Source organism: Ostrea edulis, chromosome 4, assembly GCF_947568905.1.
Source record: "Ostrea edulis chromosome 4, xbOstEdul1.1, whole genome shotgun sequence".
Taxonomy (NCBI): domain Eukaryota; kingdom Metazoa; phylum Mollusca; class Bivalvia; order Ostreida; family Ostreidae; genus Ostrea; species Ostrea edulis.
This window is the reverse complement of record NC_079167.1, coordinates 15,681,485-15,798,984: the sequence shown is the minus strand read 5'-3', so window position 1 is coordinate 15,798,984 and position 117,500 is coordinate 15,681,485. Positions and strand designations below refer to the sequence as shown.

At 35.6% G+C, this 117,500-nt stretch overlaps 5 protein-coding genes across 10 annotated transcripts; 4 read left to right on the top strand and 1 right to left on the bottom strand.

Moving 5' to 3' along the window:
- Positions 1 to 3,960: 3,960 nt before the first annotated feature.
- Positions 3,961 to 14,026, top strand: LOC125672083 (protein rolling stone-like). Its single transcript, XM_048908183.2, has 4 exons — positions 3,961 to 4,120; positions 9,837 to 10,074; positions 10,189 to 10,299; positions 11,427 to 14,026. Exons 1-4 carry the CDS (start codon positions 4,028 to 4,030, stop codon positions 11,780 to 11,782), a joined length of 798 nt encoding a protein of 265 aa, XP_048764140.1. The 5' UTR covers positions 3,961 to 4,027; the 3' UTR covers positions 11,783 to 14,026.
- A 4,777-nt stretch (positions 14,027 to 18,803) lies between these two features.
- LOC125670644 (uncharacterized) lies at positions 18,804 to 23,990 on the top strand. The gene is made up of 4 exons (XM_048905939.2): positions 18,804 to 21,835; positions 22,444 to 22,610; positions 23,074 to 23,133; positions 23,799 to 23,990. The coding sequence occupies exons 1-4, from the start codon at positions 19,983 to 19,985 to the stop codon at positions 23,846 to 23,848; spliced, it is 2,130 nt and encodes a 709-aa protein (XP_048761896.1). The 5' UTR covers positions 18,804 to 19,982; the 3' UTR covers positions 23,849 to 23,990.
- LOC125670645 (uncharacterized) lies at positions 23,987 to 29,008 on the bottom strand. Of its 2 annotated transcripts, XM_048905940.1 has the most exons (4): positions 28,893 to 29,007; positions 25,938 to 26,095; positions 25,537 to 25,638; positions 23,987 to 24,071 (listed from the first exon to the last, which is right to left on the bottom strand). In XM_048905940.1, the coding sequence occupies exons 1-3, from the start codon at positions 28,956 to 28,958 to the stop codon at positions 25,542 to 25,544; spliced, it is 321 nt and encodes a 106-aa protein (XP_048761897.1). In that variant the 5' UTR covers positions 28,959 to 29,007; the 3' UTR covers positions 23,987 to 24,071; positions 25,537 to 25,541. The 2 variants fall into 2 exon arrangements, with proteins under 2 accessions (XP_048761897.1, XP_056018042.1); XM_056162067.1 differs by having other exon boundaries at positions 23,987 to 25,638; positions 28,893 to 29,008.
- An 18,960-nt stretch (positions 29,009 to 47,968) lies between these two features.
- LOC125669481 (nucleolar protein 4-like) lies at positions 47,969 to 98,058 on the top strand. Of its 4 annotated transcripts, none has more exons than XM_048904011.2 (10): positions 47,969 to 48,593; positions 56,880 to 57,023; positions 65,174 to 65,428; positions 83,711 to 83,810; positions 91,890 to 92,011; positions 92,694 to 92,831; positions 93,311 to 93,514; positions 93,649 to 93,771; positions 95,516 to 95,873; positions 96,895 to 98,058. In XM_048904011.2, the coding sequence occupies exons 1-10, from the start codon at positions 48,300 to 48,302 to the stop codon at positions 97,053 to 97,055; spliced, it is 1,899 nt and encodes a 632-aa protein (XP_048759968.1). In that variant the 5' UTR covers positions 47,969 to 48,299; the 3' UTR covers positions 97,056 to 98,058. The 4 variants fall into 4 exon arrangements, with proteins under 4 accessions (XP_048759968.1, XP_056018035.1, XP_048759966.1 ...); XM_056162060.1 differs by having other exon boundaries at positions 47,970 to 48,593; positions 93,655 to 93,771; XM_048904009.2 differs by having other exon boundaries at positions 47,972 to 48,593; positions 95,516 to 95,882.
- Positions 98,059 to 102,013: 3,955 nt separating this feature from the next.
- Positions 102,014 to 113,389, top strand: LOC125671341 (GRB2-associated and regulator of MAPK protein 1-like). Of its 2 annotated transcripts, XM_048906981.2 has the most exons (3): positions 102,024 to 102,464; positions 111,137 to 111,757; positions 112,826 to 113,389. In XM_048906981.2, the coding sequence occupies exons 1-3, from the start codon at positions 102,170 to 102,172 to the stop codon at positions 113,056 to 113,058; spliced, it is 1,149 nt and encodes a 382-aa protein (XP_048762938.2). In that variant the 5' UTR covers positions 102,024 to 102,169; the 3' UTR covers positions 113,059 to 113,389. The 2 variants fall into 2 exon arrangements, with proteins under 2 accessions (XP_048762937.2, XP_048762938.2); XM_048906980.2 differs by having other exon boundaries at positions 102,014 to 102,464; positions 111,137 to 113,389.
- The last annotated feature ends 4,111 nt before the right edge of the window (positions 113,390 to 117,500 follow it).

Here is a 117,500-nt window from a genome sequence, read left to right as displayed (position 1 = left end):
TCGGAAATTATTGAAACATTTCTTTAACTTTTCAATAAAGAGACCAATTCATGAAAATTCACTGAAATTTAATCAAGAAAATATCGAACAAATTTGCAAAATTTCTAGTTAACTACATCATTGCATACGAAAACTTGTATATGTCAATTGACCCGGAGTATGCAACAGACATTTTTCGACGTCATTGTTCATAACGCAAAAGCGGGATTTGTTTTTCGTTCACAATGGAAACTTTTTTAACGGACGCATTGGTAGTGCTACCAACCTTTCATATGCACTCAGACTGGGCTAGATATCGTAAAACTAGAAACAAAGTTAACAGCATGAAAAAAAAAAACCATGCTTTATCAAATTCTTACGACAATATAGACACACAAATTAACGATGCAAATAATAATAAACTATACTGGAAACTTTTGAAAGAAGCATTTCAAATAGAAACATCAACTGAAATTCCACCCATTCAATGTATATCCGAGGACAATGAGAATAAGTTTATTCTTAGCGATTTAAAAAAAAATTAAAATACTTTTAAAACGAGTATTTTTCTTCTATTTCAAATATCGATGATACAGGTGTAAATTACCTGACAAGTCCTTGTGTAACGATGCTCTTGGTGATATTTTTATCAATGAACAAGATATTTTAGACGTTCTCTGTAATATTCCAGTAAATAAAGCAATGGGTCTTGATTGTGTTAGCCATAAAATACTGAAACATGCAGCAAAATCTGTATCTAAACCACTATGTGTATTATTCAACAGATCTCCTTCTGAAAGATGTTTTCCAAACCCTTGGAAACTGGTTCATGTATTACCATTGTTTTAAAAAAAAAAAGATGACCCATCTATAGTGTCCAATGATAGACCAGTATCACTTTTAAGCTGTGTCAGCAAAACTACAGAAAGAATTGTCTTTAAGCATGTAATTATTTTCCTAAGAATAATTTGTTCTACAAGTACCAAGCAGGTATTTTACTTGGTCATTCCACTGTGTAACAATCAATAGAAACTGATCATAGTGTTGTTATAAGTATTGCTGAGGAGAAATTATGTCGTATGAGTTTTTGTGACCTCTTTAATGCCCTTGACAGAGTCTGGCATAAAGGCCCTCTTTTCAAACTACAAACATACTTGAATGGTTTACAAGTTGTAGAGAACAAATTGTGATGAAATCGTTTTTCCTCAACCAGAAGCACACATGCTGGTGTTCCCCAAGGCTCAGTCCTGGGACCTCTGATTTTTAAACAAAAAATTACGTTAACGGTGTATCAGACAGTGTGTTGTCAATGTGTAAATTATTTGCAGATGACAATTCTTTTCAATGTTCGTCGTATAATGTTGCTGGAATTGAACGACACGTTAATCATGGTCTAAAAAGCCTTAGACAAATGGTCCAAACAATTGCTTCAATTTAACCCTAATAAAGCAAAAGCAATGTTTTTTTTAACCATGAAAAAATCCGTAAACCCCCCGAAACTAGTGTTTCAACAATGTTAGCTTAAATATGTTACTGTTCACAAGCACCTTGGTCGTACCTTTTCCAATGATTTAGGCTGATCAGTGTATATCAAAAACATTGTAAATAATGCGTATAAAAACTTGGTTTGTTAAAAAAGTTAAAAATTTACTGTAGGAAGAAATACCTTATCAAAAATGTGTGCAGCATTTATCAGACCTGTATTAGAATATGCCTTTGTAGCCAGGAATGGATGTGCGGATTTTGATTCTCACCAGTTTGAAAAAGTTCAATTATTGGCTGCCAGTATAGTATCTGGTCTTCCAGTTTTTGTTTCATTGGAGTCACTTTATGTTGGAACTGGATGGGAACCCGTTTCTGATAGAAGACAAACAGCTAAAATATGTTTAAAATTTATAATAATTTAGTTTCCCAGTATTTGAAAGAAATTTGCCCTAATATTCGCAGAAACTTATCATCATATATTACCCGTAATTCTAGCGATTACACAATTCCTAGATGCAGACAGGTTATTTATCCTCGACACAGTTAGAGAAAATGGAATTTTCTGAGCTCAGAAATAAGAGGGATAACTCCAAAAACGCATTAAAGAAAACCCTCGAAACCATCTTTATATTATTCATATGGCCAGCGATATTTTAACATCATTCATACCAGATTAAGACATTCTTGCATTTTGAATAATGATCTTTATCGTAAAAACAGTATTGCCTCTCCAAATTGTATATATGGTCATATTGAAGATGCCCATCATTTCTTCTTTGTATGCAAAAGATACATCCAAGCAAGAAATTGTTGTTTTTCTCCAATGAACTGCTGCTACTAAATGATATTGCTGTTGTTGATACCCACCTTTTATTATGGGAAAATTTTATATTTTTCAATGATGTAAATTTTTATATTTTCAAAGAAGGTCAGAAGTTTATTAAGAACTTTTAACAGGTTTTAATCAAACCTACATATCATATTTCAAAAATGTTTTTCGTCATTTTATGCCTGATTATGTATTTACACATACCGGTATCATATATATGGGTATATATAAACCTATACATATATTGTATATCATTATAAAAGTATATTATAACGATTGCTATATTTTTTGTAATACGACAATCTTTATTTGTACATGTATAACATAATATATTTTGTGTATGGGAGAGGTTTTCTAAGTTGCTAGGACTTGAAACTAATCCCTTTGTATATTTATACAATGAAATATGTTCAAATCAAATCATATACATTTTTGTACCAGTTGCTATCCAGGGATCCAACAGCATTTAACATGGCTTGTTTTAATTCTCTGAAGTCACTTGTATGCAAGTTATAAACATATTACTCGGTTACTAGTAAGTTTATTCATAGAGTTCCTTAAATTTAAAATTCAAATTAAGAATTAACAGTTATCTATTTTATGTTATGCACCGTAGAAATGTTGCTACACGTATTAAGGTGTATATGCATGCCACACAGTTGTTTACCCCCCCCCAACCCCTCAGGGGCTTCGTTCCCCCCTCCCACCCTAGGTAAACAGTTTAGAAAATGATTTGAATCGCTGAAAATCGCTGTAATATATCTTAGGCGTAGTCCGTCAAAACAACCTCACTCTAAACACTAAACACAAATAAACATTGGGACAATTTATTTCTATCCTGGAGTATCACTGTTCTTCTGCAATTGATTTAAACATATTTCATTATGTATAACATAATGTGATTAGGCAGCAGGCAGAGTCTATATAAAACGTCTCCCGTTCTTCTGCAAATATCACAGTTTTCAAAATCCTCAACTGCTGAGTTAATGGTGTATAACGTCTTTCAGCAATCAGAAAAGCTACATTGTATATGTATTCCTCGTGTAATCTCCCGGCGTTTATTGAGACTACCACAAATCTATTTCTTGTGTAATTTTCGGGCGGCTATTAAGGCGGAGGAACCTCTTGCTTACGTTATTACCGTTTTCCTAGGTATTCATAGCTGAACTGTCTTACAATCTTCTGAGTTTATACCCCCTCTCCGGTCTCTGGTACGTGAGAATGAATAATTGTAAATTAAGGTCTATATATGTATAAATGTTTTCAGAATCCAACACTTGTCATTTTATCCCTTAGGGTCTGTTTCATATTATCTTAAAACCCCGCTACCCCATTTCGAACGTCATATATTTTCTAGAGTGCTATTATATTTCCGCCCATAGCACTGATTTTAAGACAAGTCAAAATTTGATTGAATGGAAATTTCCATGCAAGTTTCGCGTAGATTATGGAAGATCAATAAGTCACATTAAACTTTGCCAAAAAGAAAGATGAACAACAAAGTCCTCTACAAAGTCTTCGCTTTATTAATGTGTGGGTCCAGCCCGGTGATCAGGACCCAACAAAAGAATTACAATTTTAAAGGCATATTGGAAATAAATTTAATACTCGTATCCAGTCGAGTGACTTTTCAGAGGTTATTTTGTTACACATGATTTCCCGATTGTCGTCAGACAGTTATGCATGTCTTACCGGATACAAATTAAAGCCAGGACGTTCACACTTTAACCTGACATGGATACTTCACGACCGTGTACAAAAGATGAGTACAAAGTGAAAAATTTTCTTCTGGACTACCACAGTCCTCGTGATTTTGTAATCTTTCAGGTAGGAAAGCACAACATTCTCTGTTTACTTACGTATCTTTCGTGACTATTTATGTAGGACATTACAACTTGGAAACTAATTATGCATTATTCAAGGTGTGCTGTCAGTGAACCATGGATACGATAATACAAGCTCCTTCTACGAATAGATAATGTATATTATACACATGTACATGATCCTCCCTAAGAATGGCATGTTGTAAACAATGCTGTTTACAAACCACAAATTCAAACTACAGGTGACTCTCGATGGCTCGAACTTCGATCTCTCGAAGTTCACAGTCTCTCGAAGTGAAATCATGGTCCCGATTTTTTCTCTCTATATAACAAAGCAAATTTACTATCGATCTCTCGAACGTTCGATCTCTCGAAGTTCTCGATCTCTCGAAGTGAAGTTGGGTCCCGTAAAATACATTTCTTTGTTTTTCACTCTCGATCTCTCGAAGTGGTGGTAGCGTATACCCACCGTTACCCAAGCGTGTAATAATTTCCACTAATTGGGCCTTACCTGGATTGTGTTGAATGCTGGAGGGGTAATTAGGTGTTTACATAGTGGAAACATCGCCGGTGCTTCTTTGTGGATGTGACACACTTGGGTATATAATTGGCTAATTGGTCAATGTACACCCTGCACTGGGGTTTTGTGTCGCGATGATTAAAATTATATATATTCTAACTATGAATAAAATCTATAATTTGCTTGGAAGTGACAACGAGAGAGTAAGTTTGATACATAATTTAGAGATCTACAGACTGTTAAATTTCTCGAGTTTGTTCTTTGTGTAAAGTTACTCTAAAACATCGTTTCCCTCATTCGTTAGAATTTTTGCTTTGAATAAAGTGACATAACATTGTGCTATGTTTAGTTTGCGATAGTAAAGCGTCATCGGAACTTGGTATTATATGCCTATTTAAGCATGATTAAAGAACAAATAAGTACATAAACTTTGAAATGTTTTTATTAATGCAAATAAGGTTTTTTATTTTGATATCAAAGTACCTGACGAATATGAAGGAAAACATGCCAAAATGATATCATATGATCTTTTTGGTATACATTTCCGTTTACTGTAAAAACTGAACCATACTGGCGGACCTTCAATTTTCGATCTCTCGATTTCTCGAAGTTTGATCGAGAGTCACCTGTATAATTATACATGCGCATCATTAGATATTGGAATCAGAGAATGAGAACTATTTAACCAAGATAATTGAAACATATCCCAGTACAAAATATAATTGGCTAATCAAGGTAGAAAATTTGTCTTACTGCTTTCATTAGAGTTTGGAGAAGTTTGGTGCCGTTAAAATATTACATACAAAAATTATAGCTTTAAACAGTTTTAATCAAAGATTGTTTTCAACAAGAATTTTTATCGTCGTCAAAGTGCAATGTGTTTCGTGTATAGATACATGAAAGGTGAACATATTGAAAAGTGATCAATCTCATAACTCCTATAAACAATACAAAATAGAGAGTTGGGCAAACACGGACCCCTGAATATACCAGAGGTGGAATCAGGTGCCTAGGAGGAGTAAGCATCCCCTGTCGACCGGAAACACCCGCCGTAAACCCCATATCTTGATCAGGTAAACGGAGTTATCCGCAGTCAAAATCAGTGTGCCAAGAACGGCCTAGCAATCGGCATGAAACACGTCTGACAGCATTTGACCCTACGATATGTTGTATTGGCAAACTAGATCGTTATAACGACCATAGAATTTGCGAAATGCTGATTTTAAACGAGACTGTTGAAAACCCTGCAACATCAATTTGTTTGTCAGTAGCTTGCCTCGAATTTTAAAAAAAAATACCATTCGCAGAAAAAGCCCTCGTGTATCGAATCAGTTGAGAGATAAAAGCACCATATGCAGGTGATATTGGAATATTGCTACATAAATATGGGAAGTTGACAATGGAGAGGCTGATATCATCCCAATCTGATTAAAACCAGATTGATATCATCCTATTACAAGTCATAAAGCTGCGTTGTTTAGTTTTACCGTTAATATTTACTTTCAATAAAATATCTAAGTTTGAAACAGAAGTGGACGACTCTGTGGTGTCTTTTATTTCGAATTCACAGGGATATATCGAATCGACATATGAATGAATATGATTATTGTTAATACACATGTAGATAATACGGCGTCGATATATCTAAATGTCCAGTTGAAGGCCACAGGAAGAGATCGTTTCTTCTCATGTAGAAAATTTTGAATAAATTATGCTTCATAAGAATATGAAAACAGGTCAGCTAACAAATGAGCACAATTCGTGCCCATGGGGATTCCAACAGACTGTTGGAAGACCTGATCACCAAAGACGAAGATATTGTCAATGAGGAACTCCGGCATATTTCTTATTTCAACTTCAGAGTAGTTGTGTGTGGAATCAGAGTGGTGTTTAACAAAGCAAGTTTTTGGATGACTGATCACTAGATATGAATATTTCCGTTTTCTATTTTTGTTGAAGAAGCAACTGACTATGATGTCAAAAAGTATACGGTAGTCTTTAATTTATTGTGAGGAATGGCTGTGTAAAGTGTTTAAAAGTCATACGTTTTGATGTTGATTTGAGAAAAGTTTTTGCGATTTCAAATTTACTAAAAGTTCTTTAGAATTTTTAGAATCTACATTTGATTTACATCATTTCTGGTATATGCATTCGCACAGTACGTTCGACTTTTCTCCTTCACAGTTGTTGATGTTTTCGTGAGGAGCAAAGATAGGGGTTTGGTAGAACATTTACTGGATCCAGCAATGAATCTTTGTTTGTAAGGGCTTTTATAAAGTTTAGGAATCCAGTACAGGTACGGTAACTCATATTCATCAGACTCATTGACTGGACTATTAAATGTGTCTAAAACTAAAGCATGGTTTTGAAGAATTTCATCTTTTGAAAAAGCAGTTGGAGTATAAATACGATTACTAAAAGTGGAATTAAAACCAAGTTCGTTTAAAATACAGTTTGAATAGTGAACCTTACAAACAAAGACAATATTGTTACAAGCTTTGTCAAAAAACATATCCTCATGTAACATATCTAATTCTTTTTTTTTTTTTTATCACTTCTGGTTTACTAAACACAGAATGATAAATGGTACGTACCTTTGTTTTGATATGTCTAATACGGGATTTTAATATTCCTCTGACACTTTTAATTCATTCTGACAATGTATCAAGTTCTTCTTTTTCTTATCTATCCCATCGTCTAGCATAACCTTCGACAGAATTCATAATAGAGATGAAGTTCTGTCGCCAATTGAAAGACCGATGTTTTCTGTATTTAGAACCTTTTAAAATAAGTGATTTTAGGTCCTCGTTTTCAATTACATATATCAACATCACCAGTAATGAAATGTCCAGCTTGATTATAGTTGAAAGAAGACGAAGAACAAGAACACGTAGGTGGATTAAGTGTAAGATGGTCTATATCTAGGCACTGCAAAGTTTGTTTATAATTACAAAGTTTGGATGCAATAGTAGAAGTATATTTGTAGGAAATACTGGGTGTAGACTTAAACTTGAAATATGTTGGAATGCAAGACTGAACGTTTTTATGACGAAGAATGTTGCTTCTGTTGGCAGCATCTATCCTTTGTTTGTAAATTTAAGGAATTGGGGGCATGGTTTGGAAGGAAGGTATGATTACTATTTTAATTTTGTGACCAGTAGAGGGCGTTAAACCAAGACAATGATAATGGCTACTCCTGAAAGCGAGACAATAACCAATCGTATTAATTTGGGAATTCCCAATTTATTTTTGGTCCGAAGTTTGAAAATTCAATTGTTATATTCACCTCGAAGGCACATCGAAATGAATGAAACGTTTTACTTTTCCTAGTTTGTTATTAAGACATATTGTAAAACATGAGAACAGTGAACTGAGCGTATATAAGCCTTCAGGTAATATTCCATTATATCAATTGTTTGTTTGTACATGGTTTTACGTCCTTATAGAGATCTGCTTCACTCGGATAAAGACATGCAACAAATACTTTCATTTATATAATTTTATTATTTAACCTGCAACCCATAGCGGATACAGAAGGACCCCTCCCCTCGGTTTCTTTGGGTGGAGCCACGTGCACTTTTAGGCGACATATGTCCACTCATTCTACAATTCACATCTGCTATAGGACTACAGTATGTAATTTTGAACTGAAGGAATAATGGATTACCATTACAAGTACTTTGTTAAACACCACTCTTATGTTACGCACAAGTACTCTAAAAGTTGTTAACAAAATGATGCTAAAGTTCCTCATTCACAGTATCTGCATAGTCTTTGGAGATCAGGCCAGAAAATGTGATCCTTTTTTAGCTGACTTGTTTTTAAATTCTTATGAGGCAGAATTTATTCAAAAGGTTCTACATGAAAAAAAAAAAAAAAGGCTTACTGTGGCCTTCAACTCGACATTCAGATACATCGACGTTTTATCAAGTTAGACGGCTTACAGCGGGTGTGACCGGTCCACAGGGGATGCTTACTCCTCCTTGGCACCTGATACCAACTCTCGTGTATTCACGGGTCCGTGTTTGCCCAACTATCTATTTCGTATTGCTTATGGAATTGATGAGATTGTGCTTATGGGTCCTTCTCTGTCGCAAGACATTCCTTTTTATGGGACCAAGTTCCGTAGTCAAACAATTTTACAAGTGTACCCCTTTTCAAAGAAAAACTAACATAATATCACTGCATGAAAAAGTGACCATTACATTCAGTGATCAATATCATAATTCTATAAAGAATACAAATTTAGAGAAGGGCAAACACAGACCACTAAAACACCAGAGATGGTATCAGGTGCCTAGGAGAAGTAAGCACCCTCTGTTGACCGGTCACACTCGTCTTGAGTCTTTATCTTCACCAGATAAACCGAATAATCCGCAGTCAAAACCAGTAGGTAAAAACGGCATAACAGTTGGTATGAAACTGACAGCATTTGAGCTAACGAAATTTTGTAGGTTGTACTTACAAATAAGATTTTTATAACGACCACGGAATTTGCGAAATGTTGACTTTAAACGATACTGTTGAAATCCTAGTAAATGTCATCTGTTTGTCTCGGTTTGGAAATTGATCACACGTAGAAAATGCTCTCGTGTATCGAATCAGTTAAGAGACATAACACCACATGCAGGTGATAATGGAATATTGCTGCATACATGTAAATACAGTATGGAACGTTGACAATGGAGAAGCTTGTCATGAAGCTGGGTTCTTGGTTTGCCGTTAATGTCTATGTTCAGTAAAATATCCAATGTATGAAGCAGATGTGGAAGAATCTATGGTGTATTTTATTTCGAGTTCACTGGAATATTTCGAATCAACATATGACTTGCATTGTTATAGACGAAAGGTGAAGATAACGAACAGTGAGCCTTATATCTTGATCAGGTATCGGTAAACGGATTTAACTGTCAAAATCAGTGAGCCAAGAACGGTCTAACCATCGGTATGAAACACGTCAGACAGCATTTGACCCAATAATAGGTTGTATCAGATAGATACATTATGGTTCACAATTTGAAATAGAATTGGAAATATTACTGACCAGCTTTAGTTACAAATTTTATTCGTAAGACCTTCTGTAACACGGTATTCAGACCTGTAAAGATTGCATTAATTTCACCAGAACTTTTTGAAAACTGGCATAACTGTTGGCTGGGGAAAGACAGAGTTTACAATCATTTTCTGTTCTACGATTTAGCACTGTGGGACAACACTGCCTTACTTAGTATGGCGCGTGTTTTGGGCACTCTACCACTTGATCTGGATTATTTTGACCGGTGTGTACAGTTGGCAGTGGGCAGGCGATGACCCGGAACAACAGGTCAAATGGTTCATCTTTCTCACAGAATGGTGTTTTTTTGTCCTAACAGTCTCGACCCTTGTCGACGCAGCGTGTGTCATCTTCATCAACTTCTGTCGGGTGGACATTAAAAATGGTAAAAAAAATTTTTTCATAAACTTGTTTTTATATGAAATTAAACTATGCCTATGAATAATGTTTCTTCAACACCGTGATTTACTGTAATTAGATGCTATTCTTTTGTTTCCAGATATTACTAATGAAATGACGTGGTATCTCAAGGCTAATTGGGTTATCTTTAACGCGGCGAACTCCGCTGCTCTAGTGGTAACTCTGGCGTACTGGGGACTGGTCTATACTGGTGAGACTGCAGGGAGATTTAAAAAATATTCCTTAATTCATATGTTTTAGACATATCTATTGCGTAATTAATTATTTACAGTACATACATTGTACCAGCATTATGTTTCAACACAGATGGGCTTACTCTATTTCTCATTTTGGTAAATGTGATATGTCGGTGTTCAAGAAACGTAGTTCAATTTAGAAAAGTACATGTATAATAATAGACAGAGCTTCTGTATACTATGGATCTAATAATTAGTGAAAAGACTAACAGCGTCAAAATTAATTCAAAACAGAAAGATCAGCTGAAGGTGTATTTTCAATTTCCCCCTTATTTATGAAGTCCTATTTATTGTAAATTGCTTTCCGTGCATTATTGATATACAACAAGAGAGTCGCTAATGTATTCAGTGGAAACTCTTCTCTCACCAGAGGGCGTGCTATGCAAGTTTCACTTGCTTGGAAAATAATTCCTGCATCACGTGTCAATTGAATCACATGGTATAATCAGTAGAAATGATGGATAAAAAAAACAAACCAGTACAACCCAGCAATGTGGCAAGCATGCAAATGAAAACAAATAATTTTTTGTGTGCAAAAGTATATAGGGCCTAACGGTTGTAAAGACACTAATGCCAGTCAAATTCTAAGAACGATATGATAAATTCAACTAATATGCTTGCGTAATATGGTCTGTCTTAATTACGATTAGTGGATACATGACGTATATCACTATGATGACGGGAGTTGTGCTTTAGTTTGTCCAACTCTTCCGGCATTCTAAAGGCAAATTTTCCTTCCCGTGTAAAATACAACTATGAATTTCTGAACATGTGGGTTTGTCTATTTTCAAATGGAATATGATGAATATTCATTCATGAATTACGATATAGTCCGAAGTTTATGGAAACAATAAGAGGAATGCACGTGATCTAATCTAAACAACAATGAATTGTTTCTATCATATTTATGTCGAAAAACAAAACTGGAATTTGTTGAAGAAATTGTTAACGTTGACAGAGGTGTAAGAGAAGTTGGTGTAACACGCCCTATGGTGAAATAATTTATAAGTGAGTACCTTGATGTAAAGTTGTTTCCAAGAGTCTTTCAATGAAACAATAACAATACATTTGCTTGTTGCAGGAGGATCTGTGACCGTAGTAGACGTTATAACACATGGTATCAACGCTGTATATGTCATCGTCAATGTCATCGTCTCATCCGTTCCTATCCGGATCTATCATTTTTTCCACGGAGTTATTTTCGGAGTAGTGTATGCGGTTTTCACTGTCATATACTATGCGGCTGGAGGAACTAATCACCAAGATAAAGCCTACATTTACCCGGTGCTAGACTGGAATAGCCCGGGTTTGACTCTAGCGTATTGTGTGGCCGTCATTTTCGTTGCCATGCCTCTCTGCCATTTTCTAATTTACGGGATCTATGCATTGCGACGGTGTACTTGTAGGAAACACACCTCACAGTCATATGCAGTGTAATGGTATTAAGAAGTATTCGGCCAGCAGGTTACTTTAGTGACAATTAGAGGATATAATACGTTGCTCAATAGCCATTGACTTAATTAATATGATTACGGTGTGACCGTTGGGGCGAGCGCAGCATATCTGAATACATTTAAAAAAAATTATATTGAAAACAAGGAAAACTGATCTGGTTCACTGTCAATACGTAGGATTACTGTCTTGCTCTTCTCGCCAATGTAGGAACCAGTTTAGCGGGAAATGCAACGAGCGTGTTGTGACGTAGCCTGGTAGTTGTGACGTGACTGTTTACATTTCTTAAGACAATATTTCAAAAAGAAAAAGAAAGGGGGAAGAATATGATTTTCATCCTTTCCTTTCAAATAAGAAAGGTTTGTAATACTTCAAAGATTTTATTTATTATTATTTTACGAATCGAACCATCCGCCATTTTGTACGAGGGACTTCTGGGATTGGCGTAAAAAAAAAAAATTCTTGTTAGAGGTTGAGATTTAGCTCGGATTATTTCCCGCGCTCTAGTCATTAGAGCTCGCAGTACGAGCCAGCGCTCCGCACTGGCTCGCTGCGCTCGCTATTATTCTCCTACCTGAGGAGTCTGTAGGTCCTCTTCGTCTGTATGTCCGTCTGTCAGATTTCAGCACTTTAAGAATGGAGTGGATGGACATTTCTACCAAGCGGTGAAATCTTTGTATCGAAATACTGAGTCCTGTGTTCGCTTAGGTAACTATACCGACTGGTTTGGCTGTACATCGGGAGTTAGACAGGGAGATAATCTCTCTCCAACATTGTTCGCCTTGTTTATCAACGATCTTGCTGTACAATTAAAAGACCTAAACAATGGAATCCAAATCAATGACTTCAAACTAAATGTCCACCTTTACGCAGACGACATAGCATTAATTGCACAGAATGAGGCCGACATGGATGCAATCCTCGATGTTGTTTCTAGCTGGTGTAAGAAATGGAGGCTGTATATCAACTCTACTAAATGTAAAGTACTACATTTTCGAAAGAAAAAACCAGCGAAAACGAAGTGACCATATATTCAACATAGGAGAAGATCTTCTTGATTATGCATCATCTTATAAGTATCTCGGTGTATTGTTTGATGAATTTTCCACATTCAAGAACAACAGCGAAAATCTTGCGAAATCGGGGGGACGAGCCCTAGGAGCTGTTATATCCAAATTACATACGAATAAATCAGTAGGATTCAGAACATACGAGAAAATGTACCTTAGCGGAGTCGCACCTATTTTGGATTACTGCAGTGGTGTATGGGAGTATTGCAAATATCATAGTATTGAATCTGTACAGCATCATGCATTGCAGTACTTTCTTGGTGTACATCGTTTTACTCCAATTTTAGCTATTCAAGGAGAATGTGGTTGACTTCCTTCATTTTATCGACATCAAATGAATATTTTACGCCTATGGAATCGACTCGTTACAATGCCGGACGACAGGCTTACGGAAAAAAAATGGCATGTGGAATATGGAACAATCACACAACATAAATTGGTCAAATTCCTTTTTGAATCTCTTGATATGACAGTATATTTCCTAAATCGTATGGTCTGTAACTTAAACACTGTGGAAGAAAAACTTCGTCGGGATTTTATGAATGGCTGGAATGAAGAGGTCCAAAACGTTCCAAAACTTAGAACCTACCGAACCGTAAAAAATATTAGTGATTTTCAAACAGAAAAATATGTAATCATGGATATTCCAAAAAGTCATCGTTCCATACTTGCCCAGTTCAGATGTGGTGTCTTACCTATAAGAATTGAAACAGGACGGTATAAGGGGGAGGCGTTATCGGATAGGCTGTGTACTTTATGTTCTTCAGATAGTGTAGAAGATGAATGTCACTTTTTACTTCATTGTTCCTCTTATTCAAATCTTAGAGTAATCTTTCTTACCAGTATCGGATTTAACCCCACTATGATCAATATGTCAGATTTAGACAAAACAAAATTTCTATTATTAAATTTTCCAAGACAAACTGCAAAATTTCTGTTCTCCACATACACTTATAGACAGTCTATCATATATCATAATAGTAAAAGTAATGCGTAATACATGTACCACTGTATTTATTATTTAATTTTTTTTTCTGTTAAAAGTGACATATAGGCCCGATGGGCCGGGTGTTTAAATTCCTATTATTCTGTTTAATGTATTTTTCAATTATGTAATGTATAAAACACATGTCACTATAATAAATCATTTACTTACTTACTTAATATGAAACTTACTATCTAGTTTCCTACTGAAACACTACTGATAAACTCAAGCTGAACTTTTCTCATTGTGTCAAATATTGTGTTGAATTTTGTTTTTAACACATATCTGTATACTAAAATATTATCCCCATAACTTAGAGTAGTAATGGTCCTTAAAATATGACATTCGATTTCTCGTATTTTGATTGATTGATTGATTGTAAATTGTTTAAAGATGCATATGCTCCAATTTTCATACTAATTCTTTATAAAAATATTATTACTATGGTATTCTATGAATAAAAAAAACCCAAAAAAAACTCTATTAAACATGTATTTAAAAAACTATGGTTTTAAAGATATAAATGAAAATATTTTCAAAAGACAGTCTGTCTTTTTTAAACTCTGTCTTTCTGAAAGAAGCCGAGTGCTGACCACGTGACCGTCTTATTAGCATACCGCGCGATCAAACTTCCACCAGAGTTCGTTTGCTCACAAACCTAATGGGATAACGATTTCTTAGGCCTATACTGTGTGACGTCACTGTAGAATGACGAAAAAACATAGCGTCAAACGTCAAACTTCCGCCAGAGTTCGTTTGCTCACAAACCAAACTCTTCCAGTTAGGCTAACGGGATTTAAGAAATGAAACTTATAATTCTTTGTTTAGTTTTCCGTCCAATGTTTCGTTTGATACATGCATCAAACAAAGAATTATAAATTTATTTCTTATCATTTAATTATGTTTTTAAGATAGAAAAACAAATAGTTTCGCCCATCAAAAAGCTTGAATTAACGTTTCTGAAATGGCACGTAGGAATACATATAGGCAAGAATGAAAACAACAACAAAACGGCATAGCTGTGCGTTCAGGTCAGGAACAGTTATTTCCTTAAACTCAAACTTGCTAACAAATGAATAGATGCCATCAACCAACATCCTTCGTTATAAAAAGGTCAGTCTTGTATTCCAACATATTTCAAGTTCAAGTCTACACCCTGTATTTCCTACAAATTTACTTCTACTATTGCATCCAAATTTTTTAATTACAAACAAACTTTGCAGTGCCCAGATATAGACCTTCTTATATTTAATCCACGTGTTTTTGTTCTTCGTCTTCTTTCAACTATAGTACAGCGGGCATGTTATTATTTGTGCTGTTGATATACGGTGTAGTTGAAAATGAGGACATGAAATTACTTATTTTAAAAGGTCCTAAATTCAAAGAACATTGGTCTTTTAAATGGCGACAGAATTTCATTTCTATTATGGATTCTGTCGAAGATTATGCCAGACGATGAGTTAGATAAGAAAAAGAACTTGATACACTGTCAGAATGGATTAAAAGTATAGGAGAAATATTAAAATCCCGCACTAGACACATCAAAACAAAAGTACGTACCATCTATCCTTCTGTGTTTAGTACACCAGAAGTGATCAAAGAATTAGATAGGTTACATGAGGAATATGTTTTGGTTCCAGCTGACAAAACTTGTAACCAAATTGTCTTTGTAAGGCTCAGTATCACAACTGTATTTTAAACGAACTAGGCATTAATTCCACTTTTGGTAATCGTACTGATACTCCAATTGCCCTTTCAAAAGATGAAATTCTTCAAAAGCATGTTTCAGTAGTTTTAGACACTTTTAATATCCCAGTCAATGGGATGGATGAATATGAGTTACCGTACCTATACTGAATTCCTAAACTTCACAAAAACCCTTACAAAGGAAGATACATGTTCATTGCTGGATCGAGTAAATGTTCTACCAAGTCCCTATCTTTGCTCTTCAGGAAAATATTAACAGCTGTGAAGGAGAAACTTCAAACGTATTGTGCGACTACATATGCCAGAAGAGGTGTCAATCAAATGTGGATTCTAAAAAATTCTAAAGAAATGTGAAATCGCAAAACTTTTCTGAAATCAACAACATCAAAACGTATCACTTTTTCGACACTTTACACAACCATCCCTCACGACAAATTAAAAAGAAGACTTTTTGTCATCATAGACAGTTACTTCTTCAACAAAAATGGAAAAAAGAAATGTTCATATTATTGATCAGTCATCCAAAAAATAAAAATTATTTGCTAAACACCACTCTGGTTCCACGCACAAGTACTATGAAGTTGAGATAAGAAATATGCTGGATTTCCTCATTGACAATATCTTCGTAGTCTTTGGTGATCAGGTCTTCCAACAGTCTGTTGGAATTCCCATGGGCATGAATGATGCTCCTTTGTTAGCTGACCTGTTTTTATATTGTTATGAAGCAGAGTTTACTCAAAAGCTTCTACATGGGAAGAAAAAATCTCTTGCTGTGGCCTTCAATTCAACTTGAAATAAGACACCACAGAGTCCTCCACATCTGCTTCGTACTTAGATATTTCATTGAAAATAAATATTAACGGCAAACTAACAACTCAACTTTATGAAAAACGGAATGATTTCAGCTTCTCTATTGTCAGCTTCCATATCTATGTAGCAATATCCCATTATCACCTGCATATCTCTCAATTGATTCGATACGTAAGAGCTTGTTCTGTACATGATAAGTTTTTTAATCGAAGCAGCCTACTGACAAACAAGTTGATGTTACAAGGGTCTCAACAGTATCATTTAAAGCCAGTCTTTCGCAAATTCTATGCTCGTTATAACGATCTGATTTGCCAATACAACCTATCATAGGGTTAAATGCTGTCTGACGTGTTTCATACCAATTGTTAGGCCGTACTTGGCACACTGATTTTGACTATGGGTTACTCCGTTTACGTAATCAAGCTATAGGGCTCACGGCGGGTGCGACCGGTCGACAGGGGATGATTACTCCTCCTAGGCACCTGATCCCACCTCTGGTATATGCAGGGGACTGTGTTTGTCCAACGTTTTATTCTGTATTCCTTATAGGAGTTATTAGATTGATCACTGTTCGTTATCTTCACCTCTCATAGAAACAATAACTCTACTTGTCCATACCAACCCATGTGAAAGGCGAATTCCTTTGATAATCCAAGTGGGAGTGTTTGTACCCAGATACTAATATATAAAAAAAAAAAAAACGAAAAGGTTACTAATAACAAATCTTGTTTCACACAGGTTTCATGTAAGGGTACATATATGTAATTTGATGATTGGTGGAAATTGATAATTGGTAGTAATTGGGAGCCTAAACTTTGAAGAATACCCTCGATCAAAACGCTTCTTGCAATCTATTATGTTTTAATTTATAGATGCATAAGGTCCTTTGTGTGAAGAAAATATAGTAATCATTATCAATTTATCAGTATCTAGAGCTAACTATTTTTATTGACATAATTTCTATTCTCCATGTCAACAAGGATGTAGGGCCAGATAAAATAAACCATAAAATGTTAAAGGCTACAATCTTTAGCGTCTCAACCCTTTGTGTTTTCTGTTTAATCGGTCTTTAAAAGAATGTGCATTTCCTAAACAATGGAAGGTAGCTAACGTACTTCCTTTCTTTAGAAAAGGTAACCCATCAGTATTGTCAAATTATAGACCTTTGTCATTATTGAGTTATGTTGGTAAAATTATGGAAAGTGTTATTTTTAAATATGTTTACAATTATTTTCACTCAAATGATCTTTTTTACAAATACCAAACTGGTTTTTTACCTGGTCATACAACTGCCTATCAGCTTATTGAAACATATGATCATATAGCAAAATCCATAGATGAGGGCAAATGTTGCTGTATGGTGTTTTGTGATTTGACAAAGGCCTTTGATCGTGTATGTCATAAGGGACTTCTTTTTAAGCTGCAAACTTATGGAGTGAGTGGAAACTTATTACAATGGTTTCAAAGCTATTTAAATTTCAGAACTCAAAGGGTATTGCATAGAAATGTAATGTCTAATTTCAAACCTTTACATGTTGGAGTCCCTCAAAGGTCCGTGTTAGGTCCTCTTTTATGTTTGATATATGTCAATGATGTTGCTGAAAACATGTCAAGTTTATGCAGGCTTTACGCTGATGATAATTCTTTGCAGCATTGTTTTACCAATATCTATGATATCCAATGCGTGCTGAATAATGATTTACTTAACAGCTTGAACGATGGTCTAAACAATGGTTGTTAATCCTTCAAAAACTTAAGCCGTCTTCTTTAGTACAAAGAAAAATACACATTCCCCTTGCCTACATTTTCAAAATTGTAATTTAAATTTTGTGTCAACATACAAACACCTAGATATAACCTTTTCACATGATCTCACATGGTCAGCTTACAGTGATTCGCTGTTAACCAATGCTTATTAAAAAAAAAACTACTTTAAAAAATTACAGTTCAAGGTCAGTTCGAAAACTTCAGCTATTTTATACACTACTTTCATTAGACCTCCTCTAGAATATGCCTCTGAAGTATGGGGTGGGTGTTCAAATCAAGATTCTGAAAAACTTGGAAAAACTACAGTTAGCAGCAGCCAGATTAGTTACTGGACTAACATCATTGGCACCACGGGAATCTCTACGAGACTGGGCGGGGTCCACTTATTGTTAGAAGATTGACAAATGCACAAAATTTATCACAATATGGTACTCGAGTATCTATAAGAAATTTTACCAAATATTCGTTCACATGAATCAAATTACGTTACCAGTCAACCGCAAAATTATGACATTCCTAAATGCAGATTATAAACTTCAATAAATCATCCTTTGTAGCAAGAGGTGTACATGAATGGAATTCCTTGCCCCTAGGAATAAGGCAATCTACGACACTAAGCTCGTTTAAAAATCATCTACGCCTCCAAAAATCGCACCTTCCATCTTTTTTTTTTCTTTCGGAGAACGCTATTGGAACGTAATCCATACGAGACTAAGAAGCAACTGTGTATTGAATATAGGTTTATTTAGATGCAACATCATTGAAAGTTCTTTGTGTACTTGTGGTAAAGTAGAATATGCTTACCATTTCTTTTTCTCATGTGCAAAATACACCACTCTAAGAAATGGCCTATTTAATGCTATTTTTAGAATGGATAATTTGCATATAGTAGACACGCATGTTTTATTATGGGGAGATAAGGCAATCAGTACCTTCAGTTACTTATAAAGGGATCTGGTCGTTTTTGAGTTGATGGAATTTTCATAACGATTACTTTGCACGTACTATAGGCATATATTAACCAATTGTACATGTATATATTAATTAATTGTACATACATATAGATCTACAGATATAATTTATTATATGATTACTTTATGAAAGCAAATCATCTTTTGACCTTTGATACCTTTGTGTTTTATTTCTTGAAGATTTTCTTATGTGATCAATTGTCATATAGGAGAGAGCGTTCTAAGTTTTAAGAACTTGTGCTCAATCCTTTTATTATAATATCTAGGCAATAAAATATCTTCAAATGAACTATATTTTTAGACACGTGACAGGACGGAGGTATGTGCACACGGGTTCCGAAAACTCAGATTTATTATTTGGTTTTATCGAAGTCAATGAAAGACTTTACCAGATAACACGATATTTACTTTCAAAGTATGATTTATTACAGATGTATATTAAATTAAGGCGTGGTATGGGTTATCAATTCAAAAACAACTAACAGTCAATCTGACTAAAGTACAGACCTATATATAATAATATAGGTCTGTACTTTAGTCAGATTGACTAACAGTCAAAATCAATTCAATCGATTTCTTCTCTTAAAAAAAATAAACATATCCAGGAAGTATTAATAGACTGGAAATGGTATGTTGACGTACTGCATTTTGACAACACGTACATTATGTGACGATATTATCATCTACAGACCAGATATTGCATGCTATATCTCTTCTAAAGCATTTACAATTGATTTTTAATCTCCTTCATCTGAAACAAAAAATCGGTAGGACAAATTGTTGACCCGAGCTCAAATGACGACACAGTGCAGCAGTGTTACACATTCCAGGTGTACGTTTATCGCCCCAGGTATGTTGTAAGAGTAAAAACAAAAATGGCGGCCTCCGATGAATTAATGATGTCGTCGGAGGTCGTTTTGTTACGGGAATTCGTGGAGATGTTCAAACTCCCCAAAATCAGCGAGGTGGTAGGTGGGCAGGGATTAAATGCTGCCCCTTTCTCTAAAGGAGAGTCGCTGATGTTAAGGACGCTAGCAGTGGAAAGTGTGGGTTTCAGATTCTACGATGCGGACGCAGGTTCGAGGCGAGAAGTGAGAGTGCCTGTCGACAACAATGTTAAATTCCATGTCGTACAGGACTACAACTCGGTCTCACCCAAAGTTTATCCAACAGTAGCAGATTTATTGAAAGACTGTCCAACGCGATTCAAAGCGAATACGGAAGTCATTACCAAAGATGGAAGGTGTTTGCAGAGTGGGAGTGTATTGAACTTTGTTCGAAAATCACGTTCTGTGTTTGACAGGTGTCTTTGTATAGAATGTCGAGATTCAGCGGGAACAAGTCATCTGCTGCCAGTGACATCTCAAGGAGACTTTACAGTTGTGCACGACCCGTCATCGTACACTCTTCAGGAAATCATCTCGTTAGGTGAAGTAGAAAGAACTCTTAGACTTTCTAATGAAAATAAAAAATTTGCCATCGTCCGTGATAGTCGTAACATTGAAAACGACGTCACAAGTCATTTGCCAGTTTACGACAATGTTCAGAGCAAAGATGCTGCCCTCTCCCGGATAACCGGTCTACCTCTTACATTCAAAGGGACCATTCACATGCAGCGCCCTGAACTATTTCTTCTTGCCTCTCCTGCGGATGATACCGAAGTGAGGTGGAAAATTGCGTTAGATTCAGACCTGCATTTCGCGATTCCTATTGAGGACCGAAGTGTAGAATATGAAGAACCTATTAAACCTGAATTAGGGTTGAATGAATTCGTTGAAGAATTCGAGCCAGACTTTCCTTTGATAGCTAGAGTTGGCAATTGTGCCCAGCTCCACGATAGGTTCAAAGAATATTTGTCAGAAAACATGGAGGTGCTTGTGCACAGAGTTGATAAAGTTGAAAAAATATTGTGCACTATATCTGATGATAAATTTTGTATTAGTGATAGAGTGAAAGGAAGATTTAGGAAGTCTTTGAGGAGATTTCAGTCTCTTTCTGAGCTTGTATCCGTGACTTTCACAGAGGAGGAAGTGACGATAAAAATGCTGGAGGACATAGCATCCGATGTACCGGTGCATTTTTCTCTAAAAGGAGGGGATGTGATTGTCTTCAGAAATTTAGGAATCTCCACAGTGAACATAAAACTTGGAAAGAAATCGTATTGTAAATATCAAGTAATTTCCTGTGAAAAAATTCTTGACGATGAGACAAAACAGAAACTGCAGCTACCAATGGACCTTGAAGCAGAATTCATTCAGTTACCAAAATTTGGCGAAGAGTCTGGATTCGACATTAATGTAGTGTTTTCAAAGTCCATTAATTTTCCATTAACAGTTGATTTTATCCCTACGTCCAACATGAATAACTGCTTACTACCAACCGATCAGGAAATGACGATAGAAAATTTGGTAATCGATTCTGTCGTGGTAATTTCCCCTCTGCCACATCGAGAACTTCGGCGGGAGTCAGGACTGAGCGCGCGATTAAAATTCTGTCTTCTGCTTCCACAGAGAAGTGACGTCACCTTAAGATTAGAAGATAGATTACAATTTCCATCAAATTATTTCCTATTTCCAAGGAGACACACGTGGATAGAAGAAGAAGTTGAAAAACTTTCAGAGGGCGAATACGGATATCTGACGAAATATAACGACCGGGCTTATGAGGACTATGCATTTCGACAAGCCTTTTCTGAATGCAGTATTAAAGATTATAACGATGCACAATCGTAAGTAATTTTTAATTTGACCTGTTCCAACGGGACAACAGGCTTCTAGTCCATTGTAATCTGGGTTTATTTTAAATATCAGCTACCGTATCTAACTGAAATTTTCACTTTTCAATTGCCACTATTCTCTCGAAATGTCTACGGACACAATTAGAGTACACACACAAAGATCCGATTAGGACCCCTCTATCTTTTGTTTAGGGATAACATTTTGTTTCAATGGCCAATATTTTCGCAGTGCGAGATAGTTGGATGGAAGAGTTGTCCTCCATGGAAATTAATTTTGTCAAGTTCGTATGAGGACTGTCTCAAATTTTTCTGCCGAAAAGCACTTGTTTTCATTAGAGGAAGGACCAAGTAGTTCAAGTTCGATGCGTTGAGGAATTAAACAACGAAAAGGAAGAACGACATGAAATTAAGTTTCATCACTCTGACATACGTACTCCTGTTGTCCAATCCTTTTCACCATTATATAAAAATTTACAACCAAAAATTAGTGATTTTACAGTGATCTTAGGCTATGTCGACCTTACAGCATACTTGCATTTGCAAAACAATTTTCAGGTTTTTTTTTGGGATAAATGAATATCCTCAATGTATTTACACAGTGGCAGCTCTACAAAGAAAAGAAGCAAAAAGTTAAAGAAAAAAGTTCGTTCTGCAACAGAACTTCAGCTAGACAAGATTGACATTGAAAAAGTTGGTTCTTCCCAAAATTGGTTGAAAACTGGAAGTGAAAGCGATCTGGTTACACAAGCCGTGAAAAATGTAGGAGGTAAGATACCAAAACTTAAGAGAGAGGAAGAGAGAGAGAGTCGGGTTCCTGGAATCCTTACATTGTGATTTTAAATAGAAATTTTTATACACCTACAACCGAAATGATGCACCAATTTTCCTCTGTTGGACTATTTTGAATATAGAACTATCATTCCTGTCTTCACATTTTTACATGGTTTTAAGTATGTATATTGCGTACGTATGTAACATACCTTCATATACTAATTTATATTGTATCTGTATACTAATGCTGTCTGTATATATGTTTATAGGACCACAATGTAAACTAAATTTTTAAACTAATTGTGCTATCCTGTATAAAGGACATTATATTATTATTATGTGAAAACACTCTACACAGGCTAACCGTGTTCATACTTGAGCTCGACTTATTATTTTCAGTTAGAATTTCTACTAGAGCAGAATTCTTGTTTAAAAGGTTATTATTACACTTTTTACAGATGAAAACATATATGAAACATTTGAACCCGGTAAAAGGAGGCGGGAAAGGAGGAAATCAGGTAAATCTGTTTAGTTTAGGTTTTGGAAAAAATAATCCAACGAATACACTGTATGGATTGATTGTATTATTTGGCAGTTATGAAACTAAATGAACCTACTACGAATTAAAATCTATAGTGACGTTATTATTTAGTCAAGTTATGTAGATCGCTGCTGGTTAGTTTTGTGCGAAAATGGGGTATATAATTTAATATTTTGGCGAGAAACGAGCGCATGTGTCCCCCATTGGTAAATGATGGCAGCAACAAACTGTGTGAAGTTTGCAAGTATATTATTACCAAAATTGCTTAAACTTTTTGCTATGTCCCATAAAAGTACTTGATTGCCGTTTATTTGCACCTTGCTGTAAATCCTTTCACAGTTTAATGACTCGATTAGTTCAATCTGTCCAGAGTTATCGCACTTACATTTAATACACTACACTCCACATGGAGCGAATAAGGACCGACAACTCGAGCACAAGCGCTTGGTGTTACAAAAAAATCACAAATACTGAAAATCACATACATGTGCTTACACTAAACATCAACTTTGTAGTGGGCCTTGTTTATATTTAGTGTGGGTACATAATTTTCAGTGAGTGTGAGATTTTTTTTATACCAAGCGTCTTTGACAGAAATATACATATTCTTCAATTTATTAATATAGTTTTAATTCTTTTCAGACACATCACTGAAAACTAGGATCAAGAGGCGTGTGTCAAAAATCTTTTAACAAGCTGCTGGGAGAAAAACGTACAGAACAGCATTAATTTATTATGTTTTCTTTTCTCAATCTACAATATTTATAAAAATAGTCAAAATGTACTATACAGACATGCAATATATTGCAAATGATTAATAAAACAAGAAATATATTTCAAATTTTATTGAATTCATCTCAATGATAAACACAGTTCTTTCTCACTAATAACACAACATCACTGATAGTATTCCTCCTGCAAAAGAGAAAAATTGGTTTTGTATCAAAATACAAATCTAAGATGCAAAAATGCAACCAGTTCTAAACATTATATTTTAATAATATTGAATTGTATGCAATTATTTACTTTTTTTCCCTCCCAGTCAATATGATGTTTTAGCTACTTGAGAAGTACAATATTCACTGAGCCTAGAGATTCACCAAGCCTGGATACTTCTAAGATAGCTACAGTATTGTATTAACCGAGAAAATGTCAATAACTGTTTTATTATATGATTGAATAATTTAAAACATTGAAACTGCTACTAGAGCCATTCTATTAGAATTTACTACATGATACATGATCGATCATCTTTAGTTGTTACTATTCTACAATTCTTACTCTCGTTTGTTACAGAATTCACCCAATCTTTTCAATTATAGTGCAAGGCCTAGTTGAAAGCAAATACTAAGGGATGCAAGTTTTCGTTGAACAATCAAAAATTAATAATCAATCATCAATTTGGATATTCACAATATAATTTTAATCCGATGTTGGAGAAATCAAACTTTATATTCACCTCGAAGGCATTGAATACAATGTTTTTTCTAGTTGTTGGACCTTGGCCAATGATAACGAAAATTAATTGAAAGTTCCAACATTAAAATCAAAGTTCTACAAGAATACGAAGGAATTGACATCAAAATTGAATTGGATCAAATTGCTTGTAGCCTTCAAATGCACTTGCATAGAGATCTATTGTATCAACAGTCAATAATTCAACTTCTATGTTCATGAACATATTAGGGTTAAACATTCCTATCAGTATTGAAAAACTGAACTTGTCATGTAGGCAACTAAGTAAAGACCTTTAGGTTGCCTTATGAATATCAGACCCTAAAAGAAAAGAATAGGCAGTAGATAGTCTGACCATGTGTTGGTTACTAATCCTTTGCTAGTTCAAAATTTATTTATCATAAAGGAAGTCCTACTTGTGTTACAAAGAGACTTGCTTTGTATAGAAAATTATTCCAAGCATAAAATATCTACCTATCTTTTTCTATTTACAAAATATAGATAAAAAGAATAAATGTGTAAGTTGTTTGCATTACTGAGGAGATATAAACAATGGATGCATGGGGTACAATAAGCATCACAGATTATAAAATTTACTCCTTTACATGCTTCCATTACTTTACTCATGGGGGGCTTCCATTACTTTACTCATGGGGGAAATTTACACTAACTACGCCATCATGTAATAAGTGCGTAAATTTCCACCACGCGTATACTTATAAATATTTGATATAATAAACATATTCAGTTACCGCGTACTTTTCCCCCACGCGTAATGTTGGATGTGGGAAAACACATACTTAACCCCCGGCATAAAATAAATAATAACTTTTACAGTATTTATATAACGCCATATAATACAGACAAGCTAGAAATTTATTCCTTACGTAATAAAGAGCTTGGACTACAACACAGATTCACTTACCCTTATTAATCTTCAGGCCATGTTACTTCCCCTTCTGGAGTTACTACACTAAATGCTCCATCCTTGATGAGCTGTTCTTGAAGGACATATGGATCTGTTTTGCTGCAAAATCATAATAATCATATTAAAAAAATCAACAACTGTTGTCAATCTTCAAATTCATATTTATACATAGAAGAAGATATGGGTATGAAATTGATATAATATCCGTGTTGCAAAAAAAAAAAAAAAAAAAGGACCCACAAATATATAAAAAGCCAGATTCATTTTTAAAAGTGACAAGTATTCATGAGCCAATTATAACAAGAAGATATATGATGAATTTATGATTGGTTAGCATAGTGTGGTACTCAATGAAGATGCACAGACTACATGGGGTTAGTTTTTTATTCTACTTTTACCTGAAGTACTCCAGATGTTTGTTCTTAATTCGTCTCACAGCCCACAGGTAAATTGGAACAGTCGAAGCTATTGATAGACCTAAGGTAGCTATCAAATTCTTTTTCATGTAATCACCAAATAAATTTCTTAGTTGTGGCTTGGGAAGTCTGGCAGCCATCTGTAAAAAATAAATTGAAACTAAAGTCAACTGAAATTACTCACTGATTACCATACCAGGACAGTACTGGTATCAAGAACTTGATATATACAGACATGAAGTAGTTATTCTAATCTATTCTGCACACATGCATGTTTTACAAGTAACAACACATGAAATTAATTTTAACTTGTAGTCATATTTCTAAACCATTCACCAATATAAACCATTCTCACAGATGGCAAAAACTAAATTTGTTGATTGTATATTCAGCTACAAGTGTGAAGCATTAATTATATAAACTTAACATATATTAAATTATTGGAACAAAGTTTGTTTAGAAAAAAACTCCTGTATCTGAAACTATTTATTTTATACAAATTGACAATGCATGCACTTTTGTTGGCCTAGAGGTTAGAGGGTTCGCTCCGCATGCGGAAGGCCGGGGTTAGAATCCCGGCTGCGACAAACCTAAGTCATGAAAACAAGTAGTGACAGTTCCATCGTTAAACGCTCGGCATCAGGTGTGAAAGTCACGGATCCTCGGAGATGACTTTAAAAACTGATGTCCCGTGTCACAGTAGGTGTGGCACCCTAAAGAACCCTCAATGACCATAAGCACTGAACAAAGGCCTAAATTTGAAGCCCTTCAACGGTCTTGGTGACGTCTCCATATGAGTGAAAAATTCTCGAGTTAGACAATTAAACAAGATACAATCAATCAATCAATTAAACATCTCATTTTTCCAAAATTGGCTTAGTGTTGGGCAATAAGAGTTTGATATAGGTGATTATTAAATTGTTCATTGTGGTCTAGATGTCTTTGAGCTTCCTCTCCTAACTTTCTAATTCATTTCAACCAGATTTTGCATATAGTGTATCATTATTTAAAGTGTAGGGAATAAAAAATTGTGAATAATATTGTCTATGTCCTATTCAGTTATAAGATTTCTCAGTTGTTCATTATAGAAGTACCGTATTTTTTCGAATATAATACAGACTTTCTTTCAAGAAATATTTGGTATGAGAAAGGGGTGCGTATTATATACCTCAATAGGTCTTTGACCATTTTTTTGAGGTGAAACTCGGCGGTTAAGTACATGTAATGATTCACTCAGAGACATAGCCTTCAAAGAAACTGTGCGCATTGTCACATTGCTTGTCATTTAGAAGCAAAAAATTGATCTCAAGAAAATTAGTTCTTACTATAAAAAAAAGTAAAATTGTAGAAAATGTGACACTTACACCTTGTTACATGACTTTAGACATTTGATCTGCCTATTCATTGAATGCGGGAAATATAATGCAATTGATGTAAATGGTGAATTGTGATGTCATTCAGCATCAGTGTTTAGCAAACTTACAAACATAGGAGACATGGTAAAATTGCGTTAATCAAGGAGTGATTATATGATTAAAAAAATATGGCTGACATGATTTTACGGATTTTATGTAACATCTCATAACAATGTGAACTTGGATATACAAGATTCAAAATGGAGAAATACATGCGCTTGCATTTGAATCTACACCATTTTGACCAAAATTTTCAAGTTTGATGGGTATTAACTGCAGCTCTCTGAGAAAATATTAAATATTGGGACAGATCAGAGAGCCACAGATCCACCCCTTATAAAAACCTTCGATTTACAGTGCAGAAAAAATTTGCATGGTTAATTACTTAATTAATCAAGGTCTTATATCATTGTATTCTTGCATCGCAGTCTCATAAATATAATATTAAAAAAATCCTCACATATTTTCCTACAATACTTGTGTCCCAGCATACCTTCAAATTTTGTTTGTTAACTAGCCATGGTAGCTAGTCTAGCCAATCAATTCGACCCTGGTTCATTTTTAATACTCATACTCTTTTTTGAAGCAATAACGTCTGTGTGAATTAATATCGCCATAAATATTTTTAGTGAAATATTTTGGATAAAATGATCCTAGTACGGTGAAATAATAATTATTCCGAAATCAAATAGTTTAGAATATTGAACTAAACTCATGGCTTTCATTAGTTTTGTCCCCATTCCCTCCACTCTGTTTTGTAATGAGTAAATGGACCAGACTAGACTTTTGTAGCATTTTCAAAACTCAAGAACTTATTTTACGTTTAGAAAAATAATATATATCTTTAATTTCAATTGAAATATTCGTGTTTATAATAAACGAAGATTAAATACATAACTTGTATCAAATAAATGAATAGATACAAGTAGCAAAAGAATTCGAATTGACTGGCTACGTCAACAAACAAAATCATTTGAAGCTGTGAGTTTTCGGGTCGGGGGTCTTTAATGAATATTTGAACAAGTATCGTAGGAATAGATGTTAGGAATTTTTTAAAATTCTAAATCTATTAGACAGTGATGCAAGAATACAATGATATATTAAAGGCCTCAACTGTGCGCATTTTTTTTTTCTGCGCCGTAAATCGAAGGTTTTTACATGATATGGGGTGGATCTGTAGTTCTCTTTTCCCAGAGAGCTACAGTTCTACAGGTAGATAGGTATGCTATGGTTTAACTTTCTTTTGTTTTTACCAGTTTTCTATATTTTCCTTTTAAACATGTATATACGTGTTACCTCCGCTCTCACGGCCCTGAAAGGGCTTCGCCTTCCCTTAAACATATCAAACCGACAGAAAAATATCGAGGAAATTCGATATGCACTGTATCGCAACTTACTTATCCACATTTCCAGCCACGTTTCGTTAAATGTATGCTAATTTGATAATTATATATGCAGTTTCGAAAGTAAAGCTATACAAAATAGTCAAAATAAGACTTGAAAAATCAACATTCTCTTGTACCTTTTCGCTTCTTTCTTTCCAACTCAAGGTCGTGAGGGTGTAAGATAAATCGTACAAGGAAATCATCGGATTAGTAATTCGTACGAAAAATAGTGAAAATGGTCACGTACTCGCATTTATAGTGTAATATTTATATTTCCCAACATACAAACAACCTGAAGAATTACTCATTTTGTACTAAACATAAAAAAATACTTATATTTGTTTATATCTAGTTGAACAATCTGTGTTTTTATTGAGAAACTGAAAAAATTGGTAAATGTAGGCTAAATATTGTCTATGTAAAAGTTAAAGACATTTAGATATTGAATGATTACTTAGCCTATTTAAAATTACGATGTATGGTTGTAATTGTGTACATTAAGATTGAACGACAGGACTTTAAAATGGTCACTTTATTGCAATATTTACATAAATAGATAATTCCTCCCGATGGCTTCCAAATTCAATTTTGGGTAAGTCTGTTAGCTGTTAATAAGCTTTCATGCTTCTTGATTAATGCTATGACAGAGTTACATTGTTTGCCTCTTAGTCGTCGGACCCCCTCCCCTTTCGTCTCCCAGTAATATTTTTCTCAGTTACAAACCAATCACCATCTACCGAGCAATAGTAATCAGTGACAGTATCGACGGACTACATGACTGTCTAGTAAATTACTTCATATATGGTATCATATAGTCATATTTACATTATTTTTATTCTATAATAATATTATTCACAAATAGTGAAAGGGATTGGGCAGTAGGCATAGCCTATTTTAGCTCTCTGCCAACATCCAAGGTCATACATGTAGATAAATATATACACAAATCAGGGTATAGAAAAAGTATATAAAAGAATAGGTTGCGAGAGAATATATATATATATATATATATATATATATATATATATATATATATATATATATATTATATTCAGTACTGGTTTAGAAAACAAATAGGAAAACATTTTACATGCAAAACGTTTTGTTGCTGCAATGTAAACATGTACTGCTTTTAATATTTGAATATTGATATTTGGTCCATAATTGTGACTACCATGTAACAATAATTCAAGTTCAGGTTGATTATCATTATTACTAGTAATATTTTGTATAACATTTAAAAGTGTATTTCTAAAAGCTGCATATTTAGAACAGATAAAAAGTACAATGTAATGATAAGCTCTTCAATAAAATCAGTACAATTTCTAATCTGATAAACATTGATTATACAGATCTAAATTAAGATTGCTAGCATAGTTTCTTATTTGACAATGTAATATATTATACCGACATTCTCCAAAATGAAAAAAAGTTTATTACCTTTTTTTTTTTTTTTTTTTTACAAAAGTAAGAATTTAGGAGACTCGTGAAAGAAGAAATTCCAGAAGTATTTTGACATAGTCTGGCAAGTTGTTCCATTGTTTGGCAGTGGAGGGGAAAAAAGCTTTCCATATATGATGTTGTTCTAATATGAGGAATTCTAAACTATAAAGCACCAGTTCGAAGATTGTAAAAATGAGATGGTGGGCGATAAGTTTCTATCAAATCATGCAAAAATTGAGGTGAATAGCCATTAATGATTTTGAAAAACAATAGCAACTTATTAATTTTTCTCCTTGTTTGTAAGAAATCCCATCCCAGGTCATCATACAGCTTTGAACGAAAGAAGTTGCACCATTTATCACACCGGGAAAGAGAGTATTATTTCAATGAAGTCTCTTTGGCTAAATCAGGTATGAAGCTAGAGGTGGGAGGGACCCCCTCCTTTTCTTTTGTGGAGAATCTTGTTTTTGTTTTTTGTTTTGCCGTTGATATTACTATTTTACAAGCAAAGACCGTTATAAATTACATGCAAAATTTAATTCACCGGCTGGTTGTCCCCCTTTTTAAGACAATTAGGAAAAGATAGTGGAAACGATGAATTGAATTCATGTATACTGAAATATCAACAGCCGGGCAATAGGTTACCCCCACCAAACGCAACTCCACCCATCCACTCCCGTTTTAGGATTATGAACTTTGGGCTGAAGTAAACTTTTAACGGGTTTTATCATTTATTTATTTATTTTTTTGTAAAGAGTGGTGTTGTTTTCTTTTAACAAAACCTTGAACAACCCCGCCCCTGGGAAAACCCTAAATCCACGCATATTGTATACGTCTTTCCTTCAACTGATGTCAACTCTGTTGAAATATACATTTACATGCAACACACATAAGTGCTATCGATGATCTGGCGAAATGAAAAGTCCACGGTCCGAGAAGTTCGAAAATTGAAAAATTAAAAACAACCGGTCAGAATCGTCCGTGGTGTTAGTAAAATCAAAAAAGATTGCGCCGGAGTGATGAAACAATCTTGACAATAGTAGATTTCTAGATAGTTAGCTAAGTGCATTTTTAAAAAAATGTATTGGAAGTAAACTCAAAGCTGTAATAAATGAATATTAAACTACGAAAATTAAATATTTCATTTTTGACCTTATATCTTTAATGAAATACCGGTAAATTCATTTGAATACAATTTATCCACTTGGTGGTGGTAAATTCTGAAAAGTTACTTCTGCTTCGTAAATTCAAATATTCATTTTTTTTTTCAATTAGACATACGTGTAATTTGAAACTTCAGCTAATGATTTGAAGGAGGAAACCAGCTGGTATTTTAACTCTTTTGTTCACGTAAACAATTCTATCTTTCTAAATCTACGTTACATACACATTAATAATCTCTTTTGTTTTTAATTGTAGAAATCTGCGGGAATCAAGATCAATGGAATATTTCAGGACAAGTCGGTTATAAATCTTTGGATCTCGGAGAACAATTTTGCATAATTTCCCGGGTTTTTTCTCTCTCACGCGTTATCAAACTACATACGCACATGTATTCTGTAATTCTTATCTTCCTAAGTGTTTTTAACAGAAATCTATATTTTCTGACTCTTCCCATTTCTATATACCAGTATAACGTTTTACTTCCATATGGAATAGGAGGAGATATTTACCTGTAGAATGGAACAAAATTGATTAAAATCACGAAATACTATCCCAGAACCGCCATGGCCACCGGGTCCCCATGGCAACAACTTATTAGTGTCCCATTACCAGTAGTATTTTGTCCTGCACAGACTTATTGAAAGTTGATTTACAAGCCGTGCGCGTGCCTCCATTAAATGACAAGAGACGCTCTCTGTCTTAATAATAAAAGAACCCCAAACCACCGTTTAATGATGTATTTAGAGAAGTCCCCGCGTTCTTGGAATCAATGGCGGAGCAAGAAAAGATGCATCCCATTTCTCGCGTTTCAGTGAGACGTATTCACTACAACACCGTACGCCGTTAATTTTATCCCGTGCTTTATGGCTAAAACGGATACATTCATCATTAATAAGTATGTAATAAGCTGACTAGTGGGTACAAAATTGTCTAAGCTTTTGAAAGGAATTTCCTGAGCTTTCTTAATTTCGAAGGGCTACTCTTGATTATGGATTTCAAGAAAAAAATCTTAACGAAAAATAGATTAACGTGTACATGTATTTTTCCCAAACGTACAATGATATATAGTATATATACTAAAGTGTTCTCGATCGTCCGGGTTTTTTCTTTTTAATTGTATGTCATTGTTGTATGAAATATAAGTATAATTTTGAATCAATCAAGATGTAATTGGCTATCTTCTACCTTGAATGTGACTGTGAGTCCTTCCTTCTTCTTTTTTTAAGTCACGGTACATTACATGTGTAATATAATATAATATAATATATATATATATATATATATATATATATATATATATATATATATATATTAACACAACACTCAACATCAAGTGTCGTATCAAATAGTAGATACGAGGTCAAATGAATAAGGATATAAATAACACTAAAAATGACCAACGACACAAACAACAGTGAATTGTTAAATTTTCGGGACGACCTGTCCCTTCCTCAGGACGATAGAATATTTACATAGAAAAGAAAACTAAATAGAAAAGGAAACTAACGTCTACATATCAAAATTATCGAGTGTAATATATTACATAATTTTTATTTGTAGACGTTTTGTTTGATATCAGTTTAGTTGTAGTTTATCAACTCATACCACTGAACCCGGGTCTAATTACAGGGGTACCATACCGACCCAGGTCTAATTACAGGGGGTTCAGACCGCGACCCAAGTCTCATCACAGGGGTCCATACCTACCATTCAAGGTCTAACTATAGCGGTGCATACCAACCCAGGTCTAATCACTGGGGTCTAATCGACCCAGACCTCATTACAGGCGTCTATACCGACCAAGGTCTGGTCACAGGGTTCTAACCAACCCACGTCTAATTACAGGGGATCCATACCGACCAATTTAAGGTCTAAACACAGGGGTTCCACACCCATCGAGGTCTAATCACGGGTCCATACCGTTCAAGGTCTCATTTCAAGGGTCTATAACGATAGGGGTCTAACCGACCCAGGTCTGATCACAGGGGTCTATACCGACCCAGCTCTAATCAAAGGGGTCCACACCAACTCAGGTTTAATTACAGAGGTCTATACCGACCAAGTTTTAATTACAGAGGTCAAAATCGACCCGGGTTTAATCACAGAGGTACTTGATTGTGTAAGTCACAACATCAACTCATAAAAATGAAAATCATTAGTTCATACATAACAGCTGTGAGAATTCGATCTAAAAATATCATGAAGCAAGCTAACTGTGTGCTGTTCTGGAAAGCGTGGACTACTGCAAAGAACCAAGATCACGCCGGTCCTAAATCTTAAGTCCACAGAGACCAAATATACAACATGAAATGCATATTAATTTAACTTATAGATATACAGTAAAATTCTTTATGGAATTAAACTCTACAAACAATGGAATTGATCTACGTCAAGTAATTGGCAAAATTAATGAAAAAGGAATACGCCCGGTGTTTCTAATTTTCCTACGAAAATTTCAGTATTTCATATCAACATAGCGTCTGTTTATGGGAGAAGATTCGTTCATTGTCTTTTTATATTCTCCCCATCGTCTCCGAAGGCAAATAACCCGAGATAGTTTTAATTTATACCCAATCTTTATCGATTTTACTTGTCATATCGTAAGATTAGCTTTAAGGAGCAATTAGGGCAGAAAATGATACATTTTAACATATCCATATGGAAAAAGAAGGATACCTCAATGAAAATAAATTGGAGTTGATTGTCAGAGAACGGAAGCTACGATCTAACGATGCCCTTACAATACGTGTACAATCGAACGCGGCCCGGTGTGTAGCGCACGAAGGAGTAGTAACAAATCGCTAAACCTTTTGCACCCATTATATTCAGTGATAAATCATTCTATCACCCATTGTACATCTGTCCTTTGAATTTCACATGAAGTCTTGTACTTTTTTCATAAAAACGTAGGCGTGGACATCCTGCACAGCTCCCTGGGACGTATTCATTTGATAAATGGGGCAAAGAGACTCACTAACAAATCGTTTCAGATATAATAAGGAATGAATACGATTCTATTAGTACAATAAATAACACAATATAATGCCATAATGGTATTATATCCCTTGATACATTATTCATACAAGTTCGTCCCATAATTACTAGATAATGCTAATAATTCTTGCTATAGGACCGTCTTGCTTCGCTTCGTAACCGGAAGTTCGCTTCGTAACCGGGAGGTCGTGAGTTCGAACCACGCTCGTGCCATGGCCGCGTCAAACCTAAGACGTTAACATAGGTAGTGATTGCTCCTTCGCCAAACGCTCGGCATTTTAAAAGTGAGAATCACGGGTCTTTCAGATATGACCTTAAAAACGAAGTCCCGTGTCGCGACAGGCGTTGGCACGTTAAAGAACCCTCACTGCTTCGGCCCTCAGCACTAAGCATAGGTTTGAATTTGTGGTACTTCACCTACAGCTGGTGACGTCTCAATATGAGTGAAAAATCTTCGACGGAACTTAAAAATCAATCATTAACCTGTTTTTAAAAAACTCAATATGAGGGGAAAATTCTCGACGTGACGTAAAACAAACAACCAACCAACTAAACGCCAAATTCTGACGTAAAATCCTTATTACATGAGAGCTGGCGCGTAGTAACAACCTCTCTGTTTGACAACGTACATTTTCCGTTACTTTTACATGCAACGTTATTTATTTTGCACATGTAAAGTAAGCTATATCAGTAGACACCCCCTCCCCCCACTTTTTTAATTGAATGGTAAGAATATTAGCTTGAACTGATGAATTGTAGCATATAGTGAAGGGCGAACAGGCTCGTGCACCCCCCCCCCTTCCTTCGTAATTTTGGACAAAAGATTTTAATGTTTGTCAACTTCTCTTCCGGCTGCCCCCTCCCCTCCCCTTTAAAAATGATGGTACGTGCCTGCATGAGATTTCTTGCATATCAATTTGACATAAACTTGTGCTTCTTAAAAGGAAGAATTTTAAACCTCAATTGTGGCCCCATCATGGTCTCGGGGTCATGGTTCGAACAACTTTAATCTACACTACATGAAGATATTTGTAAATTGATATGACAAATTGTAGCCATATGCCTCATGATAAGAAACTTTCTATAGTTAATTGGGTTTTATGTTTTATACATACTTGATTCAACACTACAAGATCAGTGCCCCCACCCCACCCCCCTAAAATTTTCAAACTTAAGGTAAATCGTGGTATCTTGTTTAGAAAAATGTACTAAACAATGTAAGAAGCAATAATTTCTTTCACTTCCGGGGAAATAAATGACAAAATCTACTGATTTCTTGAATTACTTTATTGGGAGAACTTAATTTTTTCCAAAAACTCTTAAATTTTGCGTCATTTTATTAATTTCACCGAATAAAAAATGATAGAAAATAGTACAAAAGACTAAATAGGAGATATATTTCAAGCCCTATAAAATCTGTAAAATCCAGGAGCTTTCGGGGGCTTCGCCCCTTGCCTCCCCCCCCCCCGGGCTTCGCCCCCAGACCCCTTGCCTCATAAAGTGGCGCCCCCCGTAACCGCAATTCATGGATCCGCCCCTGAAGATGATACTTACCTTGACAAACTGTAGTCGTGTGATCATACATTTTCAATGGATTTTCTTCTATATGTACAGTGAGTATTACTATATACACATATTTCCAATGTTTTGACTTTGATGTCTTTACAATTATAGCCATTTCCGCATGAATCCACTGTAATTGTGATACAAATTTCTGTTTTCCATTTTAATTGACTATTGAAAAGAATATTTTTGAATTTACTATTTCCAATATTATCTTCCTTGGAAACATGTATGGCTCTTCATTATCCTTTACTAGAGGAAATTTTGTGGCAAGGTTGGTTGAAAATAATTCAGTGGTTCTAGAACTGAAGTAATAAAAAAGGTGCAGTTATGATGACAACGAAAACAGCGACTCATAACAGACAAGTCTTAATGATAAAATTTCAGTTCTAACGCATCGCTGTTTGATTCGTATGATTCCATTTAATACTTACATTTACCCATGTTTTGCCAGTATTAAAGCTTTGCTGTTTCATTGTATTTAAGCTCTCTCTCTCAAAAAAAACCAAAAAACAAAAAAACACCACTAATTCACAAGTAGCTGCAGAAGTTTATCTCTCTGAGGAGAAAAATGGGATTGACAAATATTTCTGCCGAGAGCAGCCGTTCTGCAGCTAAAACATAAGTTACCCTTTATATTGACACATAAACTCTGATAAATAGGAAGTTAAATAATAAATCTACACATGTATAAGGAAGAACGGTTTAGCTTGTTTGTTTATAATCTGCTTCGCTAGGAAAGCAGTGCTGAATGGAAGCATGGAGTAAATTCCTCTTCCATATCTTATGCTCCATTGCATAAACAAAGTACAGTCGTTTTAAAATTTTTACATTTCCAATGTATTTGCCTTTGGTATCTTTACCATGAAACTATGATGATAACCATTTCCTCATGAACGTGAACAAAGTGCGTATGAATCTTGATAAATATAGTACGACTATTTTGACGACTGGGAATTCCGACAGAAATGAAAGTAAAATGTAAATATAAAAATTTGAAAACTACATGAGGTTATGAATTGCAACCTTCATGCAGCATTCTTTTCATGAAGCGCTAACTCGCTTCATGTAGTATGCTGACGTAAAACGTCGTTGTTCATGCCCTTGTGTATTTTCCAAAATGAAATTTATTTTTCAAGTACTTGCATAGCACAATGGTAAATCCAAATGAAATCACCGCTTGAAATACATCAGTCAATGTTGCCTAGTGCTTTAAAGTGCGCTCTCTTCGTAACTTCGATCCTCGATTCCAGTGCTGTTTCAAACCTAAGGCGTTTGAAATAGGTAGTGACTGTTCCTTGTTCCTTGACCAAACGCTGGGTATCAGAAGCGAAAGTCATGGGACTTTCAGATATGACCTTGAATCAGAGGTTCCGTGTCGCGACAGGCGTTGGCACAACAAAGAACCATCACTAGCTGCGCCGTAAGCGCCATGCATTAGTCAAAATTTGTGGCACTTTACGACATCTCTACATGAGAGGGAAAAAAATGAATGTGGCATAAAGAATATTTCCCTATTATCGAGACATTAGGCCTATAAGCTGTTGGTGAAGTGTCTCAACTTAGACCCGTGTATTGTTATAGACTCGGACAAATACATAGAGTATCTTTTATCGTGTTAACGCCTACGGTGATGTGAAACCTCAGTTTCAAACGATGAGCGCTTAACGAAGAAATATTGCGGTTCGGAATCGAACCCGTGACCTCGTGACTTAATCTTCCGGTCGAACTTACGCGTCATAGAGGGATATTTCGTGTAGCCAACGATTTGTATGTATATGTGTATAAATATGCTTGAAATATTGCTACAATGTACTAATAGAATGCACACCTCGGATATCCTTCATGTACGTGCTGTTTTAGATGTTAAATAAATGATTTCTAGAATTCATCTGCGCAGGGGAAAAGCTGTGAAACACATCCGGAACTCCTCGGAATAAATGTCGATCCAAGCTATCGGCTTTGTCGAGTTTAATTTGAACCCAGCAATCTGCAGAATACCAATAAAACAACCACTTTGTCGCACGGTGCAGTACCATGGATACAAAAATCTCCCCCTGTTTGAGCTTAAAACGACCATTGGGGGCTGGCCTGGTATAGTATTAGCCGAGTAATCATTTGTTATGGGAGAAAGAACGTAATGCGCTTTACCGAGTTCTAAATCAGATTATATGGGCGGGAGAAGAACCAATAAACGAAGGTATTACTTGGGACATTCCGCGCCGGACCGTGTCTCCAGGGAGAGAGTCCTATGTCGTCGGATGTGTACGATACGTAATGGCGACTCATTATCACCATTAGCGGCGTTGTGAAGAGTGCTAATGATACATGAGGAGAGCACAATTGTCGGAACTTTTTGGGGAAATTCTATCATCAGGGATATTCTTCGTAAATCCAGTGATTTTGGTCCTGTTTATTGACAAGGTTTTAAAGTAAACCTTCGATTTTTTTCTGTATATTGAAATCCCTAGTCGAGATGTTTTTGTATCAAATGACGCAACTGTTCGGTCACATTCTCGTTTAATTGCCTTTTCCCCCATTTAGTTCACCTGTAGGACACGGGAACTTAACGAACAAGTGGGAATCCCAAAGGCCTCAGTGTAACGACTTTGCATCAACTCCGTAACTTCTTTGGAATTGCTGATGTTTTTCGATGTATATTTTGATGTACATGTAAACAGAAGTAGAATATTGGCCGTAATTGTTTGCGTTCCTTTAGAACATGACTCTAATCCCTAGTACAACAGTACACCGATATATCAGTAACCATGTTCTATATGTAATAAAACTAAAGCCACACATACAAGTCAAGGACCATATAATTGTAATGATAATCAAACTACTAGTGTTAATTCTGTAGAGGTCTCGGGTGCAATGTAACCTTCCTCTTACAAGAAATCCTCCTAGAAACGATCACCATAGTTATGTGTGTATAGTGACAGACACCTGGTATATCTATAGCTACCTGCTGTTCATTAGTTGGTTCCGTACATAAAAATTAATCGCGTTTTATTCTATTTTATCAAACTTGCAAGAATGGTATGTTTTGAATACAGATATCAATTTTCAGTTTTAAAAGGTACATGTAAAAGGGCAAGGGCACTAGAAGGGGAATTTCTTACTATCAAAACAATAAATTAAAGCTAAATTTCCCATCCCATTTTTATCAAACGTACAGGAATGATATCTGATATTTCAATTGTTCTAAGGTGATAATTGATAGACCAAGGTTTGTGTGTGGGTTACATTTCATATTAAATCTTCAAACTTGCAAGGGACATACCGATAATTCATAAATATTTGAAGGTCAAATATAACTTGCCATTGTCATTAGAAGTAAAAGTCAAATAATTTTTGTGTCCAGCATATTACTGCATTTCTTATCCGAGTTTAATGCCACCCTTCCCTTGAAAAGAAGGGGGGGGGGGGGCATATCGGTTTGCACCTGTCCGTTGGTCGGTGTGTCGGTTGGGAGACCAAGTGTTATTCGCTCAATATCTTGAGAATCCTTTGCTTAACAGACATCAAACTTGGTAGACTGGTTTCCCCTAAAAAGTAGATGGCCACTATTGATTTTGAGATCACAAGGTCGAAGGTCAAATTACTCTGGACATAGGGAGGTAATATCCGCTCAATATTATGAGAATCCTTTGTTTGACAGACATCATATTTGGTACATTGGTAAATACAATGGAGTAAAAAAAAAATCCCGATTGATTTTGAGGTTATAATGTCAAAGGTCAAACTACTCTGAACATAAGAAAACATTGATCCCCCCCCCCTCAAACTTGGTTTACTGATATCCTCTACAGAGTAGATGACTACCATTGGTTTTCAAGTCACAAGGTTAAAGGTCATAACGCAAATGACTAGTCATATGGAAATGTCTGCTGAAGTATCTTGAGAGATCATACTTTGTATTATGGCTGCACCTGACTGGTAGATAAATCACATTTTTCACTATCACTAGTTTAACGTCGACTTGATTCAATATTGACACATGGGAGCATTTATGTTTCTAAAACATTTCTTGTTAACAATTATCTGGGTTCCAATGAGTTTGAATGTCAAGATCGCTGTAGGTAATAGTCTAAAATTCATTGCATTCTACTTCAGTTAAACTTGCACTCATGTAGCCATATTTCTAGTTCAGATACGAATGATCAAGGTCACGAATTCCTTCCCCATATGGCTATGGATGCATCTGGTATGTATATAATATCACGAAGACAGTGTTAAGTGCTACCATGATAGAATATAAAATAATGCAGTATGCCCAAACCTCTGAGCAAAGCCAAGTCAAAGTGCCCCCTCTAGAGGCCTTGACTTTTGTGATTTGAAACCCAAAAGGAAATTGGTCAGTTTTTAAAGTTTGATATAATTATGCAGTTGTAGTTTAGTTTAAATCTTGTGATTATGGTGTAAGGTATGCACGGCAATATTCCGGTAATTTAATTTTTGTTGTTGAAAATCTTGTACAAAAGGCCAAACCAACGTCGGACAACGCAAGACAGTTGCAGTTGATTACAAATTTGTGTTGGAATTGGAAACCATTAGGAACTCTTCAATGTCAAAAAAATCCATTTCACGTATCCAACATGATGGCTACCACCAACTATTTCTCAACAAACATCAAGTATATCAAAGAATAAGAACTTTGCCAAAGTGTAAAATTGAAGCGGAGAATACACTCGAATGACCGGAACCATGGACAAAGAGGCGAAGGAGTTCTCGGGAATGCACTGAGATTCGGTATAGCCCAAATGATAAAGCCAAGCAGATGTATGGGTTTTCCATGGCGGAATGTCGTCCATTACAACCAGGCTTGAAAATGGGTGCTGAGGTCCTGGATCCCTTAACCTAAGTCACGCCACCTATACCAATCGAGAGTATGATATTTATAATGCTTGTTTGAGGTTACATTTCGTATGCAATGCTTTGTGAACACGTCTCACGTTTAACATATGTAGACGAGTGACGGTTCCTTCGGCAAGCGTCTGGTGTAAAAAAAAAAAAAAAAAAAAAACTTTCGGATGTGGCTAGGTCCCCAGTACCTCTTGCTTGTCGTAAGAACCGTGACCCCGTGTGAAAGCAGGTGTGGCACGATAGAAATACCTCCCTGCTCAAAAGCGTAACCGCCGAGCAAAGGCCTAAATCTCGAGTGGGGCATTTCTCTGTGATAACCCTTTGAAGCTTCAAGGTGTTAATTTCCCCCACAAACTACAACTGGGTGTAAATTTCTCGGTTCATGCAAAATGAAAGGTACTTGGGCGCGGACTATCAAAATTAACATGGATGATTTCAACATTTCCATCGTCAACTTCCCATATTTATGTAGCAATATTCCATTAACACCTGCATATGGTGTTTACATCTCTCAACTGATGTAACCGCAAGAGCTTGTTCTGCGTCTGGTCAGTTTTTAAATCGAAGCAGGCTACTAACAAACAAGTTGATGGTGCAGGGGTTCCAACAGCCTCGTTTAAAATCAGAATTTCGCAAATCTATGGTCGTTATAACGATCTAGTTTGCAAATACAACCTATCATTGGGTCAAATGCTGTCTGACGTATTTCATGCCGATTATTAGGCCGTTCTTAGCACACTGATTTTGACTACGGATAACTCCGTTTACCTGATCAATATATAGGGCTCACGGCGGGTGTGACCGGTCGACAGAGGATGCTTACTCCTCCTAGGCACCTGATCCCATCTCTGGTATATCCAGGGGTCCGTGTTTGTCCAACTCTCTGTTTTGTATTGCTTATAGGAGTTATGAGATTGATCACTATACGTTATCTTCGCCTTTCATTACAATTTCTAATAGGCGGTATTTTTAATATGTCGATTTTATATTCTTATATCTGGTTTGTTGGGTATGTGGGGGTGATTAACTACAATAGAAAACGTGATATTTTATGCCTAACGGCTTCGTCGTGATATAAACGTTGACACAATAAAAAAAAAACTATCACAGCTACGGTAATGAGCGGTCAGAATTTGTGGCACTTCACTACTTCAGGCCGGTGACGTTTCTAAATGAGTAAAAATTCTCTAGTGGGAAGAAAAAGAAGATACAAGCGAGAAAAAAATATTGGAGAAATCATAAGCAAAAAAGTCAGGGAAGGTGTTTATTAATGAGTCACCTGTGGGCCTACACACACTCTCACATGGCCATTCCATATTACAAGGTATAGATATTGATTTATTTCCCGATGACGTCACAGCATCTTCGTTCTGGCATTGTTTTTGCAGAGAAGTAGTTCAGAAAGAGGCAAGTTCTGTGCGCAAGAAGCGCGAATGAAATTTTCACTCTCTAACTGCGACAGCGAAACCACAACAAATAGCAGTGCAATTGTTCACAGAAAACACGGATACCTTGTGTGTACGTGTACGTGCATGCGTGTATGTGTAACTCTCTGGGAACAAAATCTTACCTTCGACACCCAGACTGATGACTTCGAATCCGAAGAAACAAAAAAAAAACAAAAAAAAACAAAACAAAAAAAAACAAGAAAGCACATTGTTTTGGAAACTAGGAAAAGTATTATTTTTATAATTCAAAATCTGTTAGCAAATCCTAACGAAATTGGCAAAAAATTTCCCTTGCATTTTTATTGTCCTTATATTTCAGTTCATTTGAACTTTATACTAGTATAGTAGTTAACATGAAGGTATATATGTACGACTGATGAACTTTACAATGAAGATAACAAACATTGATCAATCTCATAAATCCCATAAAGAATACAAAATTAAGAGTAGGGCAAACACGAACCCCTGGACATATCAGAAGTGGCATCAAGTGGAGTAGGAGGAGTAAGTTTCCCCTGATGACCGTCCATAACCGCCGTGAGCCCTCTATCTTGATCATGTAAACGGAATAATCTGTAGTAAAATTAAATCAGTATGTAAAGAATGACCTAACATGTCAAACGACCATAGAATTCGCGAAATACTGACTTTAAAGGAGGCTAAACCCCTGTAACATTAACTTCTTTGTCAGTAGCTTGCCTCGATAAAAAAAAATTGATAAGTCTCGCGTATCAAAGCGGTTGAGAGACAAAAACATGATAATGGAATATTGCTAGATGAATATGGAAAATTTATGATAGAGAAGCTGAAGTCATCCCGTTTGTCATAAGGTTGAGTTGTCAGTTTGCTGTGAACATCCATGTTCAATAAAATATCTAAATATGAAGCAGATATGGAAGACTTTATGGTGTCTTTTATTTCGAGTTCACTGGAATATATCGAATTAACATAAAGATGAAACTGAACATTGTTAATAGAAAAAACGTCGTCTGTATATCTAAATGTTGAGTTGGAGGCCACAGTATGATATTTTTTCTTCTCATGTAGAAGCTTTTTGAATAAATTCTGCCTCATAATAAGATAAAAACATGTCAGCTGATAAAGGAGCAAATTACATTTCGTATCTAGAAACATTCAACTTTAAAGCCAACATTTTACAGATTTTCACAATCCTGTTAGACAGTGGTAGTCATATACATCCACACTGTTTAATACCCTGGAATGTTTTTTATGTTTACAGATTCCAGAATTAATAATGAAACGTCAAAAAATACCGCCTAGACAAAGACGTGCAATCTCAGAGAATCGAATCCGTCATTAATTTTACACGAATTCCAAGTTATACAGATTTCGTTATACAGCGCTCCAGACACGGGGGTTGGGCTTCTCCCTTAGTTTTTTTTTTTTTTTTTTTTAAATTCTCAAAAAAAAGTTTGTATTACATCATCTTTTATAGAAAGAAAAAAAACCACGTATGCAGTGCGCTACAATCTCACTCACCCAGGTGACCCATTGCGATCTGTTTTGTCTGCGCTGGTGTTTGTCAACATTTGAACATTTTCAACTTCCTGTCGGGTACTAATGGGCCACATAATATGGAATTTGATATATAGCATCAATGGGGGTAAGGGCATGCAAATTTCTAGATCATTCCGTGCTGGGGAGCGTTACAAAAACATGAAAAATCATTTATACCTGCACATCTAGTAAGCAAACTGTATGTACAGTTAAGATCTAATGGAAGGTATCTGCCGAAATTTGAGAAATTCTTGGCCCCTGAGGCTCTAGTACTCTTATTCTTGACGAAGGCACATTTTTAAACGTTGAAGTTGAACGGTTTTTCCACGTTGCAACAACGTTGAAATTGAAGACGATTTTTTGAAATTTGAGTCTTTGAATGTTGAAATATTTGATAACATCTTAGCCAACTTATTTCAAAGTTAAAACGACACTGGCGTTCAAAACAATTATTAATGTTGGATTGTTAATAATATCCTAACTTTGATCCAACATTTAATTATGACAATATTTGTTACTTTGTTATTTTGCAAAAATCAAGAAAGTTTAAATCAATATGATAGTTTTGTTCATTTCTTAAAAAAAAAAAACAAATAATCATCATTAATGTTTATGTCTACAATATGGACAATGCGCAAGTTCCGAAATATCACGGAGTAACATTCCGTAGTCTCCCGAATGGTTAGGTGGTTGCAGAGTGTCAAACTTATAATACTGTTTGTTTATTGTTTTTAACGGACTAGATTATGATGTAAGTTATGGGAAAATGTCTTTTTATATCGGGAGGTGATGCAACTTTAAAATGTCATAACGACAAGAAATTGATGAAATTACGCTACCGTATATTGATGGGGATCACTACACCAAGATTTCATTTGATAATTGTAAGAAATAGCAATACTTTCAAAATTTGGTAATTTTATTTCAATATCATTTTAAAAGTTTGTTTAATATATATAACTTGTTTTTCAAATTGACACGTTTTTGACGATTTTAGCCGTAGATTTGAAAAATATATTAACAAATAAGATATCTTTTCATTTATAACAGGAGAACGTCTGTGAAAGGCGAAGATGACGAACAGTGATCAATCTCACAACTCCCACAAGCAACACAAAATAGATAGCTGGGCAAACACGGACCCCTGGACACACCAGGGGTGGGATCAGGTGTCTAGGAGGAGTAAGCATCCCCTGTCGACCGGTCACACCCGCCGTGAGCCATAGATCCTGTCGATCTGAGTCTTTTAGGCATGTTTTTATTAGTTATGCATATCAAGTATCGAATCATAGCGAAATTTATAGATGATGTATAGAATCTTTTTATTTGCAAACAAAACACCTTTTTTATTATTCCGAGAAAAAACATGAAAATTCATATAAAATATGAGAGCTTGTATCACTCTTTCGATGGTGAAATAATAATTTTGTGCTTTAACTAACGTTAAATGAATTTCGATATTTCATTCACATAAATCTATTGAATTTGTTCAAGTGATGGCATAACAGCTGATCTTCCTGTAGGCAATGCAGTGGATGTCTCGATAAACACCTGTACCCACTACGTGTGTACGCTGGTATCTTTAGCTTCTAACCACATGTAAGATATCAACAAAGAGCATTGACAGTTGAATCATCTGGAAATTGCGTATTGTTTACTTTATTTTTAAATTTCATTTTAAGGTTACAGTTTTAAAGTTTAAATGATGATTAAAATCATGTACCTCATAATATAAGAACTGGACATTGTTAATTCATATGTATAATGTTTGTTTTGCATCTCACTTACCAGCTTTTGGTAAAGTCTCGCAAATTCAGACCTATGTCTGATGCTCACGGCCGTAGAGGGCTGCGTTCAAGATGGTAGCAGCGAGTCTAGGAACTAGGTATGGTGGTTGATGTGTGCCATTTTACAATTTGTCTTCTTTTCGTTATTTTGAGGCGAAAAGTAAATAATTCTATTATTTTGTCGTCTTTTCGTTATTTCGGGACGAAAATTCATTAAACATCGTTTCGTTGTGTTTTCGCCTCCAAGTAAAAAAAAAAAAAGAAGACGATAATCTGTAAAATGGCACAAATCAGCCACCATACCTAGCCCCTAGGCTGGCCGTTACGATCTTGAACGCAGCCCAGGTCCCAGGCTATTCTTTATCATACCAACGCATGCCGACCTCGTTATCGTTTTTTATTTTTGTGTGTGTATCCTCAGATTATTTGCAGATGATGTGTCATGGCCCACAACACCGGTCATTTAGCCAATGCCAAGAGATAATAAAAAATGCCGTGGCCAAAGCTTTATAATTTAACACAAATATTGTTTATGAACAAACACTATACTGTGGCCCTGAATCAAGATCATCCAGTCACAATGTAATCACTAACAGAGTTAAAAAATATTTGTCTGTAACACATCTTAGGAATGGAAAGGCTCGGGAAAGTCAACCTTCCTACACTCCCCTTATCACCATAGATTGGCATGAAGTGCCAAGCTCTCAATTAGGGTCATTTGGTCATGAGTTATATCATAAAAATATTAGAAATATCTATCCCAAACCATAACTTTTCGAAAGTTTGATTACAGGCAATGTGTTATGACCCTAAACCAAGGTCATTGGTCAATGATCGAGGTCACTGATGAAATGTCAAATCATTTCTCCGGGGATATAACTTTGTAATGAATGGATATCAGAAGTTAACACGTGATACAAAGGTTACTTAGGATAAGGCCATGTGCAGTGACCATCTATTGTGGTCAAGGTCAGTTATAAAAATGTTATAGTAAAAGCTTATAAGTAGGCAATGTTTAGTGACTTTGCACCTGAGTCACATCGCCAGGATCAAGGTCATTAATAGATACAAATACTAGTAAACTATTTGACCAGACCATACTTTTGCCACGGAAAAACATTAGAAAAGATAAACATCACTAATAAACATATCATAGAAAGCCTGACGCCATCCATTTTGAGCTTACGTTTACCCCTGGGATCTAAACGATACATGTGATAATCAATTAATTAATATATAAAGCACTAAATAATCACAACTAGGTACTGAAAATTTTCGCCCCAGCCCGGGGTCGAACCAGTGACCTGCGGCACCCACCGCCTAGCAAGACTGTCAAACCAGTGCGTAAGTATATATTATATATGATAATCAAGTTACCATTTGTATATCCATTCCCTTTCTTAATTGAAAATTCCTTGTTAGATCTCCGTAATGTACAAAGCTTTTGGAATAGCAAACATCTGACTGAAACATATTATACTATACAGTCATTTGCACTGACATATACAAATACTGTCTCTTACAAATAGTTAAATCTTTAATTACGCATTTGATACATATATCCTGTGCCATCCTTTAGAATATCCCGAATCCGCCCACGATTTACTTCAATCTTACGTGGGTACGTAGCAAGTCGGGAATAACAACAAATTAATATGCTTCTAAACTTTAATTATGTACAACTCGAGATTCAGAATTGTGATTCAAGTGTACATGTAGATTTCAATTAAATCTAACATAAATCTACTTAACTTCAAGCGAAATATATGAATCGCTTGCGAAATGAAATAGATTATTAACCGTAGAAATGACAGTAAATGAATTTTACAGGTATTTCAAACTGTTGCATTCGGAATGTCTACTTCACTTTGAATGGTGTCTGTTAAATTTCAAGTTGGATGATTTGAAAGAAAAAAATTTTCAACGACAGACTTGAAAAAAAAAAACTGTTTTACGAGCCAGAGCAATTCATTAAAATGAAACAGAAATCCAATAAAACACACAAAGAATGAAATGATGGGTTTGCTGTAATGAAAACGGCAATACTCAAAGACTACTGGTTACGTCATCAATTGTGAACGGGATGCAAGGCGTAAAATCCAATTTTACCCACCCCAAGGGTGCTCTGATTTGATGTTATGGATAGTGTCACAAGCGGATTGTGCCAACACCTTTCCCTCCTTTTTTTTTTTACCTTGGAAACCAGAGCAAACAGCGATCAATATCGGTCCTCCGACAGTGTCTATATGGGATTGCTTTATCCTGTTCATATTACAAAATACATATCAGTTCTGGGCACATTTTACAGATGCCGATGTAATAACACAAATATTTTTACTCTAAAATGCACGAAAGAAATATAAAGCCACTCAGATACCATATCTTATTTCTTATATATTCTATTGATAAAAATATACAGTAATTCACATATCGGACGTCAATTCTATTTAGCTGTGTCCCGCCTTCTCATTTTCACCTTCGCCGTACTCGAGAACAAACCTCGTACTGCGTATGCCGCCACGTTTATTCCCGAACGGGACCTTGTTTCTCTCGTTTTTGATTGGTTGAGTTGATTTGTCACCTCTGTCCCGCACTTTTTCCAACGTCCTAATTAGTTCTGTCGGATGTCTGGATGTGACAGCTTAGAGCAGGCTGTGAATTTGACGCGTGCTCACCGTCCAAAGTCAACGGGAATTCTTCTAAATTAGAAACTTGCCGTATATAATTCTCTCTCTGTCCTGCCTGGTGACAAAGTAGCAAAATGTCGTCTGCTGCGAGGGATGTTGACAGCTCACGGTGCTCCGTTAACAAACGGGAGATGTTTGAGACTTTCCAGACTTGGGCCCTCCAAAATTATGGGGACAGTGGTAAAACGAAGACGGTGACCCGTAAAAAATACGACCGGATTGTGAAAATACTGACTGGCGAGGAACCATCGACTGCAGACAATTCTAAGTTCAGATTTTGGGTGAAAGCTAAAGGATTTCGTTTGGGACCTTCCGAAAATACGGAAAGAGGATACAAAAGAACGATTTATGTTCCTACAAAACCTGTGGTAAGACATCATGACAGATTCATCTTTATTTTGTTCAAATAATTTTAATGAGTAAAAATATACAGACAAGTATGAGTACAAAAATTTGGCCCCGTCGCAACAAGGACATCCTGTGTCGGTCGTTCATACGTACACAGGACGTGTTCCTGCACTTCCTTGTTATAATTGAGTGGATACAGTATCCCACTTAAACTGTACCATCACCAAGTACTTTTACATTCTATAAATAAATCTGTATCTAAAACTTTTTTCCTCAAGTGTCGGACTAAATGAGAGTATGCAAAGATACATCTGGTTGACTTTATATAGACTTCTTACTTCTTCATTCAAGCAATGGAGTAAAATTATATTGCTCGTTAATTATGAGGTATGGTTGAGAAATCCTAAAGATTTACAGTCATGAGCAAGTTTTCTTCAGTTGTTAATAATGTATTGATTAGATGTCGTGAAGAGATTCTGGAAATACGCCTAAACTTTATTTAATTCTACACATTTAATTTTACACATTGTACATCTTTATTCAACGAAGAATTAAATTTCAGGGAGAGAACTGAAATTTAAACTTACAGGACAATACATGGACGAGTTCTGTCAGAAAGACTTGTGTCAGAAAGAATTCCTCCGCACGACTGCCGAAATTAAGGCAGAAAGAAAATCCATGAGTTGGAATTGGCCTACAACGGGAAAGTCTAAATACATTATCTGTCTTCAGGCATTGACTGTAGGACAGAGAGCCGGTGTTAGGGCCCTAACACCACATTGATTTATCAACAGAAAGCCGCAGATTTCGGTTCTTCCCTGTCAAGCCTTGCGTCCTCACTAGCCAAATTATAATATATATAACATTACGTTTGGCGACCAATTTTGTTAAAATAATTTCATTTGATATGGAGAAGACGAGAGAAAACGGTAATTTATGACGATTCGTTGGTCTGCTGCGGTCATTGATTTCATGATATATACTGAATTTACTGCTACCAGTTTTTTTTTTGGACCGGGATGTGCGAAAGGGACTTATAATAGAGAGCAGGTGGTCTGACTGTGCCGTAATTTGTTACATCTTCTTTGCAAACAGCTTATTAAGTCCCACTGTTAGATTTACTCGGCTGCTATGATTGTGAAAGCCTCGCGGTGACAATGTGTAAAGTAATACCCCAGATTCCAATTACTGACCACGTCTGGGTATTGGACTTTCATCCCACCATCACGAGTCAAAACTCGGTTCCAGGCGACAAAAGCATGTATTAGCTTTAGGTAAGCTTTTGTCAGCTTCGCCAGGTAGATATCAGACGATTCTTGGGAGATCTGTAACAAGATCTTGCGCGACATGGTATCCATGGTAACAGGAATGATGCACACAACTATCAGATCGGGTGGTTTCGCGTTGCCTTTAATTAGCGGAATGACAATATTTTTCTTCATATTATAACTGTGGAGTGATGGTCTTTCACGAGTAATCGCCCAATCAATGACCATAATGACCACAGGTGCTCATACGACATGGCTGTCAGCGGCAGGCCAGCGTTCACCCTCTGCTTGTGATATACACTTAGCAGCTCGACATGACGGTGTTGCATGACGCTCCGTGTAAACCAAGAAACTAAAAACGTAAATTGTTTTTATTCCAATTTGAAACAAGGCGTGGTCGGATAAGTTTCTTATGGCGTCATCGGAGATTTTGACCTTATCATTTGTTTAATAATCATCCTCGTCATTTCAGCGACTCAATCAACCTAAAACACTTGCGTAGAAAAACTGTCTGTTTGTGGATAGAACTTTAAATTAATTCAAAGAAGAGATGATTAATTCAAACAAGAGATGAAGCTTTATTAACAGTTATGCTTTTCAATTGTTTAACATTTCATAGTTTATTTAAACAATAGAATTCTTTCTTTGTTGTTTTATCGGGCGATGAAGGTAGCAAGCATTGCATAAAAAACCCATAGCAGGTTTTGTAAAAAGAAATTTGCAATGATTGCTACCTTCATCACCCGATAAATCAACAAAGAATGACATTTTATTGTATATATATTTATACATTTAAAAAAATATATAAACTAGATATAAGTACTGAAATATCATATCGTTGACCATTTCGTGATTTTAAACGGAACAGACGACGATGGTGTAGATTTATAGAGCAGACTGCCCAGTAGGGGCCCTGCTACACTAGAACGGAACAGCCAATGCACCCTTTCACTTTGACGACGCTCCATATTTGGTAATGATTATGCAGACAGGTGGTACTAAAAAACCGGATCGAACTAGTCTGCAACATACCTGTATTCACAATCGTAACTACTCGGCTATTTCCGTAACCGGTTACGGAAAAGGACGAGCGCATGATCCGATTGCTGTATTCATTGTGTATGGTGAAAACAATGCCAATTTCAAAAGAAATATAAGAAGCAATGCCAATATCAAAAGAAATATAAGAAGCAATGCCAATTTCAAAAGAAATATAAGAAGCAATGCCAATATCAAAAGAAATATAAGAAGCAATGCCAATATCAAAAGAAATATAAGAGACGCAAACAAATGGATATATTTATTATATATATTAAATCTTGTCATTCGTCTTTAACTAAGACAATGGACTCTAAGAGCAGTACCAATTTAGGTCATGAAATTATTTTACAAGATGAATTTGCAATACTTAGAAGAGTAATTGTAAATATTTCCTCTACATGGACAGTCACCGGAAATTATAACACCCATCCGTTTCACGGAAACTCATCCAAATTTTTGTTTGGTGCAAAGTATGTTTATCTCAATGTAGTCATACAGGACCGGCAACCTTTCTTTTTATTTTCACGCGTACAATGGTGAAAGATGCATGTACAAAATGGGGTTTTATTTTTTCATTTGGCAAGACTGTGAATTTGTGGTGTTTTGAGTATATTTGACTCAATTCCGCCCCTACCCGGGGTTGAACTCACGACCTGCGGAACCAAATCCAGCATGTAACCAGCGCGCTAGACCGCTCGACCATCTAGGCATATATATATATAATCCAAATAGAAAGAGTTGATATCACACAGTCAAAATAATTCAATAAAAAAAGCATGAAAATATACAGTTCCAAAATATATTTAAATCACTAGCGCTTTCTGGATTTTAACATCCATCCTCAGGTGAATACAAATTAATAATGAATACAAAGTTGTTTATCTTAGAGACGTATTTTCATGCTTTTTTATTGAATTATATATATATATATATATATATATATATATATATATATATATATATGCACACACACACACATATATATATATATTCAGTGATAAATCTATATGCTTTGATAACGTATTATATTTCTCAATGAAAATACAATGTACCCACTTTTCCTCTTGACTTGAGGACCTATTTACCTGTACTATAGATATAAGGTATAACTGTCGGGATTAGAGGTTGTTTGTATGACGCATGTGGACACGTGAACGATGGAAGCAATGGGGAAAATTTCTGTATAATCGATGAAGCCGATTTTACTAAATATCCCACCATAATACCAACAAAACTCATAAATTCATAAACTCAGAAATATTTCATATAATCGTTTACATTATTTTGAAATGATTTGGTCACTGTCCGTAATTCTTTTTTCTTAACCATTGTAATTCTGGTATATATTCTAATATATAGTTTTTGACTGCCAAATAAGGAATATTTTCAATGTGCCATATTGTGAATTTTAAATTGACTGGTGAGTGTAAATACAGTTTACAATTTGTCATATTGTATAATTTTGTATTTACACCCAAATAGTAAATACAAATTTATAATATGGCAAATATGTTTGTCTATTTTTAATATTTCATGATTCTTAGATGGGCTCCTTCTATTTTTCTATTATAAAGTTGCTGGAATAGATGTGTACAGGGAGTGCGTTCACAGATCTTGTGTATAGAAAATGCGAGAGTGGAAATATCCATGTAGGATATTTTTAGATTTTTTATCAATAGATATTCAAATCAAATTCATAACCAGACAAATACTAATTGAAATCGAAGGAAAATGGGGCCTATATTTGAAGAAATCGTATGACAATCGGTTGGCAATCTGTACACAATGTATATGTCGTGGACAAGTTGTGATTTTGCATAATTATAACCTGATTGTTTTTTTTTAAATTACATTATACATTTTATAAACCACAAAACACAAGTTATAAACTGTACCAATTTGTATAAAATCTTTTGATTTTTTTAAAACCAAATTGATTTTAACCAAATTTTGTTCGAGTCATAATTTGCACAGATGGTTATAATTTGTGTGGGAATATGATTTGCATTTTTATGTAGTGCAGGGGAAAATGTGCAAATGGCAACCTACATAGGGCATGTACATGTAATAAAACAATACTTCACCACTTAAGCAAGTCCAATTAAAAAAGTCAATAGCGACCACCACGACCACGGTCCCATATTTTGAATACATGCTCAATTTTCTGCGAAGAGCTAGAAAGATTCAAATTAGATTCGTTGTACCTTAACTCTGATGTATTTCACGTATGTTGTCATAAACGTGTTTAGGTGCTCCAGATCCATTGTTTCATATCCAATGAAACTTGTCATAAAGAAATGACCACATCCTGTTTAACAAAATTGAAAATGTAGAATTACATATGCTTAGAAAATATATGCCCCTCTAGAGCGGCTGGATTTGGCAAACATGTAACAAAAATTGTCGTTTGTAGTGCATGTGGCAGAAAATACAAAATTTACAACCCGACAACTAGTCGCTGGGTATGGACTATAGATGATGATCAAGTCAATTGAAAATTTATAAAATTATGTTTTGTTGGAACTCTGAATATTACACATGTTGGACCCAATGACCAAATTGGTTAAGCCAAACAATCATCGGCTTTGATGTATCAGTCTCAACCGAAGGCCCAGCACTACACACGTTGTCCGAGAACTCACCGACAAATGTTCACTACAGACCTGTCATGAGAAAATGTCAATTTTAGATACAGAGTATTTCAACTGTGACTAAAGACCACCTCTCCCCCCGTGAACTTTTACAGATATTTCTGATGATGCCAATTTTGTACGAATGCTACTTACTACCTGGTGTGACGTCACCACAATCTTGGACGTTGAACTGACATGTCCAACGTTGAATTTTACAGAGTTTAATTTATAGCTGTAAGGAGTTATATACTCTGAATTACTGACAAAAATTGGAAGTCCCGTGACACCTCCATAGCGGATGGGGCTTCTCTGTGTTACAAGTTGCAAGCCACACTTATCAAATTTACGTTTCTACATTTACATTTCCAATGTTTTAGCCTTTGATATGTAATGATAGCCATTTCCTCATGAATGTGATGCAGCTGTGATCAAAGCGCGTATGAATTTTGATAGATATATACATGTAGTATGCCTATACTAACGACTGGAAAATCTTACAGAAATGAAAGTAGAATGTAAATAAGAAACAAGATACATGAGGATATGAACCACGACGCCTCACTTTCCATGACGCGCTAATACGCTTCATGAGGTATGTCGGCATAAAAAGCTTCGCAGTTCATGCCAGTAAGTATTTTCAAAATCTTAAATACAATGTAGTTTGAGGCTGAGTCCAGGGATGGGTCTGACAAGTTGGTCTTACACTCTATATTGTATGAAAGCTACTGCATACGATATCTTAAAAAGTGTGCCTCTTTTGGTTTTGTACAATTGGCATATGAAAAATCATTGATATTATGATTTTTATTTTTATTTTTTTGGTATTAAATATGTTGTCTCTGTAGAATTGAGTTTGGATTGATTTACCGTCTGTAAACATGATATTGTAAATGAAGAATAAGTATATTTCCTGATCAATGTAGCTGTCTGAAGATCAATTAGGTTCCTGTGATGTGAACATTTTTCATTGTCGATTTCTAAAAATATAATTAAATATTATGATTTTTTCTACGTTGAACGTATACTAGTTTTGTTTGTTTTTTTGTTTTTGTTTTTTTTAAGAGTCAATTAAAATTTGAAACAGGCAAATTTTATAGAGAGCACACACAGTCTTTGTGTGTGTATGTGATGTGTGTGTATGTGGTGTGTGTGTGTCAAACGAGTAGTCAAAAGTTACTTGTACAGTACCTTCAAGCTAAGGAAAGCCTTAAAATGTCAATGAAAAATATTTACAACTGTCTAAATACAGATTCTACGATTTATTACAAACAAAAAAGTTTTATTGATTCCGAATCCCGATTTTTCATGAGAAAAACAACGAGAACTGCTTGTCCTCCAGCGCATTTCGTCTTCCTTCTCGCTGAAAATGAAATCTTGCTTTTACTCTCCAAGAGAAAAGATTCAATAATACGAGCGTTAAAATAAATCTCATTTGTCTAAAAACGTGATGACTGGTGTTGGGAAATTCGACTCCAGTTTGCCGACATTGAAGTCGACGTTTCTTCTTGAGAACACTGGAGAAAGCACGTGACTACACCGTCCTGGGACACATCAAAATACAATTGTGTTGTAATTGCTTGACACCGCCATATTAGACACTATTCGGGATCTCCTAGAGCTATTCCCTTCAGAATTATGCCATTTTTTCCTTGATTTCGATTTAGAATGTGAAAACAATCTGAAGACTTGTTAAATTGTTTCAAGAGGAGATTTGTGCGAGTCTTCTTCAGCGAATTGGTTTTTATCTCAGTGTTCATTTGGTAGACCTCCATAATTATAACCTTTGGGGAAATCTATTTTCGTCATCTCAGAATAAAGATATAATGTAATTGATATTCAAATTCATTGTATCACACTGGTTTACCTGTTTACATCAAACACAAACATAAATACAACTTTCCCAACAACACGCTGTTCGTCCAGCGAGCTTTATTGTTAGGGCTTGGACTGCAATAATCTAAAAAAAAATTGTGGAAATAGGTGTACTTGTAACATTCTGGACAATCCCCACCCGTATACCATATGGGTTTGACTTTGAGTCAAAGTCAAGATAATCAGTCAATATCACACAAAATAAGCTTTCTGCTGTTTGCATCAGTCCCATTGTCTTCTGACAACTTACTTATTGTAACCAAAAATTATTACGTCCATTTTGTTTGAATTGGAATAAGAAATCTTATGTGCAGAATTTTTTTTTTAAAAATCAGAATTGAATTATTGCACGTAATTTTGAGTTCATAATTTCATTTAAAGAAAGAAATTATATTTAAATAAAAATCTGAAATTTTTCTGAAATGCATGGACATTTTTGAAACTGTTGATTGTACTTCTTTTGAAAGCAAACATGTTCCAATATCGCCTTTTTAGCTCTCCGGGACATTTCAAATTGTTACCTTATTAGCAGACGAGAAATGCAGCTGCCGCCAAAGTGACCCCGCCGAGAGCAAGCTTTCATGGTTTCAGTAGTCCAATATGAGCTTCAGCGCTCTGTCTGTCTTGACATAAGTCGACCCTATTATCCGGAATATAAGCTTTACCGCAAACTTGAGGGTGCCTTATTGATTGGGTGCTCCGAAACACGTTAATTCACACAAAATTTGCCAGTCCCTTCACAAAGTCACCAGTGAGTGGAGCCACAAAGCATCGAAACCAATTGCTTCAAGAAGCGACAAAACCATATTTTTTTGTATTTTGTGAAAAATCTAAATATCTCGTAGACAAATAAAAGAAACATAAGTAACAATTTTGATGTTCAGAATTTGCTCTAGCCTACACTATCGATTATAACATCTCGTACATTTTGTGTTCTAACCATAAAGTATCGGTTCGTTACTATTATTTTCGTGTGTCATGGGAAACTATATAAAATACCGGCACGTACCGTCTTCTTGTCAAAGATCTACAAATCAGAATTAAATTATCTGTTGTAGAGTAGAATTTCCCTATAGCTAGACCCCCCCCCCCCCCCGGAATCCTAAAGTAAGATCCCCCCCCCCCCCCCCCGAGAAACATCGCACAACAGAGCCAAAATTTATCCGTTTATGTCCCATAGTAGCAACCTCCCAGAAGAAAAAGATTATGCTATAGGTACCAAGGTATAGAAATAATATTCATTTAACTGGCGGTCGCCACTTACTGATCCGCTCACGTAGATCGCTATACTACATGTAGTATAGCGATCTACGTGAGCGGATCAAAGGATCTGATTTTAATCAGATTGCTGGCGGCCGCCATATAAATTAACTGAACAAATGAAGAATTTGTAATAACAAAGCATAGATTAATGCCATGAAAAAAGTATTTGGTGATGTTTTGATTTTTGTAAAGAATATGATAGCTAAAATCCATTTTTATTGATATGTAGACGGATCCAAACTGCAATGACACGGACAAGGATTTCAAGAAAGTCGCAAAGGTTGAAGATTTCTTCGACATTATATACAATGTTCATGTTGACATGGATGGAAGAGGTGGCAAACACGCTGGTCAAAAACGTACCTACAGAGCGGTGAGTCAGTGCATAATAAAGGGTAAGCCTGTGTAGCACTATAGGAAAAGTGTGGATTTATGTAAAATAGAGCTAAAGTGGTAAGTCAATGCAATACAATGAGTAAAGTGGTGAATCAATGGTAATAAAGGGTGAAACAGTATGTCGATGAAAAACAAAGGGTAAGGTGGTAAGTCAATATAAAACAAAGGGCATTTAGTGTAAATGTAAAACAAATGCTAAATATATCATTCAAGGCTAAAGGGATAAGTCGATGTAAAAGAAACAATAAAGCGGTAAGTTGACGAAAAACACAAGTAAAGTGGTAAATCGACTTACTACAAATGTAAAGCGGTCAAAGGATAAAGATAAAGCGATAAGTCAACTTAAAACAAAAGATAAAGCAGATGAACAAATGGTAAAAAAAAGATATTCAGTATAAAACAAAAATACAGCGGTAAGTTAATGTAAAACATAGGTAAAGCGGTAAGTCTGTATAAAACAAGGGTAGAGCGGCAAGTCTGTATAAAACAAGGATAAAGCGGAAAGTCTGTATAAAACAAGGATAAGGCGGAGAGTCTGTATAAAACAAGGGTAAAGCGGTAAGTCTGTATAAAACAAGGGTAAAGCGGTAAGTCTGTATAAAACAAGGGTAAAGCGGTAAGTCTGTATAAAACAAGGGTAAAGCGGTAAGTCTGTATAAAACAAGAGTAAAGCGGTAAGTCTGTATAAAACAAGAGTAAAGCGGTAAGTCTGTATAAAACAAGGGTAAAGTCACAAGTATGTATAAAACAAGAGTAAAGCGGTAAGTCTGTATAAAACAAGAGTAAAGCGGTAAGTCTGTATAAAACAAGGGTAAAGCGGTAAGTCTGTATAAAACAAGGGTAAAGCGGTAAGTCTGTATAAAACAAGGGTAAAGCGGTAAGTCTGTATAAAACAAGGGTAAAGTGACAAGTCTGTATAAAACAAGAGTAAAGCGGCATGTCTGTATAAAACAAGAGTAAAGCGGTAAGTCTGTATAAAACAAAGGTAAAGCGGAGAGTCTGTATAAAACAAGGGTAAAGCATTGAGACGGTGTGAAACAAAGGAACACTTGTCAGCATGAAACAAATGTTTAGCGGTAAATTGTTGTGAAACAAAGGTAAATCGTCAAATCAATACAGGACAAAAGAGAAGTAGCTGAGGCTGGGTCGGATACAGCACAGCAACGTGAACAGGGGACAAGTGTTTATTTCTTGGTATACATATATGTGACCATCTCCATCCAGTACAATACAATCAGAGCCTCGAGGGAGGAAATTAAAAGGGAATGGGAGAAGAGGTTACAAAAATACAACAAAAATTCATTTCAGAATATTTCTTTCTTTTACAATGACACTACTACCCAAGAATCCAAATTTTTGTGTAAAACGCCATTCCCTTTTCATAAAGTCATATTGTACATAAGACTTTTCAGATTTTTTATTCTTAGACCTTGTATCCAATAGGTTTTTATGCAATGTACCATTAATAAATAACGGATTAGATTTTGGATACAAGACTAAACCAGCTAACACACGAACGTACGAGGAAATCACGGAGATATTCTTCCGCCAATCTGTTGCATAGATGAACCGTGCACTTATACACTTTTATTCTAAGTATTAATGAACACACGACAATTAAAAATGCGTAATCTGAGCCACATATCAGCATGTTATTAAGGGGAAAACTCTTCAAAGAAAACGATTGTACAGCATGCATGGCGTTGTGTACTACTTAAATACTTCTACTTGGGTTAGCTTTGAGCACGTTTTTGGTCTTAAACGAGATAGGAAAATAAGTGCGGGGCGTCTAGAGTAACAGGGGGGGGGAGAGAGAGAAATAGAGGAAAGGATAGACAAAATAGGAGAGATAGAGGAAAGAGAGAAAATGGGAGGGAGAGGTGGACCCCTTGTCCACCCTCACAAGTAACCAATGTTGGTGTTTGTCGACAATTCATACATGGAATGTACATGTTTCGGTTAGCACTATCATCTATTGCGATTTGTTTTCAAACAGCCACAGTGAAAATGTAAATGGTTGATATATTAAAATTCAATTAATGAACAACAACGGGAAAATGTTAATGTTTACTGGGACCGGAAGTATCTGCATTTGTCGCATTCCATCCATAGTGTAAATCATTAGCCTAGTTACAGTTACGTTAAAGTACCCATTGGTGGATTTCAAACGAACGTCGATATTTTCTGATAACCGTCTTTGGGTTTGAGCATATTCAAACTAAATTTAAAAAAAAAATAAAACTTCAATAAAAAGATTGTCTTAAGGTTATATACTAGTTTCGTTGTGACCAATTGTTTGACCTGAAGTACAAAATGAAAATCGGGAAAATGCCTGTAGTCGTCAAAAATCTTTGTAAGGTGAGTTTTCAAAGTCTTCGATGGATTGTCATTCGCTGTAAGAATGTTACATGCTCAAGTTCACATTGTAAAATTCATCGGGTTTCAGTGTTTAGCACTATTAATGCTCCCAGAAGACAATTTATATTCTGGCTTCAGTATTCGGTGACACGCCAACTCTTTCTGTATGGGCGACTCTGACAGTGAACCAAGTCTCGCTTAATCCCGTGGAGCTCGCGATGGCATTCGGAATAATCTTCGATGCCTAGATCCGAAGATTAGTTGAAACCCGTCAAAACTTCTTTGCTCGCGGAAGTCGCACAACTTCTCCATAGCTATTTGACGAGAAAAATGTTAAAAGATGCAGGTCCCACAGAATCGATACAACGACGATAACAAGTTCCCAAGCTTCAAACGATACAAACCCTATTTTCTCGTAATTAGCAAACGAAGTTCTTCACTTCATTTTGTCGAATATGGCCCGAAAGAGAAAACCGCATTCTCTTTGTACAATTGATTCTCTGTTTACAAAGGGACAGGCTGGTTTCTTCTTGACAGAAAATGGAAGGAAACTTCACAGAGAGAAAAAAATTGTAATGGAAGTTCTGTTATCTTTCCTAATAGCAGACAACAAATCATTTTGGTATGTCCTTATTGTAGTTCATGATCACTCCGTGGTGATGATGGCTACATGATGTGGTCAAATTTTGTTTTGTTCAAATTCAGAAACATGAAGTGCGTTAAACGTTAAATAAAATAAACGATACTGATGTTTCTCAGAAAAGGGATATACATGTACATTTAATTTGAATAACATTAGGAGAGAGTTAGTAAAGGGCCGTGTGAACTCCAAGTTTTCCCTATAGATATTCTATTGTCCATGTCGGCGTATGTGACGTCACTTAGGGAGCATATTGGAATGACCATGTCTTTCTGTCCGTACTTGGACATTATTCGTCGGGACGATTTCTCAGATACCATTGATTGATTTTTTCCAGACTTTGTGGAGATGTTGTATACCATGTTCTGACCCCAGGTTAAGGTCATGTGGACAATTTCAAAATCTGGGAAAATCATATATGAAACATGTGTGAACTGTGCAGTTGAAACAGAAAAGTTCTTGACAGTCACACCTGGCATGATAATGTCTTGTGGATGCGAACTGATTCTATCTCAAGGTCATTCGAAAAATGGTTGCTTGGACATATGTATGTAGATCACTGGGAGAAAAGGTAGAAGATCCTTGTCAAGGTCGCATCTTTGGAGCAGAAAAGTTTTAGATATATATACATGTACAGTGGATGCAAAGTTGATTGATTGTATGTTGTCTAACGTCCCTTTCGAGAATTTTTCACTCATGTGGAGACGTCACCACTGCCTACAAAAATTCAGGCCTATGCTCGGCGCTTACAGCCTTTGAGCAGGGAGGGATCTTTATTGTGCGCCACATCTGCTGTGACACGGGGCCTTGGTTTTTACGGTCTCATTAAGGTCGCCTCATGTAGTCGCCTCTTACAACAAGCAAGGGGTACTGAGGAGCTATTCTAATCTGGATGCGAAGAATGTCTTGACTATTTGTGATGTCATGATTTTTGTTTTCATTAGGACTGAAAACTGGCATAACATCAATCTATTTCTTTCAATGGTTGAGGTCATAGGAATTCCATTCTTTTTGTCTAACATTGTTAGTTTGTAAACATTGATATAGATAATACAAGAATACACAGCGGGTGAATTATAAGATATAAAAATAAAATTACGTTTGCTTGTGTTTACTTGCGATGACCAATGTTATTGACAGGAAATTCACCATGTCTACAAACATTGTAGTTACACTCGAAGAGATGACCCAGTGAGTAACTAAGCTATTAAAACCACATTCGAGTACCATTGTAATTTGGTGAGCTCAATGCGTTGCCTCTTGGTACAATATGCCGGTATAAATTGTGCATAAGCCTGTTGGAAAGAAACCGAACAACGTTCGACAACTCGTACATGTACAATTCAGAGTCGTCAAGTCATGTGGTCTTCTAGAGCAGATTATACTCACTTGAATAAAATGGTCACGGAGATTTCTTTGATGCTTGTTTATCTCAATTTTCAATCTCGAACCCTTAACACTAGGGAAAAAAATGATTTCTAAACAAATGTTATGCACAGATCCAGAAATATATAGAAATTTTTTTCTTCGAAAATGGAGGATCCTACTCATATTAGGGGTCTATTAATATAGGCCTAGTACTTCACAAATAAAACTGCATAAAATAGGCAAAAATATGTATGCCACTCTCGAGGGCGGGGAGGTTCGGACTCCCTCTTGATGTATGCTTGAGTGTGGGACATAAAGATACTAACCAGAAAGCGGCATATTCAAAAGACTTGTAAATATCATAAAATATACAATTTATAAATTGATAGAGCTTGATTGCTGTAATTTTGGAATAAAATTAATCGAGAGTTTGAAACTTTTATTGATATACACAATTTACTGAATAACATCGCTCTTGAATAGGCCTTGTAATAGTTGCCTCGCTTTCCTCATTCACGGAGTGATCTTGCTGTGAATGGAGGGATTTGTAAAATAATCACGATCATGGGTACCAATATTTTGCAGTCGTTTCCTTAACTTGGTGATAAACACATTTTAATTAGCTCTCGTGAAATCTGTAGTAGACGTTTGATTGTTTTCTCTCTAAAGAGCATACGGATCCTTGAAAAAGGAAAACTGAAGATTCTCGGAGCAAACCAATATTGACGACTAAATAAATAAAAGGAGGCGTGAAAGTGACAGAAATGAAAGTAAAAATCAGATCAGTCAAAAGGTTTCTTAGAATTATGTTAAAGTAACAAAAAGAAAAACAACAACAAGAAAACCAAGTAAATGTATTTAATCTGAACAGTCCCTTCTAGATTGATATATATATATAATGATTATTAAATTTTTTAAACAAAGACAACATTTCTTTAAATCTTTAGATATTAAAAATAATCGGTGCAAACATAAGGATCACATATGCTTTTTCTTTTCTTTTTTTTTGGGGGGGGGGGGTTAAAATCTTTTTTTTTTTTTTAAAGTCTTAATTCAACTAATAGTAAAATTTACTAAAGTGTACAAAAAAGGAACCGCTCGGGCCTTTGATATTAAAAGGGAAAAAATTATGCTGAGCAAAGCTCAAACGGGCCGAAGTTTAAAAAGAAAACTGAGTGTTTGATTTCAAACTGCACGTCAGTCTTGTATTTTTGGCATTCAAAATTAAGATACGAATAAATGTAGAAGCAACTAATGAACAAAACAAAATGGCGGCGCCCTTATGGAATGGATCACAAAATTTTCAGTGAACGTATCAATCTCTACCCAGAGTTGTCGTTCCTTGCTCTCACTTACACTGAGTGTAAGGAACGATAACTCTGGGTAGAGATTGTGAACGTATGTGGAGATTATCTCTGCATTTGTTGATTTTCTCAATTTTTTCTTATACAAACGTGTTGCCTTTAGAGCCTTGCTTCTCGGACGAGCCTTCGGGGGATTTCATATTTAAAATAAATAGATATTTTAAAGTGAATTCTAATTTACCATACATAATCGAATTATGAACGCAAATGGCCATTTCCATGCTTTGCTTAACGGTCACACCGTATATACATATTAGTTAAATGTGTAAAGTTCCTTTCCGAATAAAACACGGTTTGCACAACGGTTATATAACGGTAAGAAGATATGTTAAGGAAAGTAACTTGGCTAGTGCAGATAATTTCTTCCCAACGGTCTTCTTATGCAGTTACAAAATCAATATTTCATGCATACACGTAACAGTTTCAAGCGTACACGTAACAGTTTCAAACGTTTACGTAATAGTTTTATGCCGTGTTTATCTTATATGAATCAAGTATCCACATACAACGTACCCAGTATTCAACTTTAACAAGGGGTCAAAAAATATGTCAATGTGTCTATTTCGGAATTTTTGAAAATGAAATGTAAAATAAGGAGCAATTAAAAAAAAAGGAAACAATTCAAGAGATGAAAATTGGATAAGAAGTGTGGTTTAAATCTTGTATAAGAACAGGAACTTTGAGTCTTCCCTCCAATGACCTCATTTTGTGATATTTAACCTCCACAATGAAATGGATTTTGTTTTAAATAACATCGACCGTTGCAAGTATCATTGAAATTCAATCAAAAATGAACAAAATTCCGGGTATTTGGAATCCCCTCTGGGTGGCCCTGACCAAAAAAATTTACATTATGTTGAAATGTTCATGAATCTATCTCTTTTTACAAGGTAAAAAATGTAGTTTAGATCTGCTCTAATTTGTCATACTCTAGTAAAGCTAAAGGGTACCTGTAAAGTGCGAAACGAAATCGAAACGAAACGAAACGAAATCTACCTAAACGAAACGAAATTTACCGAAACGAAGCCCACCGAAACGAAACGAAACCTACCGAAACGAAACGAAACAGATTGAATAACCGAACTCTTTTAATTATAATAATTAAAAATGGTATCTTAGGCCCCTGTGAAAGTTACCACATATAAATAAAATTCGCCTCCCCTTTGATGTAGGCTTTCGGCTTGACTGTTACAAGGTTTTAAAAGTTGGAAAGGGGGGAGTAAGCACAAAGTACATATCCGTAGTTGATTAAATGCCATGTACAATTAGTTTCGGATCCATACATTCCAGAACCGAGGGTTACAGTCTCAGAGATCTGGGGAAACACACTATACGAGTGGTGGGGTCGCCGACGTTGGATCCGCCTTTGGGCATAGATACATTGTTTACAGAAGCTGGTGTCTGAGAAAATTGAAAGCAGGAAGAGCTCTTAACCTCTTATTTTATCTTTAACTGTTGAGGTGCGAGTACTTTCAATAATGGAAAAACTCTATACATTTGGGATGTTGCTAAGACGGGGAATTGAAAACGGGATGGAAAACGGATTTTTTTTTAATGCAATAATATTAGGAGGTCGGTATTTTGTAAACTGAAAAGGCTTATTGAACAAGGGGATTTTAAGCAGAAATCACAAAGAGAACGGGAGGACATATTCAGAATCCACCGTTTGATATACTACATACAAATACACAATATCCACATGTATACATATATTTGTCTTTAGAGCAAAAAAATACTGAAACATGTATTTATGCCCAAAATCGGATTCAACGCCGACGACCCCATCCCTCGTTTAGTGTGTTTCCCCAGACCTCTGACCTGTGAGACTGTAACCTTCCGTTCTGAAATTTATGGATCCGAAGCTAATTGCACATGGTATTTATGTACTTTGTGCTTACCCCCCCCCCCCCCCCCTTTCCAACTCTTAAAACTTTGTATCAGTCAAGCCGAAAGCCTACATCAAAGGGGAGGCGAATTTTATTTATATGTATAAACTTTAACAGGGGCCTAAGATACCATTTTCAATTATTATAATTAAAAGAGTTCGATCATACAATCTGTTTCGTTTCGGTGGGTTTCGTTTCGTTAAATTTCGTTTCGTTTCGGTAGATTTCGTTTCGTTTCGATTTCGTTTCGCACTTTACAGGTACCCTAAAGCTAAAGGGTTTTTTATGAAACATACAATGTTGAGAATAATCCAAAAAAAATTTTTTACACAGACATGTTTACGAAAAATCACCTTAACACATCCAAGCATCATTCATAATATAAAATGAATGTGACACTTCAAATATATCTGTGAAATCTAAGGGTTTTTGGTTCGTAAAGGTCCGAACATCCTTGGTTTGCAGAGATGCATCGGATCTTCTGTCGATCTAAACAAATTATTTGCTTCAGATTGCGGAGACTTATGCGTTTTTGCCAAGAGAGGCAGTCACTCGGTTCCTCATGTCCTGCTCCGACTGTCAGAAGAGAATGCACATGACGTCATCGGATGAAAGTCACAATGTAGCGTCATGCGAGTCAACTTATAAACCGGAAACTACCATGGAGGACCCACCCATCATTGACTTCACAGTTCCCATCACACAGACGTACTTAAATCACATGAAACAGAAGGGCATCGCGATGGACACTGGAGCAACTGACGAGGTAAAATGTGTGGGCGTGAACAGAATTCATAATACCTATGCACTGTACTCCTGTGTGTAAGAGGTATCGGTTAACTCCTCATACATGTATATCAGCGTAAGACGAAAATAAACTCTAATGAAAACAATATGTATAATATATGATAACATAAAATAAGAATGTCGCCGCTGAACCTCTTCCAGGCTGGAGTACTGTGCACTGGAACTTTCGTCCATATTTTTTCTTTCTTTGGAAGTTCGGTTACTACATGTATAAGTATGTGTACCAGAGAGAGAGAGAGAGAGGGGGGGGGGGTCCCACTATTTGAATAGAATTAGTCATCAGAAATAAGGGAATTTACAAGTTCTGTTTCGCTAACAGTTGATTTGTGCAGTAAATGTAATTAGCGTTTTTCAGTAAAAGATGATTGCATCTATTAAGTATGACCTTTGTATCAAAACACCAACTTTGTAAGCAACCTAGGGGACCGATGATAAAGCACAATGCGTCGTTAACAGTTCCTGTTCTTACATGTGAAAGTTGGGATGCCTATATTCTAATAAAGTAGCTTGGCGGTTTGTAACTTCGTACCAAAGTTCCTATTCTCAGTAAATACCCAAATAAATTGTCTATTTCTGTGGGTCTTGTGGTTTACACTGACCACTGACGGGCTACATTGCCGATCATCCGAAGCGTCTGCGATTCCAACTCAGATGAGTCAAGTGTTATGTTTGAACACGAACATTTCTTCACTCTGCTTCGGTGTACCAAATCAATTTAAGTTGAGAAAATAACAAATCCTATCCAAAGAGAAGTGATTGTTTTTAACTTTGAATCACCTAATTAGCACAGCAGCAACTTTTCCCCCAGGAAGGAATCATATTAGCAGTGATTTCTCGGGTGTGGAATGCTTCCATGCAAATTACGAAAGACGGCAAACAAAGTCGATTAGAAAACAAGATTTTAAAGTCGCGTCGACAGATCATCAATGTATACCTACAGCAGGTTGGGTACTTTAGATCTGTTAAAAGTTCTAAGAAGAGTTACATTTAACCCCCTATTAGATTTATTCATTTAAACAAAATTCAAGAATTTGTTTAAAAATGTACAGACATCTCATCAGTTATCGTTAAACTGAATCAATACAGTTTTCAGAAGGCTGTGTTTTGCCACAGAGCGTATACAGTCAGTCCTTCTTTGACATTTCATATCTAACATGAAACACAATTTAAATCAAATAATATCATTTTTATTTCCCTAATACATCACCAATCACTATAGGGTGCCAGTTATTTGACACTTGCAAATATGTCAAATTCATCATCATCTCTTTCTTTTAATCCGTGGCCAGTGACTATAGTTAGAGTAGAATGAAGGGTGCCCGGTTTTAAAACCGGTAATTAACTCATTTTCCAGCATGAAAGTCCTCGAAAGGATTTGAATATCATGCAAAATATAATTTTATTACAGACATTAAAATCAACGATTGTTATAATTTCATTTTGTTTTTACTATTGAGAACTCGTCAAACGTTTTCAAAAGTAATATATACAAGTTCAAGTTTTATATTTTACCGATGACAGGAAAATTGTTCAGGAAAAATGTTGTTGTTTTGATCAGTAACTCTTTCTTCCAACGATCGTGTAAATCTAAAGTTTAACAAACTCCTAGCGCCGCTATTAAATCAGATACTACATATACATGTATTCACGGGTTGTAACAAAGCAGAATATACAAATCCGAATTGGCGTCTTATGTGATCTATCTAGACGTGTCGCATGCTATAAAACAAAAATATATAGAGTTTATGAAATTCAAAACAAGTTCAGATATTTCTTCCCCTGAAATATTCGTTCATCAATCATTTATACAATATAGGCCTAATAGGCAAGTCCCTCAGACTTCCGGTATTTCTAATTGTCGAGTCCGAATACGGAATTTGTTGATCCAGGACGTCGGGCTTGAAGAATTTTTAACCCCTGTAATAAATAAGTGTTTTCAAGGTTTTCATGTCTGATATGATTCTTTCTTAACTGCAAACTATTTTGCCGTTGCGGCTTGACACAGTGAATATCAGAATATCAAAACAGCTATGCGCAAGTATTACTTTTAGTCTTTAAATAGTCCCCCCAAAAAACATAATTTCAATCATAAAAAAGGAGAAATCATTGTCCTTGAATGTGATCGCAATTATCAGCAACACATTGTCATAACACCATCGTTATCAGGCAACTGTTCAGAAGGCACTGTGTCAGCGACAGTAACAGATCTGACATCAGGAAATGTCAGTCATTTTAGTGTCTATTGTGCTCCTCTTTCGCAGACACCTGGACATTTTAGACAAACATGAACTAACTGCAAATGAAATATCTGTTCCAGTATTCCAACCTGTAGGATGGTAGTTCATAAGTTTTCTTTTTCTTTAAATGCCTTAAAACATGTTCCGTTTGTGGAGAACCGGAAGTTGGAGGGTCAGACTGACGAGTTACACTACCAGTCAGCCTTTATCTAGAAATCTGTGTGAGGTCATGACATACTGCGTTTGTACAAGTACCACCTTAAACTTGATCCGCATTGTTTTGGTCTACTTAGCAAAGATGACATTCTGATTAGAGTTAAGAAGGGGTGGGGTGGGTGGGGTGTGGCTGATGAAAGAAGAGAAAGAATTGGCGATAGTTTGCTTTAGAAGACAAGGACCAGACTGAAGACCTTCATATGAAAGGTGAAGATAACGAGCAGTGATCAATATCATATGCCATGATTATTTGCATGTTCTCTGAAGAACAAAATGTTACTCCTATACAGCGTTTGTCCGATTTTTGAGAGACTAATGAATATCCATATATATACGATGAGTGACTTTGTCCACGACTTTTTCTTTTTAATGAACGAAATGGCGGATGTTACTAAATGTAGATTTATCCATCGATTCATTGCAAAATGCAAAAATACTGATGTTATTACACCCAGAATACAATGTAAACAATATTTGGAATGCTACTCCTCCTATGAAATATCCGAACATGAAACTTGTACAAATGTGGTTTTGTTTGACCGTTGTTATATAGGGCGTGGAACGCCTTTGTCATATTACGAATGACGTCCATCCAATTAACAAAGTTTAAAAGGTGTCATCATACATGCAGATTACCAACAATTGCCCATATAAGAGCGAAGCGAAATTGATAATCCATTCAATGTGTGATTGGTTTCTTGTTGCTATAAAGACATCGTCAGAAGTTTGTGCTTTGTCGCGGTGCGTATTCAACCCTGCTCTGAAATTTCATATATAACACGAAAACAGAGCACGGTTTTCATTTTCTAAATCCCCCACTTCTTCATTTATAAATGTGATTTGATCCGTTCTTGATTGCAGACAATGTTTGCCGTGGTGGTTTGACATAGGGGTTTTCTGGATGCAACAATTTATCTCCATTGCTGTAGGATTGGAATCGAATACATTTGTTAGCATTGCACTTTGATAGACCCGACACTTTTGTGTATTCCAAAAATGAATTGCGGGCTTGGATTATGTTAAGCTTGTAAATTTATGTTGAAGAGAAAGCAGGATTTAGCCAAAGTTTTAATTTATAAGACTGGGACCGTGAATAAGAAGACAATCGATGTTGTATGGTTAGTGCAATAATAGCCCTGAAGCTTTATAAATGTATCTGGTTTGAAATCGGCCTCTTAGCCGTTAAACGTTCATTCATATTCATTAGGAGATAAATGTCTACGTAGTTTGAAATCATGAGGTATAAAAACAATGGAAGGATAGAGTGATCTGTAAAATCGGCAACAGACATTACCCGGCAAATTATTGTGTAGACATTACCCGGCAAATTATTGTGTAGACATTACCCGGCAAATTATTGTGCAGACATTACCCGGCAAATTATTGTGCAGACATTACCCGGCAAATTTATTGCAGACATTACCCGGCAAACTTATTGCAGACATTACCAGGCAAACTTATCGTGCAGTCATTACCCGGCAAACGTATCGTGCAGACATTACCCGGAAAACTTATCGTGCAGACATTACCTGGCAAACTTCAAACTTCCACCAGAGTTCGTTTGCTCACAAACCAAACTCTTCCACTTAGGCATTATGGGATAGCGATTTCTTAGACCGCGTATACTGTGACGTCACTGTAGAATGACGAAAAAACATAACGTCAAACGTAAACAACTTTCAAAACAAGAACGTAAACATCAAGTTCATTACTTTACACAATAATTTGAACAGAGTCTCCCTACTTTTTAATGATCTTTTGATCATTTTATGTTTAAAATAAAATCCATACTTTTATATTAATGCTCTCAATATCAATATTTTCAAACTTTTAACTGCGAACTACTTCTTTAGTGTTATTTGCCTGCGTGATAATCGCGGACTCACAATATACAAATCTGTATATTGTGCTGCGTCACATAGGAGAGGTCCAAACTCCCCGTCGAGGCCTCATTACGTCACCTACGAATAGACCTCTCCTATGTGACGCACCACAATATACAGATTTGTATATTGTGAGTCCGCGATTATCACGTAGACAAATTACACTAAAGAAGTAGTTCGCAGTTAAAAGTTTGAAGATATTGATATTAAGAGCATTAATATAAAAGTATGGATTTTATTTTAAACATAAAATGATCAAAAGATCATTAAAAAGTAGGGAGACTATGTTCAAATTATTGTGTAAAGTAATGAACTTGATGTTTACGTTCTTGTTTTGAAAGTTGTTTACGTTTGACGTTATGGTTTTTCGTCATTCTACAGTGACGTCACAGTATACGCGGCCTAAGAAATCGCTATCCCATAATGCCTAAGTGGAAGAGTTTGGTTTGTGAGCAAACGAACTCTGGTGGAAGTTTGAGGAGAGGTCTATTCGTAGGTGACGTAATGAGGCCTCGACGGGGAGTTTGGGCAAACTTATCGTACAGACATTACCCGCCAAACTTATCGTGCAGACATTACCCGCCAAACTTATTGTGCAGACATTACCCGCCAAACTTATCGTGCAGACATTACCCGCCAAACATATTGTGCATGTTTTTTGAAGATTTTATCCGTAGATTTAAAAAAATATTAGCAAATAATGTTTTCAATTTTCATAGATATTTTTTTATTAAAAAAATTAAAACGTCTATCTGAGTCGTTTAGGCATGTTTTCTTAGATATTCATATCATGCATCAAATCACAGCGAAATTTGCCCCCCAGAGTATCTTATTTGCAAACAAAGCACCCTTTTCATTATTCCGAAATAAATCACAAAAAATTCATATAAAATTCTTGAGAGCTTGTATCACTCTTTCAGTGGTGAAATCATACTTCATAAGAGGTGTTTTAATGAATCATTAGATAAAATGTTAGTGTAATGAGCTACCTCAACGCAGAATCGGGATCGAGAAGCGAACCTGGGTCCTCCGGTTTCGATGCGAATGCTCTAATCACTACACTACTGCGGCCAGTGTTATATAGAAGCCTTTCTATAGTAGCCCCCCCCCCCCCCCCCCCCCCCACCCCATCCCTAGCAGGGTTAACCCCCTTCACGTTTTTGGTTTTGATTTTAGAAAACATATTATGGAAAGTCAGTCGGGCTTTGTACAACAAATATTGATATTGCATAGATCTGAGTATCGAAAAGTGTATGTTGCCGATAGTTTGAATGCAGATACATGTATTTTCATAGAGACAAATTTTAGAGATATGTTTTACGGTATTACTGAGAAAGTATAAAACATAGGAAATTTTAAAAAAAATTCCATAGTATAATTAAACACACACACACACATTTGGTAAACTGCATTATAATCTCTTTACAAAAGCATTCAATGTGCAATATATCAATACATTTTGGCAGATTAATAGAGGGGATTTCAGTCACACACACCTCCAGCAAAGCTTTCCCCAAAATAGTACTCGGGTATAGGCAGCATCTTGATCACCTCATCTTTTACATTTATTCAGTTTTCATCTAATATCAAAGGAATTTAATATGAGATTTTAAGCATCATCAACATTAACTCTCTTTGACCATTTACCTCTTCCCCTCCTGAAATCCTGCAACCTGGTTTACAAAATAAACAATTTTGTTAGATAACTTGTGATTTTTATACATTTATGTGTGTTTAATTCATTCTGAATAAAGGAAAATCATATTTGTAAATACTAAATGTATTTTAACTATACAAGCATTACTACAGCCCCTGCCCCAGGGATCTGAAATTTACAATTTTGGTAGAGGCTTCCTTGCCAATCATTACTATATATTCAGTTTGTCTGTTATATGCCTAGGAGTAGAGAAGATTTTTAAAGGAATGATGCATTTTCCTTTTATGACCAATATCGCCACGCCCAAACACAGGAACCCCTGCCCCGAGGGTCATGGAATTTACAAATTTGGTAGAGGTTTTCTGGCTCATATGCCTAGGAGTAGAGAAGATTTTAAAAGAATTGCATTAAGTTTACTGTGCCCCCCCCCCCCCAACATTAAGGCCCCTTGGGGTGGGGTACATGACATTTAAAATTTCTGGTCCCCTTCTCCTACAGATGTTACACTACATATCAAATTTGGTAAAAATTGGCCAAATAGTTTTTGAGAAGAAGTTTTTAACGCATAGCGCACGACGACGAATGCAGACAAATAACAGTAGGTCACCTGAGTGACCCAGGTGACCTAAAAATGTTTATTTTAAATGGTATTTTAAACTGTATCGGAGAACAGTTACGTAATTTGTGTTCTAGGCCCCAGGATCATGTAACAAACTCAGACTTAAGTCAAAATTCCAATCACCTGTAAAATATCCATTACTTTTGAACTGAAACTCTCAATTTGCAGACACTAGAAATTCAATGAAACAATATTTAATAGCAATTTTATTTTGGAATGATTGACTTCTCAATCATTTCATCACAATATTCAGATTTTGACTTAAGGAGGTGTGCTACACCAGAGAAATTTGACGTAGATGAAAAGTGGAGGATATGTACAATAATATTTTGAAGTTAAAAAATTTCAAATTTACTTTATTTTGTCAAAAAATACAGTTTTAATAGAAGGTAATCTGAAAAAAAAATTAAAACCCCTGCTGGACTCGAACCTCCGACCTACAGGTCAGCAGTCGGTATTCTAACCTCCGACCTACAGGTCAGCAGTCGGTATTCTAACCTCCGACCTACAGGTCAGCAGTCGGTATTCTAACCTACTGAGCTACTCGGCTAGGTATTTAAATCGCAAAGGAAAAGCCAAATATTGCTAATATCGATTTTTTCATCCATGTTTTTAAAGGAAGTCAGCCATTATGACGATGTAGAGTACTACCTTAAGCTTAAGATGTTTCATGATCCTGGGACCTGGAAACGTATAACATTGGTATAACAGGTATAACATTGACAAGGAGACAAATTAGAAAGAAAATTAGCGAATATCATATATTCATCTTTAAATGAATATTTTAGGATTTCCAGTTGCATACTAGAAATGAGTTTGAAACATTCAAGAATAGTCGCTTTTTTCATTTTTGTAAAAGAATATTGCCAAACTATATTCCACAAATCAGAGAGAAACGCAAATGAATGCAAGTGCAGGGCACAATTTTAACACTTGGATGATTTTATCACACATTTTTTGAAACTGAAAATTAACAAGAAGCCCATGGGCCACATCGGTCACATGAGCAACAGTTCCTAGCAATAAACAAGCTTGAGCAAAATTACCATTATACCAACACTTTGATTCCGAAAAAATTCAAATGTAACAGCTAAAAATTCATTATGCAATTATTATCTAACCCTTGTAGAGGCCTCATGGCCCTTCATTTCAATAAATTTAATTTAAGAATGCTTTGTGCCAAGTTTGGTTAAAATTGGCTCATTAGTTTTGGAGATTTTTAAAAGTCAATATTTCGCTATTATCTCTACTTGTAGAGGCCCTATGGCCCTTCATTTAAACAAATTTAATCTAAGAATGCTTTGTGCCAAGTTTGGTAATAAACTTGAATGCCCTTTATCCAAGGTTGCTTTGTGCCAAATTTGGTTTAAATTTGCCCAGTGGTTCTGGAGAAGAAGTCGAAAATGTGGAAAGGTTACAGACGGACAGACGACGGACAACAGGTGATCAGAAAAAACTTCCTTTCAAGAGCTTTCAGCTCAAGTGAGCTAAAAAGATTATAGAAGTGCATGCTAAAAATCAAAAACTTTTCCAAAATATTCTTCGTATGGGAATAAAATATGATGACGTAGTCCATCTGTCAGATTCAACATAAATTCATCTATGGAGAAAAAGTTTGTAAACGAATAGGTATAAATCAAAGTACTGACAGTACAGTTGGGAGTTGCACCGCCTGGAATAGTTACGATTACATCGATAACATGTTCACATCTATCAATCCATCAAAGACCGGAGAACAATTGGGGAGAGGGTATCCTCACAAAAACCTCTAATTTATTGGGGGAAAAAACCACTTCTCCGAATGAGGTGTTAAGAATCACGTCTAGCGAGAGAGTGAGTTGATTCCTTCGTAGCGGCAATGGGGAATCAAGGATAGGCAATCAACAGAGTTTTAGAATTTAAGTTTTACTCCACTATGATCTGTATGAAATGTTTTTGTGCTAATCAAATGGAGAGAGACATTTTTGATTCATCCTACGATAAATACTTATCTGATTAACTAACAAATTCTGAATTGCCTAAATACTAGTAGGTGCTGTTTTACAAGTATGAAATATCTAATTTTGCATTTTGAATACATGTATATGATTGTTTTACATAACATTTGACTTAATGAAATGATGTTTGTTGAATAATAAATGTTTCCAAAAATCCCAATCAAGGGAATTCGGAAATTAACTCTCCATTTAGGATATAAAAGAACTGAATAGCCAGAAAAGAATTAATTTCAGAATAGAAAAAATATGTATGGGAATGGTCCGCCGTAAACGTAACCGGAATGAAAAGAGGGGGAAATCTACTACATAGTAGGTTTTTCGGGGCGGGGAGTGGGGGAGGGGGGTGGGGGTCATCTGGCTATAAAAGGGTGAAAAATCCTACTACATATATATATAGCCACATTTCCGTGGGAGAAGATCTATTATACAGCCATATTTCCGGGGAACAACTACTATACAGCTATTTCCCGGGGGAGGCTACTATACAACACCGGTCGCGGTAAATGTAAATATTACAAGTATCGGCGAAAGCACTGCTTCTCTCAGGTGAATTGTTTGTATTGGTTACAGTGTAAGTATCGCTAACAACTACTGATATAAAAGTTTTTGAAAACTTATCAAAATTGGAGCGAGTTTATTTTTTCAAAAGTTCTTATAAAACATTAATTTAAATAAGTTCTACTGAAGACATAAAAAGATTTCATCATAATTTGCAAAGGATTGAAGGATGAATTCTGCGTGGACAAACCAGTGAGCAGAAGTGTTGCCCATGTGGTCTTTTACAATCTTAGCCGCCAGTGTTACGGTCCCTTTGCATGGCTTTATGTTTTGCATTTTGCACGAATACATTTCAAGAATCGTTCCTTAATGCTTAACATTTTACCTCAAACGCCATAACAATCTCAGCATTCCATCCCAAATATAAAACAAGGTAAGCATGAAATAGATGGAAGATAACGAACAGTGCGCAATATCATAAATCCCATAAAGAATCCCTGGAAACACCTGAGTTGGAAATAGGTACCTGAGAGGAGTAAGCATCCCCTGTTGATCGGACAAACCTTTTGTGAACCCTATATCTCGATCAGGTAAACGAAGTAATCCGTAGTCAAAATTTTAGTATATGTAAAGAACGGCCTAACAATCGATGTGAAACACGTCAAGCAGCATTCGATCTAATAAGTAGTTGAATTAGCTTAGAGCATTATAACGACCATAGAATTTGCGAAATACCGTCTTTAAAAGAGATTATTGTAATATTAACTTATTTGTCATTAGCCTGCTTCGATTTCAAAATGAATCATACGTAGAACATTCTTTCGCGTATCGAATCAGTTGAGAGATATAAACACCAGATGCTGGTGATAATGGAATATTGCTACATAGATATGGGAAGTTGACGATGGAGAAGCGCTGAAGTCATGTTGTTTGTCATAAAGTTGAGTAGTTACGTCGATGTTCAATATAAACCGAATATGAAGCAGATATGGAAGATTGTGGTGTTGTCTTCCATGAGGTATATCAAACCGACGTATAAATTAAAGTGAGTATTAATAAATAAAGCGTCGTCGATGTATCTCTAATGTCCATTTGAAGGCCACAGCATGAGAATTGTTCTTCTTTCACCCAAAACGTTTACAAAGTTTAACATTCCACCCCAAACATACAGCAGAGGTTAACATTCAACCCTAAACGTCATACCAAGGTTAGGATTGCATCCTCCCAAACGTCATACCAAGGTTAGGATTCCACCCTAAATATCAACCAAGGTTAACATTCCACCCTAAATATCAACCAAGGTTAACATTCCACCTTAAATATCTACCAAGGTTAGCATTCCATCCACCCTAAATATTTACCTACGTTAACTTTCCACTCCAAACATCTACCATCCCGTGGAGACCCGGATTAGAATAGGTTCTCGGTACCCATTGCTTATCACAAGAGACGGCTAAATGGGGCGGTCCTTCGGGTGAGACTGCAGAAACCGAGGTCACGTGTCACAGGAGGTGTTGTATCATAAAGATTCATCTCTGCTCAAAGGCCGTAAGCGCCGAGGATAGGCGTAAATTTTGCAGCCCATCACCGGAAATGGTGACGTCTCCATATGAGTGAAATATTCTCGAGCAGGACGTTAAACATTTATCTTATACTGGATACTTTAAAAGTCAAAAACAGTACATTTACAGTGTATTACATTTCCTGTACAAAAGAATATTGAAAAATATTTTAGGTTACCTATCGTGATTGGTCGTTTTTCGTGCGTTATTATTTGTACACAGTCAACGTTTTCATTGTAAGTGCATGGTCATTTTTCATTAATTGGTATGGAACATCTTTGGGGCAAAGAGGAGTGAAAATTGTGAGGTCACTGCCCTCCTGTAGCGTACAGGTTAGGGGAAAAAACTTTAAAGATGGTGTAATGTTTAGAAATCTTTACTCTGTGACTTCTTGCTGATAAACTGAGTGTGAAGTCATTGTGGCCAGTATGCACAAGAATGCCTCTACCAAAATAGTAAATCTCACGGCTCGTTAGGCAGAGCTCCAGGTGCTAGGATGGACTTTTTTAGTTAATATAGATATCAAACAATGAAACTAATAAGAATAGAAAACTTTATCAAAGTGGAATTCGTTGGTCAAGGGTTCTGAAGTAAGGGTGCGGCTTTATTGCTCATACTGTGAAAATGTGTCACTTCCTTTGAAAAAAAACTTTTTCTTGTCATCTGGACATCAAAAACTCAAACTGAGTATATAGTAATAATATTAAAAAAAATTAGCTTCTTCCAAAATTTTGAAATTCGTGGCCACTGGGTATGGGGACCTGGAACTAGGGCTTGAGTCAAAACCTTATAAGAGTTATACAGTCTTTGAAAGTATTTTATCAGGAACATGTAACAGACAAACTGCATATACATATATGGTCATGCTGAGCAGGGATGTTTCTACCAAAATTGTTAAATTCTTGGCTCCTGGTGCTAGAACTGAGCTTTATGGCTCAAATAATGAAAAGGTTATTTGTTTTAAAAAAATCTTATTAACTCCTGAAAATCAAACAACCAAACTGAGTACATGGTAATAATGAAAAGAGAATTTCAACCATTCTTGTAAAATTAATGACCCATGGGTCAGGAGTTCTGACGCTAGGAGCTGGGCTTTATGGCTCATATACTGAAAATATATGAATTTAAAAATCTTCTTCAACACTGCACAGCTTAAAGAAAAACTCCATGTATGGTTATGAAGAACATGGATCCCTCTGCCAAAATTGTGAAATCTGTAACCCTTAGGTCAGGGGTCAGACTAGGGTGGGGCCCAAATGGTTATGTAGTAAAAATGCATTTGATATTAGAAACAGTCTTCATTATTTCTGTGTGTTGTGGAGAAATATTGTATACATCGTTATAAAAAGCAAGTAACTGTTTATATCAAAATCGTGAAATTAATCTCACTGCCCATGAGCTAGTGGTTCAGGATTTTGGACGAGTCCAAATGGGTATATAGTGAGAATTATTTTTTTTTTTACTTCTATGAATTGTAAAAAAAAAAAATAGTGCAAGTATAGTTATAAAAAGCACGTAGCTGCTACCAAAATTATGAAATTCTCTACCCCAGGGCCTCAGGAATAGAGTGCCACCCAAATGGATACCTAGTGAAAATGCATTTAATCTCTTTTAACTTCTACTTCTGTGTATTGTGAATAGATACTTTATGTATCGTTATAAAAAGTATGTAGCTTTCTACCAAAGTCATTGTGGAATTCATGACCCTTTGACTAGTTACTAAGGCTTCAGAGAGCGGCAATCATGGAATATTGTTGCATGTTACTCAGGTGACCATTAAGACCCATGGGCCTCTTGTTTTGAAATAAGGTAATCTTAAATTTTCATAAACTTCATCAGACTACCCCCCCCCCCTACTAAAACTGACCAAACCAAGAAAAATGAAAATGAAAAACGTGAAGGTACTAATGGAAGAGAAATATAATTTTATTGATCATAGAGTATTTCTCGACATACAGTAAGGAATGTTGATTATCGTGTTCCGGTCAGACAACGCCCTCCTTCGTTTTTAAGGGCGAAGATGCGAAAGAGGGAAACTGCGAAGGCGACGAAGCGATAGCAGCGAGGGCAAAGGAGTGCAAACACTAATGCAATGGAACGAAAGTAATATTGCGCCTTCGCACTATCCATCATTCGCCCTCATATATACTTTTTCGCTTTCGTCGCAATCAAAAAGTTGTCGATACGCATACGTGAAATCAGATCAGTATTAGTGTACTTCAGATCACGAGAAACAAGGCATCAACCACGTGTTTCAATTCAATTCATTTACTTTCATAAGTCAATCAACATGACATAGAGAAATACATAGACAATCACACTAAAATTTATATATACATGCGAGTTGAGGTACATATATACATTTACAAAAATGAATACATGTTTTACAAAATATAATTGGCAAATTGATATCAACTTGGAGGGTTGACCACCTCATTTATAGTTTCAATTAATCTAGATAAATTCAACAGCAATTTAAAATTCGTAGAAGAAAATAAATCATGAAATTTTTAAATATTTGGTCTTATATGATGAAATTTTTGCGGTATGTTCATGTTTCGAAAGTCTTTTGAATTTTCATATGAAAAAATATAATGAAATTCGTCACCTATTTCGGAATAACACAAATTATATTTTCTATCTGCTGTGGGAATACTAGACCATCTCCCAGTTTCTATTGGTAAGCGGTGATTTTTCGTTCTGAATCTTGCAATTTTACGTATTCTATAAATATCCAAATTTTGATAAGATATAATTTTGACATTTAAATTCAGAATTTGTAAACAAGTTGTAAATTTTACCTTTGCTGCTATTATTACATTCTGACAACAATTGCTGCTGAAATTGATCAAATAATTTTTGTTTTAATGAATTTACGAGCCACCTTTTGTTTTGTACATATTGGAATATCCATATACATGTAATACTTAAGCCACAATCATCAATAATGCTTTAAACATTTTTTATCCATTTTATTTCGATACCATTTAAATGTTTTTTTTATATATATACATGTATAAGCTGATAAAATAGATATGACAATTTGGTTTCTTAGCCATTGACAATATTGGCCCAAAAATTTATGATTCTGGTTTTGATATAGGTATCTAATGGGTATCTGCCCAATTCTCCATATATCATAATTTTTGGCGTACTTTGCTTCAGATTCAACAGAATTCTACAAAAATTTTAATGCACCTTCTCAATAACATCGTTATTACCAAAACCCTATATTTCGCATCCATATAACAACATTGGCATGATAATTTTATCAAACAAACTTGATAAACAACAACTTAATGAAAGGGCAAAAGTGCGAGGATCACACTTTCGCATCGGCTCCCTCACACCTTCGCATCTTCAGGCTGAACGACAAGAGAAGGTTAATCACAGAATTCCAATTTGCCTGGCCCACTCTTTGGTAGTCATTGTACCATCGTTCCGACGACCCCGAAACAAAGAAAAAAGAAAGATGATCTCAAGAATTTTGTTTCGTGTTTTAATTTGAATGAATCAAAATCTGAAAACCATCTACGTTAATATGTCGGCGGAAGGTGGTATGATGTACTCAACATATAATCCGTTTAATGTACTAAATGGCACGCCTTTGACGCAACATATTATTTTACATCGTAAAAAAGATATATTGATAATTTTGTAAGTTACATCACTTCATGAATATACCTACATTCACCAATGCTTTGTCTATAATAAAAGGGTGGTTGTTTCATTGTTCTCAATGAAAGTACTATGACATGCAAGTGACCTTTCAACTTTAGATTAGAGCCTAAAAATAGTTTTATCACAAAATATAATATGATGATAAATGTTTCGTTTGTTAATGGAGTAATTTGCATATCAATTGATGAAACACTCCCCCATAATATAAACAAACCAGACATTTATTCCTTACACAATTAGTGGCATTAACTGACAAAGTAATGTTTGCAGATTATTACCTAAAACAGCTTACATAAAATCCAACAATGATACACGTATGTTAAAATCTATACATCCTTCAACCTTTTGTTGTGTAATCATCTAAATATAATGGGCACAATTATTATCAACAATTTCTATAATTTACACAAATTTCAATCGGAAGTCGCAATTTTGTAGACTCTGAAATTCATTTTTACTTAGTCCAATCTTTTAATCATGGTTCAGATTTACTCCACTAGTTGGTAACTGATGCCCCTTTAGATCACGTGCATAGCAAACTAATATTTACATTCTTAACCTCGTGTTATTTTGATTGAGCAATTATTTTCCAAGAATCTTGTGAAAAATAATGATAACCTTCAATTAAGAAACAAAGTGTGTTTGTGAAACACTGATTTATGGTCAAACTCCAAGGTCAATGAGTATAAAAATTGGGTACAAAAGAAAATCTTACACATGTGAAATATGAAAGTCATATCACCATTCATTCAAACGTTATAGCCAAATTACGTTTGGACAAACAGACAGACTGACAGACCAAAACGATATATGCCCCCGAATCTCCGATTATGGGGGCATAAAAAAGAGATAATCATAGGGGAAAATTTAAGATTAAAAATTGCTGGACTTGACATCACACAACGAATCAAGTACAAACTGGAAAGAGGAAATACGTCATACAAAGTATCGAAATTTGCAGTACATTTTTTCATCTGGTACAATTCTCTCCTGCACAATGAGTACCGGTACTTACTATGTATACATATACCTACCTTCAAGCTTTAGATTTATTCTCTCTCTCTTTCTCTCTCATACAGTTCAAAACTTAACCCATAATTTGCAAGTGACAGCAGTAAAAAAAAACAACAAAAAAACGTGTGAATATTGAGGATCTTCACAGCTTTAAATCAACACATTAAAGTTTAAATGTCGATACAAAAATTGTTGGAGACATCTGTATTGACATAGTATTTTGAGTGGAATTTCAAAGGAAGATTTTTTTTAATCTGTACGCATGTCTATATTACAATAAGAATGAAATTTCCATATCACGAAAAGAAAATTGAAACATCAAAACTATATGGATTTTGACAAAACACGTTAATTTCCACGTGACGCTCACACTAGTGCAGTTCCTCTCTACATGTATATACAAACCGAATGTCGAAGTCTTTTTTTTTTCTTTTTTTTTTTACACCATTATATAGATATTTGCCGCTTTTATTTGTGTCTATAAGGTGTAGGTAAATTGAATGCCGACACCTGCTCGGTATAACCCTGACTTGTCAGACGACAACTTAATCCTAAAGAAACATCAAATTAACATCAGACCTATACTTAAAACAATAGAGGTGGTTTGGAATATACATGGAAGTTGTGCTGATTTAGGGCGGTGGATTTAAACAAAGACGCGCTCTCGCCATCTGAAAGTTCCCCAGAGTTGTCAACTATTCACGGTCATCAGAGTTGACAAAAGCTAATTCCCCCAAATCCAGTGATCCTGGTCTAAATAACCATATAATCAATAGCTACAGAGGTGCTGCAGGGCGCTGAGGGGTGCGAAGCAGATGCCGTATGGCCCGATCAATATCTGGTCTCCCCGCTCAGTAAGGCCTACCATGTTCCTCTCTCGATGTTTTTTCATGGTTCGAGGTTGCTAATGGGGTACAGTGATCCTTCCTGTCACGCAAGCAATATTAAAGGAACTCACAGAATCCGCCTGTTGAATATTTGGAAAACTGCCGTTATTCCCACACGTTTCTCGGCGATCGATATCATAGGGGAATTGTCTCAGACTCTCCTCTCTCTCTGAATTTGGAGCGGAATTGGAACTACTTTTTATGTCTCTTGCCTCTCTAATGGATTCAGCATAGAGGCCTCGCTCTCTCGCAGCAAGTCTCTCCTACATCATTCGATTTTCACCTTGAAATGCCCCATAAAATTCGTATTGGTGCCAGGTGTATGGATCGATAGGAACACATCAGTCCTCTGTTTTAAGTATCGGGTAATACCGTCGCCGCAGCTATCACGCGCTTTTGTTGAGAGTGCCCCGTATTTGACTCTTATTAGCAAACCAGCATCGGGATTGGCCACTTGGAAGCGAAAAGAGGAACGTAGCTGGTTACATTATGTCTAAAAGGGGGAACAAGAGCGAAAAGCCGAAAGTGGAGGTAAATCTCACCTATGTTTTAGTTAACGGTAAAATGATGTGCCTGAATCTTAAGTTTATATTTCGTATTACCTTGTATTGATTTTCCCTGTTTGTGTCACTGTATTTTACGAAGGCTATTGTTCACAAGGACCACTAAAATGGCTGACAGGCACAAGGCGCGAGCCAGCGCGTGCCAAAATTAGAATCTATTGACAAATCTCAGGGAATCTGCAAAGGACTGGGGATTTTCGTAGATAGTGCTAATATACTATGCACTGGTGACGTTTTTTTTCTCTTTATTCGTTGTTTAGTCCTAGGGAATGACCACCTTTCTTCAATTAATTAAACGCACGATACAGGTAAGATAATGGTGCTATATCAATCATCTTTAAAACAATGGAGCTTGAATGGGTACAGGTAAGAGGGAAAACAATAGTGATATACAGTGTTATTAGAAAACCTCGTGGTGACAAATGAATCCATTTTTTAATAATTCATGACAACCAAAATATATTTATTCTCTTCATCCCAAATTTTATCGGAAAAACAGACGACACCGTGAACAAATATATTAGAATTTTGTTCACTGAGAGAGCACGGGGGCACTGGAGCTTGTCTCCCTATTGATTTTTAGAGGATTTGGTCCCGTGTAAATTGACAGTGGAGAGGGGTCCCCTCTGTGTCGCATTTTGCAGCTGTTGCCCTCATCTCCGCATAGTAACAAGAGGTGCGCTTCGGGGCGAAGTATGAAATTTTGACAGGTTTTGATATCTGTGGGTATCCGCTACACAGTTTTCCCATTGTCCTCCTGTTGTCAAGCACGGACCCAAAAGAGATGAACAGAGTAAACGCGATGGTATTTTAAAAAAAATATTATTGAAGAGAAGAGGTTCGGTGTCGTGAACCTATACATACTGAGCTAGGTATGTTCTCGGGATTTGAACGGTTAAAGATTTAGACAGGAATCAGTGTCGCACAAATATTGATTCTTAGGAGTATGTACTGGCTAAACCGATGCTGGCGTTACAACTTTGGATCGAAATCATGAGGAAGTTTTCCTTTTCAATTTAAAAACAAAATCTGACGCTTAAAGTATTGACTTGCATGTTGAATTTGTAGGTGGATCTACAAATTTATTTGTCGATCGTCTGATGTCATTGCTTTTAAGTCGAGTTCCGTCTCTTGATATACACACGAAGGAATTTACGTTATGAAAAATGAAAGAAACTTTACAGATATTTCTTGTATCATCGCATCAGATATTTCTATTTTCTTGTTATTGGAATTTCGATTCAAATTTTTTTTACACAACATGTAAAGCTTAAAGAAGTAAAACTGGCAGGTGACAAAGAAATGCGTCATGTGAGATGGAAAATGATATCAACAGATGTTTTGCTGAATTCTATAAAGTAAAATATTGAAATATGGAGATATTTTGTCACATTGAAAACGTAGAATTCAAAAGTCGTTATTTTCAGGAAAGCATGTCCAGTGTTGATAGCACAGCAGGAAGTCGAGACGGAAGTCCGGCCCTATCTGACGACACCGCCACCAACCATAGATCCACCCCTAAAGAAGGTATCATTTTCAAATATGATAAGTAGATTTTCTTGTCATATAACAAGTTTTGAATTTACTGGGTAGAGGTACATGTGACAAAATGATATTAAGAATTCCAATTCTAAGAAGGGTTACTTTGAAAAGGCTAAATGTGAAATGTCTCTGTCTAGTATAATTATACCTATGTACATGTACATAGGGTAAAGAAAACATGTTTTAAAACTATATTGTGCTTCTCTGCATTTTAATGTAATAGCAGTCTTTATGACTTATAAAAAAGAATAAGAACTGGTACATTGTTTGCTGTATTCAATTTACGTCATTCAGGAGAGATTAAAAGGTCACTGAAAAAAATAATGGAAAACAGTTCTATATGGTATTTGAGAAGGATCAATGTTTAATGTTGTGCTTATGGGTCTTACTTGTTTGAGAGAGTAGACAGTCTCGATGCCAATGACCGTGTAGACGGGGAACAACCATAAATATATGTTTAATCTGATGATTAAATCAACTCCCAAAGATAAGTATGTTTTAATCAAGTGGCCATATTTTCATGAGTTCACATTTTTATGATCTAATATCAATTGTTATTACCAATGCACGCAATTTTGAATCAGAAATATTGAGAGAAAAAACACAGGATGAAAGTGTACAACTGAATTAAGACAATTATGATAACTTTGGATGTCAAAAAGTTCCGGTGCTTAGTGGGCATGTCTGACGAACGCAGCATTCGCAAGGAAAGTGTATATATAAACGAATTTAGTAGAAAGGATATACCTGCTAAGTTTAGGAAAATACTAGTTATTTTTATGTGGTACTTTATTCATTATGATTCAAACTTTTGTTACCTACGATTTGTAAAGAGAAAGCATTGAGACTTCGCTTCGATAGTTATAAATTACTAGCATTCGGTGAATTCAAAATTTGCAACACAAAATGATGTAGAATATTTGTCCGGTGTCTGTTTGTTGATGTTGTAAACATTGTCATCTTCTTCTCCAGAACCAATGGGCCAATTTCAATCAAACTTGGTAAAGATCAACCTGGGGTAAAGGGGATTCAAGTTAATTCAAGTGAAGTACCGTCCCTCCTTCAAAGGGGACGTAATCATAGGGTGGGTCATTAAAAAATATTCTTCTCAAGAACCGCTGGGCCAGAGAAGTTTGAATTTACATGAAAAGCTTCCAGGCATAGAATAGGATAGATTCAAGTTTGTTCACATCATAGTTCCCAGGGGTAGGATGAGGCCACAATAGGTAATCAAAGTTTTACCTGGGGGATGTATAGAAAAAGTCTTTCAAAATCTTCTCAAGAACAACAGAGCTATGATTAGTCATATTGATATGCAAGCCTCACCAGGTAGTTCAGATTCAAGTTTATTCAAATCAGGGTCCCCAGGGGTAGGGTGGGGTCACGGTAGGGAATCTAAGTTTTACATGGGAGCATATAAAGAAAATATTTATCTCAGTAACAGCAGGTTAATGATTAGTCATGTTTAGGTGTAAGCATCTCCAGGTAGTGCTGAAGTTCATTTAAATCATGACTCCCCGGGGAGGGGGAGGGGGCAGAATAGGGGATCAAAGTTTTACGATAGAATATACATGTTTAGGGATGATTTTTTTTTAAATCTTCATGTCAACAACAGCAGGGCCATGATTGGTCATATCAATATACAAGCATCCCCAGGTAGAACGAATCCAAGTTTCTTCATCGCAGATGCTCCGGGAGCACAATAGAAGATCAAACTTTTATATGGAAATATAATCTCGTGGGGATCCGGGTTAGAATGGGTCTACAGTACCCCTTGCTTGTCGTAAGAGGCGACTAAATGGAGCGGTCCTTCGGATGAAACCACAGAATTCGAGGCCCCGTGTCACAGCAGGTGTGACACGATAAAGATTCCTCCCTGTCCAAAGGCTGTAAGCGCCGGGCATAGGCCTAAATTTTGCAACTCTTCACCGGCAATGGCGACATCTCCATATGAGGGAAAAATTCTCGAGTGGGATGTTAAACAATAAACAATCAATCAATATATGGGAATATACAGGAAATTAATTAAAACGAATTCTGTTCAAGAGTAGCAGGGCGGCTGTATACGAGACACCCCTATCTTGTGTGAATTCAAGTTCGGTAATGTGTGACCGTGTGGGGCTAGGTGTTCAAACCAGAGTCTAGAAGATTCAAACATTTTTTTTATTATGTAAACCGCAAATTCATTGATTTCCATTTTTATGAAAGTTCACGAAGATTTGGTATATGGAGAGAATGTATAAGTAATCGGAAATTTTACCTATTAATCTAATAATCAACTTTATACATAAGAATTATTGTTGCAACAAGAACGTTGGCAAGACCACAGACAAGCGACAACACTGAACGCCCCCACCCCCATTCTACAGATATATGCATCCTCGTGAAATCTACGTGAATATAAGACAAAGCGCGACAAGGTATATGTCATTCCACAGGTCACGATTTGACACCTCTTTTGTTTCACAGTGAAACAAATATTCGTTCGATCCACACTATTATTGATGCTCACTAATTATGTTATAGTGAGCAGTTAATCCAGAAAATAAACCTTTTGAAGCAAAGTTACTTAGCTAAATGAATTTTTTTCCAAAATAAAATAGCTTGCTTCGAAACATGAAAACGTAATCGATTTTGAAGTACATGACGTGTACTTAAAGCTCACAGATTTTTTTTTTTAAATATAAATTTCACGCACATATTACGATAAAATACCTATCGTTGACCTACCAAGGCTGCTTCGGACTCTGTTCAAACAATCTGCCTTTGTTGGTGTTTGAACCGGTCATTCATAATTTAGCCGGTCTAAGCCCTGAAAAACGATCAGGTATCGCATCCTCAGCTCGTCAGCGTAAAAGCTGAAAAGTGTCGTAAAATCGATATCCTTGTGACCATAGAATTGGGAATGAGGTTTTCGTACCAAAGGGAGTGTTCCATTTTAGTGTACAAGTGTGTCACGTGATCAGACGACACCCTTTATCTGAGATCAGACACGAGTCGATTCCTGGAAAGCGCCAATATGTTTCAGACAGAGACAAGCATCTCTAGCTATATCACTTAGGGAGAGGGTTCGCGCTTGTAGTCATATTATCTATTTATGCCTTAATTTTTTTATTGCTATTTTTTTTATTCTCCAGTATGCCGGGGAGCTCGATATTTTTATATAGTTTATTGTAATATTTCCTTTTCAAAGCAACTCGAAAAAAAAAATGATTGATTGATTTGAAATAAGGTTCAAAGACTCAAGATTATGCATGTACACATGCTAGATTCCATTTTTCAAAACATGTGATCGTAAGTTTTAGAATTATTCAATATGTATATACTTTATATGTCTGAGCAAATTTTTATTTGACTACCTTAAAATAGAAGTATATAAACATGGGAATTTTCCAAAACAGAGAAATTAATTTTAATCACGACTCCACAAATAATATGGATTTAATATGAATAAGAATTGATAAAGGGTTCACAATGATAACATAAAACATTATTTTGCAATGATATTTTGATATGGAGAACACCTGTGCAATATTTCAAAAGCGGACGTGGGCCTTTGTCTCTGTTGTAGAGAAACTGTAGAGACATTTTATCACAGCCGGAGAGTGTCTTTTTCATGTCACATGTATCACCTTCGGAAGGGAGGGGGGGGGGGGCTGTCGGAGAAACAGCGTCCTCGATGTTTGCTCTTTAGTTATCCTTTCGTTTCAGCTCTTGTCTCTTTATATTTTTATGCCCCCTTTGCATGGGTACCAACACTTTTGACCCCGTGACCTTGACCTTGGAGTTTGACCTACTTTTTGAAAACTTTAACCTTGCTAATAACTTTTGAACAATAAGTGATAGAGCTTTGATATTTCACATGAGTATTCCTTGTGACAAGACCTTTCCGTGGGTACCAACATTCTTGACCTTGGAGTTTGACCTACTTTTTGAAAACTTTAACCTTGCTAATAACTTTTGAACAATAAGTGATAGAGCTTTGATATTTCACATGAGTATTCCTTGTGACAAGACCTTTCCGTTGGTATTGAACCTTTTGACCTTGACATTTGACCTACTTTTAATTTTCTTTTTACATTGGTCATAACTTCTAAATGGTAAATAGTAGAGCTTTCATATTGTACATTAGTATTTCTCTTGACAAGATCTTTCTACTGGTACCAAGATATTTGCCCTTGTGACCTTGGCCATCTTCGGAATTTGCCATTATCGGGGGCATTTGTGTTTCACAACACATCTTGTTTTCTTAATTGAATACAATAACGAACTGGATTTGGAGAGAAATCGGTGCTTACACTTGCAACTATTTACATAACTTTTTTTGTCACTAATTTTTCACAAATTTTCCATCAATCATTAACATGGCTTTATGAAATATCATTTGGGGTTTTAAATTGCACATACGGAAATATAGGCGAAGAAAATACCAACATAGCAGGACAAAAGTTTTCCCTTGATATATAATATGTATACACAAAACTGAATGGGGGTGTTTTCTTACGCATTTTTAGCTTACATCAAAGGTTTGATCATATACTAGATAAATCAGAAGTCTCCTCATCAGTTGTCTTTATGCCCCCCTTCGAAGAAGAGAGGCATATTGGTTTGCACCTTTCGGTCTGTCGGTTGGTAGACCACATGTTGTTGGCTCAATAACTTAAGAACCATTCACTTGATCGTAATGATATTTCGTATGTGGGTTGGTTATGAGTAGAAGAGGACCCCTATTGTTTTTCAGGTCAAAGGTTAAGGGTCAATCTACTCTGGACATAGGAAGACCTTGTCCGCTCAATATCTTGAGAACCCTTTGCTTGACAGACATCAAACTTTGTACACTGGTACATCCCAAGAAGTAGATGACCCCTATTGATTTTGATGTCACATGGTCAAAGGTCCGGGGTCAAACTGGACATAGGAATATACTGACCACTCAATGTCTAGAGAACCCTTTGATTGACAGACATCAAATTTGGTACACTGGTACAGCATAAGGAGTAGATGACCCCTATTGATTTTTAGGTCACTTGGTCAATCCACTCCTGACATTGGAAGGTATTGTCTGCTCAATATTTCGAATTGGTGGTACTACTATCAATCAAATTATGCATGTGTATAACTATTTTCAATTTTGCACCAGGGGGGGGGGGGGCATAAATGTTTACAAACATCTCTTGTTCATTTTAAATTTTTAAAAGAGTAGGGCTTATTATGGGAACTTCACCTCCTCAAATCACGTGGTGTACCTCATTTGATTTTCGAATTTTTAGTGCAACTTGTATTCCTAATGCAAAATGACATTTATTTCACACCTATAATTTGTAATCACTATCTGATTGAAATGCAATTCTTCGATCTAACCACTTATCATATTCAACCACTTTACGCTCTATAACCAAGAAGCTTTACAACTCAAGTCCCAGTCAAGTATTGTCGCCAAAAATCTCTACATGTATACTAGAACTGTTAATTCACGGGGGGAAAGTTTCTAACGACACGACATCCAAGTTAACGTAGTTAATGTGTACGGCAGTTCTTTGATAATCGCCTCCCTTGAAATATTCTAAACAATTAGATATTCTTTGCTGTGGAAAGGATTTTAATGCATTGTAATTCTTATTTTCGGAATTATGACCAAGAAGTTCAGGATAAATACCGGGATAGAGAGTCGTTGTTACGAAACAATATGTCGTAACAATTAGATAAAGAAAATCGTTATTACGAGATGATAAGTCGTAATAATGAGATAAAAAAAAAGGTTATAATAACACTCAAAAAGCATTTTCAGATTGCTAATTTTTCATCAATGTCAGCATAACATGATTATTAAACATTGTTCTCATGCTTACACGTGTTGTAGTTACCCGTAAGATAGGATAAACAGAAATCGGGAGTGAATCTAAAATTAATTCGATTTTTCATTGGTATGGTGGAATTAGAAGTTATCACAGCATAAATGCTCACGACCATCAGATTTTCAGCGAGTAACGTAGGACCTCTCGCACTCCTCAATAACTTATAATGATTAGACTATATATTCCACCCAATCAAAATTAACCATTGGAGTCTGAAGGCATTTTCCCTTTTTAATGTTATGCAGAAACAAATTTGGACTATTACAAAGATGGCAAGGGATTGTAGTCCATCATAAATATAGTATGTTAAAAACCGTGTACTTTGTGATGATCGGAACAGTGGGCTAGGTCCTTCCTAGTTACAGCTCCAAGTTTTATACAAGAATATGCAGTAATATCCCAGTATATCTTAATAAGTGATGATGAATGCAATTTATTTACTGTATACAATATATTGAGTATCTATTACTTTCATTCCTTATGATTTGATTAAAAAAAAAACGTGTTTGATATTTGATAAATGAGAAGAAAAATATTAATTTTGTATAGCGTTGAGCACTATTGCCGTAGGAACAAAATTGAAACGTGGAAACCAGACTTCATTTCTACAGGACGTCATATCGCTTGACTTAACGACAACTCAGTTTGTACGATATAAAGAATGTTGGTAAAGTCAGTTGAACCAATCAAATTGCATTTTACAAGTGAAATTAAATTATTCTAAATATAAAGTTAGAAAATGAATGTTAAAAATGAATGAATTTAACTCTGATGAGTGAGTAAAAAAATAATTAAACACAGTATTTGGTTCTCTGTTTGTAGTGAAAGAATGGTATGTCATAAACAACTTTGCTATCCTGTCCATCTGTTTCAATAAATGAGGAGATATATATCTCAAAAAAGCAACCTGTTACGGCGCTTTTAGTGTAATCGTGCAATAAAATAGAGCGTAGTTTTAAATTTTTGGCGGAAAAATCGGACGACGTCACATCACCATAGAGACCGTTATAGCGTGATCGTACAAATCCTTAAGGCAACATGGCTGATGCATCAAGTTTAAAACCCAGGTAACTCAGGTGAAAGATTTGGTATTTGCGTTAATGACTCCCGTTGGTAATTACAAAGAAAAACAGGCACTTCGAACAAATCACACTCTAATGCGGCTCCCGTCTCCTCATTGATCGAAAACCTGGTACCTTTCAATTTGTTTTGTCTTCGTTGTGGGAAGGCAACTGGTTTTTTTTTTTTTTTTTACTTTTAGACAGAACAAAGATAGACAGGTCGACAAGAGGCGCAGTGTAACTTCTGACAACGCTGAAAATCTCTCTGATAATCTTTAGGATTACTTTATGGACTTGGGACAAATCGATACCGTAATGCCGTTAGCAATCAAAATGAATCTCTTGACTTGTAAATCTCAATTCTGAAAATTTAACTTGGATGGGGGGAAATTTAGCTTAATAATTATTTATGTCAAAATTCATGAATAATTTGTTGTTACTTACTACCAATTTTATCTTCTCTTTTTTATTATACATTTATTAAACTTTTATGAATTTTAACCTAAGAAAACAGAAAATTAAAGAAAATAATAAACTGTTCATGGAGCAATTAGAATTTGAAATACATCGTCACAACCTGTAGGGACATTCCGAATCGGCAGTTCTTTGGGAGCCTGGAGTCGTCTGCTGAAAAATCGGATCGATTTGCGGGAATGTAAACACTACCTTTCACAAAGGATGGGAATCCATCACGAATCGGGTCGCTGTGTGCATTATACCTTAGACCTTACTTCAAAAGTTTAAACCAATTACCGACAATGCTTCATATTTTTTTTTATCTTTTGAGAGTTGGAGAGGTTCGATTTTGTAGTGTCTTTTTGTGTGACAGATATCATTCAAGTTTTCTCTCTCTCTCTCTCTCTCTCTGGTATGGCAAGGTGATGGGGAAAAACAGACGATCGCCATGTTAGGAAGGGATTCATCTTGTCTTGATGCAAATCGATAAAAATTTTGATAGGTGAGACTTCAGGTGTATCGCGCGCACGAATTGCGAGTAACAACTGAAGTCTGTGTTGTCATGGTTACAAAAGTCCTTTTCCTGATCATGAAAATGTTATGGTAATGAATTTGACATTTATTTATTAGGACGCGCCTTTCTTAATCTTGTGCAATCGAAAAACTAACTGTCTTGAGATGTTCTTCTGTAGATAGCCCTATGGCGGATGAAGATGCAAGCCTTTCTTTTACAATGTCTAAGTCTCCTTCGTCGCGGTCTGAAGACCGTGGTCATTCTGAAAGAAAAAGAAGAGCCAGCGAGGACAGCTGTGAGGTGTGTACGATTTTTTACTCAGGGGTATAGTATTGCTGGTCAGTCAGTGCATGAAGTTCCACTCGGAGATAGAATATTAGTGGTCAATCTGGACATAAAACGTACTACTCAGAGATAGGGTACCGGGGTATATATTAATTGTCAATCTGGACATAATAAGTATAGAGTGTTAGTGGTCAGTGTAGACGTAATAAGTTGTCAGTAGTTGGGTTTTTTTTTAATTTCATCTTTTGTTTAACTCTTATATCGAGAAAAAAATATACTAGATATTTTGTGAAAAGTGCTGGGGATGGTCTGGTATTTATGAAGTTTTCTTTAGATTTCACAACAGACATTTTACATCATACCTTGCACCATGGCCATAAATTGTGAATATGAACTTCGATCAACAATTAAATGCTATAAAACTTGGCTTGTGAAAATTACTGCACCATACAATATTAACATATTTGAATTATAATCTCAGTATGGAAATTTTCGGACTTCAAATAATAGAAAAAGAATTTTATGGATCAATTTAAAATTTTGACATGAAGTTTATTTTCATTCAAGATCATGGGAGCCTGGACGCCCACGTTTTAGCCGTACATATTAGAAAATTTCTAAAACCCCATTAAGAAGGAAATTTACATACCCAAAACAACTGATGTATGTCAAATCGTTGTTATTTTTATTTACACAGAGTTCGACAAAGTTAAGTGAGAGTGGAATTAATGAAGAATCCGCCTGTAAAGATGAAGATGACGATGATGATAATGAAGACGATGATAAAATGCCGACTGGACAGGATATTGACCCCGAGAGACTCAAAGCCTTTAATGTAGGAAATGAAATCTGCCAAAAGATTTCTTTCAATTTAGGAATAAATGTCTTGAGTAGTTTTTATGGGGGTATTAAATCGTGGAGAATGTATGAAGTAATTTGCATACATCCTCCACGATTCAAACACTCCGTTTATATATCTATTGTAGTTTCATTTGGGTTTTTTTTAATAGATCTATTAGATTTTCATGTCAAGTAAAAAAGTTTTTTTTTCTCTCGAGAAATGAAATACAATGGACAGCAAATAATTACACAGTATCTGACAAAACATTGGTAAATGTATATATATTTATTATTTGTAACACTACGTGATTTCAGTATATCATGCAGGATATATCATAGCCAATGGCGAGTAATGAAACCAGTTAGTGCTATATACATTTTAGAATCGTGTTAACTTAAGAAGAAAAAATTCGCATTATTTTTTTTTTTATTAATGGCGACCCTGAAACGATCCTTTCGTTTGATATTTTACAGATGTTTGTTCGCCTCTTTGTGGATGAAAACTTGGACAGAATGGTTCCAATATCAAAGCAACCAAAGGATAAAATTCAGGCTATCCTGGAGGCCTGTGATCGGCAATTCCCGGAATTTCACATCAGATCTCGTAAAAGAATTCGCACATACCTCAAATCTTGCCGTCGCATGCGCAGATCAAAAGAACAAAATGGATGGGAACCCGTAAGCATTGTGTAACAAATTAATCATGATTGCCTATTTCCCAATTTAAGAATAGCAAAATCATTGTATATTTCCCTGGCAGTTAAAGTGAAATGATATTTTGTTTTATGTGAAATGTACTTGTTTTGTATAAGCAACAGATGCGGCCAACTCCTCCACATCTAACATCAGCTGCAGCAGAGAGCCTTCTTGCACAGGCCTGCGAAAATGAGAGCCAAAATGCTAAGCGCATGCGTCTTGGACTTGAGCCACTTCCGGTTTGTATCTAATATAACTACTGCAATATTATTTTATTCAAATATTATGATCGTTCAATATTTGTAAGTCTTTTTGGTCATATTGAAGGAATGAATGACTACACTCTTTATATTAAAGTGGTATATAAATAATGGAACCATAGGGTACAATCCTTAAAGTTTTGTTTTATAAAATGAATATATATCTCTAGTCCTTGAATACTGAACGAGCAAAGCATTGTTACCTAGATATTTTTTTTATGAAAAACAAATGTCACCCCAAATTGGGGGTGCTCAAATGAAACCTCCTCCCCTTAATGTACTACAGGGTATAGAGGAGAAAGTATAAGCAGGAACAGAGACATAATGAGCCACAAGGGAGTGTTCACAAGCTATTTTAACATCATCCATCCCTCTTACATCCACTATAACGTTTAGGAAAATAATTGGATCCTCCTGTCCCGACAATATGCACATCTACAATTTTACAAAGTTCCAAATCTATCAGATAAGCCATATAGAAGGAGAAGTGTTCACAAGCTATTTTACACCCTCCATCCCTCTTAGATCCACTATAACCTTTAGGAAAATAATTGGATCCTCCTGTCCTGACAATATGCACATTTACAAGTGGCAATGAAGCATTGTATAAAGTTCCAAATCTATCCGATAAGCCATATAGGAGAAATGTCCACAAGCTACTTTACATCCTCCACCCCTCTTAGATCCACTATAACTTTTAAGAAAATAATTGGATCCTCCTGTCCTGACCATATGCACATCTACAAATGGCAATGAAGCATTGTACAAAGTTTTAAGTCTATACGATAAGCCATATAGGAGGAGAAGCATTCACAAGATTTTGTGACAGACGGACGGACAGAAAGTACAAAAACAATATGTCTCCCCCTGAAAGAGGGGATACATCATCAAAACAATGTTAAATGTAAGTATAAAGATGTATAGACCTGACCTGTTTTTATATTCTTATGAAGCAGAGTTTATTTGAAAGCTTCTACATGATGAGAGAAAAATCTCTTGTGGCCTTCAACTCGACATTTAGATATATCGACAACGTTTAATCTCTTAAAAATAATCATGTTCATTCATATGTCGATTCGATATATCCCTGTGAAATCGAAATGAAAGACATCACAGTCCTCCGCATCTGCTTCGTATTTAGATATTTCAACAACTCAACCTTATGACAGGATTCCAGCTTCTTCATCGTCAACTTCCCATATTCATGTAGCAATATTCCATTATCACCTGCATATGGTGTTTATATCTCAAGTGATTCGATACGCAAGAGCTTGTTCTGCGTATGATCAGGTTTTTAATCGAGACAGGCTACTGACAAACAAATTGATGTTACGCAGATTTCAACAGTCTCGTTCAAAATCAACATTTCGCAAATTGTTTGGTCGTTATAATGATCTAGTTTGCCAATACAATCTATCATTGGGTCAAATGCTGTCTGACCTGTTTCATACTGATTGTTAGGCCATTCTTGGCACACTGATTTTTATTACGGATTATTCCGTTTACCTGATCAAGACATACCGGTAGGGCTCACGGCGGGTGTGATAGGTCAACAGGGAATGCTTACCCCTCCTAGGCACCTGATCCCACCTCTGGTATGTCCAGGGGTCCATGTTTGCCTAACCCTTTATTTTGTATTCCTTTTAGGAGTTATGAGACTGATCATTGTTCATTATCTTCGCCTTTCATAGAGAAAGCATTAATTATTTGTGCTTTTATTTAGGCCACTTCGATGAACCCCAACAGTTCCACAACAAATAGTCAATCTCAGGCAACTCCTCAGCAGCAGCAGCAGTCAACACCCGCGCCTTCTCCTCATTCCCAGTCCTCGTCAAATCAAACATCACCTCAGTCTCAACAATCCGCATCACAAGTAGATAGACACGCTCACACTAACAATGACTTCTTGCGTCATCAGCCACCGCCTCCTGCATTTAGGCCAGCCCCAGAATTCCATCCACCATTTTTCACAAACGGAAATGGACTATTTCGTCCTGGATTTCCAGGATATCAACATCCGGCGCACCACCACCCCCCAGTCCTGTCACACAGCGCACTGAACCCGACCTCGGTTCAAAACGGTAAGCTAAGTATGTATCGTTGCAATATTTCTCTTTTTTTACAAATCAAAGACTAATTAATTCCTCAATAACCCAGTCGATAATGCACTATGTAGAAAGCTTCAACCTTGAGAGAAACACTGTATATGTCGTCCAGTATTTTCAAATCATTATCATCAGAAAGAAACAAAAGTAACAAACCACACAGTTTCTGGTGTATTTATTATGAATACAATAAACTTTCAAATACTGTACAAATTCAATTATCTTGATAAAATAAAGGTGGAATTGCAACATTGTAGCCCAGTAAACTGGAGTTTAAACAAATGAGATAAATTCGGTGGTATTAATTCGTAGCTATATAGGAAAACGATCGGCTGTATATTTCTGAGCCGTTGTAGAATAGAAATAAAGTTCTTGTTTTCGTGTATGTTGCAGGATAAACTCCTTGGTCGAGAAATGTTGTTTGAAATATAAAAGCCTCGGCTTTTATATTTCAAAATACATTTCTCGACCAAGGAGGTTATCCTGCAACATACACAAAAACGCGATCATTATTTCTTAATTAGTCTATTGTTTGGATCTCTTGGTTATTTCATTATTACTGGATGAAAGGTGAAGATAACGAACAATCATCAATCTCATGACTCGATCGATACTTTTAACAATGAAAGACAGAAAATTTAAATATTTGTCTGAGACATTTAATCCTCGAATATTCATAAACTTTCAAAACATGTTTCCCCACAACTATGATGGTTGGTTACATAACATGATCCTTCAAGCAATATTTAAATGTGAAAAAACATTGATACCCACCGCATGTGTACACACGTATCTTTTGCATCTTACTGCGTTCAAAAGTCCAACAAAGGGAATCTACTGGAGAGCAGGCCGGAAATTGCGTATGATGAAAGCATTGATGTCGTAGCATGAACATATTTTGATTACGAAATATATTTAACGAAGGGTTTCAGGGTGATATGTTCTTACGTTTGCTGTTGTTTAAAAGTTGCTATCATGTTTATCTTGCCATTTGCAGGTCCCACTGATCTTAGCATGAAGAAACAATCGTCCAAGAGCCAGTTAAGTGCGGGAGAAATCGCCACGATAAAGCAGCTGATTGGCGGCTACCGCGAGTCGGCTGCCTTTCTCTATCGTTCAGCAGACGAACTCGAACAGTTACTTCTTCAACAAAACTAATTGCAGATATGGTTTGCCTTGGTTTACTTTTATACCTCAGTTCCTTTATGGTGTTTTCTGTATAAGGAAGCATTATGCCACTTTGTCTTGCGATCAGAGGCGCGTGCAGCAGATATGAGTTAATTATTGCTACATGTAATTATATATATATGAACAGTGCATTTGGTGTAGATGATATATGTATGATTTTGTTGTTCGATTTCTGAAAAGAATTTTAAATATTTTGAATGTATGAATATTTAATAGTGCTGAAGTACCTAAGTTGTAAAGAAGAAACATTGCATTGTGATGTGAAGCGTGAACTACATATACATGTATACCATTTCATTCTAACATTTCAATTTCAATACTTCCTTGCGGCATATTTATTTAAGGAATCACTGTCTAGTTGTTGGGTATGCAAGGTTTATTACCTATATAATTTTCATATCGGCAATGCCGTTATACATAAATTATCACGTTTGCTTATTGTAGGTAATCACATCACATACCCAACTATCTAGACGGTCATGTCTTTTATTTATATTTGAAGTATAAATGAAAATATTAAATCGATATATCAAAAATATTGCATAATAGAAATTGAAATGAATGCCACATTCCATGTTAATTTCCATAGCCCCTCCCACTGACGTCATTAATTTGCTTGCAAGTGAGAAATTTCCACCCAGTTGATTAACACATTGAAGCTTCAAAGGTTATCGCAGTCGGACGTGTAAATATTGAAGAATTCTTTTGACTGTTCATGTGTTCGTTAGGACTTTTGTTAGAGATTTTGTAAGATTCTATAGATAAGTCACTTTAATGACTGTGCACGATTGTACACTGTTTCCAATACAACCCCTGTAAGTTTTTATCTTCTACTAGTATACCATGTACCTCTGGTGCTTATCGTCCCAATTTACTGTGATTGCCTATAGGATAGAATTTCAAATGAGTGTCATAGTTTTGTTTTGTGGAAATTTAGTCGTAAATATGTATATATAAATATATATGAGCTATATTGCGATTCTTCTAGTCATTCTTTCTTTGAATTTTATTTTGTTATTTATCTATTGTGTTCACTGAGTATCAGTATTTATGTTATCTTTAAAAACAAATACTCCTTTTTTTCCATAATTTAAAGTATAAGAGCTTTGTTGATGTCATATAGAATCAACATGGCACTGCTGTCAAATTGATCTTTCAATTAATTTTCCCCCGATATGGTACTTATTGTGAAGATCGGCGTTTGATTACGATACAAGTTTAATCTTTGTTTTATGACATCAAGTTCGCATTTTGTACTTGTTTCCAAAGTTGGTCAAATACTGAACGTCAGGAATAGATGTTCGATGTGATCTCCATATTTTTTTTTCATTGTGTTGTCTGCTCAACGTCCTGTAATAAGCCAGTAGCTGACCTGGACTCATATTGGTTTTGTATTTCATTGTATAATTGGGTATCTAATTGTGTGTATAAATCTTTGAACTTTGTCATTAGTCAGTTTAATGATATAAAGTAATACAAATACTTGTATATTTTACTTTTCTGTATGGTAAAAGACATTGTGATTTTTAGATTAATTCAACTTTGTTTATGTGTTATTTATTTATAGTACGATAACTAAGAAAGAAAACTAGTGAATTTTGGTTTTTGTGAATTAGTAATTCATGTTTTCATAGAGCATGGTACCTATTGTTATATTTATATTATGTTAATTTGTGTATGTGTCCATTTTATTAATTTTTTTTTTTTTTTTTGCAAGTGCAATATATATTTATTTTTTAAGAATCATGACTTCGTGTTCTGATCTATATTTTTTGTGGAAATGAACTTGTTTGTCAAATAAAATGATACTTTAAAAAAGTGTTGTATCTTTCCTGCATTTTGTAAACCATAAGACATATGTATGATCTGTGACTGCAGAGGATATAAGTACGTAACATTGTAAACATCATTTACATATATGTACATGGAAATATGATTGTCTGTTGGGAGTGTCTCAGTTTAAACCAATGTCATGAAGGCAACTGAAGCTACAAAACTGGTGGTACCTGTATCCTCTAGGTATCACACATAGGTTAGGATCTTGTCATGATTGAATTACGATTACAATAAATACGAATTCAGATCTATGTTCTGAAAGATTTACTTGGAAGTGAAATAATGTAGTTGTGTACAGTTGATCTCTATTTATCCGAACACTTTGATCCCAAATGAAATTGTGCGGATTAATGAAATGTTCGGATAACTTCTTTGTTGGATGTATTTAAGTATGATACAAAAATACTGCTCCAAGGAACATCGTCTAGAAGTTATAGCATCCGCATTTGATTAACGTTAAGACACATTCCGTCCCGACAATCTGCATCTAAAGCGTACACGTCAAGTAAGAGTAGAAGTCGAGGCCCCTTTACATGAACAAAAATTTACTTTGCGAATTGTGCTTTGTGTCAAATTTGGTTAAAAGGTTTTGGAGGAAGGTTCGACAGTGTAAAAATTACAGATATTTTGTTTTCTTTTCAAAAGCACGTTTCCTGCCTGCAGAGCGGAAACTACTTATTTCACTGAAAGCACCAGCTTTTGCGTAACTTTGACGTAAATCACATGACCAAAAAATACTTGCCGATCGCTTAACGAAGATTTCATGGATTTTATTACTGCCTAACTAATAAGGACAACGACAGCAAAGCGCATGGTACACACACACACGTGTGTGTGTGTGAAATAAAGTACGCGTTTTCATGCAACAGGATAACCGAAAACTTATTCGGGTCAAATAACGCGAGAGAGAAAGAAATATCCGTGGCCACGAATTAGTAAGCTGTGGTCACGAATTAGAGTATCGTGGCCACGAATAAACAAGTGGCTAAGAATTAGTAAATCGTATACATATATTAGTATCTTACGAGTGGTTTGTCAGAATAATCTAACTGTGTCTCGGGACAGGCCCTCACCACAGTAAGAATGCCTCCCATATACCACAGGAACTTGTTTCATACATGAGTCCCCCCTCCTTAATAATACCACCACAAGGTACCTAACTAGATTTCTATATCTATAAATATGTCCGTAGATCTCAAACCGGAAGTTGTTGTAGTAGATGGATCGTCTGAAAATGTTAAACGGTAGGAATCGATGAATAAACAAGTAGTTTACAAACATGGGACTTCGTGTAAGGTAAGATGCTGAAAACGATATACCAGCAAGGACAATGTCTATTAAAGCGACTTATATCACAAAAGTGAGGATGAATAGCGAACTAATCGTAAAATGAGACTTGAAGCGAAAGGTGTCGGAAATCTAGTTAGGTACCTCGTGGTGGTATTATTAAGGAGGGGGGACTCATGTATGAAACAAATACCTGTGACATATACCCGTAATGTAGCAGACAAATGCAGAATCGCTCCAAAACGATTTTAAAATCACCAAAGAATAAACGCGTACATTTAAAGCTAAAATTGAATACAACTAACCTCATTGATAAATTCGTAAGTCCATAACACTGCCAAAAAAAAACCTACGTAAAATAATATTGTAAACTGAACACTTTGAAGATTCAATTTGATTGCCATTTTACCGGAAACTGTCATCGGAACACCCTGCTGTTTTCCAAAACGGATGTTCAATGAAGAGCCGCCCACTACCATATAACACACCTTTCTAAAAGAGCTGAAAGACAGAAAGAGCACGATGTACCGTGGACACAGAATTACCGTGTAGAATTGAAAGATGAACAGGCAGAAATAATCTCTGCAGCACTAGGGGGAGACGATGGGTTTGTCTATGCCATTTGGTTAATTTTCTTCATTCAGGCCTAACCAAAGCAATTTTCATCCAAAGAAGAATATTAAACCTTCATATTAATATTAATCCTGGCTACATACTTAACTTGGCCCCGTTCTTTTCCCAAACATTTGTAAAGATATCAGGTACTTCATCAAAATTTCATATCATTGCAAATTCAATTTACTCACTGCAGAATTGGATTTCTGTTGTCTTATTTTGTTATAAGAAACTGTACGAACCTGGCGGAGCACGAGACGTAACGTTGTTTAACATGTTGTTGTTGTTTATTAGTCAAAAGCAAATACAGCTTATAGACATAGTATACAATGTAATAAATCTAAAATCATGTAAAGGTCAAGAAAGAATAGAAATTGTGCTTATACATTGGTATTTCTAATTTCAAAAAAATTCTTAATAAATTTACCCAAGTTACATAATTCCTTTACATTCTGTGTCGATAAAAGTTGAATTAATTTAAAGACAGAGGGTCTGATATGATAACACTTTTTCAAAAATTTGATTCTTAAATGGCTGTAATAGGTACACTTAAAGAAAAAATGAAACTCATCTTCTACATCTAAGGTACATAAAGGACACAAACGTCTTTCTAATTTTGTATCTACCGGTTTCAATAACTGACAAGTGGGACGATAATCTTAACTTACATATAAACTTTTATACTGCATAGGAATTATTTTAGTTAAGTAGAATTGCAAAGTAAAATGGTCAATCAAATGTTTATAAATTCTACATTTTGAGGAAGAGTTGATTTCAGAAAGTATTGTTTGTTTACAATTATCAAAAATATGTTGCTAAGCAACTGCAAACATTTATTGTGGCTTCAAAGTACATTGATTTAACCATAGGTTCATCAATCCAACATTTGACAAAATACCTTTAACATTTACTACCCAATTTTTACAGTTTTGTTTACTACTCATTTCAACACACATATGATTTCAAGATACAATTTTTTGTTGATAAAAGCTTTAACCAATATTTTAAAATTCGTAATTTTCTCACATATTGCAGTGGCAATCTACCCAATTCACAATGAATCATTACATTAGGAGTAGCACTTTTCACACCCAGTATGCTTTTACAAAAATCCATGTGAACTTTTTCGATGTTGTGTACAAAAAGTATATGTAACTGAAGTTCGAATAAGCCGCGATTGTAAATAGACGACATGATGAATGAACGGGAAACCGGTTTTTTAACGACTGAGTGAACAGAAATATTTATACACGCAGATTGACTAAGTCGATAAATACTTCATTTACGTGTGTTTCGTGTTACAGAACCTGTTTTGGGGAGGACAGACCCTGTTGTGGGGAGGGAATATGGCGGAAAATTCAGATGATGGAGACCAAGAAACGCTCGGAATCGTCTCGTGGAAATCAGAGACTCAAGTTCTGACAGACCTCAGAAACAATAATCAACTGCCATGCGTTCGTAAACTATCAGCTGACGGGACCCAGTCCATACCGGTAGGACTGTCGATTTATTGTGAACAGCCCCTCTATATGTACAAAAAGTGTCAGAGGAGGCAAGTGCTCGGACGAACCATATACCACGATGCCAGCGGTCCTTATTACGAAGTGGGACAGACTCTCATTATCCCGGACAATTTTGAAGGTTAGAAAATACTGATTATGTCTGTAATATCGGTTGTGAATTGGTGTTTAAATATATTCTGAATCGGAACAAGAGTTGATACGTACTGATCACTCCATCAAAGAACGAATTCAAAAAGGTTCCACTTTTGAAAGTCAAACTGACTTGATTTCTTCTAGATATCTTGTAAGTCAGTGTCGGTTTACTCAGTTATATATGAAAATTTCATGAACACAGAAACGACAGTCATTTGAATTCACTACGTTGTTAAATCAAAGCCGAAACAAAATGTAGTATAATTTATAGTTTTGTCACCAAACAGCTACTTTCGATTTACAATTTGATATGATTCATTACCTAATGAATTCTAAAAATAAAAACAGGTGAATACATCTTTTTAACTTATGATATTTCTATGATGATACAAAATGGTGGTGGATCTAGAGGGGGCATACATGATTCAGATTGCACCCCATTTTAACACACGCCTCATAAATCGATGGTTATTTTTGAAAGCTGCAATCCCTAGTTTGAACGAGTATTCGAAAAAATACTATTTAATTACCACCTAAAGTAGCACCCCTTCAGAAAACTCTACACCCCCCATAAATGGTTGCAAATTTTAAGCTGCATTATGCCAGTGGACTTTATTCGTATGTACATGTATTTAATGTGTTATACTTTGCTAAAACGATCGTACTGTATATTAATGACAGTTGTGTGCTATTCTATTTTTTATAAGGAGAAGAACTCGTAAGTTGCAAGAACTTATTTCTAATCCTTTTGTATATAGTATATACAATAAAATATGTTCAAAACAAAACAACGATCGTATATTTTTGTATACAACTTTTTAAAGCTGTATGACCCGATGTTCATGTATTATTTTTGTACATAATTACTTTAAAGCAGATTAATTACTTTATAAAGTTATTAACTTTCCCTTAATTACATGCTTGAAAACATCTGCATGTAAAAGAAAACAGTGCGAATATTATTCAGAAAGTAAATATAGTGGCTACATATATAAATCATCCCACAATAGACGTCTATAAATAGACCCACGCGCGTCAGGGGAATCCCAACATGATGTATTAACTCATACGCAAGTGTCTAGTTCACAGGGGCTAAGCCCGTTTTGGGCCCGAACTCTGTGATACCATAAATATAGAAAGGGGTCCAACTCTGACACAGATAAAAAACTAACCACTCGCTTCAAATGCCTAAAAAATCTTAAACTAGGTAAGCTATGCATAGTTTGTCGTTTTCCTTGCATAGATTAATGTTTTAAGGTAGTACTCTACATCGTCATAATGGCTGACTTCCTGTAAAAACATGGATGAAAAAATCGATATCAGCAATATTTGACTTTTCCTTTTCAATTTCAATACCTAGCCAAGTAGCTCAGTAGGTTTGAATACCGACTGCTGAACTGTAGGTCGCAGGTTCGAGTCCAGCAGGGGTTTTAATTTTTTTCCAGATTACTTTCTACTAAAACTGTATTTTTTGACAAAATTAAGTAAATTTGAAAATTTTTAACTTCTAAATATTGTTGTACATATCCTCCACTTTTCATCCACATCAAATTTCTCTGGTGCTTATGATGCTAGATGGTTTGGAAAAGCAATACATTGTTATTCAGACTCGCCCTACTGTAGAGGGGTCTCCATTCTTTTTCGAAAGAATTTGGCGTATGAAATATTGAATATCCATAAATCTAACGATGGAAGAAAGTTACTACTAAATATTAAATTTGACGACAAGATTATAACAATAATAAACATATATGCACCAAATGATATAAATGCAAAGTATGGCTTTTTTAAACGTATGAATATTTGGATAAAAAAACATGCGGAGTGTCAAGAGAACATGCTCATAGGGGGTGATTTCAATTGTTCTTTAGATGAAAATAAACAAGACAAAAGTGTGAATATTTTAAATAGTATCCTAAATAAGTTGGAGCTCATAGACCTGTGGAAAAAAGTTAAACCAAATAATAAAGGATACACCTGGTGCAATGGTGAAAATATAGCTACGAGTAGAATCGATTACATTTTTATCTCAAAGTCTTTTTGTTATCAATGTGAATCTTTTTGTTTACAAAAAATCCCAGGGTCTCATTCAAATGGTGTTAGATTGTCAGATCATTTAAGTCTACAGTTCTGTCTGATTATAAATGAAAAATTAAGAGGACCGGGCTATTGGAAATTTAATGTCTCACTGATAAAAAACCAGGACTTCGTCGAAGAAATGAAAAAATATCTATCAAATTACACTTTCAATGAAGTAGAACCGCATGAAGCATGGGAAACTCTAAAAAGAAACATAAAAATATTCTGTATAGACTTTTCAAAGAAAATAAATAAATCATATAAAAGTAAGTTAGCCTATTTACAATCGGAAATCAAAAAAATTGAGGAATTACCTGCGGATAATATTGACATGAATCAAAAACGAAATTTAGAAAATGAATTATCAAAACTTGTAGATAAAAAAGCAAAAGGTGCACAGGTTAGGTCTAGGGCCAATTGGATAGAACAAGGAGAAAAGAATACCTCGTACTTCTTAAATTTAGAAAAGAGAAGACAAATAAATAATGTAGTTAAAGCTTTAAGAGAAGAAACTGGTGATATCATACTCGATGATGATGACATACTAAACAATATGTGCAATTTTTATGAAAATTTATATAGAACAAATAATATACAAACCACGGATATCAACGAATATATAAATGCTATAGACTTAGAATTTACATTGAAAGATAAGGAGAAAAATGAATTAGAAATATTTCCCTCACTTCAGGAATGCTCAGAGGCACTCTTAAATATGAAAAGCAATAAATCTCCTGGTCTGGATGGAATACCATGTGAATTTTATCAAACATTTTGGGAAGAAATAAAACAATATTTCTATTGTGTTTTACAAAGTATTTTTGATTTAAATACAATGTCTTTTACGCAGAGATTATCATTGATACTTTGATTTATAAGAAAGGAGACGAACAAAACCTAGGAAATTATAGACCAATTAGCCTTACCAACACAGACTATAAAATAATAGCTTTTGTATTCGCCAGGCGTTTACAAAAACTGCTAGATGATTTGATATCAATAAATCAAACAGCTTATATAAAAGGAAGAAATATCGCACTAAATGCAAGATTAATTTTGGACATTTTTGATTATTGTGAAGAAAATAATCAAGAACTTATACTTTTATTTTTAGACTTTCAGAAAGCCTTTGATTCAATTGAGTGGAATTTTATGTTTGAAGTACTGAAAAGATTTAACTTTGGTGAAAATTTTATTAAATGGGTTCACATCTTATATGCAAATCCAATCTTCAGAATAAAAAATAATGGATGGATATCTAAAACTTGCATGATGCATAGGGGAATAAGGCAGGGATGTCCGGTATCAGCAGTCTTGTTTCTCTTTGTGGCTGAAATATTAGGAATTTCAATAAGAAACAATCCCAGCATACATGGGTTTCAAAAAGAAGGAATGGAAAAAGACATTAAGATAATACAGCATGCCGATGATTCTACCCTTCCAATGGAAAATGAAAAGTCTTTAAAGAAGGCCCTCGAGGCGATAAGTAATTTTAGTAATGTTTCGGGTATGAGATTAAATATGTCAAAAACAGAATGCATATTAACTGGACCTTTAAAAAACAGATTTAAGAAAATTCATAATGTTTATGTAAATGTTTCATGTGTAAAAGCATTAGGTGTATATATTGGCCATGATAAAGAAATGTGCCTGAGAAATAATTGGACAAAAATCACCAGCGATGTAGAGAAACTTTTTGAATCTTGGAAAACAAGAAACTTAACCATTTTTGGCAAAGTTTGCATAATTAATAGTCTTGCAATATCTAAAATTATATATATAGCTTCGATATTAAACCTACCAGATTCAAACATTATCAAAGAAATTCAAAGACTTATTTACAATTTCATTTGGAATAAGAGAGATAGAATAAAAAGAAATACATTAATCGGAAATATCATTAGTGGAGGCATTGGAGTTGTAGATATCTTATCAAAAATTAAATCTTTAAGAATATCATGGATTAAGAAAATATTAGATAAAAGAAATCCATTATACCATTTTGTGAATAGCATATGTTTGGAAAACAATTATGATCTTGACTATTTAAGTAAAACTAATATCACTAATATCAAACAGTATGAGATAATGGAGGGATTTCCTATGTTTTACAAGGAAATGTTCGCATCTTTTAATGAATGCAAGGGTAGAAACAGGCTAGATTGTTTGAACAATATACTGAGGGAGCCATTATGGAGTAATAATATTGTGGTATTTAAAAATAAACCTATATTTCTAAAATCATGGCTAAAGAGTGGTCTGAAATACGTGATTGACGTGGTGGATGAGAATGGTATTAAGCCGATGGAATGGTTTATAGATAAATTGATTTGCAAGAAAAACTGGATTTGTGAATATAATATTGTAAAAAATGCCATAGGAAAATTACTACAACCTTTCGATGTTCAAAATATAATATATGAAAATGTACATATAAAAGATAATTCATACTTTCTACTGCTAAATCAGGGAATTGTACATGTGAAAGATTTCTCAAGTAAAATGTTCTATGATATTTATCGGGATAAGAAATTTGTACCTCCTCTACACCAAAATTTTTATTCTAAAAGCTTCAATGTTTCAAAACAGTCTTGGAGTGCAATATATAAACAAAAAATATGTAATATTTTTGATACCCACATTGCTGATTTCAATTACAAGTTGTTGAACAATCTAACCAGCAACCGAGTTATGTTAAAGAAATGGAAAGTTACTGATACGGATTTATGTTCACTATGTAAGGAAAAAGAAGATAATGAGCATCTGGTACTGAAATGTAAAAATGTTTGTGAAATTTGGAAAATCGTTGAGAAAACATTGAATTTTCAAGTTTCATGGAAAAACATTGTTCTTGGTTTTTTTTGGGAAATCAATGAGAAAACAGTATTTTTAAATAATCTTTTATCACTAATTGCATGTAAAATTTACAAATATAAAATGTATTGTAGAATATTAAAAAAAAAAAGAGCAATCTTATGACATTCGAAAGAATGTAAAGGGAATCCTTGAATTCAATGTATCTGTATACAAAAAATTAAACAAGGTATCTTTTTCGCATATTCTTGATAGTATTGTAAAAAAATTATAGTCTTATATATTTATATTACAAATTGTGTTGCATGCTATTCATATCATGTACAAATAAAGTAAAGGGAAATGATCTGCCTTCCCTTTTACATGACTACCCAGGGTCAAAATAGACTTTTTGGAGTGTGAGAAGGGCCCTTTGGGTAGTTGTCACGAAATACTTTAATATCCTCTAGAAATGATATACATGTATTTATATTTGTATAACTTTGTTCTCATATGATTATATAATCTTGTATTTCTCTCAGGTTTTTTTTCCTTCTTCTACATCCTGCGAGATGTAATAGGGAATATATATTGTTATTTAGGTGGAGCTTAGTTAGGGCCCCATCCCTGGCAGCTTTCCACACTTTTTTTTCTTCTATCGTTTAGTCTATTTGTTATATGTTATAGTGATAGGTCTGGGAAATAAAAATGTCATAAGCCAAAAAAAAAAAAAAAAAAAAATTTCTCTGGTGTAGCATACCTCCTTAACTACTTGCATGCCAAATTTCAAGTCACTGGTTCTTAAAATAACAAAGATATACGTCATCGTTCTCTCGATTTCACTTGTTTATTTTTACTAGGACATTGACCGGTCCAGGTCACGGAGTCGTTTCTCGCCTATGACAGCAGCGAAATTCAGACTAGTATGGAAGATTTCGGACCTGTCAATTAAAATTTCACATCAATTATACGCTACTTACTTCCTCATATTTTAATAATGTTCTTCGTGTAGACTTTACACGACTTATTTTTCCTTAGCCGCATCAACTGTTGACATGAGCTGCCGTTTTAATGAACGCACTAAATACCCGATAGACTTAAAATCTCAAATACCTTAAAACTGATCAAAACATTATTCTTGTGATATTGCACTTAGAGAAGGAAATTGAACATCATTTCTTGGCTTTTTCAATTTTTTGTTTTTGTTTATTCTATTTCCTTTAGGTTATTATTACCCATTTTCCCCTTCTTTGAAGTTTTAGACATTTCGGGTATTTAGTGTATTCATTAAAATGGCAGATCTTGTCAACAGTTGAATAGAATAGAATAGAATATGATTTATTTCCAAATTAGGGCCCTCTCGGGCATACAGCATACATGATTGTTAACATTTCAATGTGCAATGACGATAAAAAGAAAAAACAAAACAAGAGTAAAATATGCACTATTAGTATGAGCAATGTTAATACATGAGACATTTTGAACATGATAATACTTATTTGTATTACATGTTAGTACCACCGTGTATCCTAATGCAAAACAGTCAGAAATACACATAGGAAAAAAAATATATATATAGATGTCTATATATATACATGTACATAACAACTCTACATGTAATAATAGTAAAGGTAGTATAAGTACATATGATTAACTCCACTGTAATGCAAAAGATACCACGGGACGGTGCATTGGTACTAGGTCAACATGTCATGTTTATAATGAGTGCATATGTGCAATATGGTTTCATATGGTTCACACATAATATACAGTAATACTAGTAGTATGAGCTTAGACAATGTACATGACATGAGACATTACTTGATGTAATATATGTAAGTACCACCGTGTATCCTAATGCAAAACAGTCAGAAATGCACACAGGAAGAAAATAATAACAATATATGCAATGAGACAGAATAATAGTAATAGGCACGTAGTACAAGTACATATGATTGAATGTAATGCAAAAGATACCATGGGACGGTGCATTGGTACTAAGTCAACATGTCATGTGTACAAGGAGTGCATAATTATGTATAAACATATTGGTTTGAGCTTTCACATGTTTCATTTTATATTGCTTCTTTAATCAAATCGCAAAGGGCTACAAGTACATCAGTATTTTCACAATTGAGTAACCATATTAATCTATTCATGTTGTCAAGACTGGAAAAATGTTCACATTGTTGTTTTATAATTTCATACATGTTCTGCCTGAGTGAGTTATAAGTTAAACATTCAAAAATTAGATGAATTTCATCACCAATTTTACAAGAAGAACACTTTGTGCAAAATCTTAAATGTCTAGGGATTCCTGAATAACGACCTCGTTCTACTGGTAAATTGTGCGCTGATGTACGTAATCTTGCAAGTGCTTTACGTTGTGCAGGTGGTAAGAGTGTTAAGTAGTTTTCAAAAACAAAATTAGTTTTAAATTTAACATAAGTTTCAAGTTTTCCATATTGTAAACTTCTGATATGTCCCCATTCTTTCAAATAATGATTGCATAACAATTCCTTACATTTTTTCTTAAAAATTGATAGGTTATTGATTGCAATATGATTGTTTCTAATTCCAACAATTCCAAATAACTTTTGCACCACACCATACCATGACTGCGATTTTAATGTACAAGCATTATGCTTACTTTGCATGTATGCAGCATTTAGTAGAGGAAAAGAAGTACCCAGATTTTCTAACCTGTTTACATATTTTATAATATTTTTCACTACATCAAAATGTAGTGGAAACCTGCCAAGTTCGGATAGTGTTGCAAAGTTTGAGCTTTTTCTATGAGGACCTAGAATAAATATACAGAATTTTACATGGAGGTTTTCACATTTTAATTTAGAGTAAAAATCATGTAAGGAGATACCATTGCGATTGAAAAAGAAAGTTGATGCTGCTGAGGAAAAATAAGTCGTGTAACGTCTACACGAAGAACATTATTAAGATATGAGGAAGTAAGTAGCGTATAATTGATGTGAAATTTTAATTGACAGGTCCGAAATCTTCCATACTAGTCTGAATTTCGCTGCTGTCATAGGCGAGAAACGACTCCGTGACCTGGACCGGTAAATGTCCTAGTAAAAATAAACAAGTGAAATCGAGAGAACGATGACGTATATCTTTGTTATTTTAAGAACCAGTGACTTGAAATTTGGCATGCAAGTAGTTAAAACATTAATCTATGCAAGGAAAACGACAAATTACGCATAGCTTACCTAGTTTAAGATGTTTTAGGCATTTGAAGAGAGTGGTTAGTTTTTTTATCTGTGTCAGAGTTAGACCCCTTTCTATATTTATGGTATCACAGAGTTCGGGCCCAAAACGGGCTTAGCCCCTGTGGTCTAGTTTTAAGGCTGAAAGAGCGTAAAACAACGAATTACTAAGAGGCATTTGATATTTTTATTTCTATTAAACTTATGGCACGGTACTGTTATAACAAAATACACAGCTTTACACAAATAAGACCACCGATGATCTGAAAGTTTGAACTGGTCACGTGACTGTCACTTGAAATGGCAGAGTGACACGTTTGTTTGTAAACATCGATTTAAAATCAAATTATTTGGGTTAAAACAGGTGAAATAATTTATGATAGGTCATACAGTCTCATAACTACATACGTGCGATGATTTAATAGCATTTTTACGAGATGAAATTTTTTTTATTGTAATTCGGACCATACAGCTTTAACTATGTAGGGTGGGGATTCTACTCCATACCAAATGTACCTAAGCTGTCATACTTATCCAAGATATTTATTTGTTTTCATAGGTTGGTTTGAAGTTGTACCATCAGATTTTGGAAAAGCACAGGTATTCCGTACTATAGAAGCAGTGTCCAAGATCATGCCAAGGAAATTGTTTACGCGGACACCAGTAACCGGAATACGTATAGTAGAGGAAGATGGACAGCAAACGTTCAAGGAAAGAAAAATTCCGGCAGGATCAATTCTTTTAGTTAACAGCACAGTGTCAGCAAAGTGGAAAACTTGCGCAGAGAAAAGTATTCGAAAGAAAAAAGTGGAAGAATGGTCCACTGTAGAAATTCCCTATCTGAAATGTACAGATACTGACCAGGAAGATGTCCTGCTCCCGTTTTCAACGAAGGGTCGGTTCAGTAGTGTATACGAAAAGGATATGAATAATGACAGAAGCATATACAGAATAAAAGAGCTAATAGAAAACTCTGATATGCCGATAATTGTCCGCCTAGTATATGGCAAGGCCCCGGTTGTTCCGTGTATTTTTACCGGTATGATAGCATTACGGGAAACGGTCTCTCAGAGTTTTATCATTGCCAGCACCATCATGAACAAGAGAAACGTCTTAATAGAAATCCCTGACAATTTGTCTTGCGCTGTTCGTGTCCCTGAAAGTGAAGAACCACTCCAAGGTTTGAAAACATTTGAAGACTCTAAGAAACTTTGTGAAAAATACGCCTTATCCTTCGCTTCCCTTATTAAACTCTCACCAGAAATGGACACACATCATATGAAAGTTCAGTATAATCCACAAAAATCAAAAACCAAAGAATCGGGTTTGAAAACGTTGGACTTGATTACGAACATCAGTTTAACGGATGAAGAGCCCGCTGACCGTTTTATGGAATCGGACTCTGATTCTGTTCAAAGCACAGACCAATCAATGCTGACGCGCGGAATTTTCAAATTGTTAGAATTAACAGAGGTTAAACGAAAGTCAACGGATTGTTAAACTTGACACTCGTTTTGTTGCTCCGTGTATTTACACTTGTATAAGTATTTGATTTGTTTATGTTTGTTTGTATGCAATAACATATTCATGGTGGAAAACTCAACATAACACTTCTCTACACTCTCGGTTGACATTCATTTGAAGCCCGTGTCTTTCAAGAATTTTACCTTATCATGCATCTTTAAATCAATTGTATGGAGCATAAAATCCCATTCCAATCTCCATTTGATCCACTCCCAAAATATAGGCTTTCAGTCGTATTGATTCATTATAATACAGTGCACAATTTTGCACAGGTTTGAAATCTTAAAAGTTTGTCCTCAAATATTTTGAAATTTAAAAAACCTCACAATAATGCATACGACTAGAAAATTCCACAGTCTCCTCCCTTTAATTCACCACTGAAAATGTAGGATCTCAATCATTTTGATATGTTACATGTATATATGAAATTTTGAAGTTTTCATCCTAAAAGATTTTGAAGCTGAAATGAAATCTAGAAAGTGTATTGACTGGATCTTGTGAATTCCTGTCCTCTCCATTGAATACACCAACATTGCTTTACATATACCTAACTTTGCGATCGAACACAATATGATGTTTAATTTCCACCAAATTGCACGCCGACGAAAAAGCTATAATCATGTCACAATACTTATATACTTTAATTCTAATGTATAGTGTATCGATTTTCGTGGATTTGTGTGGCCATTTTGCGGAGAAATCTACACCATTCGTTTGCTTTTAGGTGCTATACCGAACAGGATATTGTGGTGGGGAGAGTCCTTTTCCCACAGTAGCGATGCCAACAACTGGTTGTCCCCCCACCAGCAAGGGGGAATAAATGCTAAATATCTGTCTACCCTACTCAACCCCAAACCAAAATTTAAACACTTGATGATGACAAAACGACACACCGGAAGACAACTCGAAAATGATACTAAAGTTCGTCAAGTTAACTACATGTATTTATTTATTTGAATTATAATCAACACAACATGAAATTGACACACCAGATGACTTTACCCTTTCATGTGTAGGTTGAACAATCGATGAGTCAAAAGAACGTCTCATCATTCTCATAAAACGCATTCAAGGGGAATAACTCGAGACAATACCAGATATCAAAGCATGAACAAAATATTCACATCAGAGGTACTCTCCAGAGTCCCTCGGAAAGTATTTAAATGTAATATGTATAACGGTGTGACCGATAGACCAAGGGAAGCATGAAATGTTCATTGGCGTGATCCAGGTGATGATCATAATGTTATATTCAGTGAAGTACGGTAAATTAAAAATGGAAATATTCTCTCACTTTTATATTATTTATGGAATTTATCTTGAGCTAAAAGCCCAGTAACACCCAAATATTGAGGATTTTTCATATGAAACTGGAAAAAGGTCCACCGACGCTTAAAGGGATGTTTAAGGGACATGGACACGAAATGAGCTGATCATTTCTCAAATTTTATTTTTCCATTTTCAATGTTTAGAATGCTTAACTAAGGTATTTCTAATGGTCAGCAAACATTTGAATTTTAGTTGTCGAGGTACATGGGGATACAGAGCTCACAATTCTTTGCTGTGTAAACAAGGCTCGTGCCATGCTTTTGTTTCGTCCTCGCATGAGTTCCTCATTGGAAATCTGCTCTGGTCATCTGATGTGTAGGATCTGGCGAAGACATATGTTGATTAAGACTTGTAACTTGTTATCCAGGCTTTGTGCGTCTCCAGGTCTCTGAACGTACAGCAACACAGACTTCACGTTGGTATGTAGGCTAAGTTTGTCATTCATCCCCACTGCTCTGAGGGTGACGAATGCATTCTGATTCTGGCTTTTATGTCCTCGTCAGCTCCTCCTGTCTTGCTTACAACACTGCCTAGATAGGTAAAGTGGTCAACTTCTTCCGACGCCTGTCCATTGATATTGATGGGTGTTTCCTGAGTGGTGTTAACCCGCAAGCTCTTTGTTTTGTCCACATTATCTCCAGTTCTATGGTCCTCTCCGTTTTGTCTTGCATATGTCCATGAGAGTGCGATAGCTCAATGTACAGGTCTTAGAGTTTTTTCATCAGAGTCCACTGAATGCCTCTGGGCTGATCCATGCTGGTTTTTATTACTCAGTCAATCACCAGTAAGATTAGAGGGGATAGCATGCATCCTTGTCTGACTCCGGTGTTGGTCTCAAAGGATGGCGATAGATTGGCGTTGTGGATGACCATACAGTTGGTGTCCCTGTCGGGGCTCTGGATGATGCTGACGATCTTCTGAGGGATGCCATAGTGTCTGATGTTTCGTCAGGTTGTTACCTGATCCACCATGTCAAATGCCTTCTTGAAGTCGACATACAGCGGTGACTGCCACTCCGGCGATTGCTCAACGACGATGCGTAGAATTGCAATATGATCTTCCATTTCTTCGATGACAGGTGGGTTTGCCACTGGTACGCCGTTGAGTAGGCTGCTAAAGTGCTCCTTTCACCTTTTGGTCTTTGGGCTTGCTGAGGATCTTTCCGTTCCTGCCCCGTACTGGTCAGTTGGTGTTGGTTTACCTTCCTGGCAGCTGCCGGGTGATGTTGTAGACTAACCCCATATCATTCTTGCCCGCTTCCTCCTCTGCTGCTTCAACCAACCCATCAACCAAACTTCTATTGTCTCATCTCGCCCTTCTTTTCACTTCTTTGTTCTTCGGGATGTAGTTTTGTTGAATTTGTTGCTTCTATGCTATAGTTCTCACGTGAACAAGTCTCTGCTTGATTATCCTCCTCTCTTCTATCATGGTGATTGTGTCCTCTGACAACCAGCTTTTGAACCCTCTCTTCCTGAAGCCGAGTTTCTCTTCATAGGTTTCTCTGAAGTTGCTCCTAACTCGTTCCCACTTCTTCTCTAGTGAGCCGTGCCTGGAATTTATTCCTTAGGGAGATGGAAAAGTCCTCCATCTGGGCTGATATCTTGAGTATATTGAGACGTCGAATTTTGGGTGTCGTTGAGAGCCATTCTTCTTTACCACTTGGATTTTCACTCTCAGTTTTCCAATCACAAAGGAGTGGTCTGATCCCACGTCAGCACCTCTCTATATACTCTGACATCCATCAAAGTCCTTCTCTATCGCCGAGAGATTGTCAGGTGGTCGATCTGGTTTTCTGTTGTTAGATCTGGAGATATCCAAGTCACCTTATGAACTCTTTGATGAGGGAAAATGGTCCCAAAAATGACAACGTCGTTCTGTTCACAGAAGTCCGCAAACTGCTCGCCATTCGGTACAGGTATGTAATTGTGATGTTATAATGATTTCTATAGTTTCCAAAGCGAACATTTTCATCTTCTGTAAGCATCATTTAGATGTGCGAGTCATGGAAAACAAAATCGGCTTCAATTCTTTAATTCAGCGTTTCTTCATTTATGGCAATTTTAAGAAACGCCAAGAAGAACAACGAGACTGGCGAGACCTTCACCATTAACACCAGACCTCGCAAGGGTCTTTCATTTCAATGGAAAAATGTCAAGACTTTGTCAGACGCGTGTTCCACGACCATAAGAGAGTGAAGATCTTGAAAAGGGATCTTCCTGAAGAAGAAAAGAAACCCATGATCTAGTCATATGCACCCATCGTTTGACTAGAAATCCTAGCATGCAATTCTATACGGAAGGGACGAACCAAGCATGGGGCGTTTTTGTGTTGAATCCCAAACTCTGATACCGAGCGCAAAAAGCGTGGACCGTTCGAAACACTCAACCAGCCTACCAGCCACGATTGGAACCAAGTTATTTGTCGTCCATGTTCCGAAAGAAAACGATCTTATCATTGAGCTGACTGACGTAGACGAAAACAATGTCATCCATCTTTGAAAAGTCTGGTTACGAATAAAATACAGAGATGAAATCGATGATACAAGTAATTGTTGTACTGGTTCCTTCTAAAATTCAAAGATTATGCATTATCAAGTTTTTGAATTAACTGGATTTATCAAGAATACTAACATTAAAAGAAACGACAAAATGACATTCTTGGTATTATATATGGTCATAATTGAATTCACTATGAGGGTGTCTAATGGGAAAATGATAATCAAACGCTTTGTCTTGTCAGTATTTCTTCGTATTGGTGATGCCCCTCCTTCCACCCCCGACTCTGCACTAAGAATTGACCTTTGTTTCGAACTATGAGTTCCATATATTGCACAGTGTATAACATTACTACATGAATAATACAGGTTTAGTTTTGTAAAAAAAAAAAAAGGGGGGGGGGCTTAAAAAGTTGGCCAGCTATATTAAATTCAAAGCTACTAGAAACTGAAAGAGATTTTATTTTAGAAAGCATTATCGTCAATAGCATTAGCTAGCCCAGCTTCCATGAATTGCCCCCCCCCCCAACACCTGCTTTTATATCCGAGCATGCCTATTTTCATTAAATCTTAACATTGCTTATCTTCTAAAACGATTTGAAAGCTAGTGTTGAACAGAACAGGCAATCAAGCTCGAACTTTTCCCCTAAAATTTCTAGAATACTTCATAGAATAACAAATAAAAACATAAATGTGGAAAGAAAACAATGTCGAGACATGTTGCGATTGGTGGTCGTGTGCTGACCGTTATCTAATTGCGATTGGTGGTCGTGTGCTGATCGTTATCTAATTGCGATTGGTGGTCGTGTGCTGACCGTTATCTAATTGCGATTGGTGGTCGTGTGCTGACCGTTATCTAATTGCGATTGGTGGTCGTGTGCTGACCGTTATCTAATTGCGATTGGTGGTCGTGTGCTGACCGTTATCTAATGTCTGTTAACATTGCAAGTTTTCAACAAATTTGGTATGGATAGAGGAACCAAGATTGTGAATTTCATGGTCACTGTCCTCCTTCGGCCTGAGGGTGAGGGTTAAACATTAAAAAGAACTTAAATCTTTTGAATGAGACATCCGATTGATAAACTTTGTACATTGTATATAATCATAATGCACAAGGACGCCTTTTCCAAAAATTGTGAAATTCACAGCCCCTGGATCAGGTGTCAAGGTACTAGAGTGGGCTTTATTGGTCATTTAGTAAAATGTATGACCCCTGGGTCGAGGCCTCTGCTGGTGGACTGTTAGTCCCCGAGGGTCTCTATAGCCCAGTAGCTAAGTACTTCGTTATTAGCTTGAAAATACGGATGTATATTTAATTGCTGTTATAAAATTTAGAAATTCATTTCAAAATTAAGGATTATCTCCCTCATGCATAGCTCTTATCCTTAGACGAATTTGACTCCACTTTTTTTGGCACGCTGTTTTTGGCTATAATAGCTCTAAAACTTCATTGTTATTTCGGATTTCAAACATTTCGGTTGAGCATCACTGAAGAGATATTATTTGTCGAAATGCGCATCTGGTGAATCAAAAGTGGTACCGTATAAGTTTTATATTACCGATATTTCTTTGACAT

Coding starts and splice junctions, on each gene's coding strand:
- LOC125672083 (XM_048908183.2), top strand. CDS start 4,028: ATGGATACTTCACGACCGTGTACAAAAGATGAGTACAAAGTGAAAAAT. Junction 10,075..10,188: donor TCGGGTGGACATTAAAAATG/GTAAAAAAAATT, acceptor TTTTGTTTCCAG/ATATTACTAATGAAATGACG. Junction 10,300..11,426: donor CTGGGGACTGGTCTATACTG/GTGAGACTGCAG, acceptor TGCTTGTTGCAG/GAGGATCTGTGACCGTAGTA.
- LOC125670644 (XM_048905939.2), top strand. CDS start 19,983: ATGGCGGCCTCCGATGAATTAATGATGTCGTCGGAGGTCGTTTTGTTA. Junction 21,836..22,443: donor GATTATAACGATGCACAATC/GTAAGTAATTTT, acceptor GTATTTACACAG/TGGCAGCTCTACAAAGAAAA. Junction 23,134..23,798: donor GCGGGAAAGGAGGAAATCAG/GTAAATCTGTTT, acceptor AATTCTTTTCAG/ACACATCACTGAAAACTAGG.
- LOC125670645 (XM_056162067.1), bottom strand. CDS start 28,958: ATGATTTCCTTGTACGATTTATCTTACACCCTCACGACCTTGAGTTGG. Junction 26,096..28,892: donor GGAAAGAAAGAAGCGAAAAG/GTACAAGAGAAT, acceptor TATTTTTTACAG/ATGGCTGCCAGACTTCCCAA. Junction 25,639..25,937: donor AAACATCTGGAGTACTTCAG/GTAAAAGTAGAA, acceptor ATGATTTTGCAG/CAAAACAGATCCATATGTCC.
- LOC125669481 (XM_048904009.2), top strand. CDS start 48,300: ATGTCGTCTGCTGCGAGGGATGTTGACAGCTCACGGTGCTCCGTTAAC. Junction 57,024..65,173: donor AAAAACGTACCTACAGAGCG/GTGAGTCAGTGC, acceptor TATTTGCTTCAG/ATTGCGGAGACTTATGCGTT. Junction 65,429..83,710: donor ACACTGGAGCAACTGACGAG/GTAAAATGTGTG, acceptor CGTTATTTTCAG/GAAAGCATGTCCAGTGTTGA.
- LOC125671341 (XM_048906980.2), top strand. CDS start 102,170: ATGGCGGAAAATTCAGATGATGGAGACCAAGAAACGCTCGGAATCGTC. Junction 102,465..111,136: donor TATCCCGGACAATTTTGAAG/GTTAGAAAATAC, acceptor TTGTTTTCATAG/GTTGGTTTGAAGTTGTACCA.